General features: G+C 42.1%; 3 protein-coding genes, 1 long non-coding RNA gene and 1 pseudogene across 12 annotated transcripts; 2 read left to right on the forward strand and 3 right to left on the reverse strand.

The window, feature by feature from the left end:
* The first annotated feature begins 8,979 nt into the window (after window positions 1–8,979).
* SFRP2 (secreted frizzled related protein 2) lies at window positions 8,980–19,882 on the forward strand. 3 transcript variants are annotated; one of them, XM_070257663.1, is made up of 4 exons: window positions 8,980–9,125; window positions 11,352–12,142; window positions 14,506–14,586; window positions 18,718–19,882. In XM_070257663.1, exons 2-4 carry the CDS (start codon window positions 11,644–11,646, stop codon window positions 19,020–19,022), a joined length of 885 nt encoding a protein of 294 aa, XP_070113764.1. In that variant the 5' UTR covers window positions 8,980–9,125; window positions 11,352–11,643; the 3' UTR covers window positions 19,023–19,882. The 3 variants fall into 3 exon arrangements, with proteins under 3 accessions (XP_070113764.1, XP_070113758.1, XP_023492182.1); XM_070257657.1 differs by having other exon boundaries at window positions 9,050–9,125; window positions 11,248–12,142; XM_023636414.2 differs by lacking the exon at window positions 8,980–9,125 and having other exon boundaries at window positions 9,309–12,142.
* Window positions 19,883–21,540: 1,658 nt separating this feature from the next.
* On the reverse strand, window positions 21,541–40,145 carry LOC138921880 (uncharacterized). Its single transcript, XR_011434839.1, has 3 exons — window positions 40,050–40,145; window positions 39,338–39,481; window positions 21,541–26,445 (listed from the first exon to the last, which is right to left on the reverse strand). It is a non-coding gene; the product is annotated as an uncharacterized lncRNA (long non-coding RNA).
* Window positions 39,948–88,739, forward strand: RNF175 (ring finger protein 175). 4 transcript variants are annotated; one of them, XM_014737991.3, is made up of 9 exons: window positions 39,948–40,482; window positions 50,812–50,849; window positions 53,653–53,794; window positions 69,540–69,694; window positions 73,863–73,970; window positions 77,003–77,123; window positions 81,094–81,227; window positions 84,249–84,350; window positions 86,336–88,739. In XM_014737991.3, exons 1-9 carry the CDS (start codon window positions 40,429–40,431, stop codon window positions 86,454–86,456), a joined length of 975 nt encoding a protein of 324 aa, XP_014593477.2. In that variant the 5' UTR covers window positions 39,948–40,428; the 3' UTR covers window positions 86,457–88,739. The 4 variants fall into 4 exon arrangements, with proteins under 4 accessions (XP_014593477.2, XP_023492183.1, XP_023492184.1 ...); XM_023636415.2 differs by having other exon boundaries at window positions 40,066–40,482; window positions 87,328–88,739; XM_070257648.1 differs by having other exon boundaries at window positions 40,155–40,482; window positions 53,613–53,794.
* A 1,274-nt stretch (window positions 88,740–90,013) lies between these two features.
* TLR2 (toll like receptor 2) lies at window positions 90,014–101,541 on the reverse strand. Of its 4 annotated transcripts, none has more exons than XM_023626043.2 (3): window positions 101,402–101,541; window positions 93,657–93,748; window positions 90,014–92,900 (listed from the first exon to the last, which is right to left on the reverse strand). In XM_023626043.2, exon 3 carries the CDS (start codon window positions 92,882–92,884, stop codon window positions 90,530–90,532), a length of 2,355 nt encoding a protein of 784 aa, XP_023481811.2. In that variant the 5' UTR covers window positions 92,885–92,900; window positions 93,657–93,748; window positions 101,402–101,541; the 3' UTR covers window positions 90,014–90,529.
* A 2,363-nt stretch (window positions 101,542–103,904) lies between these two features.
* On the reverse strand, window positions 103,905–119,139 carry LOC111770463 (toll-like receptor 2; annotated as a pseudogene).
* Window positions 119,140–136,772: the final 17,633 nt, after the last annotated feature.

Here is a 136,772-nt window from a genome sequence, read left to right on the forward strand (position 1 = left end):
GTGTCTCTCAACCATGGCACGTGATTAGAAAAGAGAATGGCTCCACTCCAGGAAATCCTGTTCTGAGCTTGTTTTAAGTATATGATTCTATGATCAGCTCTCACTGAAAAGTAGTAGACTACATTGATTATACACTTGCTGTATGCAAAACATACCTCTTAGTCTTGGGGCTGTGGCAGTACCAAAAAAAATAAACTCTTGCCATCACCAGGCTTAGAATCTGGATGGGTTGACAAAACATGTTTCTAATTAGTAACGGTTACCCTGAGGAGATTACCAGAGAAGATTAATTACAAGGGTTTTTCTTGGAGTGCCAAAACTGTTTCCCTCAGTTAATATTTCAACTACTTGCCATCTATTTTGTAATACAATTTTGACTTAAGATTCAAATTCCAACAACAGGAACAACATTTTAAAAATAATTAGATCTCTTTCCATTTAGTGAGCCTGATTTTCTTTTTAATGTGCAAAAGTGTAAATCAGGTTTGTTTTCCCTTTCCTGGGATGATGGCATGGAGTTCATTCCTGGCCCAGTCCTTCACAGCTGAGGGGCACTCCAACTCTCCTAGTGATTTGGGCTTTACTGTGACCTGGGCAAGTCTCTTAACACTTCATTGCATCCACATAATAAGTTCCCAGAGGAAGCCTCTGTGGCTGGAGTTGGCTGACATGATGCCCTAATGACTACCTGGTGGAATAAAAATAATAAATAGCACTTAGAGAAAGTACCTACTCTGTACTTCTAAGTGCTTTACTCTTTGAACCCTCACTAGGTGCATTAGTATCCTATTTGACTGATGGAGAAACTGAGGCACGGAGAGTTTAGGTAACTGGTCCAGGATCTTACTAGAAAGTAGTGAAGTCACATTTGAACCCAGTCTGACTCTTTACCATCAGCCTGCCCCAGATATCAGCCTGTGAGGAGCTGATATCTCCCAGTACCAAATATATATCTCAAATTAAACCACAGGATTTGGTTTCTTGGGTTGCAACTATGCTAAAGAAGAGAATCAAAAAAGACATCTGCAATCCTCATTTCCCCCTCTGTGACAAAAAAGATTCTGACTCCCCTCCCCTGGGGAGTCTCAAAGCATGTCTTCTTCTTTTGAGTATCCCTTGTTCTATAGAAAACAAAAGCATCAAAATAGCTTGGAGAGTTCCTTGACCTTCCTTCCCTCAATCTACCGTCTTTATCTAATTTCCCGGCAATTTACATTTCATTGAACATATTTTTATAAGTGGATCACCTTAAAATGCCAAAAAATAAATAAAATCCATGAAGACCAGCAATGCATGTTATACAAAATAGATCATAAATATGTATTCCTAACTATAGATCCAATACATTTCAGTTTGCTCGAGGATTTTATTTATTAAAAGAAATTAATTCAGAAAGTCATTTTCTCTCTTAAAAAGTTTTTGTCTCCCAGGTAACATTCTTGTAAGCACTCTCTTTCTCAGCTAAATAATGTAAACACATTTTAAAAGCATATTTCCACTAGTATGTCCTTTTGGTAAGGCTCTTATTTCCTATAGGCATTCCAGTGGGAAACACCTATAGGAGCTCATTAAAATTGCCAATTAGAAATGTAGAAGAAATTTTATAGGACCTGTCAGCTCAGGCCTCTCAGTTCTGAGCAGCAGCTTTATATTTCTCTAGCCCTCTGAAAAGTGGGCTATTTTTATTTCTTCACGTTAGTTGACAATGCCAGTTACAAATGCAGTGGAATCAGACCATAACCTAGCTCACTGTCCCATAGATTCTGCTCTGATACAAATCAAAGCATAACCACGGAAAAAGATTCATGGAGTGTTTTCCAGTTGTCAATTCTTTCACTTACCCTGACTTTACAGCATATCCATCTACAAACCTTACCAGTATTGACATTTATTGATCCACAATAGCTTAAGTAGCTTAAGCACTATACAAAGCATGGAATTAGATAGGAAATGTGTACATATATGTGGTAGGCGTTACTACTGTTCCCTAATATCCAGTTCTTCACTTCCAGCCATGGGGCAGGACTGCACATTCCACACCCCCAAAGTTAGGGATGGCCTTCTTACTGATTTTGGCCAATGGAACGTGAGTGAAAGTGACATGTATCACTTCCCAATGGAAGTGTTCAACTTCTAGTAATGGATTCACCAGCCCTCTCTGCCTGTTAAGTGAATACGGTAGAACATCTTGATATGGAAGAGCCATAAAATAAAGCAGCTGGAAATGCTGAGCTGGGAAAACAGCTGCTCTGGTAAGCCTCCCAATCTACAGCAAACTTTACTTAGTGAGAAACAAACTTCTGTCATTTGGTGATGATTGTTACAGCAGTATAATCTAGCCCAGTCTGACTGATACCGTATTGTATGTGATCCATGATTTGCATCATGCTGAAACCCGGGACCATATGTGTAATTCCTGACTAGACCAGTCAACTTGCTCTGTGAATGGCCAAACATCATTTTAACTCTGCCATCTTGAAAATGAGTACTAACGTGTGGTTACAAGGAGAACTGGGAAAGAATGTGCATAAATCAGTGCATATTCTCTTTCCTTCTGTAACAGCAAGTGATGACACACACCTAATGAGTAATATTCAAAAGGAACATCTTTACACATAAATGACAGCCCATGATATCTTGTAAATCAAAAACCTATTTTAGCTAAATTAATTCTGGAAGTAGAATATAGATAGATGCAAGGTATAAAACAGTTGCCAGCTAGTCCATGCCAGCATGAGGATTCTTATTAGAGGTCTTGTGGGTACACACTATGTGAACAAAAGGAGCACCACTCAGGTGAGTGTGTCAGATCTATTCTGACACTGTCCCCTTCCAAAACTACCCCACCTGAGAGTGAACACCTTCCTCTCCCAGACAGCATGAGCTCACAGAGCAATAATCCTCAGCTACAACACAACCTTCCCCCACCTTCCCAGTCAATCACCCTTGTGGAGGGTAGAATTGAGCCTTCCAAGTGAGTCCTCCAAGAACCAGAAAGTTCTGGTTCCCAAAGTACATTCTTCTCTGCACAAAGGGATACTTGAAATACATGAAGGGGAAAAACAGCTCAGAAAAATAAGAGCTAAGCCTTCTCAAATTCTAACCACGCCATTTTTGAGGTTAAGAGAAAAGCTCAATAGGCTTTTTTTCTTTCATTGTAAATCTAAAATTCTTCTTTTCAACCAAGTTGATATGGGAAATATCATATTGAGAAATATAAGAAAAACAGTTTCTGAGTTATGGCCAATCTATCCAAATGCCAGAAGATATTATGATCAAACTTCTATACTGGGAGAAATCTAGACAATGAGGCGCTTATCCAGACTCGTCTTAATCATGATATACATAATTCAGCCACTACAAAAGCAGTGCCACTTATGAACTGCTGCGAAACTGGAGAGGAAACCAACATAGGGGAATCCACTCATGGAATTGAATATGGTTCAAATATTATATTCAAAGGTAATTTATTATGACATAGATCTCCATTTGTTGACATACAGGAAGTTGTTTACAAATAGTCTGCATCGTTTGATTGTATGCTTATAAAACTTTCTGTATATTCATGTTCTCCTAAGTTAGAAGAATATAACTATTTTTCACATTTTTTTGTACATCTGGCCAGTGAAATTAAAGAGATTTCTACTTTCCTCTTTATCATTTTCTATGTTGCCTGGATTTTTTTATGTGTATTACTTCTATAAACAACAATGAAGCATTTTGGGGGATGAAGCAATTCATGAGTAAAAATGAACTTGACAATTTTCAAGTTAATCATATTAACTTGATTTAATTTTCAATCCATTCTCTTCAGTCTTCTACCCAACTGTCTGCTGTTGATTTGGGAAACGCAACTGTGCAGGATGTATCATTTATCTGGTAGTTAACGAGAATTTCTCACGTATCTATTATGGTTTAGAGTTTTTAAGACACTGAATAGTCTTCTCTTTCTCTGAAAGTAAATTTATAAACTGGACAGAATGTAATCCCCCTTTGTTAGTTTAAGCTGGTTTTAAGTGAGGGCAAGGAACAGACCTCTCACGACCTCCTACAGAAGGCTTCTCTGATTGCCTGCTTACGAATGTAAAAAACTATATTCTATCACAAGTCAGAAAGTAACTAAAGTTCTCAAACGCAACCTGCAAATGGGTCATCAGCTTTGGCCCCATCAACACATATTTTGCTCTAAGAGGACCTTCATAGCCCTTTAGCCAAGTGTAGTGGGAAAAGCCTTTATTCTCAGAAATATACACCATCTTCACCTTTAAGCTAAATGTAGAGAAGTGGAAATTTTCCTTTTACCCACAAATACTCAACCATAAACCCCTCAATGGCAGAGACTTTTTGATTACTCCCACAGTGCATGGTAGAGGCTCAACAATCTTTTGATGGAATAGATGGGGTTAAACATCAAGGAACTCGAGGAATTCCTTCTTTAAGGCATTAGGCTGCTAATTATATCATCTATAGTTAAAGAGAAGAGCAGGGCAGAATATTTGTCCTGCCTGTGGAGACATGGTAACATTCCACGGAAATCATGCCAGCGACTACCTGTCCAAGTCTTTCAGATACAGTAAGACTATCCTAGGGAATAATACACCCTTTCACACACAAAAAATCCAAAATGGGAGAAATCTGGTTTGGAGGCTGAGTGCAAGCAAGATGGACACCTTGCTCCCACCTCCCTCCCCAACCCCTCCCCCATCCCCAACTCCTCCGAATGAAAGGAAAACTAGCATAACAAGTAAAAGGTTTCAACTTCATAACACCAAAGAGAAGGGAGTTAAAGACATGTTTTCAGTATTTATTCCAGGGAAGACTTGATCATAGAAACCCTCAGATAATCTTGCTCATTCTGAAGCTTATTTTGAAGCTAATCCAGGCAAACTTGGACATGGAAAAGGGTTTCTGAATTAGTACAAATAATAAATTAACTGTACTTATAAAAGCACTCTTTTTTCCCTTATTTTCTTCCAGGGCAGAACTTGTTATGAATTTCTTTAATTAATTAAGATTTCAAGGAAACAGGGAAAACAGCAAAGCTCTGGAAAACATGGCCAAGATGATCACTAGCTACTTCACAGACTGGCCATCTACCAGGAACCCAATTTGACATTTGGAAATGTTCTTTCTATGTAATATTTCACTCTCCATTGTACCACTGGAGAGTTACAAACTATTAAGAAATATTAGGCTTACTAATGAAACTTTATTAACATTTAGTGCCAATAAATTCAGTCAGAGTGCTGAGCCTGTGTATGCTGGATACTATGGTTTGAAATTACCGGTTACACTATTAGCCCGAACTCAACCAAAAACCAATGCTTTGTCCAATTGTTTGTCGCTGTGAATATCTGTGACTTACTGAAGCTGAGTGGGTCATAAAAGGAAGAATCACTTTAATGAATCTGACAAATGTCTTGGTGTGGGCAGGATAAAAATCTACCATTATACCGAAAGAGCTAAACAGACAGACAAACACAGAGTATGGAAAGGTGTCCCTAAGAGTCAGTTCAGTAAGAATGACAAAGGACTTTCTATTCTTGGATTTGTCTCTGGAAAGATCATACATGTGCGCAGGAACTCAGATTCCATCTGTTCCTTTAGAGCCCACAGGCTTTATTGTATTGACTTTGTGCTCTTATCTGATGGCAATAAATTCCCACCAGAGTGACACACCAGCTTAGCCGGTGACCCCTGCTGTTCAAGGCAGACAATGGAGCAAGTCTTTCTTCCCAGCGACACTCTGTGGCTTCTGGACCGCCCTCTATGAATGGCCTTGGGATTTTGCTGTTTCCATTCAGGATTTCCTAATGTGAGCAATTAGGAGATGCTTCATTTCAAGAGTCTCATCAGCAGTTGCAACACATCAGTGAGCAATAAACTACCGGGACCCCAGAAACAGACAGGGAAGTTAGGAAGAAACGGGCAGGAGAGAGAAAAGAGACAGTACCCAATATAGCTGCTTGTATGTAAGAGGTGATCAATAAATCTTTCTTTAATTAAGAGTGCAAAATCGACTAGGTGTACAGAATTGACACGAATTTCAAATTTTTGAACCCCAAAGACCAAGGAATTACTACTGGTCCAGAAAATCTGAGACCTTATGCTGCAAACAAATAGTTGCTGGGGGGGGAGGTGTGTGCACTAAACAGAAATGGAATTTCCTTCCCAGAGGTTCACGACACTGAACTGCCTCCAGGTGCTCTTGTTTGGTTGGTTGGGGGTTTTTTAATTTTGTTTTTGTTTGTTTGTTTGTTGAAGCAGAAGCAGCCCAGGGATGCAAGTAGGACACGCCATGTCCTAGCCCAAAATGTCGAGGCCGATTTTCTCATTGAGGAACAAGAGAAGAAACAGAAATTGCTCTTTCCTAAGGCACCAACACGGCCTCTGCGATGTGCCTCTAGCTGTTCCCGAGAGAAGCTTACTACAAAACAGCTTTCCGGTCCATCCCAAGCCAGTCATTGACTGAAACATTCATGCGGCTGAGGAAGAGAAAGAAAATCATCTGTTGCAGCAGTAGATTATCACTGTAGGTGTAACTGGTTTTTGTTTTGTTTTGGTTTTTTTTTTAATCATTTTGGAGCGACTGTTCTTAGTCATTCTACTGAGTTCCAAAAGTGTCCATCCCTTGCCTTCAGGCCCTTCTCAAAGACCAAGTTCGCTGTACCCGGCACAAAGCGGCCTCGGGAATTTAAGGGATTCTCGCTGGATTTGGACCCACAAACCAGAGAGCTCACACAGACACGCGCAGTTACAGCCCTCTCCGGGCAGGCTCCTTCTCGGCCAGGTGGCCCGCGGGTAGGGCCCGGGGATGGCTCCTGCTTCGCCCCCAGGGGAACCGTCGCCTCGCGCCCTGCGCCAGGGCTCCGGGAGCACTAAGCGAGGTCTAGGTCTCTGCCGCGCCTCCCCTCCCGCGCCCTTCCTCGGCCAGCTCGCCCCTCCGTGTGGGCCTCTGCAGGGGCGGGGACAGCGGGCACGGCCAGGGTCGGGCCTCCGTCGTGGCTCCCGCACCCCCCGAGTCAAAGCCTCCCTGGCTGGGCCCTTCGTTTGCTTTTCCAGCTCCGATCTGGGGCTCGCCGGCCCCTTGAGATCCTAAAGGAGATACGCGCAAGAGCTCGAGTCAGCAGTTGGTAAACTGTTCGCCCTCGGGCTTAACTCTCCTTTCCTTAAAACGCAAGGCAAAGGCTCTCCCGCCGCAGGTCCAGACCTCAGTATCAGAAACCCGCGTCTGAAGCCCTGAGGTCCGATGGCCCCGAAGGGAGCGCAGAGAGCACGGCCGGGAGCGCTAGCCCCTGCCCAGCGCGTTTGCGCCGGGAAGCTTCCCCTCCAGCGGCAGCCCGCGTCCTCGCTGTGGCGCCGGGGTGCGGAAGGCAAAGGCGAAAGAACGAAGCAACTCCCCCAGACCAAAAAAAAAGCCAGCCTCTTGCCCGACATGTAAAAATGTAACAGATGTCAGAGCCTCGACAGATTAAAGGAAGCTGACTTGCAGCCCTAGAGGGACCATCTGCTTTGGGAAATGGCGCCCCCAAATGGCTGCCGCGAATCCCACGGAAGGATGCTCCGGCTGGCGCGCAGCTCTGCCTGGCAAGGAGCACTGAAGGCCCGGGTCCACCGTTCTAGGACGAGAAGGTGACGTCACTCACCCGGCTGGCCTGGGCGTGGATGAAAAGCAAGCGGCGACGCTGTTGGAGACACCCGACAGATCAGGACGTGTCCCCGAAGCCAGCCCGGGCCGGAACTTCACCCAGCCAAGGCACGTGTAACACCAGCAGATGTACCACTCACTGTGTGACCCGATTCCAGTCACTAAACCCCTGTGAGCCTTAGTTTCCTCGTGACTACTTATTCGCAGAATGATAATCACACTCACCTGCCGGGTGGCAGTGAGGGTTTCAGGAGACAGGGGGGCTCTCGGTCAGTCTGTGAGGGCAGCCTCTTGGCGTCGGCGCGGGTCGTCCTTCCCGGTGCTTCCGCAGGGCGCTCCTGGCCTGCCCTATGTAACTGTCTTCATCCCGAGCCAGGAGCTCTCGTAGAGGTTTAAAGCCTCCCAGGAGGCCGTGCTTTTCAATACGGAGCATCGAAACTCAAGCTTCACAATCGATAGGAAGGGCAGGTCAGTGATGTGGACATTTGGGGACTAAGAAGTTTATTTCCAATTCGAGGCTGCCCCTTTACCGGTGCTGGATTTGCGGAATTAAGAATCCGGCACATTACACGTGTCGTTCTTCCCCTTTTGCTTGCACTCCCTCTCAGAAATAAGAGTCCGTCCGCCTTAACTCTACTTTTCGCGAGTGGTGGTGGGAGGCTCCATTTCCGCCACTCTCCGGGGATGCAGAGCAGACTCCAGGGTCCCCGGGCTTGGAGACCCTTCCCACAGGACAGAATCTCCGAGCATGAGAGTGAGGGTCCTGCCTGCCCGAAAACTCTGTAGCTATAGTATAGCACAGCCGAATTGCTCTGGTGAGATTGGCGGGAACTTTCTTTGGGCCTCAAGATTCTTCAGTGCCTCAACAACAGGAAACGAGCAGAGAAGCCGGGACAAATCTAGAGCACAGATAGTTGAGCTCTTCTTCAGGCCTGCAGCATCTGGGTGAGATGCTCTTCACTGTGTGTGTGGCAGGGGCGGGGGGCCAGGGAGAGGACCAACCCCATCACCAGGGACCCATGGGCAGCCCCCTTTAAGCAGGCTGCCCTACTGGCTGCTGCAGTCAGAGGAGTGGGCGCCCACTGCAATCTACTCTGGGTTTGGGTGAACGGCGTTTCCGTTCCTAAGACGGGCAAGTACTACATGGACCCCGGCGGGGAGACGGTCAGCACTGACTCTCTGTAAAAGCAAAAGCCTGTGGCGGGTTTTGATGAGTACCAAGGAACTGAGGAGACCCACAGGCCAGAGGGTCAACAGGGAGCGCGGAGGAGTCCGGGTTAAGGAAGGCGCCAATGCGGGGCTGCACCACGTGCGCGCGTCTCGGCGGTGGCACAGCGACCCGGGCTGGGGAGGCGCGCCGAGATCGTCACCAGCCCTGTCCCGCGGGCACGCGCTTGGCCGGGCGCGAACGAGCGGCGGAAGGGAAAAGGAGTGGAGCGAGACCCGCGGTGGAGAAGAGAGACGCAGCCTGCGCAGGGTGAGATCGAGGCCGGGGGACGCGGTGCGAGGAGGAGCCGCGGGGCCGGGAACTGGGCCGGCTAGAACGGGACAGGGGCGCGGCGAGATGGAGACTCCAGCGCGGCTCCCGGCGCCCCCTGGCGGCGAGCGGGGCCACGCGGGCTCGCGAAACAATGCCCCGGGCCGCGCGGGCCCGCGGGGCGCCCGGGCCCCCGGCCGACCGCTGGTGTGCGGCCTTGCACCGCCTCAACCAACCCTGACCCGCTTCGGGCTCCGTGAGCCCAGCGCTGCGGGATCTGGGAGGCCGAGGCGCCCCCAGGGGAGGGCGTTGGGGCTGGGGGCGGTGGAGGAGGGAGGGCGCTCATCCCACCCCCACACCTCCTCCCGGGCCCAAGTCCTAGCATCTATCAAAGCTCAGGGTCTGATTAGCTGTTTGATTCGATATGCTTCCGTTTCATTTGGGGTTTGTTTTCAAAATAGTTTGTCTTGGGGAGCGGGGCTTTAGAAAGGAAAAGGCCCAGGACCAATTCAGCAGAAGAGCGGCCTTTTGCTGCCGCCCTGGCCCTGCCCCGGCAGAGCGTTCGTGTCAAAGGAGACAAGATGGAAGCTGGAGTCTTAGGGACCCAGATTCTTGGAGTCCAGAAGATGCTCTCTGTCCAGATGGCGATTCTCCTGGTGTGTTTAAGGCCAGGAAAGGGTAGGAGATCACAGAGTGGGCTTTCACCACCCACACATTAACCCCCTCCTCTAAGCGGTGGGACCACAAAGCGAGCCGGGCGACTTGGACCTGGGGGGGCCGCCAAGGCCAATGCATCTTTCCGGAAGGAGGGAAATAGGGAAGCTGTGGACCGAGCCTGTGGATGGCTCTAAGTGGCCGGGAAGTAATAACAATGCGCCCATCTTACATATGAAAGAACCTAGGCGGGCTCTCTCTCCCTGGATTCTCTTTGGATCTGCACCACCACCCAGCTGGGGAGGCTGAGGGGGCGGAAGCGACCTGCCCCTAAGGGAGACTTGGGGCGATTAGAGGAAAGGAGCACCCCCCCCCCACACACACACACACACACACCTTCCCTCTGCTGGCACCCTTGTCCCGGTTTACAGCTGTGAACTTACTGTTTGCTGTCCTCGAGGGCACTAGAGCCCCAGCTCCCGGAGACAGAGGCTGGCCTGTTTGTTCACCTCCGCACACTCGGCCCCCAGCACTGTGCCCGTTGGCACGGGTAGGATGAAGGAACCATCTCTGCCAAGGCCACGACTAGCGCTCTTGGATCTCCAGGCAGGGCTCCTTCCTCTGCCCCGACTCCCCGTTCCTCACCCCTTCCCAGCCTGCGCACCCTTATGGCGCATTTTCTGCCAGTCCCTTGTGCCCAGCACTCTCTTTCCAAACTGCGCTGGGGGCCCATCCTGGCTCTCCTGAGCGCCCTGCTGCTGGGGCCCGTGTATCTTATGGCTCGTAATGCCTTCGAGCATGGAGTCAGCCCATTCATTGAAGGAGGGACGGCAGGTCTCTTCTGCAAAACCAGGAAATGGTGGGCAGTCGTGTGTGATTCTAACCAGACTCTGTAGTGGCGTTTCCACAACAGCAAAATCTAGACTTACCCCAACAAAATAACAACCCCAAGGTTTTATTTCCTTTTCCATGTAAACAATTTTGCTCATACGCCTCTATTTATTATTCTGGTTTTTAAAAGGGCAGGAAGGAGCACACCGTATGGATGGGCCAGGCTGGGAAACGTGGCTGGAGATTCGAGAGGAAACCAAGCTCGCCGAGGCAGCCTCGGGCGGGCAGGTCCCGGGCGCGAGCAGAGGGCACAAAGAGCCCGAGGGCTGCCGGCTCGCGGCTCCCGGGGATGCGGTTCCTCCACACAGCCCCCGGCCGGAGCGGAAACTTAAGGCTGGGGTCAAACTAACTCCGGCCCCGAGCTCGCGGGGGGCGGAGCAAGTTCCCGCCGGGACCGGTCGCGTCCCCAGCTTGTCCCCATCTCCCGCAGCCCGCGCCCCGCACGCTCACTGTTGGGGCACAGCTGCCAGGCTTGTCTATTTGTTTGTTTGTCGTTTAAAGTAATCCTAGGGCGCGCACTCAGCAGCATCTGAAGCGGGGGCGGGGGGAGGGGGCCGAAGCCTGAATTTCCTTCCAGGGAGCGCGTGAGGGGCATTCTCAACGGAAAGCCAGACCAAGAGTAGTGACCACCCCTCCTCGGATTACTCTCCATTGGCTCCTCCCTTGCTCCCCCTCCTCCAGATTTGCATAAAAAAGGCCAAGAAAACTCTGGCGGGGCCCCAGCAGCGGCTCACTCTGCTCCCCCGGGTCGGAGCCCCCAGGAGCTGCGCGCGTGCTTGCAGCGCGAAGCCGAGCGGAGAGCGCTTTGCCGCGCCGTCCTCCCCGCGCCCGGCGTCTCGGCGCTCCCGCCGCCCGCTTTCCAGGCCCACGAGCCCCGCCGAGCGGAGCGAGCGGGCTCGGGCCGAGCGCCGCCCGGCCGCCTCGCGCTTCCCCGGCTCCGCTCCCTCCGCCCCCCGGGGGTCGCGCGCCCACGATGCCGCGGGGCCCTGGCTCGCTGCTGCTGCTCGTCCTCGCCTCGCACTGCTGCTTGGGCTCGGCGCGCGGGCTCTTCTTCGGCCAGCCCGACTTCTCCTACAAGCGCAGCAATTGCAAGCCCATCCCGGCCAATCTGCAGCTGTGCCATGGCATAGAGTACCAGAACATGCGGCTGCCCAACCTGCTGGGCCACGAGACCATGAAGGAGGTGCTGGAGCAGGCGGGCGCCTGGATCCCGCTGGTCATGAAGCAGTGCCACCCGGACACCAAGAAGTTCCTGTGCTCGCTCTTTGCCCCCGTCTGCCTCGATGACCTGGACGAAACCATCCAGCCGTGCCACTCGCTCTGCGTGCAGGTGAAGGACCGCTGCGCTCCGGTCATGTCCGCCTTCGGCTTCCCGTGGCCTGACATGCTCGAGTGCGACCGTTTCCCCCAGGACAACGATCTCTGCATCCCTCTTGCTAGCAGCGACCACCTCTTGCCCGCCACCGAGGAAGGTAAGCCTTCCCCTTTATTCCCCACCCCTCTCCCAGCTCTGGTAAGGCTTTCCTGGAGGATCCCGCGGCCCTCGCCCCACATCCTGATGCATCCCCGCGGGTGGGGGGTGGGGGGTGCCAGTCTCGAGCGGGGCAGACGCTCTCCTTGCCCTCGTGTGTCATCGTGACAAATTTGAGACAACCGGCCCCCCCACACGCACACACACCCCTCCAAGTCTCTCATTCGCCTCCCGAGTTATACCAGTTGCTATTTCTTAGGGACAGTTTTTTAAAAAGAAAAGAAAACGAAGAAGTGAAAGTCGTTTTTCGCTTATAGATATACAATTATTTTTTTAAAAGCTAGCACGGGGGCCGGTATTCTGAGAGTGGTCCTGTGTGGAGCTGGTGGTGAGCACCCTGGCCAGAGGCTTCTCTCTCAGTCTCATGCGGCACGTTCTTCCCACTGGGCAGAATTCTAGGCACAGGAACATTCCCATGCAGGCAGGACAGCCGAAATGCACAAATAGCCTTTTAAGGTACTTTTTGTTCATTGCCGATTTAGGTTTTGGAAATAAAAGCAGGACTGACTCGGAGCGTGTTGAAATCTGAGCACTGGCTGCAACTGCTCAGGTGTCTAAGGAAGAGGGCGCAAAGGGAATCTCCAGGAATTATTTTTCTATCACTAATCAGCTTATATCTTAGGAGTGGTTTTAATTAACTGGAGAAAATCATGCAAAAGAGAGTTTCCTAAGTTTTTAGAAAACTGAGGGGGAGTTCCTGTGCAAAAACCATCAAAGCAATGAAAACCTCATGGGCTCTTGATACTCTTCCTACAAGGAAAACATCCAATGAGTCTGAGCTGATTTAGGTCCCCCAGGGATGGAAAGGGGGCTTCCTAATCCTTTTCAGGTCTCCAGCAGCATCTCCCTTTCAATCTCTAATTGTTTTCCTACAGCCATCATTAGTTAAAGAAAATGCAAAGTTGCTTAGCAATCTTTCCTGGCAGGCACCCTGGGTTTGCAATCATCTTATTGGTTAGATTTCTAATTTATTGCAAATGTTTGGCATATTTCAAACATTTGTCCAACATATACCACAGACCAACCAATACAGGTTAGTAACATTTTATATACATTCCTAGAGCTCCTAATTGGAAATGTTTCATTTGGGTTGGGTGAGGGGAGGTTTGGGCAGTTTTATGTGTGTTGCTTTTGTTTCTCTTTCTTTCCACTATCAGCACCGTTTTATACTAGATTTCTCCAAAAATCATTTCCCCCTTCAAAATAAAAGTTTATGTTCTTGAAAATCTGCTCTGTTCTTTTTCTAATTTGATAAATAACTTCAATCATGAGTCACATAAAGTTTTCTTCTGTGAAAATTCAGTTTCATATTAAAGAAAATCTAAATTCGCCTAAATTTTCAAGACAGCATTAGAACATTTATAAATGGGCGAAAAGGAGTTTTCTTTTTTCTTTTCCGAAGAAGTCAGACCCTTTCAGAAGAGCCTGTAGTAGGCTCTCTGATGCTTGTGCTTGTGCACATTCCTAGGTTTGGTCAGACTCCAGAGACAGTTTGCTTCAACTTTGATTAGCTTCAGGAAAAGCTTTGGGTTTTTTTGGTTGGTTGGTTGGGTTTTTTCTTTCTGTTTTTGAGAGTTTGAAATGAGCAAAGAGGGACAAGAAGAACCTGCACCAGGGATAATGAAATAAATGCTGCTTAACTCAAGCACAAACTTGGCAGAAAGCACGAGGTGATAGAGAACCCCTTAGAGCAGGCTGTTGTAGTTGGTGAGGTGTTTGCAAGGAGGAAAGAGCCCATTTGTGGCCCTCATCCCATATGTGATGCTGCCACTCCCTGTCCAGACTTGAGAATATCTTGAAATGACTCCCCTGAGACACAGAGCCCTTCTGAAGAGCCCAGCAGAAACCGGGCTGCACTGGCGTCCTGCAGCTGAGAAGGACAATCTTTCGGCCAGTTTCTGGCTACTAGTTTTCCGCAATCCCTTGAGGGTCTTCTAGCGCTTTCTCCTCAAAGGGGCTTTATCCTTATACACTGATGTTGTCCCAGGGTGGGAGGAGGAGCTAAAAAGTGGCAGCCTGTTCCAGTTAACTGTAGCTACACCTGCACACTCTACCCACAATGCCCTTCTCTCTGGGATTCATCATTTATTTTAAACACAGCATATGGGCATTTTTGCCTGTCAAAAAATGGGAGGCACAGGAGACTTTCTTAGAAATGAGCAATGCTCCTTTTCTAAAGGAGGCAGAAGCTGGGGTCTTAGAGAACAATGGCCAACTCGTGTCTGGATAAGCCTTGTGAGTTGTTTACAGACACCACCTGCTGTTCCCGTTTAAGCAAACTTACTAATTTTTTCACATTTCTAGCTCCAAAGGTATGTGAAGCCTGCAAAAATAAAAATGAGGATGACAACGACATAATGGAAACTCTTTGTAAAAATGATTTTGGTAAGTAGTTCACCACCACCACCAAGAGATTTCACATTCAAAAGTTTTATTTGCCAGTAAAACTTAAAGGTACAAATCATTAAGATGTTACGCAAAAAGGTTGAGTAAAATACCATCCCAGCTCATCTTTGCTAAATCATCTAACTTGCTCTATCCTTGTTTCCTCCCTGTGTAACTATCTTGTATTAAATCATATCTTTTTAGGTGAGATTCATTGTTCTGTTCAGCAATAATCAAATAATGAGAATTATTCAAAGTATGAATTTTCAATGGCACATTTTTCATTTCACTTTGGCTTTTTCTTGCCAACAAACATAATCTTGGGCCATGTTCTCTTTCAGTCACTTGACTTGTGCACCAGAGATGAAAACATATTAGCCCCAGCAAAACAGATTCATGGCATTAAGCTGGCCCAAAATAAAAATTTGCTCCAGCACCAAATAGAAATATTTTTACTTTATTCATAACCCATAATGCTTTGTTCTTCTGTGTTCCACCACTAGTGAATATATCCAACGTAGTGGTTAACAATTTGGGAGTGAGAAGTTCCTTAAATTTAAAAAGAAGGAAAAATAAAGCTTAGGAATTTGCTTTAGCAAGATACATGAAAGGTGCCAGGATGACGTGGTGCTTGGGGACAACAAAGAGTGCATGTGTTAAGTGACCCAAGTTTCATGGAGTATAAGTCATTACCCTTAAGAGAATATTATAAGAGGAAAGAGGCTTGAGACTGTCCACACAGAGCTCCCTCGGCACCTTATCTGCCGTCCTCAGGCCTCCCAGGTGAGGGATAAGCCCAGCCAGACACAGGATTCAGAGTTGGGAGTGGCAAAAAATGTCACGCACACTCCTGAGACATTCTTGTTTTCATCCCATTCCAAGAGCAGGCACCTTTTGGTGTGTTTGAGAGGTTGGTACCCTTTAAAATTTATTCAGGCAGAAGGTTGAACTCACTGGTAAACAGATATGACCCCTGTTCATACAATGTTTGAAAATGAAAATCTAACTTCACCTAAATTTTAACAGTTAGGTTACACAGATCTAATAGATCTGTATTAACATTTCTACATCCTCAACACAGTCCTGGAGACTGAGAGAAATCACTGTGGCTCCCACCCACTCTTGAGGAAGGCCCTTCCACTCTCTCCTTACAACTTACCATCCCAGCAACCTCAGACCTGGTCAGGCTGAAACTCTGGAAACAAGCCCATCGATGCTCCTTACAACCCACGTCTCTTTCAGGGAGTGTCCTGGGTCTAATCTTAGCTGCTCCCAGAACAACCACAGCCAGAGCTTTAGGAAAAGCTTCACGCTGCCGAGGAAGGCCGAAAGAAAGGAAGCACCTCTAAGTCTAACCAAGCCTTCCCCTCAGCAAGAGCCACAAAACGGATGACAAGGTTTCATGTATCTATATTCAAATATATAAGACTGTCAAAGTCATAGAGGGCGAGGCATGTTGGCAGCAGCAATCACAAATCTCCAGAGCCTTACCAGAACACAGTTCTTAGCTTCCATGCTACAAGATTTGATTAAGGGCAAAATAGAAAAATATAATTTTAATAAAATTTATACAAAAATGTATATAAAATATCATTTTCTTCTGGCAGCTTATGTCCTTGGCACTAGCTTTAATACAGATCTCTCTCCTGCTTGCTAGGAAAAAGTTGGCTAAATCACGGGCTCCGAAACAGTTGAAATTAGGGCACGCACCCATACACACACACACACACACACACACACACATATTACTACTTGCTTTGTGGCTTGCCTTACAGAAGATCCCCTTCCTAAGGATGCTCTATCATGATCTGGGCCAAAAAAATCAGTGTCTGTGAGTATGTGTCCCCAGTGTTCTCTCCTTAGAGGAGAAAGCCTTTCAAAACAACATGGAAGTCATTACCTTTAAGGTATCACAAGCTATGTTTCCTATTTCCCCACATTCATTTTGTCACAAAAGGAGTAATGAACCTGAATTGTGAGAAGTGCATCATGCACTCCTGGGTTATAAGCAGTATTCCATATTGCCTCTGTACTTGGTGGGAGAAATGGAGAGGCAGAAGGAATGTGGGTATAAATCTGATTTATTTAACTTGAATCATCCACGAAAGCATCACACTCTTTCTCCACTGCACTCCTGAAGAATAGGGAAAATGCAGAACACCTCCTTATTTCAGTGGTGAATATTGGTGAAGAAAGAATGGCCCAGAACTGCCTGCCTGTGTATACAACCTATTGTTGGACTAGACAGTATCATCACCTCTGCCTCCTACCAAACCCTGCATCCCCATTCGCATCTTCCAGGGCAGGAAAAGTTATTTTGGGGCTTTGGTTCCCTATATTTGGTCCCAGCTGAAAATCCAGGGAGGAAATGAAATGCCTGATGTCTTCCCCTGGCAAGCTTTTGCAAAGTTGGTTATTTTATAGCTAGAGCAAGGTGAGTAATAAATCATCCCCCTGGTTAAAAGGGATCATTTTTCTGATGTTTGGAGCTCAAGAATGTTTAACTTGACCAGGTGAAGTCTCACACATGCTTTATCTGTGCTGTAGACAAGGCTCCCAGGTAACATATAACCACTTCTCCCACCACTTATCTTCCCCACCCCCATGCCTTACACAGAGGCCACAGGAACATGTGACATTTCCACATGACTTATTCCATGATTTAAGTCTCATAAACCCTGAGAACTCAGTACTACGGTTCAGATGCCTTTCAAACAAAATCATGGTTGGCCAAGTCACAGAGTCCTTGATTTACCTAGTTGAGCTTTGGTCATTTCCTGGTTGACTGGAAAAGCCATGCTTGGTCAAATTCTCTTTCTGAGACAGAAGGAAAGAAAGAGAGAATCAGAGAGAGAGAGAGAGAAAGAGAGAAATCCCCAAAGCAGTTATACACACAAAAAACCCTCTTCTCTATCACTAATTTAAACAATGTATTAAAGTCCATCAAAGTCAGGAAGTCACACTTGCACATCATCCATACGGAACAATGGTCAATGTCACCAGCACTCTTAGGACACATTACAGTTGGGTGTGTTAATGCTCCAACCAGGACAGAAAACTTGATGTTGCTTATAAGAGACCACAGTGGTGTTATAGGAGGAGGTTTGGGGACTGGAATTCTGAGAACAACTCAGCCAGGACACAACCTAACTGGGTGACCTCATGTAAGTCACTAAACTTCTCTGGATTTCAGATGCTTCATGTACCAACAAGAAATTTCAACTGGATGATCCCTTCTAACCTTAAAATTCTATCCTTTCTCTGCTTTCATGGAGTCTTGAAATTTAATTCCAGCATGTATGTTTGTATGGCTTTCTTTCCCAAAGCATACTGTTCAGGACTATAAAATGTGTCTTTTATAGTAAACCACTTACTTTTGGTCTTAGCATTCTAATGAGTCTACATATCCATTTTGGAAACAGTACATATATAATCTGTAAACGCCTTGGCCTTAGACAGGCAAATGATAGCATATGAGGATGAGGTCTGCAGAAAAACACTTTTACAGCTAAACATGTTGTGCTCTTAAAAAGACTCTTGGATATTTTTCTCCTAGTTACTTTCCCAAATCAAATGCAGCTGTTAGATCAATTCCCCCTCCCTGTAGTCTGTTCTTTAGAAAACAATGATTCTGTGATATAATTTCCTTACAGGTTTGTCCAAAAACCTCTCCGACGTAATAAATTGAGTTTAAAGTTTACAACCACAGAAGGATCATGTTTCGCCTAAGAGTCAGGCATCTCTTTTCATGCTGAAGTTTCCAATAGGGGAAGTCATTTGTTGAGGAGAGCACAAACCACATGCAACCTATGTACAAACACAAGAACACAAGGGCGAGGAAGAAAAGTTAATTGAGTCCCGCAAAAAGAGTTTTGAAAGGATGGCTGATCTGAAACAAAGTGCCTGGCAAATCCTTCAAGGCTTTAGAAATGGAGCTACCTGCTGCCCTCAGCTCCCAACCCCCGCCTGCAGCCCCTGACAGTCTCATTAGCTCTAGGAAGCTCTTCGTCCCTCCCCCAGGCCAACTCACACACATATGCTGTGGAACGGGGTGAGGAAAGCTCCCAATCTATACTCTATCCCCTCAGTATAACTGGTGTGATTCTTTCCCCCCACCTCTTGTCTTCCTAGCACTGAAAATAAAAGTGAAGGAGATAACCTATATCAACAGAGATACCAAAATCATCCTGGAGACCAAGAGCAAGACCATTTACAAGCTGAACGGTGTGTCCGAAAGGGACCTGAAGAAATCAGTGCTGTGGCTCAAAGACAGCTTGCAGTGCACCTGCGAGGAGATGAATGACATCAACGCACCCTATCTGGTCATGGGACAGAAAGTGGGTGGGGAGCTGGTGATCACCTCGGTGAAGCGGTGGCAGAAGGGGCAGCGAGAGTTCAAGCGCATCTCCCGAAGCATCCGCAAGCTGCAGTGCTAGTTCTGGCACGCAGGTTGCCCCGACAGGCCAGCTCCAGGGCTCGGCTGACCATTTCCGCTCCAGGACCTCTGCTCTCTCTCCCAAGCACAGTCCCCCAGCCTGGAGCAGCTCCCCCTGCCTTTTGCACGTTTGCACCCCCAGCATTTCCTGAGTTATAAGGCCCTAGGAGGCCTCAGGAATGGATAGCTGTTTTCACGTAAAGGAAAAACCCACCCAAATCTTGTAGAAATGTTCAAACTAATAAAATCATGAATATTTTTATGAAGTTTTTAAATAGCTCACTTTAAAACTAGTTTTGAATAGGTGCAACGGTGACTTGGGTCTGATTTTTTTTTTTTTCTGTTTGGTTTGGGTCAACTGATTTTCACTTTTCATTGAGGTTGCCATAACGTGCAAATAGCATCATTTTTCTGTGTGGCCCAAACTTTGGAGTCACAAACCTGGTTGAGATAAAGCTGGCTGTTATCTCAACATCTCTCTCATCTCCAGCCTGAGACTCAGCACCTAAGTCTTATAACAACTCACTTGTCATTTTACACCCTTTGGGAACTTACAACTGTAGCATTTATTGCATTTCCAGGTAGAGTACTTCCATTTATAAAAAGCACATTAACCATCATAGCATGATTTCTTCGAATAAAGGGCAAAGCAGAGAAATTTTATAATTGACCTGAGTACTTTAAGCTTCGTTTAAAACATTTTTTACTTAATTTTGCAAATTAAACCATTGTAGCTTACCTGTAATATACATCGTAGTTGACCTTAAAAAGTTGTAAAAATATTGCTTTAACCAACACTGTAAATATTTCAGATAAACATTCTATTCTTGTATATAAACGTTTCATCCTGTTTTACCTGTTCCTTGTCTCCTGTCTTCTCTTCTTAGTGGAAGGAATTGGGAAGGGAGCTGTACAAGAGTCATCACCTCCTTTCTCCTGAGGCCCAGCCCTCCCACAGTTGGCAGTGTCCGTTTCTTAAGTGACTCAGAAAGTGTCTCCCCCCTACACCACCTGGCTCCTGCCTTGTGCCTCACATCTCATACAGATTTTACTACTGCAGACACTACACAGAGGCAGAGATTTGCAGGCTGTGCAAAGAATCTTTCTGCTTTTGTCCCTTCTCATAGTTCAACAGCAGCTAATGTGGCAACATGACTCTAAACCTAAGGTTCATGAACTTTACAGTTGTGCTTTTCATTTCCAGAGATTTTCATAATGAAAAGGAAAAATCACTGCAAAAATGTTAGTTCCTTCCCCATTTAAACTCTAACCCTCAGATAAAGAGAGCCATGATTTGAATAGTGTCCATTGGAAGGCAGGGGTTAGGGAACAGAGGGCGAAAAAACAGCATTAAGGTGAGAAGGAGACATCCATCCATAAAATGTCCATCCAAATGTTTCATTATTTTATTTAGGAGCCTCCAGAGAAATTTTCTTAAACACATGAGGAAACGAAGTCTCAGAGGGGTTAGGCAGCGTAGCTCATGAGAGGCAGAGCCAGAGCTGAAACTCAGGCCTTTCAAATGATGAATTCTGTCTTCTACTCAACCTAGGAGTGGATTATAGAAACATGGTGGCACTCTCTATTCAACAAATATTTATTGGGCATCTGCTGTGTGCCTGGCCCTGTTCCAGGTGCTGGGCATACATACATACATTAGTCTTTGTTCCTATGGGGCTTAGGTGAAGTAGTGAAAGAAAATAAATAACCACAATTACAATTATATATTTATAATTGATAAGTTATATGAAGTGTATGTACAGGTAATATGTGAGAGCAATAGAACATCCCCAGCAAATCTGACATTTTTAGTGATGTTCATGTGAAGCCTTTATCTGATGGCATTTTCTTGATTTTAGTTTAAAAGTTTCCCTAACATACATCCATGAACTCTCTGCAGCACTTCGGGTCTTCTGGCACCAAAAGTCAATATCGCCTATGACCTGGGCCGCATGACTTTGGCAGTCCCTTTCATTTTCTCTAGGATGCCATTTGACTCTGCTTCTCATCTGATTCCACAAACTCAGGACACAACCCTCTTCCTACAAGGTCACCATGGGCTAGAGCAGAAGGGGGACACTCGTGGATCAAGACCAACACTCATTTTAAACATTTGGAATGGGAGACTAGGGACCCTGCAAAAGGCAAAAAAAAGAGAAAGAGAAGATAAAAGACAAAAGAAAGGAAACAATAAACCAAAGATTTAGGAATTAGAAGGGGGAAACGTGTACAATGCATCAAAACTAATGGAAAGAACCAATTTGTAAGAGACTGACCTGTCTGAGTGCCTCTCCAATCAATCCAAAAGCCACGTGCCCATATAAGAGAAGCAAAATCTTCAGCTCTGGATAGTAAGTTAATGCCAGACACGACCTCCTTCAGTCAGGTTTTGAGGAGTTAGCAGCTCAGGCATCACTCCCATGTCTGCCTCCTGCCATCTATGCCTCCCTACGGACTTTTCAAACTCATCTTTGACAAGGCTACGAGACAATGAGACAAGCTTGGGCAGAGCAGGTAGGTTTCTATTTAAGTTTTTATTTTGTTTTGTTTTGTTTTGCATGATGATTCAAATATATATGGCTCATTTATTCTTGAAATAATCATGATTATATTCTTAATTACTTTTCAACGATCAGATTTCTTTTGCAGGCAGATGAAAACATGAATGTCCATCCATTATTGGAAGAAGAAAGCAAGTAATCAGAGGTCATTGCATTTCTGAGTTTCCTTAGATGATTCATGACCTGTTCATAAACTGCTTAAATGCACCAATAGGGGATCAACCTAAATGGAAAAGTTAAAAGATAGGAAAACTACATATCTACTATGCATGTAATTCCTCTTCCCTTTCTAAATAACTTGAGAAATGAGTTGCTGTACAAGAACACATTTATAAGAGTTTGGGGGGCAGCATTTCCTAAGTGCACAAAGGCTCGGTCTACGTGCACAAATCAGTATAGTGAAATTCATAGGGTTAAAAAGGATCCATTTTATCTAATAGCACCCTCCATTCCTCGTTCTCTATTCTCTCATCATGTGATCATTTGACTCTTGCTTACTATCAAGTTTTCAATGTGCTTGATGAGGGGAGGGGGTCACCTTGAAAAGCAAATCCAGGCATACATATCCCTTGTGCAGTCACTACATCTGGATTATGGAATAACGTGATTGTTGCCTGTGAAACACATTGCACAAATACAAATTAATTCATTAACTCAGCAAAGATTTATATTGAGCACCAACTATCACCATTGATTTATTCATTCAATAATATGTATTGAGTGCTTACCCACATGTTCTAGGTGGTGGATACACAGTGATCTTGCCCTCCTTCAGCTTATATTCTAGAGCTAGAATTGTGTTAGAGATGGATCCTGTGCAAAAGGAACTCACCATTCAATACGGGAGGGGTGCTTGCCAACAAATAATTCCAACACTCCGTTTTAAGAGGGAGGTGTGTACATGCCCAGGGATGACACAGAAGAGAGAGTGGTTAGCTCATGTAGAAAACAGAATGTTTGATTCACCTTGAGCTTATGATCAGGGTGAAAGTGCTTGCAAGGAGAGAACTTTCAACCAATTCTACCAGAATATCTTCTATTAGGACAGAGCCTTAGAAATTACAAATTTATCATCAATTTTATGTATTCCGCAATCCACAATGGTGTTGTGCAATTATCATGCTGAAGGCATTGTTCCAGACACTACAAATAAAACTGGCATAAGGCCCATTGCTTTTATAATCAGTAATATTCCAAAATTCTAAAATTACAAAAAAAAATGAATTAACATTTAGCTCAGAACAAATAATTCAATCTAATAAAACAAAATATTTTTAAAGCAGTCATGATTGTCCAGAGACAATCATGTAGGTGCTAAAAAGAAAGTTCTGTTAATAAAGACAGCAGTTAATACAGATAGTGTTAGAAGAAGAAATGGAATAATTTAACTGCCACAAGATGTCCCAGTACAGAGTAATAATAATCATTAATGTAACAACACGGATATTCTGTTATGCTATAAAATGAGCAAAGCACTAGAACTTGGTGTCAGTAACTGGGTTTCCAGCAGAAATACAGCTAAAAACCTATGCATTGACTCACGCATGCATGTGCTCTCATGTGCACCCACACTAATGTAGTTCTGGCAGAAAATCTTCTAAAGTTGTATAATCTAAGGGACAGCAAAAAAAATCACTTAGCAGACTAGAAACTGCAGTAAAAGTGGCAAGCACCTTGGCGTAGCATATGAATGTAGAGAGACCTTGGCAAGTCAATAGCTTCTGCAAACCTGAGACTACTCATCTACAAATAATTAAAAATTATTACTCTATAAATTATGCCTAGGCTCTTACATTCTCATCCCCTATCCATCCTCTACTTTGAAGTGTAATTCTCAGGGCTTGTTTCTGTATGAGGAGGGATCCACAGCGGGAAAGAGCAACAGCCCTAGTCCTACCCCCTCACACCCCTGCCCACCAGCTGCCCCTACTCTTCAGGCTCTTGAACACACTGGGTTGCTCTAGGTGGTGTGGCTGATCAGGGCCTGATTGGTAGCAGCTTAGGCAGATAAGAGGGAAAAATGGAACCATAAATATTATCTGCTCCTCCCTTCTTCCAAAGAGATTTTTCCACCCCAAAAAGAGGATGCTGCCCTCTCTTCATCAGGCTTCTCTAACAGCATCAGTCTTCCAATCTGCAGCAGTCAGAGTGCTGAGGGTCAATTCAATTGTTCAGCAATCTTACAGTGAACACCTACTATGTGCCAGGTGCTGTCCTAGGTGCTAAGGTCCCAATAATGACCAACACACAGTGGCTACTCTCAGGAAGATCACAGTCTAATGTAACACATACACATGTGACAGACAACAGTAACTGAGACCCAAATTTCTCCAGACCCTCCTGGACAGAGTTTTCCTGGGCCCCATTTGTTCTTACTGGTAAAAATATGTTCACATTAAAATAATACTAAGAATTAAAATCTTCAGGCCCAGAAAGTGTCGCTGGAGAATTTTACCAAACATTTAACGAATAATTGAAACCAGTTTTACACAATCTCTTCCAGAAAATAGAAGAAGAATGGATGCTTCCCAACTCATTTTATGAGGCTAGTATTGCCCTAATACCAAAACCAAAGACAGCACACAAAAAGAATGCTAAAGACCAATTATCTCTCATGAACTTAGACACAAAAATCCTCAACAAAATGTTAGCAAATCAAATTCAGCAATGTGTAAAAAGAATAATACGCTACAACCACACTGGTTGTTTCAATATTCAAAAACTAATCAATGTAATCCACCATATCAACAGGTTAAAGAAGAAAAATCATATGATCATGTCAATTAATGCAAAAAAAAGCATTTGACAAAATTCAATATCCACTCATGATAAAATCTCTTGGCAAACTACAAATGGATGGAAACTACCCTCAAAGAGCATATACCAAAAAAGCTATAGCTTACCTCATAATTTATGGTAAATGACTAAGTGCTTCAAGAACAAGGCAAGGATGTCCGTTTTCTCATTCTTATTCAACATAATATTCAAGTTACAACCAATGAAATAAGGCAAGAAAAAGAAATGAATGGCATACATTGGATAGGAAAAAGTAAAACATTAGCTATTTATGGACAACATAATTATCTACACAGAAAATCCCAAGTAATCTACATATACAAATATAAGTTGTCTTTACTATTATGAACGTTAATTGGGGACGATTTGGAATGGGTTTTATCAGGGGACATAGACTCTTATACTCTTGTTGAGGAGGAAGTCTTAGTCTATGTAACTGAAGTGGGTTCTGTCACATGCCTCACATGGTAGGTAGATTAAGAAGAGCTTTCAGTGCCCCTTAACAACCTTGTAGTCTGTAATCAGAAAGTTACATATGGATCCACATTGTTAAGCCAAGAAGGGTATGGACCTAAAAAGGTCATCTCTAGAAAAACAGCACTGCAGTTCCGTTTTCAGTATTCTGAGACTGAGAAAGTTTAGTTCAATGACAAAAATTAGAAGAGAGTAAAAGAATATAAAAGCATGGTAAAAATATTTTTTTCATATTTTACACATGTATGTATGAACATACACACATATAGGAAGACTAAGTCTAGAATCTGGTCTAAAGAACTAAAGAGTTATTGCTGTTTTTAAAAATAAGAACAAAAAAGCAAATGTGAAAACTTTTAAATTAAACTCCAACATTTTCGAACAAGTGCTGCCTAGGAGATCAAGCAAAGCATCCAAAGCCTAAATTGAATGTCAGCAAAAGCATCTTCACATCTAAAGAGAGAAAGTACGGAGGAAGGAAGGAGGAAGGGAGGAAGAGTGGAAAGGAGGAAGGAAGAATGAAAGGAAGGAAGGAAGGAAAGAAAGAAAACCCCAAGGAACCTACCAAGAAATATTGCAAGAACTAATAAATGAGTTCAGTAAGGTCACAGGATACAAGACTGACACACAAAATCAACTGTATTTACATATACAAAGAGCAAACAAGTAGAAATCAAAATTAAAAACACAGTACCATTTACAACTGCTCCAAAGAAAACAAAATACTTAGGTACAAATCTAACAAAGCATGTAAAGGTTCTATATGCTGAAAAGTACCAAATGCTGATGAAAGATATCAAAAAAGACCTAAATAATTGGAAAGACATACCATGTTCATAGATTGGAAGACTTAACATGATAAAGATGTCAATTTTCCTCAAATTGATTTATAGGTTTAACAAAATTCCTATCAAAATCTCAGCAAGCATTTTTGTAAACATAGACACATTATTCTAAAATTTATATTGAATGGGAAAGGCCCTAGAAGAGCCAGAATAATTATGAAAAAGAATAAAACAGGAGAAATCATTCTTCCCAATGTTAAGGCTTACTATATAACCACAGTAATGCAGACAGCGTGGTACTGGTGGAGGGACAGACACATAGATCAATGGAACAGAATAAAGAACCCAGAAATGAACCCACATAAATATGCCCAACTGACTTTTTACAAAGATGTAAAAGCAATTCAATGGAGTAGGGATAGCCTTTTCAACAAATGCTGCTAGAACAATTGGATATTCCATAGGCAAAACAAAAAGAATCTAAACCTCACACTGTATACAAAAATTAACTCAAAATGGATCATGAACTTAAATGTAAAAAGTAACTATAAAAGTTTTAGAAAAAACAGAAGATAAATTTATTTTTTCAGGACCTAGGACTTGGCAAAGAGTTCTCAGATTTGACATCAAAAGTGCAATCCATAAAAGGAAAAGTTCATAAATTGAACATCTTCAAAATTTAAAACTTTTGCTATCCAAAAGACCCTGTTAAACAAATATCAAATAATCACATTGTACAATTTCAATATCTTACAATTTTATTTGTTGATTATACCTCAACAAAGCCACGGAGGTTGGGGGGAAGACCCTGTTAAGAGAATGAAAAGACAAATTATGGATTAGCAAAAATACTTGTAAATCACATATTTGACAAAAGACTTGTATCGAGGATATATAAATAACTCTCAAAACTCAATGGTAAAAAATCAAACAATGCACTTAGAAAATGGGCAAAAGACATGAACAGACGTTTGGCAGAAGAGGATATACACATGGCCTTGATGGTGTCTGCCATCGGTGCGGGAGGAGGGAGTGTCAGCCATGACCCAGATGCTTGCCACCCAGGTCCTATGGGGCAAAGGAGACTTTTGTGTAGTGCTCAATTCTATGACAGGCAAAACACTGTGTTTAGGGTATCAATAAAGCAGGAGTTCCAAAAACAAGAAAAAGGGAAAATAACAATTGATTTTTTATTTTTTAAAAAGCATCAAAATAGTCTTGGGCCAGCCCAGTGGCATAGTGATCAGGTTCATGCACTCCACTTCAGCGGCCTAGGGTTTGCAGGTTCGGGTCCCAGGGACCTACACACCACTCATCAAGTCATCAAGCCATGCTGTGACAGCCTCCCTCATATAAAATAGAAAAAGATTGGCACAGATGCTCAGGGACGATCTTCCTCAAGCAAAAAGAAGAAGATTAGCAATGGATGTTAGCTCAAGGCCAATCTTCTTCGCAGAAAAAAAAAAGGCAGCATCCAAACAGTCTTTAGAAGAGAAAACCAAACCATTGTATACTTACTTATGCCTTTTAAAATAAGTTAGTGTTTTTTATACCTTTTAAAATAAGTGTTTTTTTGGTTTTCAGAATGAAAATATGGGGGTGGTATGGGGAGGTCGTAATAATCTTTCTAATGTTTTGGACTTCTAATAATTGTAATTAACACTCACTTCTGGAAATGAAAGGGGAGAGGTTCTGAGTGTAGCACAGTTTCCTGGCCTAGCTCCAATAAGCTCCTGTCCTATAGAGGATTAGAATACGCACGCTGGCCTAGATCCAAGGCTAGAAAGGAAAAATTAAACTAAAAACCCCCCAAACCAGTAAAATTACCCACCCCGCCCCCAGCAGAGCCAGACTACCAACTTGAATCCTGAACTACTTTTTACGGGATGAGAAGGAGTCATCTAGGCAAAGGAGAAGGTGAGAGGGATGTATCGCAGAGAGGCAATAAAGTGGACAGAAACTTCAACAATAATAGCTAGAGGCTTCAATACCCCACTTTCAATAATGGATTGAACAAATAGGCAGGAAACCGACAAGGAAATAGAAGACTTGAGCAACACTATAAGCCAACTAGACCTAACACGCAGCTACACAGCATTCCACCAAACAATAGCAGAATACACATTTTTCGCAAATTGTTATATAAATGGGCCAAACCTGACCCCTGTAATATTGGCTCTTATGTTGTTTACTTTTTCATAGCAGGTTGGCACCATCAGCTCAAAGCCAAACTCAAATTCTTCAATATCCAATTGCTTTAAATAGATCCAAAATAAGCATATTTTAGCCATTTAGAGCCCACCTGCTTTGTATACCCTGCAAAACTGCACCCAGTATCTGCCAGCCAAAGATAAGACAAACCCTATGGCTATAAAAGAGCTCAACTGCAGCTGCCCTTTGGAGCTCTCTGACCCAGAGACTCCCTACCTTGCTGCTGAGCGACATCACCTTGACTCATAAGACCCCTCTCCATTTCCTTCTCCCCTGGGGGTTCCCTTCCCTCTTCCCCTTTTGGATGGTGGCCTCTGTCTCTGGAAGGTCTCCTGCTGTGAGGGACTTCCCCTCTCATGCAACACTGTCCGAATACTGCCCAATATGCTAATTGTACAGTATGGCCCTCTCATGCTCCTGTCTTTCCTCCATCAGCCCCAAGACCCTTGAACTCACCACACAAGTGCACATGGAACATTCTCCAGGACAGACCACATGTTAGGCCACATAACAAGCCTCAATACATTTAAAAGGGCCAAAATCAGGCAAAGTATGTTCTCCAACCACCATGGAATGAAATTAGAAATAAACGACAGAAGGAAATTTGGGAAATTCACAAACATATGAAAATTAAACAACATATTCCTAAATGTGTTTGAAATTTAGATGACTTAAAACAAAAACTCGATATACCAAAATGTATGGGATGCAGTTAAAACAATGCTGAGAGAAATGCTGTAAATGATTATATTAAAAAAGAAGAAAGATTTCAAATCAACGACCTAACATTCCACCTTAAAAAATAAATAAAGAAGAGCAAACTAAGCCCAAAGCAAGCAGAAGAAAGACGTTATACAGATTAGAGCGGAAATAGATAAAATTGAGAATAGGAAAACAATAGAGAAAATAAATGAAAATAAAAGTTGATTCTTTAAAACGATCAACAAAATTGACAAAACTCTAGCTAGACCAACCAAAATAAAAAGAGAGGAGACCCAAATTACTAAAAGAAGGAATGAAAGAGGGATATTCTACCAATCTTGCAGAAGTAAAAAGGATTATAAGGGAATACCATGAACAGTTTTATATCAGCAAATTAGATAACCTAGACAAAATCGACAAATTCTTAGAATGACAGCCAATACCAAAACTGACTCAAGAGCAAATAGAAAATATAAATAGATCTGGAAAAGTAAAGAGATTGAATTATTAATAAAAAATTTCCCCACAAAGAAAAGCTCAGGCGCAGAGGGCTTCACTGGTGAATTCTAACACACATTTAAAGGAGAACTAATACCAGTCATTCACAAATTCATCCAAAAAATAAAAGAGGAGGGAACACTTCCCAACTCATACTATGATCAAAGAAATCCCAAGAAAAGAAGACTACAGGCCAATATTCCTTATGAATATAGATACAAAAAGCCTCAGCAATGCAGCAGCAGATTAAAAGAATTATACACAACCACCAAGTGGTAGTCATCCCAGGAAAACCAGCTTAACGTATGAAAATCAATCAATGTAATACACCATATTAATAGAATAAACCACAAAACCACTTGATCATATCAATAGATGTAGAAAAACACTTACAAAATCCAACATCCTTTCTGGGTAAAAATACTCAATTAACTAAAAATAAAAAGAAATTTCCTCAACCTGATAAAGCCATATGCACAAATGCCACAGTTAACATCATATCTAATAGTGAAAAACTGAATGCTTTCCCTTTAAGATCAGGAAAAAACAAGTAATATCTCCTTTTATTCAACACATTCTTGAAGTTCTAGCCAGCACGAAAAGGCAAAAAAGAAAAAAAAGGGAAGAAAGAAGAGAGGAAGGCAGGAGAAGAAGAAAGGAGGGAGGGAGGGAAGAAGGAAGGAAAGAAGGAGAAAGAGAGAAGAGAAGAGGGGAGGGGAGGGGAGGGGAGGAGAAGAAAGAAGAGCACAAGGATCCAGATGGGAAAGGAAAAAGTAAAACAACTACCTCTATTCACAGATGACATGACGTTGTATACAGAAAAGCCTAAGGAATCCACAAAGAACTATTAGAATAAATGAGTGTAACAAAGCTATAGGCTACAAGATCAACGCACAAAAATCTATTGTACTTCTATACTCTAGTATTGAACAATCCAAAAATGAAATTAAGAAAACAATTCCAATAACTACAGAATTAAAAAGAATAAAATACTTAGAAATAAAGTTAACAAATGAAGTACAAGATTTATACAGTGAAAGTTACAAAACATCATTGGAAAAAAATTAAAGAGCTAAATAAATGAGAAGACAGCTATGTTCGTGAATTGGAAGACTTACTATTGCTAATATGGCAATATTCCCCCAAATTGGTTGACAGATTCAATACAATCCCTATCAATATCCCAGCTGTCATTTTTGCAGAAATTGACAAGCTGATTCTAAAATTTTCATGAAAACGTAAGGGACCAGGAATAGCTAAGAAAATCTTGGAAAAAAAAGAACAAAGTTAAAGGACTCACTTCCCAACTTCAAAACTTAATACTAAGCTACAGTAAGTAAGACACTGTGGTACCGGCATAAGGATAGACACCCAGATCAAAACAATAGAATTTAGAGTCCAGAAACAAACCATTAGGTTTATGGGCAATAGTTTTTTGACAAGAGTGCCAAGACAATAATTCAATGGGGAGAGAACAGTTTCTTCAACAACTGGTGCCAGGACAAGTGGATATCACATGCAAAATAATGACATTGGACCTCTACCTCACACTATATACAAAAATTAACTCAGAATGGATCAAAGGTCTAAATGTAAGGACTAAAACTATAATACTCTTAGAAGAAAACCTAGGAGCAAATCTTCACAACCTGATTAGGCAATGATTTCTTAGATATGACACCAAAAGCACCGTACAAAGGACGAAAATAGATAAATTCAAACTTTTGTGCCTCAAAACACACTACTAAAAATATTAAAAGACAACCCACAGAATGGGAGAAAATATTTGCAAGTCATATATTTGATAAAGGACTTGTACCCATAATATATAAAGAACTCTTAAAACTCAACAATAAAAAGACTAATGACCCAATTTAAAAATGGGCAAAGGATCCAGACATTTCTCCAAAGAAGATATACAAGTGGCCAACAATCACATGAAAAGATGTTTGACATTATTAGTCATTAGGGAAATACAATCAAAATCACGAGATACCACTTGACACCCACCAGAATGGATAGAATCAAATAGTCAGATAATGACAACTGTTATTGAGGATGTGGAGAGATAGAGCCCTCATACATTGCTAGTGGGATTGGAAAATGGTACACCTAATTTGGAAAACAGTTTGGCAGTTCCTCAAAATCTTAAACATAGAGTCACCATATGGTCGAGCAGTTGTACTACTAGATATATATACTCAAGAGAATTGAGAACATATATCCACAAAAACACTTGTGTTCAGTATTGGATTAGTAGGAAATCTAGTGAAGCTGTTAGGTTTCGGATAGAAATTAGTGCAATCCAAATTTTCAGAGCAGCATTATTCATAATAGCCAAAAAGTGGAAACAACCCCAAAATCCATCAATTGATGAGTGGATAGACAAAACATGGTACAGTCATGCGCCACACAATGTTTCGGTCAACAACGGACCACATATATGATGGTGGTCCCATAAGATTAGCACCCTATAGTCTAGGGGTATAGTGGGCTGTACCATCTAGGTTTGTGTAAGTACACTCTATGATATTCGTACAAAGACAAAACCACCTAATGACACATTTCTCAGAACGTATTCCCTTCATTAAATGACACATGACTGTACAACTATATAATGAAATATTATTTGGCCATAAAAAGGAATGAAGTACTGATACATGCTATAACATGGACGAACCTTGAAAACATTACGGTAAGTGAAAGAAGCCAGACACAAAGGCCATATATTATATAGTTCCATTTATATGAAGCATCCAGAACAGACAAATCTATATAAACACGAAGTAGATTTGTGCTTGCTAGGAGATGAAGGAAGGGGGAAATGGGGAGCGACTGCTAATGAACATGGTTTCTTTATGGGGTGACGAAAATGTTCTGGAATCAGATAATCGTGATGGTTGCATTGTTTTGTGAATATGCTAAAAAACCACTGAATCACACACTTTGATTCAGGGTAAATTGTATGGTATGTGAATTAGATCTCAAATCTGTTATTGAAAAAAAGTCAGATGTCCCAAGCTTAGGTCACACAGTGTGTTATAATTGAGACTTGAAGTCAAATTTGTTTGATTTTAAATTCCACTGTCTTAACCATCAGCTACACTCTTGGACCACCTCCTTTTTTCACATTACAGCCTTTCTGGACAACGTTATTCATGCCTGTACAGTTCACCACTGTCAAACACCAAATCTCTATCTCCATCTCTACCCCTAACTTTTCTCCTGAGCTTCAATTTGTCTCTAACTGTAGATAATTCTGCCTTCCTAGCCTAGAGATGCCTCAAAATCAACATCCATTAAACCAAATTTAACTTCACTTTCTACAACTTCATCTTCCTTTTAGGAATAGCTCGTATTGGGAGTTATTCCTCATTGGCTGGTTCCCTTTCCATTTCTCAGGCAAAGATCATTAACCTACCCCGAGTCCAGTAAATGACCAAGTTGTTCATGTTCAGGTTACAGCTCTGACCATTCTCTTTGGTGATTCTTCATCAGATGACATATTACCAGGAGATTTTTCATTCTCACTTCACTATAACAATGCCTTAAATATATACTTAAAAAATGGACACAACGGCAACTAAGCAGAAAAAGTAAAGACCCTCTCTCCAAAAAACTTTAGAGAGCAGGAGAGGCATGACCCTGATTCAAGTCCTGCTGTGCACTGTGACCACACAATGCCCTCCTCCACGGCTATAACAGGATCAAACCTCCTTTGAGCTGTTTTCAAAACTATGGCCACTTTGACGGGTATCCATAAGATCTTCAGGAAAATCTTAAACCAGTGAAGTCTATTATTCCCTAAATTATCCACTAACTATCGTAGCTAGGACAACTTGTAAAATTTTCCTTCTTTTGAGGCCCATTAAAATATGTTTACTCTACAAATTAAAAATACATAAGTAATTTTGTACCAAGATACTAAATTTTAAAAATAGTCGTAATTAGACATTCCAACCACAAAATTTTTGTTTATAACCATTTAGTAACTTGTACTAATTGAAATCCTTCCCAAAGAAAAGGTGAAACCAATGACAAACAACCTAAAATGCTGATATTCCATTTCTCTGATATTCCAAAATAATGTCAATTTGTGTTTTATTTCCATGTGTACACTATTCAACTATTATAAGATGTGCTAGGATTACTGCATTTATAGAATAAATTAGAAAAGCAACTCTATCTCCAACCCTCATGTGTGCCACATATTTTTAGCAGTTATGTGGCTAAACACCAAAATTTATGTTCAGCTGATACAAGGATAAGATAACAGGTAGAATGGAACAGACTTAAGATTACCCTTTACCTGGCTTTCCTTTTCCCAACCACGTCTGAGCATCTCTAAGTGATGGTAAAAACATGTCCCCATCCTGATGAACAATGCCACATTGTAAAATAAGAAGTCTATGCACGTCCTGAACTGCTTGAAGCTATGTTAAGGGCACCCTTTAGACCTCTTATTTTAAGTCCGTATGGATGTGCAGAGTTCTCAATGGTCCTGTGATGGGTAGATAGTGAAAGGCTGTGGCCACAGTGACAACAGTCCCCTCTTCTTCCTGGAGGAAACTGCAGGCAATGGGCTAAGGGAAACCACCCATCCTGGGAATGTGACCACACCACCAAAGCCATGTGGCTCCAGGCCAGGCACTGTGCTGGACGCAGTGGTGGAATAAAGATGATTAACATATGGTCTCCACTCTCCAGGGGTTTGCAATTGGTGGCCGACAGAGACATACGTACCAGCAACTTGAATACAAAGCAGTTTGGAATAGAGGCAAATGCAAAAAGCTGTGGGAGCAAAGGGTTGAGAGAAATGTATTCCAATGGTGTCCTGGGAGAGCCTGGTGAGAGAACAGGGGTGGGCAGGCCCTTGGATGAGGGGTGGGACTTGTGCAGATTAAAATGAGAAAAGAAAAGGGCATTATAAGCAGAGGGGATGGCCCAGTTCTTATTTGTAAAATGACGATAACAACAGTACACCTAGCTCAAGGATGGTTTTGAGGATTAAATATTTGTAAAGGATCTGGCACTAGTAGGCACTCTAAAAAGCTGTATTTATCCTGGGTAGGAAGTATGATAGGCAAGGCCAGAAGGACCCACTGGAAGGCTTTACACTCCAGGAAAAGATAACTCTGTCCTCTCGTCATTGTTTCTCTAACTGAATATTAGGAATATTAGTGTTTTTCTTTCACAAGAATGTGACTTTTGCAGGACAGAGGTGTAACGTGATCTTAGCAATGAAGCTGAGGTGTAGGAATCATGATGGCAAGTCCTTGGTCTTAACTAGAAATGACAAATACAACTTCCAAACCAGAACGGGGTTTCCTGGGGGCACCCCCATTGCAGCCATGGGCCTCCCACACAACCCGGGTATTAGGGAGCTGGAAGAGCTGTGGTTGCTGCCGTACATTCCCAGATAAAGCAATTAACCTTTTCTAACTTATATGTCTTCATCTGTAAAAGGTGGATGGTGATGCTTGTCACTGGGGGTCATTTTAAGGATTAAATGATATCAGACAAATAAGGTGTTTTGCCCAGTGCCTGGCACACAAACACAGGTGTTTGACAAATATTAAATCTTTTTATAGTTAGGACAGTGGAGATGGGCTTGCCTGGGACAGGCTGTCTGCCTTCTAACTAGGAAAGATGAGACTTCTTAGAGGAGGCACAGGGAAAGGAAAACAAGGAGAGGGGAGGGGAAGGAGCCCCATCAAGGATTTAAATAGGGTTTTCTCCCCTGCTGAGAGGGCCCCTGCACTCAATAACCTGGAATGACCCTAGCTGAACTTCCAGGCTTGAAAGTATAGTTAGTTTTTAAAAGGAGTTCTTTCTCAAGATCAATTGTTCAACGAAACTGAAAAGCATGCTCTCGGAAGAGGCTCAGTCCTAAAACCTGCGGAGTAAACTGTGAAAAGCAAGAATGTGCCATCTCTCCATAGGGAGCGGGGAGCCCCATCCATGCTGTTGTCTGATCGCCGTGACTCTGCGGCCTCCTCTATTCCAAATTAACCAGAAACCAGAGAACCCGAAAACTGAGCCCCAGCTAACATTATTTAAATGAATCGGTTGTTACATGAACCTTAAACCACATGTCATTTGGTTGTGGGGCTGCCCTGGGCCAAGAGACATTAATACTGAGGGTTCCGAGCTCACAAACGGATTGCGTTCCAAACGTGCATTTGGAAGCCTGCGGTTTGAAAGGCAGAATGCACTTTCCCAAAGAAGTGATGTTATAAATGGTGATTAGGGCCACACACCACAAAACTCCGTGTAACCACAATAGAGCTAAATACTGTACATTTTAGCCAAAAAAGAGTAGAAGCCAATAACGTTACAATACTAATAATTACAGGAGGAGATGAACAATAAAGTTGAGTATCTTTCACTTGTCTTGACTATTAGTGCTTAAGCGAAAGCAGATTTAATTAAAGGAGAATGAAAATGTCTATCCAGTGAGGCTGAGGGGCCACGGAAAACTGGGACTGTAGTCAGGAACCCTGGCAGTTGGGAATCAGATCAGCATGCAGGACTTCTGCCAACTCTAAGAAACTAGTGTCTGCACCTGAAGGCCAAGCCAGCACCCAGAGGGGTATGGGGTGGGGGTGGGGGCGCAGTGTAGATGGAGGGCTGGAGGATGACTGAAAGAGTTAGCCTAATTATCTCTATGCAGCCATTTCATCTGACCCAAGCTAGGACCTGGCTTCTGTGTCCCTCTCCTTTTAGGAATGATTACCCCCATTAATGACCCAGTTTACCGCTGATCCCAAAAATCGCCGAAGTGCAGAACTTTTGGGGTCTCTTTCATACTGATTTTTTTTTTAATTTTAAAGTTTTTTTTATTGGGGTAACACTGGTTTATAACACTGTATAAATTTCAGCTGTACATAATTATATTTCCATTTCTGTGTAAACTACATCATGTCCACCATCCAAAGTTTAATTACCAACCATCACCAAACACACATGACTTTTTACTCCTTTCGCCCTCCCTCCTCCCCGCTTCTCCTCCGGTATCACCAATCTACTCTCCGTATCTATGTGTTTGTTCATTGTTGTTTTTATTTTACACATATGAGTGAAATCATACGATATTTGGCTTTCTCCTTCTGACTTATTTCACTCAGCATAATACCTTCTAGGTCCATCCATGTTGTCACAAATGGCAGGATTTCATCTTTCTATGGCTGAGTAGTATTCCATTGTATGTATATATACCACATCTTCTTTATCCATTCATCAATTGATGAGCACTTAGATTGCTTCATCCTGGCTACTGTGAAGAATGCTACAATGGACGTAGGAGTGCAAATATCTTTTCAAATTAGTGTTTTCGTGTTCTTTGGATAAATATCCAGAAGTAGAATAGCTGGATCATATGGTATTTCTATTCTTATTTTTTTGAGGAATCTCCATACTGTTTTCCATAGTGTCTGCACCAATTTACATTCCCACCAGCAGTGTATGAGCGTTCCCTTTTCTCCACATCCTCTCTAACACTTGTTATCATACCGATTTCTGAGATCAGACAACCTCTTAGATACTCACATGGCCTACATGGTTTTGAATTTGACACCTCCCACCCCCATACAGACTGAACCTGCTATTGCCATCCCTTTCACAGAAGACAGGCCCCACCAGTTGTCTAGATGCTCCCTCCACCACCCTACTCCACGTGCCCAGCACTGCACTTGGTTAGAGACATTCTGAATCGCCCATTTTAGTTGCCAAGGATCAAAAACACATTTTATCTGTAAATATGAAAGAGACATGAAAAAAGAGGAAACTAAACTGAAAAAGATCATTGGTAAAGTAATTATAGTGAACTTCTGCAAGATCTAACCATTAGGTGGCACCATTGGCCTAAGGCAGTTTGGTTGTCCCGAGGATAGCAGAGAAGGGGAGAAATTAACGAGTGGTCAGGGAGCAGGTAGAAAGGCTGAAGGGAACCACTTTGCAAGAAGTAATTTAACAGGTACAAGACATTCCTGTGAAGCATGCACTCTAGATTAACACATACACATAAACGCAATAATTAATTCCCTTAAAATTACCAAAAAGTCTCGGAATCATTCCTATATGCTGGTGGGGGAGGGGAGGTCAGCAAACTACAGCCTGTTTTTTTTCTTTGGCAACCTGTTTGTGTAAACAAAATTTTATTGAAACACACACACCAAAAAAAAATTACCAAAAAGTCTCAAAATTCTATTTCTTCAAATTGGTTTACATCCCTTGCCCATTGTCTACTGATTTACACTCTTCTAAAATTAATTTGTAACAGTGCTGTTTTTTCTGAGCACTAATCCTTGACAGCTAGATATATGCAAATATATTCCTTTGGTCCATGGCTTGCTTCTTTTTAATGGCAACTTTCTGTGGCACAGAAATTTTAACTTTTAACATAGACTAATTTATTCATCTTTTTTCTTACAATTTGTTCTTTTTGAGTCTTGTTTAATATATATTTTTAGTCTCTTAAGATAATAAAGATTCTTTTAAATCTTCTTAAAGTTTTGCTTTTTAAACCACCTGGTTTTTTGTCCCAATATGGCATAATTTTTTTCCAGATGGATAAGCTAATTACTAAATAGTCTATCCTTTCCTCGCTGATTTGCCACTCTTCTTATAAAACTAGTTTTCTGTAAATGCATGTGTCCATTTGGGGGCTATTTTGTTTCACGGATGTATTTCTCTATTCCTGCACCAAATATCATACTTAATTGTTTAACTATTCTTGACTCCATTTTGTCTCTCAAATACCTTTAGGACATTAGGTCATTTCTTCCATTACATCATTACAGTCAGCTCAGGGTTCTAGACCAGGAGATGACAGGAGGCTGCACGGGCTACAACTAATACACTGAAGAGACTGGAGCTAAGCAACAGGAATACAGTTCATCTATTTCAGGATTTATGATAGAATCAGCTTCCAATCATTTGATTTGGAAAAGAAAGTTGCAACTTAATTAACTTTGGTTGGGTGAATTACTCCAAAAAGCAATTGTTAACTTATTGAGAAACGAGATATTGGTTCTGGCCATCTGGAATTTGGTCACGAAAGGAATCGGCTATGAGAGAAGAGATTAGAGCAAATCCATCACTTTGGGTGAGGGAGAAAGGGACTTCTGGAGTTTTATTCTGGTATGATTGCTGAGCTGAAGCCAGACGGAAGATGACTATCTTTGTGTTTACACGTGACTGGGAAGAATCCAGATGAATGTGTGGACATCCTGAACTGGAGAAAAAAAGTGGCCTTTGCCACATGAAGACAGGCCAGAAGCTAGGGAGGGAGGCAACATGTCCCAACAAACTCATTATCTTTATTCCCAAAAATCTGCTGCTCTTTCGATATTCCCATTCTCCGGGATGGCAGCACCATCCACCCAAATGTCAAGCTGCTCAAGCCACATGTCTGAGCACCAACCTTGAGGATCAGTTAAGTCTTATGGATCCTATCACCTAAATTGCTCAGCTCCATCCACACCTCTCCATCTCCCCTCCACTCCATCCCTGCACACACCTTCATACACCACCAAGGCCACTGCCATCTGTAGCTGGAACTACAGCAATAGCTTTCTGACTGGTCCCTCTGTCTTGAGTCATAGTCAAGTCCCCCTTCCCACCCTTGAAGCCAAAAGGCAAGTCTAACAACATCATTTTCTTGCTTATCACTCTGTAACGACTTCCCATTCTCCCTAGGCTACAATTAAACTGTTTAATATGATTTACATACACCTTCTTCTAGATCCGGCCCCACTGCTCTTTGCAACCACTTTCTTGAGTGGCTAAGAGGCCTGATCATGAAGTCGGTCTTCTCTGGGTTCAAATTCTCACTGCAGCACCTTCTAGCTTTGAAACTTGGACAAAGTTCTGCACCTCTCTGTGCTTCAGTGTTCTCATGTGTAAAATGGAAATAACTCCACCATACACCTCATGGAATCGTTGTGAGGACTGAACGAGTTAACACAGTAAAGTGCTTGGGACCGGGCCTGGCATGTAGTAAGCATTCCAGCAGTGCCAGCTGTTACTTTCATTTTAGTTTCTCCAATCCACTGTTTTCTCCAGCTTCCAGGCCTCTGCATCCCCTGTTGCCTCCATCCAAAACACTCTCTCCAACATCCTGATCACGCTACAAGGCAGTCTGAGGACGCAGGAGGCAGCACCGCCTGGAAACTGCTAAAAAGGCGAGTTCTCAGGCCCCAGCCAACAATGGGGCAATCCGAGTTGCAACAGTCCCTCCAAGGGATTCTGATGTACACTAAGGCTAGAAAACAAAAGCTTGCACTTACCGTGATAAAGTCTACTGGATGTTTATTCATCTCTACCCTCTGCTAGGTTGTAAGTTCCACAATGGCAGGGATCAGTGTCCATCTTGTTGGTCAGTCTTCACTGGTAGCTCCTTGTAGGTGTTGAAAAATATGAGCCACCACAAACTGGAATGGAGTAAGCCACACTTTGTAAGTCAGACTACCTACTTGTGTGTTTCCTCTTTGTCTATTGCCCTAAATTCACACGAAGTATTCCCACAGCCTTGCATAAATGTTCCAGTTGGTTCCAGCCCTGAGTCCAGGCTTGGGCTTAAGGCTAAGGGGAAGGAGAGCGCCCCCTGAAGGTGGAGAGGACAAAGGCACGTTGTGGGTAATTTCCCAGGGGAAAGCAGGTGTCCCCAAACCGCACAGGGGCCAAGAGGACCTGGGTTTTCTCCCCCAGCGGAGTTTCTCTCCTTTGTCATCTGTGGAGGAGCCAAGTGTGACTCCACCAGGGAACTGTCCACATTATTAAAACTGCAGATAACTGAGGGGAAAAGGGGCAGTGGGTCCAGGGAAAGGGACACGACTGGGGATGCAACAGAGGTTCAATCTCCCAGCATTCAGACAACCACCTTGTCTTCTGATAAACACTTCTGAGGGAGAGAGCTAGGGGAAAACGACCTCTCTTCCTCGCTCCCTCTCTCACCTCCATTTCTTACTCTCCGTATTCCCCGTATCTCTTCCTACCTACCGCTGAGCCGTCCTCCAGCCCCATCACCTGGTAACAGAACCGCTGGTTCCTGCCCAGCGCACAGGCCAGGGCGCAGGCTGTTTTATTAGCGATGGTGATTGACGACTGCTTCGCTACAGAGGGCCCGAGACCCTAAGGGTCTCATCAGTAGTGATGGGGACGCTGATAGTGAGCTCCCATCGCTGGAGGAGGCCAGGGCGCTGGCGAAGGGCGGAGGGGCGGTCGCGCCCGAGGGCTCCCGGCGCCGGCTCCCGCACAGCCCGAGGCGGAGCTGTCCTCTCGGCCGCCGCAGGCTCGGCCCCGGCGCCCTCGTGGTCGGGGCTGCGCCCCTCTGCGGACGCTCGGAGACCCTCCACCGCCGGCTGTGCTCGTTGGCGGCATGGCGCTGGGGGCGGCGGCGCCGGGGCTGGAGGTGCCCCCGCAACACGAGCAGGTACTGGGCGCGGGCGCAGGCCGGGGGACCCGGGGCCAGGGTATCGAGGCTCACGCTGGGGTTGAGCGGGCCTCACAGACAGGTCTCCAAGACCCTCGCTCCTGCCAGGTGTGAACCCGCCGGGGATGGAGAGGCGGATGACCTTCTGGAAGGTGCTCGTAGCTTCGCCTCATCCAGTCCCACCCCAGGGGAGCCGAACTCCTCTCCATTTCTTTCTCTCCTTAGTCGCCTCCCTCTCCTCCTCCTCTTCCTATTTCCCTCCTCCTCCTTTCTCCTCCCTCCTTCCTTCTCTCTCTCCCCACTCAACTTTGTCTCTTCCTGGATGCGGTTTATCCGGCTCATCCCTGTCCATCCCCGGGCGTCCATACTGGCTGTCCCCCTCCTCCTCGCTGGAGGGCCCAGGTGAAGGCCTGGGCATTGGAGGAGGACAGCTGAGGGATGCCGAGTATACATCGGCTTGACTCTGTGGTTCTCAAGCTGGAGCGTGATTCAGAATCACTCGGAGGGCTAGTTAAAACGCAGATCGCTGGCTCTGCCCCCAGGGTTTCTAATTCCTCACCTCCCGGATGGAGCCTGATCGTTTGCAAGTCTAACTAGTTCCCGGGAGGTGCTGCTGCCCGAGCTTTGAAAACCACCGGCCTACCACTTTCTTCCTCCCGCTGGCGGTGATTTCAAACCCAATCATTACTTTGTTTTTCATTCATAGGACATTTCTTAGGCCCTGACCAGGTACCAGGAGCTGTGCTACACATGGGGGAGCAGGGGAGGGGGCGTTGCAATTAGAGGTGGACCTTTCCTCTGCAAGCTTACGTCCTGGAAGGAAAATAAAACAAGGACAAAAATAACTCATAGAGGGTAGGAAGAGATTACTGTCCCCAAAACAGGTCCAGGTGAAGCTTTGTAGGATTTTTAAGAAGCTACAGATTGCCCCTGGCGGGGGGGGGGGGGGGGGGGGGGGGGGGGGGGGGGGCGGGCAAGGCTGATGGTGGGGGTGGCGTTTGAGCTGGGCCTTGGAGGATGGGTGAGACCTGGCCATGTGGTGATGAGGGGCAATGAGAATTCCAGATGGAGGAAACAGCAGTACCAAATTGCTTGGAGGGGAAAAAAATTGTTGGGGTTGGGGGCGGTGACCATGGGGAAAGGCAGAGATGGGGATGTTCACTCTGACTGGCAGAAATCCTGGGTTCCTGAAAGCTTGTAATGAAAGATAAGGATGTGCTAGGCTGTGGGTGGCCTTGGGTACCAGACTGTACATTTGGGATTTAATCTCTAGAATGGGAGAAGCTGTAAGGAAACTCCATGGCTTCCTTTCTGGGTTCAAACCCAGATCTTCCAAAGGGCCTATGGATGGAGAGCTCTGCACACTGGGAGGGGCAGAAGTATCACTTTTGCTGCTGATGTTTGCTCTCCCGTAAGGCTGACGTCACTGCCTTGCCCACTGTCCTCAGGAGGCGTGGTCCCTCCGTTAACTCTGCCCTGGGAGGGACTCACAGCTTTTCCCTTAAACCCCCTAGCAAGGCTGTGTGGTCCTGGGACCAGCAGCCAAAAAGTGTCACCTGGGAGCCCATGAGAAATGCAGAGTCTCAGTCCCCATCCCAGACCAACTGAATTAAAATCTGCATTTTAACCAGACCCCAAGTGATTGCACATCAAAGTTTGAGCAGTGCTGGTTTAAACTTTACAAGACATGAGGATAATCAAAGAAAAATAGATATGGTTGCTGACCACCCCATAAAAGTTGACTGACCACGCTATGTGTGATAGCACCCCCTCACTCTAAACCTCAGTCTATTTTATTTTCCTTCCTCACCCTTACTGCCACCTGAAGCATGTCTGTCTATTTGTGTATCACCTTGGCTGGAGCTCCAGGAGATCGGGCACTTGATCTGCTTTGCAGCTACTATATTTCCAGCACCTAGAACAGAGTCTGGCAAATGTCAGGCCCTCATTAAATGTTTATTGAATGAATGAGCATACAACCTCATGATCTGGGACACGAGTCTACCCAGCTCCCTGTGTACCTCTTTATGGCAGACACTGTCTCCCTATTCCCCATCCTCCCCCTCCCCAGCTGCACCCCGTGGGGTCCACTGAGCCAGCTGCACCCTGTGTACTTGTGACACTCCTCCAATTTGGGGTGCAAGAGAGGAGAGAGCGTGGATTCAGCAGTTCCCTCTTCTGCTTGTCTGAGCTTTTCAGGCTCTGATTCCCGCCCCCCCCCCCCCCCCCCCCCCCGAGGACCCATCTCTGCCCCCAAACTGCAAAACTGCTCTCTGCCTTGGGGTAGGGCATACACAGCCCCTCCCCTGCTCTTCATCCATGGGAGTTTTGCCCTTGCCCTGTAACGTGAATTTCATGTCTCTGAACACAACACTCCAAACCTAACATCCTTACCTCCCGCTGACGTGTGTCCCAGGGACATCGGTGTTTTACTGGTCTGGTTTGGTCCTCTTTTTAGCAAGATTTTTCTAACAGATGGATTTTTGCGAGGGAAGAGTTGAAAGTGGGGAAATCAGTTTGGAGTCAGCAGTTCAGGTGAGAAATGATGAGGGCCAGAAGCAGGAGGCTGGCCGTTTTCAAAGATATTGATTGACTGTGTGGTGTACCAGACAGGGGGGATTCAGGGTTGGGTAAGGCCCAGCCCTGCCCTCCTACATATTCAGACAGGTAAATAAACCATCAATGACCATGCGTTGTGGTAACAGTGGGCCTACTGGAGGGGCCTAACCCAAAGGGCTTCCTGGAGGAAGTGGAGTCAAAGGCAACCCCAGAGGGAGGCTGCGGGTGGAGGAAAAGCATTCAGGGGACTGGAAAGTTCTGCTTGGCTGGAGCAGAGGGTGTAAAGGGGCAGTGGAGAGAAATGAGGCTGAAAAGTGACACAGTGTCTTTTGAGCCATGTTAACAACAAGGGCAGCTTGGATTTTAAGCAGGGGGATGATAATATGATCAGTTTGCTTTTAGTAGGATCACCCTCACTGTTTGAAGGGGGAAAAAGAGTGAAGGCAAGGGCCCCTGGGAGGAGGGGAACACGCTGAACTCCTGGGCCCATCTCTTCTCAGGCTCAGAGAGGCTTTCCCTTGGCGCCCAATCTAAAGAGTCATAGCCCCTCCCCCACCGGTTATTTTTTATCCCACGTTCTCTTTAGTTTCCTCAGAATTTACCACATTAGGTAATTGTTTTCTTCACTTGTTTATTGTTCATACTTCCTCTAGAGCACAAGGCTCAATTCATGAGAACAGGAAACTTGTCTGTCTTAATAACCTTTATGGTATGCCAGCTTCTACCTCAGTGCCTGGCACCCAGGAGGAAGTCCATAAAGATGTGTGGAATGGATGGCATAGAGGCCATCGAGGTGAAAAGAAGTGGTTTGCAAGGAGGGTAAAGGGTCGGAGGTGGAGGATTAGGGTCAAGAATGGTGCCCCAGATTCCTGCTTTAAGCCATTGGATGGATGGGATGTGGGGCTACTGAGTGAGATGGGGCCACCGAAATGGGAGCACTTTGAGGGACAATTAATATGTTCACTTGGGGGCGGGTTGAGTTCATGTGTCTGAGGGACATCCAAGTGGAGGTATGTAGGAGGCACTTAGAAGAATCTAGATCTCAAAAGTGAGATTTGGCCAGGTGAAAGGAGAAGGAAGGTAAATAGGAATGATGATGCAGGGATTAGAAAAAAGGACTTGGCAACTGATAGACAAGGAGAAGAAGAAAGGAAAGGGCAGAGTGAAAAATGAGTTCTTAATTTCTCTTAAGTGACATATGCTTCTGAGGAATATATTCAACATAGACAGGTATAAAAAAGGAGTGAATATCCCAAGATACATCACACCCATGGATCATTCCTGGTAACGTTTTGGTAACCATTCTGGATATCTCTCTCTTCCAGATGTCTCTTTATTCTTTATTTTGTATAACTGTACATTTACATACATTTACATTGATGGGCTCATTGTATACACGACTGCTTTTGCAGCATGCTTTTTCTCTTAACAATATATCATGGAAATATTTCTACATCAATAAATGTGGATCTGCATGATCATTTTAAAGAGCCACATAGATTTCTTTTGTCTAGATATTATAACTCATTAACCAATCTCCCATGGGTTGACAGGTAGATTGTTGCCAATTTTTCAATATTCTAAACAAAACTGTGTGAACACCTGTGTCATCCTTCCTTGTGTATCTGCTCTTCATTTCCTGAGAGAATATTCCTAGAATATTCTACAGTAGAACAAACACTTAAAATTTTGACATGTCTTGCCAAATTTCTCTCCAGAGAAATGGTCTTAATGTACACCCACACCTGAAGTGCACAAAGAGCCCGTTTTACCTCATCAGCACTGGCTGCCAAACGTTTTTCCCCTTGTCATCTTTATACGTGAAAATTATACCGCATTGCTATGGAAATTTTTTCTTTTTAGTGCTAATTTTTATTGAAATTATGTACATCCACAATTTAAAGAGTCAAATAGTTCTACAAGATGAAAAAACAGCAGCCCCACTCCCACTCCACCCGTCTCCATTCCTGATTTCCATTCCCCAGAGGCAATGCCTTTCAATTCTTTGAGCCATTTTTTCTAGTATATGCTCCATATGTTGAATAATACAATTGTGTAATATTTCTTGATTTTTAGTCAATGGTATTATGTATTGATTCTCTGCTGTGGAAGATAAGAACTAAACTCTCTAACACCACTCTGCCCACTCTATCCTACTGCCACTGCTGCCCCTTCTTCCATCTTCTCAGTTTAGTTATAGCACCAGTTGTGGCTGTCTTTATCCAATGCTTACATTACTGTATCTATTTGCATATTTCAATTTCCTTAGTTTTCTGTGTACCACTCATCTGCGCATCCCAAAACCCCCTGCTGGAATAGTACATATCTTCTCAATACGTTGGAACACACTGGCTGATCTCTCAGCTTCATCTTTTTCTTGGAGATGCACTTGGCGAAACCACCTGTGCCCCTGGTCCAGCCGGGATGCCTGCACCTTCCGTCTACTGCCTAGACATCCATCCTGGATGCCCCTCCACTCTCCCTGGGGAGTTCTTTCACCCAGAAGGGAGTGTCCTGGTTGTACTCCTCTTTCCTGCATCTCCTGTTTCTCTCTTTCTCAGTTTACTCTGCTTGAGTGGAGCTCATCCTCTGGGAGCCTCCTGGACAGCACTTGTAGGACGTAAATGTTTTTGAAATTTTGCATTTCTATAAATGTCTTTATTCTGCCTCCAAACTTGATTGGTAGTTTGTCTATACAAATAATTTTCCTTTGGAAATTTGAACACTTTGTTCTGCTGTCTTGTAACGTGTGGAGCTGCTGTTCCAAAGTCCAGTGCTGTTCTGAGTCTTGATCCTTTGCATATGACCTGTATTTTCTCTCTGGAAAGGCCTTTCCTTTTGAACCTACGATTTTCTAATTTCATGTTGATGTGCCTTGATGTGGGTCTTTTTTCATCCTTTGTGCTGGGCAGCTGGTAAGTCCTCTCATTTGAAAGCAGGTGTCTTTCAGTTCTTGGGAATTTTCTTGTGTAATTTCTTGTAAATTTCCTGTTATCAACTGTCTCTACTCTCCTGTTCTGGAACTCCTATTTTTGGATATGAGACTTCCTGGCCAGATTGTCTAATTTTCTTATATTTCTCTCCTATTTTCCATCTCTTTGGGGTTTTTTTATTCTTTCTGAGGGAGTTTGTCAATTTATCTTCAACCTTTCCATTAGATTTTTTATTTCCATTCTCATATTTTTCTTTTCTAAGAGCTTTTCTTTGTTTCTCTATATTTTTTAAAGCATGGTGTTCATGTCATCATGGATGCATAACTCTCACCTGTGTCAAACATCTAGTGATCTTTAGCCATCTGCTTGTATTTAAGAGAAGACACTAAAACACTGTTTGGAAGCTCTTGTGAATGGGGAGAGCTTGTTGACAGGCTGGCTGCACTAGAGGGTGACCCAGCTGGGCCTTTTCGTAGGGAGAACACTGACGATCCATATCCGTACGTCTTTTCTCTTGGCCTGGATGGCTTCCCCAGAGAGAAATCCTCTGGTCTTCTGTGTGCAAGGGGTATGTCTGGCTGCCAGTATTCCCAGCCAACTAGGCAGGCCTGCCTCTACTAGGCCCAGGATGAGAGTACAAATAAAGGCCCACATGCCACATGTCTAAAGATCATAAAACAAGCTGCTCTGAAAGCACTGTCTGCAGGTCCACCCGTGACATGCAGCCTGCTTGACTCAGAGGCTGTAAGAGGCCATGCTCTTCCCACGCAGCCTGCTGCCTGCAGACCTGAGTGTAGCAGGGGTCTGCTGGGCCCGGAGGGGTGGTAGTTTGGATGTGTATGTGTTAGTTTCCCAGGTCTGCCAAAACAAGAGAAATTTATTCCTTCACAGTTCTGGAGGCCAGAAGTCCAAAATCTAGGTGTTGTCAGGGCCGCGCTCCCTCCAAAGACTCTAGGGGAGTATCTTTCCTTGCCTCTTCCAGCTTTGGGTGCCCCCAGGTGTTCCTGGGCTTGTGGCTGCAAATCTCCAATCTCTGCCTCTGTCTTCACGTGATCTTCTCTTCTGTGTTTCTCCTCTGTGCCTGTGTGTCTCTGGGTGTCAAATCTCCCAGTGACTTTCTCTGATAAGGACACCAGTCATTGGATGCAGGGCCCACCCTAAATCCAAGATGATCCCATCCCAAGATCCTTAACTTGCTTACATCTGCAAAGACCCTATTTCCAAATAAAGTCACAGTCTCAGGTACCAGGGGTCAGGACTTGGATGCATCTTTTGAGGGGACACAACTCAACCCACTACAGTGCCTACACCAGGGAGGACAACTGATCCCATAGGACTCCCCAAGGTCCCTGGTAGGTAGCTCCCCTGCTGCACGCTTCACTTTTCAAACTCAGGATTTCTAGACAGTTCTTAGCTGTTCCCAAATGACCCTACCACAGTGGAGGGAAGAGAGGCAGCGCGGTGATGAGGGAATACCCGTCTGCCTTCACCTGCTTTGGATGGTTTGAGGGGGCCAAATTTAAAAACTCCGTCTCTGATTTCCCAGAGCACAGGCTGTGCTTTTTCTCCTCTCCTTCTCCTCTAATCCACCTGGGGTGTGTCAGCCCCACATCCTTCCTGTCCAGGCAATTTCTACTCAGTTACCAAACTTTCAAAATATTTTCATAAGAGATAGAAAAGACAAAAAATAAAGTTTTTGTGTTTCCAATTTGAGATGCACAGGGCCTTCTAAAGCAGGGCAGAGGCCCTGGGGCCTGATCTAGGGGTGACCTGCCACTGAGGGACCGGGCTGGGGCTCTCTCCCTTCAGATGAGGACTTTCGATGTGGTCTAGCCCTGCTGTGTGTGCCTGGTGCCTCTGAGCCCCACTAGAATTCTACCAGGGTTGGGATCGCAGTCTTAAACCGACTTTCAGCTGAACCTTCTATTGGCAACCCCACTTGCACCCCCACTTCCAGAGTGCTAAGACCCCTCAATCTCTCAGCCCTCCCAAGGGTCTTAGCACAATCAGCCTGCTTTCATGAAGGCTTTTACACAGTTATTCGTAGTGAGCTGAACATCTTTCCATAAATGGATTAGTCACATGTATTTCCTCTTTTGTGACTTTCTTGTTCACATACTTTGCCCTTTGGAAGGGTCCGTCTCTTTTATTTAAATTATAAAATTTTATTTAGGTTATTAACTTCTTGCCTCTCACGTATATTGTATTTTCCCCAGTTTAATTTGTCTTTCAAATATAGGTGATTATAATGTATTTGATTTTTATGTCCTCAAAATCTGTCGGTTTTTTTACTTTATAATTTCTAGGCTCGACATCATACTTAGAAATGACTTCTCCACCACATGATTCTTAAATTGCTTACCCACATTTTCTTCTAGTACTTTCAAGATTTTCTTTTTTGCATTTAAATATGTGATCCATCTAGAATTTATTTTCAAGTGAGGAATTAGGACTGGATCCAGCTTTCTGTTTTTTCCAAATGCCTAGCCAATTGTCTCAGCACCATTTATTGAACAATCCATTTTTTCCTCATTGATTTGAAGTGACTCATTTATCACATGTTCTTGGGTCTATTCACAGAACAGAGTCTGTGTTCTGTTCATTCATCTCTCTTGTTATCCCTGGGCCAATACTGCTTTCAGTTAATTTCTGTGGATTTCAGTGTCTGATAAGCCAAGCTCCCAGTCTTTATTATTTTTCTTCTGAATTTCCTGACTATCTTTATATGCTTACCCTTCCAGATGAATTTTAATGTCATTTTAGTTTCCAAAATACATCTTCTTAAGATCTTGAATGGGCTTACGTAATAATATATCAGGAAAAATTGTCAAAAAGTAGACTCCACCCCAGAAAAAAATATTGTACAATAAGGAACTATTACTAAAAAAGAGATGTCCCTAAGAGTGTCACCACGACCACCACCACCACCATCTTCATCATAGTTTGTTTTTTCCTTAGGAAATAAGAGTATTGTTTCAATATCACTTGATCTAAGGAAGTTCTTACTTGTATTTAGCAGAAATCTTTTCAGCCACAATTTCCACTCCCTAAGCTTTCCTGGTGTTCAGTAGAATAATTTATCATGCTTCATTATAATGACTTGAAATCTGGTGGATAGTTACTCATTTGTGCCCAGGGCTATTGCTAGTAAAAGGCAAAGGGAGTGTTTCTTCTCAACTTAACTAAAAACCCAGTTCCCTGTTTTAAGTTGACTTTAACAAGAAGCACTATGAACCTGAAGATCGTGAACAGCAAAATGAGGAGGACCCGGGAGTCCTGTAGATTATAGCTTTTATTGAGATAATTGGCCCTTGGATGAAGCATTTTCCTACAAAACTCTCTTATAGTTTCTTATTTATACTCATTGCCCAGTGAAGTAGACAAGAGGAGCTCTTATATCAATCTCCAGTTTCTAATAAGGAAATGAAGACAGACATAGGTTAGTGTTGTGCCCAAGGTCACCCAAGGAACCAGTCAGCTCAGTGTTCCGTGCTGGGTGGTGCTGGGTGGCTACATGGCTCAGGGCTTCAAACCCATGCAATGTCTTCTCCCTCAAAGCAGCAGTTAGCAGAGAGGGACCTCTCAGACAAAGGAGGGGACTAGGGTATTGCTGCTCTCTGAGGGTTGCCACTAAGGCTTTGCTCCTGGAAGGCTGCATTTGAGCCTAGTTTCTATGACATCCATTGGAATATCAGGGACCACCAGGTGGGATCACGCAGGGGCAGGGAGCCATGGAGAAGCTGCCAGCATCACCTGATGCCACCCACTTTCTCTGTCTTTCCTGGCATCATCCAGCAAGCCCTGGCACATGTTGCCTAAGCCTCTACTTCGCTGTGTCATCCGGAGCTTTGTTCTCTCTTGTGAGGGAACCCCTCGAGCCTCTGACAGAAGCACAGATTTTAATATGGAACCTGTTTACGTCAAATCAGAAATCCCGGACTAAACTATGGATGGCATTGTTTCTTTCCATCTGCCAGAACTGCTTATGCCATTTGAAGAAAAAAATCTAGTTAATATCAGATTTGTGTAACAAAGGTTTTATTTGCCTTCCCTTCTTTGCCATCATTGGGGAGTTTAGCTTTTAACACTACAGGACTAGGGATTAAGCTATCTGTGCTCTCCATGAAAGTTATAAGATTATGTCTTTCCAATGATTGGCTTTAAAAGTTTCAAATGACCAAATGTAGTGGATTAGCAGTGATCGAGGGACGATATAGCATGTGGGTACACTCAGTAGGTCGTCCCAAAGCACTTCCTGGGGATGGTCTCTGTGCTCTCCAGCTCATTCTGCAAGGGCAAGGCCAGATTACCCCCTTCCCTGGGGCCAGGCTTTAAATTAAATTAAATTAACAGGAGGACATAAAAATCCTCCAACTAAGTAGAGCCTCTAGTCAGTTCCATTTCTAAAATCTTGAACTTGAAAATGATATTTACTTGTTGGCATCATTTAAGATACCAGCAAAACAGATGTTTTTTAGGGGTTCTCAGATTGACACATCATATCCCAGAAGCCAGGGTGACACTGCTTATTGGGAACCCACACTGTACAACGTTGACTGAATTGCCAAACAGAAACCGCAGGAATGGAGCCTCGTCTGGTTCTCTGATCTAGGAGCAGAATCAAATATTTATGAATAGTGAGCTGATTACTGTTTTGTTTTGGAGTGTGTGTGCTTTAATTCCTTAAGCAAATATATTATTAGGGCTTTCATCCTAAATTATTCCAGTCCTAGGAAACATCACTGTTTTTCATGGTCTGGGTTCCCCATGTAATGCTGTAAAATACAAGCTAAGAAAACAAAGAAATTTTGAGAAGAGCTCTTTCTATGTTTTTCAGATTTCTCACACAAAACTTTCTGCGGATGATGAGTGGAAGTAAGTGATTAGTTTTTTTTTTATAGCTGTTATAGTAAAATTAGATTTCCATCTTAACAGTTTAACTTAAATGAAGCCATCAGTTTGTTTGTAAATTTCCCAGGATAAAGAAGGTGGGTTAGCATAGCCATGCGCGCACAAAGATATAGACCAAAACCACAAGGATTCCATCTGTTTTCTACAGTGTGTTCTATACAATCCCACAAAGCTAGATTGTATGTCCTTCGAAATAGGGCAGTGTCGAGTTAGTATTTGTGTTAGGCACAAGATACATCAGGTTTTCTTTATATGCTGTTTCCCCTGTGTCCTGTACCTACTGCAGAGGCATTGGGCCCCTGTGGGCACCAAATGAAATGAAATAAAAATGCAAAGTTCCTCTTTTTTGCATTATGGTCATCAATTATGAGTGTATTCCTAATCAAGATGGGAAATACTTATTACATTTGTATACTACTTTCTACTTTCCAAAGTACTTCCACACAGGTTAACCATTTGAGATGCATTTTCATTAGATATACACAAAATAGATTAATGTCATAAGGCAAATTTCGTTTTATATCTATGCAAGTCCTGTTTTAGACTGATGATAAATTCACACTTCTATCTACATCGCCAAAATTGAAAGCCTGTTTGTTACATAGAATATGAAATAGTTGTTTTGGATTTGGGGCTGTAAAAACTATAACTAAATTCTTATACCCTTTTATTTTTCTTCATTTCCCATTGCTTCAGAGGAATGAGTGTATTTTTTAAAGAGGTTCTGGAAATGATTCTCATCTTCTAAGCTCAGCTAGGAGAATAATAGCCATGTGATGTTTTTTAGCTTGCTTACCTCATGTGAACTTTACCTTCTTCGTTTGATAAATGCAGGGGTTTCAGCTCTGACATTCTAAGATTCCGTCTCAAAGAAGCTGAGCTACAGCAGGAATATTTACGAGGCTCTGCAGGCCCATTTCTGTGTATTCTCCAGCAGGGGGCACCCCTGGGATTCAGATGGGGCCCTTTTCTGAAACTTTCCATACTTCTCAGCTCTTCAGAGTAGTTGTAGAAATGCTGTTAAAGCGGGAGAACCCAACCCGTATACCCAACAAGCGCCTTTAAAGAATCACAGTGTTGTGGCACGGAATATTTCTCCGCAGTGTTTTCTGATTAATACACTAGCTAAGTGCATACTGTAACCAGTCGTAAGTGGACATTTTAAGAGATTTAGTGACTGATGGTGCCCCATTGAGGGTGAAAGATAATGCTAACCAATATTTATAAAGTAATTAGTTGGCAGCATTTATCGTTCTTCCCCCTTTTCCCTAATCTTGACCCTGGACCTCTTTCGCTCCGGGCCAGTGATTCTCAATCACATGAGGAATCACATGAGTTGAGAATCACATGAGGACCTTTAAAAAGTACGGATGCCTAGAGCCCATCCTGGAAAGCTTTGTCCATTTACCAGGGCTGCCATAATGAAATACCACAGAGTGGGCAGCTTAAACAGCAGAAATGTATTCTCTCATAGTTCTGCAGGCTGGAAGTCCAAGATTAAGGTGTCAGCAGGCTTTGGTTTCTTCTGCGGCCTTTTTCCTTGGCCTGCAGATGGCCAGCTGCTCACTGTGTCTTCCCATGGTCTTCCCTCTGTGTGAGTCTGCGCCCTAATCTCTTCGTATAAGGACACCAGTCACCACCCACATGACCTCATTTTACCTTGATCACCTCTTTAAAGTCCCTATCTCCAAATACAGTCACATTCTGAGGTTCTGGGGGTTAGGACTTCAACATATGGATTTGGAAGGGGACACAAGTCAGCCCATAAAACCCAGCAATGGTCCTTTAAATGAGGTACAGCTTGGGCGCTGGGATTTTTAAAAGCTCCCCGGTGATTTCCAATTTACAGCCAAGGTCAAGAACCACGGCTCTAGGCTTTCCTCAAGGCTTCTTATGCTTTGGAAGTTAAACCAGATGATAGACTATTTTAGTGGTTTTTCTCTACCATTGTGCAGAAAGTAAGAGTCCAACGAAAAATGGAAACATTCCACCATCATCTGAATGTTTTTGCCTGTCAAAGATAATATTTAGGCCTCTTCTTTCTCCTTATAATGAGAAAAATTTGTACAACTCACTCAGGAGTTTTCCATAGCCCCATGAATAATAGCTCCATAGGCACCATCTGCAGGATATCCTTTTACTTGAGAATATTAGAAATTACTTGAAATTACTGATATTTCACTATTTTTGACTTTCAAAAATAGCAATTTCATAGGATTCAACCTCATAATCACTATTATTTCTCATATAGGTACAAACAAAATAACATATGTGCTTTACAGTTTTAGAACAATCCTGTGAGATATGGAGGGATCCTTATTTTAAATGTGCAAATGAGGAAACGGAGGCTCAGAGAGGGTGAGTGACTTTCCCAAGGTTACATGGCAATGAAGTAGCAGATCAGGGACTCGAACCCAGGTCTTCCTAGGGCCCGTCAGTGATTTTTCCGCCCTATCACCTAACTTGAAAGGACAATGCTGGGGCCAAAACTGCACATGGGAAAGCAAAAGACTGAGAGGAATTGATTTTGCTTATCACCTCTGGCTTCTCCTCTCTGCTGCTCCTTCCCCAAGCCTGGGGGAAAAGGAGGAACCAAGAAAAACTTAGGAAAACTTTGTAACCAAAGCTTAAAAACCCATATATTTGAAATGCACAATTGCTTCCTATGAGTCCAGCCAAAAAAGGCACTTTTTTTCTCTTTTTTTTTTTTTTGCCTAAATGTGCAAGGCTTGAGAGTTTTTCAGATAACCTCATATGCCGGTTCTAGCCTGCAGCAGGAGAGGATGTACAGGATGCACCGGGGCCATGAGTCCATGCACGTGGAGATGATCTTGATCTTCCTCTGCGCCCTGGTCATCGCCCAGATCGTGCTGGTGCAGTGGAGACAGAGGCACGGCCGGTCCTACAACGTGAGTTGCCCCCTGGTCACTAAAGCCTACCCCTCTGGCTGCCACATCCCTCCTTCGTTGCCTTGCCCGTTGCCCGCTTTGAAGAAAATGGTTTAGTTTAAGTTAGTGGTTCTCAACTAGGTGCAATTTTGCCCCCAGGAGTCATTTGGCAATGTCTGGAAATGTTTGTGATTGTCACGCCTTAGTGGGAGCGGGAGGGGGACGAGAGTTGCTACTGGCACATAGTGGATAGAGGCCAGGGATACTGCTAAACACGCCCAGGACAGCTCCTCATGACAAAAACATCAATAGTGCCAAGGCTGAGAAACCCTGGTTTCAGTAAACCAATTTTCCTTTTGAGCATGAACAACTTTTGCTAATGGCCCAGGAAAAGGAGGATTAGGAATAATAGAAACAAAAGGTTGCGGCTGTCTAACTTTGCTTCATTAGCAATAAACTGTCTTGGCATTGATGGTTTGCATATCCATGGAAATATCCTAATGCAAACACTGCACTGACCTCAGCAGCATGGAGCGCCGTCCCATCCTCACAGGCCAGTCCCTCTGGGCATGTCCGTTGGAACTGTGCCATCTCAGGGCCTCAGAGTCATACCCTGAGCCTTGTTGAACCTAAGACCCTGCCACTGCAATGGTTAGAGCAGTGGTGCTCAAATCTTAGGGTGTGTCAGAATCACCTAGAGGGCTTGTTAAATCAGATTCCCAGGTCCCCCCCGCAGAGTTTCTAATTCAATGGGGGCCCGAGAATTTGTACATCTAACAAGATGCTACTGGTGCTGGGACCACGTTTCAAGAACAAATGGTTTAGATTCAAGTATGGCCTAAATAGGGAAACATTGCAAAGGAAGAGGTCCTCAATTAACACTCTACATGCTTCTAGGTCTTGACCTGGTCATCGGATAAGAAGGCTTGCCTGTGACATATGAAGTGCTGGCTTAGACCAGTATTTTATTTTATTTTCACCCATCATAAAAATTATTTCCTGTGTAGTTCATGGTCTAAAATAATTCTTTTCAGTTCTGTATAATGTTTAAGTTTAGACAATTTGTCCATTTATTTAGAAAGGAATCTTGTTTTTGTTTTTTAAGCCAACACATTGATTTGCTGTCGTGTCACCACTGTCTTGTCAATTAAAATAAACACCCTCTATATTGCACTTAGACAAATTTTTTTAAGTGAAGGAAACTAGAATCAAACTTCATTAGTTAGTCACTCCCATATCAAAGAAAAGCTCCTTAAATATATCTTAACCATGGTTTCCTTATCTGCAAAATGGAAACACCTAAAACAGAATTTCTGGAGTCCTTAAGTAAGAAGAAACCTGGATTCTTAAGGAAGCCATTTATAGCCCTGTTCCATCCTTCCTTTATACCTGATAATTCTCTCTGAATTAGATAGTTTTTAAAATGTTCAGTTTCTGTGGCACCACAGGTATGGATTTTGCATAAAAGGCCCTCGCCCTTGAAAGGAAACGCCACGTGAGCCAACTGACCTTCACTGTATCTCTCCACTCTTCCTCCATTTTTATCTGATGATTTTTGACGTGGCTTACGGCAATAAGCATGTGGCCTTGTCCTGTGTTTGAAGTTGCTCCTGAGTCCACTCTCTGAATTCTCTCACACTCTCTGGGTGACTGCACCCGTCGATGTGGCACTCGCACCCTGGCTCATCTGGCCACAGATAGCCCTGCCTGTGAGTCAGAGGCTCCCCTGAAGTACCTGTTGCCAGTGGAGATTCTAATTCTTGACAACTCAGGCTACACCAGGCCCAGGTGGACATCCCTGAGCCTAACAACTGCTGTTTAGCTGGAGTGGTCTTTTCAAGTTGCTTGCCTTTGCCCGCTGCACAGGCTGTGCTGCCTGGGGTACCTGCCTCTCCAGGAACGTTGCATTTGACTGCACGCCACTCTCCACCCACAACTGGACTCCCTTAATCACCTCACTTCTGCTCCCCAAGATTGCTGTTTCTCTGTCCTTCTATCACACAGCTCCTCTATTTTTGGCTACCCAGAGGGGCTGTTCGGTTCTAAGGATCACCTTGGAGGTGATAAGGTGATGTGATAGAGGCCTCTTTTAGGATGATCCTGCCTGGCACTTTGAAAAAGCCAGGAGCCTAGATAAAGACACCCCACAGTGGTCAAGGACAGATTTGGGTGTCCTGGTGGCCCTGTTGGGACTCTGCTGGGTTAGTTCATAGACGTGATTGGCCTCTAGAATATTTTCTACTTCTTTGCCCATCAGTCCATCTATGATCACGTAGTCCCAAAGGAACGAGTGGAGTAGCCCCTTTCTCCTGCATGTCTCTGTTGACAATCTTTGGCTCAAGGTAAGAGCCAGCATGGCAGGCTGATCTTTCCACGCTGCTGCCTCGAGTTTGCCCCCATGCTTTGCATCCCTCCTGGGGATTCACTGCCAGAGCCAGTCATCAGAACACAGCCATTTCAGGACCTCTCAGTGATTTCTGCAACCATTGGAGCTGGAGATGGTTCCCAGAGCACCAGTTGCTGATTCCGGCACCAGTTTCCAGCTTTCTTATTGTGCTCTTCATGAACTGTATCGAAAAAACCTGGACCTAATGCACCCTTCAATTTAACATCTTTGGGATGGAATTTGATGGATGTGTTTCCACAAATACTGACCTAAACAGCCTCATCATCCAGAAAGAACCTAATTTTTAAGTTATGTCTCTTGGCATCTAAGACTATGTAGGACCTACCAGAGCTACAGAGAGCCTTGAACATGTTCATAAGATTCATGAAGTTCCTGCCTCTTTTCTACAAGGGGCCACACAGTAAAGTTCGTTTCCATGATTTGATTTTGTAACCTCCATCAATATTAGTAATGTATTATTATATATAACATATTAATTATAATTACTATAATAATAGTTACCCTATAGTTATTATAATTCTAATTACTATGATTATTTATATATAAATTAATACATAGATAAATTTATATATAAATTACTATTATTGTTATAACTGTGATAAGTGCTTTTGTACATTATCTAATTTACCCTGGGAGGTAATTATTTTTATTCTCTTTGTGAAACATAGTTCAGAGAGAGTGAATAACTTGGTCAAGGTCATATCGCTAATCAGTTACAGAGGAGACTAGAATCCAACCTCACTAGTTGTTTTCTCTCATATCAAGGATAAGCTCCTTCAATATCTCTTGAACCATGGTTTCCTTATCTGTGAGATGGAAATACTGAAGACAGGAACCTGTCTCCCAGAGTCCTTGCGATTCGGAAACATTTCCCTGTGAGAACTTCTAGCTCAGTGACTGGACATAGTGAGTGTTCCGTGCCGTTAGCTGACTCTGAATGTGTTCAAGAGGATTCTTTGTATATACCATTTGTGCAAATTTAATCATGCACTATAAAAGCAGTTTACTAATAAAAGACTCTTTTTCTGAACCTTTTTGTAGAGCTAAAGTGAATGCTCAGCTATTAATCAACATTCTCCGCTAGGAGATTTGATGTCTTGTTTTTGCAAAGCAGTGCACCTGTGTGTCCTGCCTTGCCACACCCTTCTGCTCTGCCATATGCTTTGTCTGTGGAGCGTTCCCCAGGCTGATCTTGCGAGATGTATTAATAGGAACCAGAGGCGGGAAGATGAAGGGAAGAGTACTGGCTTAGGAGTTAGAAGACTTTAGCTACTCACTTAACCCACAGTGAGCCTCAGCTTCCTTATCTTTAAAGTGATGGAATTTTAAAAAATAAAAAGGACTTTTAGTTTCAACTCTGACATGTAAGAAGCTTGAAAATCATCTCTCCCCTCTTACAACAAGAGAAAAATTGGACAAACTGAATGTCAGTGACTTTTCTTAGATCTATCAGAGAATTGAGGTCAAACCACCCCGTTCAAAATCTGGAAAGACAAGTGAAAGCAGGGAATCACAACGAGATCTGCTTCCTGGGAGCAGAAGCTGCCAGAGCCCTAAACTGGTAGAAACACTTACTGGGTAACTTTGAAGAATTTCTGGAAGTGAAGTTTAGACTAGTGTGAGACTGAGAAACTCCTGAGGGCCACAATCTTAGGGACCTCCCACATTATTTTAGGTTTTACCTCTAGGAACCTCACCAGGTTCTCATGGTGAAAAGCAGAGACAAACCCCTTGTGCTTCTGAATGGGAGAGGGGAGAAGTAATCATTTTGAACTAGACCTAGAATGTTCTCCATAACAAAGACCTACACAGCGAGGGGAAAAGTTTTGTCAGAGTCTGATCCAACCTTGGGGGAGGGAAATTATCCAACTTCAGCCCCCTCTAGTCTTCTTGTCTCACCTAAGGGGAAAACAAATAGTTGAGAAACACTCGTAAAGGTCTCAGCATAGGGACAGAGGGCCACTAAAAGACCAAGACTTAATCATAGAATGATAGAACACTTCCACTGCCCCCACATCTTACCAGCACATCAATAGGTGTCTGGTGTAGCAGTGTATTAGAGCTGAAAGAGCTGCAAGACTCAGACGCTATGCAAGAAGCTTTTAGGGAAACCCAAAGACAAAAAGGTAGACACAAACAAGTATACTAAGGGAAATTGAAGCTTCTGACACCTACAGCAAACATTAAACACAGCCCAACTCCTAGCCAAATTAACACAAAACCTCACACTAAAGGCCTATTTATTTCAGTTCTCATTATCCAGTACATTATGTGTGCCTTTCAACCAAAAATTACAAGTCATGCTAAAAGGAGAAAAACACAATCTGAAGAGGCAAAGCAAGCATTAGACCAGACTCAGATATCACAAATATTTTGCAATTATCAGACTGGAAATTTAAAATAACTGTGGTTAACATGCTAAGGGCTCTAATGGAAAAAGTAGATGACGTGCAAGAACCAGATGGATGATGGAAGCAAAGAGGTGGAAACCCAAAGAAAGAAACTAAAATAAATGCTAGAAATAAATTTTAAAAAACTGTAACAGAAATAAAGAATGCCTTTGATGGCTCATCAATAAACTGGACGTGTTTGAGGAAAGAATCAGTAACTTTGAAGATAATCTCAATAGAAACTTCCCAAATTGAGACACAAAGAGAAAAAAAGAACCAAAAAAAAGGAACAGAATAGCCAAGAACTGTGGAATAATTCCAAAAAGTGTAACATATACATATTGGAATACCAAAAGGAGAAGAAAGAAATAATGGAGCTAAAGAAGTATTTGAAGGAATAATGGCCAAAAAAATTTTTTAATTAATGACAGACATCAAACCACAGGCCTAAGAAACTCAAAGAAGAAGCAGGACAAATAGCAAGAAACCTATACCTAGGCATATAAAATTCACAGTGCAGAAGGACAAAGAGAAAATCTTAAAAGCATCCAGAGGAATAAAGATACCTTACCTCTTGAGGAACAAGGATAGGAATTACATCAGATTTTTCTTCACAAACCGTGTATGCAAGAAGAGAGTAGAGTGAAATATTTAAAATATTAAAAGGAAAAATCCACCAACTTAGAATTCTATACTCAGAGAAATTCTTTCAAAAATGAAAGAGAATAAAGAGTTTCTGTCTCAGACAAACAAAAAATGAGAGAATTTCATCACCAGTAAACCTTACCTGCAAGAAATATTAAAAGAAATTCTTCAGAAAGAAGGAAAATCATACAGGTCAGAAACTCAGATCTACATAAAGAAGAGTGTCAGAGAAGGAAAAAATGAAGGTAAAATAAAATCTTTTATTTCTTATTCTTAATTGATCTAATAGATAACTATTTGTTCAAAGTAGTAATAGTAACAATGTATTGGGTGATTATAGTATATGGATAAGTGACATGAATGACAGCAATGTTTAAGAAATGAAAAGGAGGACTTGAGATTACTCTGCTATAAGGTATTTTCATTACCAGTGAAGCACTATAGTGTAATTTGAGAATGAACTTGGATTAGTTGTAAATGTATATTGTAAACTCTAGGGTAACCACTAAAACACTTTTTTAAAGAGTATAATTGGTATACTAAGAGAGGAGAGAAAATGGAATCATAAAATACTCACTTAAAACCAGAGAAGGCAGAGAGAGAAAGAGGGGGGAAAAAAGAAAAACAAATGCAACAAACAGAAAACAGTTACAAATATAGTAGATATTAATCCAACTATATTGATAATCACTTCAAATATAAATGATCTAAATACACCAGTTAAAAGACAGAGATTGTCACAGTGGATTAAAAAAAAGACCCAATTATATGTTGTCTACAAGAAACTCACTTATAAAAATACAGCTATATTAAAAGTAAAGGTTTGGAGAAAGATGTCATGCTAACACTAATCAAACGGAAGCTGGACTAGCTATATTAATTGCAGATAAAGCAGACTTCACAACAAAAAAAATTATCAGGGATAAAGAGGGGCATTATGTAATGAAAAAGGGGTCAGTTACTCGAAAGCACATAAGAATTCTTAATGTATATGTGCCTAACAACAGAGCATCAGAATATATGAGGCAAAAACTGATAGAACTGAAAGGAGAAATTGGCAAATCTACTGTACAGTTGGAGATTTCAACATCCTCTTTCAGTAGTTGATAGATCAAGCAGAAAGAAAATTAGTAAGGATATAGTTGACCTGAATAGCACCATCCATCAACTTGCTCTGATTGACAACTATCGAATACTTCATCCAACAACAGCAGAGTACACATTCTTTTCAAGCTCACATGGAACATTCTCCAAGGTCGATCACATTCTTAGCATAAAACACACCAAAACTAATTTAAAAGAATTGAAATCATACAAAGTATGCTCTTAGATCACAAAAATTAAATTGGAAATCAATAACAGAAAGATAGCTGGCCATTATTCACAGTAGCCAAGACTTGGAAGCAACCCAGGTGCCCATCAAGGGACAAATGGATAAAGAAGATGTGGTATATATACACAATGGAATACTACTCAGCCATAAGAAATGAGGAAATCTGGCGATTTGTGACAACATGGATGGACCTTGAGGATATTATGCTAAGTGAAATAAGTCATCAGGAGAAAGTCAAATACCGTATGATGTCACACATGAGTAGAAGATGAAAACAATGACAAACACACACATAGGAACACAGATTGGATTGGTGGTTACCAGAGGGGAAGGGGGGAAGGAGGAGGGCAAATGGGGTGATTAGGCACATGTGTGTGGTGATGAATTAAAATTAGTGTTTGGGTGGTAAACATGATGTAATCTACACAGAAAACAAAATATATAATGATGTAGACCTGAAATTTATATAATGTTATAAGCCAGTGTTATTGCAATTAAAAAGAAAAAAGACCTAGAACATCTGTTTAAAAAAAAAGAAAACTGGAAAAACCCAAAATATTTGGATATTAGAAACATAATACTAAACAACACACACATCAAAGAAAAGGAGTTGAGAAATTAAAAATAATTTGAACTAAGTGAAAATGAAAATACCACATATCAAAATTTGTGAGATGCAGCAAGAGCAATGCTTAGAGGGAAATTTATAGCATTGACTGCATAATTAGAAAAGAAGAGAACGTAAAATCAGTAAATTCAACAACTACTCTAGGAAACTAAAGAAGAGTAATTTAAGCCTGCACAAAGCAGAGGAAAAGAAATAATAAAAATTAGGGCAGAAATCAATGAAATTAAAGATAAGGAATCAAGAGAGAAACTCAATGAAACCAAAAGCTGATATTTGAAAAGATCAGTGAATTTGCTAAACCTCTAGCCCGCTAACTAAGAAAAATAAGAGAGAGAACACAAATTACTAATAGCAGAAAAGAAAGAAGGGTCATCATTACTGATCCCATGGACATAAAAAGAAAATAAGGGAATGTTATGAACAACTGTATGCCCACAAATTTGAATAACTTACATGAAATAGACTAATTCCTTGAAAGACACAAACTATACCAAAACTCACACAAAGAGAAAAAGATAATCTGAATAGGCGTACATCTATTTTTTATTGAGATATAATTGACATATAACATTGTATTAGTTTTAGGTGTGCTACATAATGGTTCGATATATGTATATATTGTGAAATGTTTACCACAATAAGTTTAATTAACATCCATCACCATACGTAGTTACAATTTGTTTTTGTTTTGATGAGAACTTTTAAGATTTACTCTCTTAGCAACTTTCAAATACACATCACAGTATCATCAACTATAGTCACCATGATATACCTTACTAGAAGTTTGTACCCTTTGACCACTTTCACCTATTTCACCCACCCCCCCACCTCCTTCCTCTGGCCTATCTCTATTTTTCAAAATTGAATAAGTAATAACTTTCCAAAAAGGAAAGCACCAAGTCCAGATGGTTTCACTGGTGAATTCTACCAAATATTTAAGGGACAAATAATACCAGTTCTCTACAATCTCTTCCAGAAAGTAAAAGCAGAGGGAACATGTCAGAAGTCATTCTTTGAGGCCAGCATTACCCTAGTACCAAAACCAGATGAAGACGTTGCAAGAGGGAGAAACTAGAGACCAATATCTCTCGTGAACATAGATGTAATTGAATTAAACAATGTATAAAAAGGATTATACACTACAACCAAGTGGGATTTATTCCAGATATGTAAGGTTGGTTCAACAATTACAAGTCAATTTATGCAAGCAATCACATCAAGAGGCGAAAGAAGAAAAATCATATAATCATATTAACAGATGTAGAAAAAACATTTGACAAGGTCCAACACCAATTCATATAAAAAACTCTCAGCAAACTAGGAATAAAGCTTCCTCAAATTGATAAAGATTATCTACAAAAAACCTAGGGCTAACATTATACTTAATGGCGAGAAACTGAATGCTTTCCCCTTAAGATAAGGAAGAAGGCAAGAATGTACCCTCTCACCACTCCTATTCAACAGTGTACTGGAAGTCTTAGCTAGTGCAATACGACAAAAAAAATAAAAGAAAGCCTATATAGACTGGGAAGGAAGAAATAAAACCATCTTTGTTTGCAGATGACATGACTGTCTATATGGAAAACTCCAAAAAATCAACAAAAACTCTTGAAACTAATAAGTGATTACAGCAAGGTTGCAGGAGACAAGGGCAACAAACAAAAGTTAGCTGCTTTCTTATATACAAGCAATGAACAATTAGAATTTGAAATTTTAAAACACAATGCCATTTACAATAGCACCCAAAAAAGGAGATAGTTAGGTATAAATCTAACAAAATATGTAAAAAATCTATATGCAAAAAACTGAGAAGGCCTGAAATAAACAGAAAGATATTCATGTTCATGGATTGGAAGATTCAATACTATCAAGATGTCGATTCTTCCCAACTTCATCTATAGGTTCAATACAATCCCAATCAAAGTCCAGCAAGCTATTTTGTGACTATCAACAACCTGATTCTACAGTTTATATAGAAAGGCAAAAGACCCAGAATAGTCAGCACAAAACTGAAGAAAAACAATGTTGGAGGACTGACACTACCCAACTTCAAGACTTACTGTAATACCGTAGTAATCAATACAATGTGATATTGGTAAAAGAATAAACACAGATCCATGGAATAGGATAGAGAGCCCATAAATAGACCCGCACAAATATAGTCAACTCATGTATGACAAAGGAGCTAAGGCAATTTAGTGGAGAAAGGATAATCTTTACAACAAATGGTGCAGGAATAACTGGACATCCATAAAAAAAAAAGAATCGAGACGTAGAACCTATATCTTTGACTAAAATTAACTCAAAATGGATCATGGACCTAAATATAAAATGCAAAACTACAAAACTTCTAGAAGATAACATAGGAAAAAATTCTAGGTGAACTTGGGCTTGGTGAAGAGTTTATGATCCCTGAAACCAAATATTGATAAATCAGATTTTATTGAAATTATAAACTGCTCTGTGAAAGATACTGTTAAAAAAATGAAAAGACAAGCCACAGACTGGGAGAAAGTAATTGTGAAACACATATGCAATACAGGACTGTTACCCAAAACATACTTACAACTCAATCTTGAGGAAATAACTCAGTAAAATGGCAAAAGATCTGAAAAGACAGCTCATCCAGGAAGATCTACAGATGGCAAATAAGCATATGAAAAGAAGCTCATCATCATATGTCATTAGGGAATTGCAACTGAAAACAGTAATGAGATACCAACACATACCAACTAGAATTGCTAAAATCCAAAAAACCGACAATACCAAATGCTGATGAGGATGTGGAGCAGCGTGAATTCTTGTTGGTGGGAATGCGAAATGGTGAAACCACTTTGGAAGGCAGTTCTACAGGCTTCCACAAAGCTAAACATAGTCTTACCATATGATCCAGTAATCGCACTACTAGGTATTTACCCAACTGAACTGAAAACCTACATTCACACAAAAAGCTGCCTGCAAATATTTATAGCATCTTTGTCTATCATCACCCAAAACTGCAAGCAACTAAGATGTCCTTTAAAATAAAGAAAACATAAGCAAACTGTGGTACATGCATACAATGGAATATTAGTTGGCAATAAAAAGATACAAGCTATTGATCCATGAAAAGACATGGAGGAATCTTGGTGAAACAAGCCAATATGAAAAGCCTACATGCTGTGTGACTCCAAATATACAACCTTCTGAAAAATGCAAACAATAGAGACAGTAAAATGATCAGTGGTTGCCAGTGGTTCAGGGAGGGAAGAGGATGGGATAAGCAAGTGAAACGGGGATTTTAGGGCAGTGAAATTGATCTGTATGATACTGTAATCGTGGATACAAGAGATTATGCATTTGTCAAATCCCACTGAACTATACAGCACAAAGACTGGACCTTAAAGTATGTAAATTTTAAAAAAACCATTTGGGAGGTTGGAGAATCCCAGGGAAAAATACAGACAGTGACAAGAGAATCTAACTGCAGTACAATAGATGAAACAGCCTCACTGGAGGGAATTGGAAGGGAAAAGTGCTACTCTAAGTACCTTTGGAAATGAGAGGTATCTGTAAGATTAAGGCGATAGGAACTGCATATGAGCACTGTACCCTAGTTGATAAAATTGTTTCCCAGGGGAGTATGCATTAACAATTCTGATACTGGTATACAGTCGGCCTTCAGTATCCACAGGCTCTGCACCATGGATTCAACCAATCTCTGTGGTTGGTTGAATCTGTGGTTGCCGAACCTGAGGATATGGAAGTGACTAAGGAACTTGAGCATGCCCAGATTTTGGTATCCGTAGAGGTCCTGGAACCCATCCCCCATGAAACTGAGGGATGGCTGTATATGCATACTGGAATGGAACAGTTAAGTAAATAGATGGTAGACGGTGGGAGCCATGTTGCCCATTGTTGGAGTAGGGAGCCAGAAAAAAAGTAGGAAGTGCACACAGAATATGTGTGAACAGCTTTGTACAGTGAAGGTATTATTATTTATACATATTACTTATACCCTAAGGTGTTGTTTTTTGTGCATAAAGTATTATTATTTTCACATTATTTCATGCATAATTCAGACCATGTACTTCAGAGGTGAGGGACCGATCCAAAAAGCTCAGAACGTTTTCAGGTCCAGCTTTTAACAAATATGTCTGTCTTCTGAAGTGATCATTTAATTTGTCTGGACAGGTTCTGTTCGGTGGTCTGTTGGAGCTGTGTACATCAGAGCAGCTTAATATAAATACGTAAAGCAAAGGAACCAGGTTATTTAGAAGGTAAAGTTTAAAAATATAGCATTTACTGCTCCTAGGTGATGCCAAAAAGTGCAGAGAGAAAGAAGATAGACAGTGGAAAGTTCTTCTTTTGTTTGGGATACTACTAAATACCTGGGTGTTTGCAAATAGTCACATTTTCAGTACAATGTAGACCAAGCATCTGGATATTTGAATTTTTCTCTTTCCAGCTGGTAGTGTTGATATGGTGGAGACATGGCAGAGCTTCAAAATTAAATTGTTTCCAAATGCTTTTTACAGCATTTAATTAAAAATAAAATTTCATTCAACACCACCCTCTCCACTTTCTTTTATGTATCCTACTTTTCATATCTGCAGGAAATAGGGGAGAGGCACCAAGAAAGAATCTTTCTACTTCCCTTCAAATCAATAGAAGATCTGATGACTACATAGACAGAATCTGGATTTCAGACACACTGTTAACTTGTCTCGATACACAGGCAAATAATTTGCCACAGATTGAAACATTTCTCTATTTAGATCAAACTTCCTGCCTATTAATAGCTGTGAAACTCTAGAACGTATTACTATACCAATAAAGCATTATGTCTGTTCAAGTCTTCTTAAAATGAAGCAAGGCACAAATACTCACATACATAGTTACATATATACATACACAACATTGCAGAATCTCCTTTAAGAATTTAAATAGCAAAATTAACAGTCTGAATTGATTTGAAGATAGAAATATGGACCAAGTGAATTTCAAAGAGCCCTTCACATGCCAAGATTCCGTACTTTTCTTGTTCAATTTGCGTTCACACTTTCCTTCATTGCCTTTTTACTGATGGAAGCAATATTTCCTGGAACCATTTCTTTACACGATAATTTTCTGCTTACCTCTAGCATCCCACTGCTCTCCCTCCACGCCCCTACCCATACAAATACACACAGACACGTGCACAAATGGTTGCAAATAGTTTGGGATTTGCAGAGCAAAGGAAATGAATAGCATATAACTTTCTTTCTTTCTTTCTTTCTCCCTCTCTCTCTTTCTTCTTTCTTTCTTTCCCCATATTGTGTGACCCATTCATCATTCTGTACAATTAGACAAATGAAAAGATATCTTTTATTTGACTTGATTTGCAGTTCTTTTCAGATTCATTATGTGCATGGCTACAAGGAAAAACATGGTACCTTTGGGCAGCCTCTGATTTGTCAGGAAATTCCTTCTGCCACAATGCTTGGGTGGGGAGAACGTGGGTGATGTGATCCAGATGCATGGGCTGCCCTTTGCCAGGAGTGCAGATGTGTTTTATATGCACATGCCCAGATGGTGACCCCTCTGGCATTATTAATGTGTCCCAGCTGCCAGGCTTCCTCCTTTGCATGCATGCTCCTCGATTTCACATATTTCATGTGTTTATTTATGAGGCACAACATTCCTACATTTCATATGTGGCAGTTACTATTAAAAATGAGAAGTTTTTTTAACTGCTCTGGAAATTGATAAAGAATTTTTTAAATTGCTATGAAATGTGGCCCTCATTTTAAAATGACTTCTCATATAGTTATTGAATTCATAATGCAAATTTCTGACCTTTCTCCTTGCATGTTGAGAAAATACGGTGTTGGGTGTACCCTCTAAAGTTCATTAAGAAATTATTTGCATATATAATACATTGTAATGATTTTTTGCTTTCCTTTTATTTCTAATCTCCAAGGCCTATTTTTAAAAAGTAATGTGTCTATACATTTGAACATTGTTACTCACTGTTAATTAAATCCAGGCATCAAGTAAGAGAAATTTGGGATCTTCCAGAAATGGGTTGTACTTATAGATCCACAGGGAGACAACTAGTTTCATAAAAATATGGTCCAATCATTGCTTCAAACTACTATAGATTGTAACTCCACGGATTTGAGAAAGTGAATTAGTCCTCTAAATTTTGGCTTATAATCTAAAGTAGAAAATAAAGGAGCATGGTAGTTTCACTGAACTAAAATGAACTGACTCAACATCTTGTTTTTAAAAACTTGAGCATTTTTATGGGGAAAATGTAAATATGAATCAAATTCTTAAAACAGAAAGATGAAAAATGCAAATGACAGATGATCAGCTTTTGAAAGATAGGGTTCGTGCCCATTTCCTTCTTTAATGTCAGAAGGAATGAACTAAAAGAAGTCAAAATCTATAATTTATCATAGACAACTATCTCCATAATCAGCTATAGAAAATAAATGACCAACATACGGATGAAATTTTTTAAGGGGCTTCACACTTTTGTTATCAACAGTTGCTAATGCTGAGTGCTAAGGTAAGTGTATCTTGAGTCTTGATTACCTGGTTTCCAACCGTTGTGGAAACTATCCTACTTCCCTAAGTAAAGCCTGTTTTTCCTGTTTGGGTATGTATATTTATCTTGAGTTCATAAATAAAGGTGCCAACTCATTTATTAGCTTTGACCAAACCTACAAAGTAGGATGGAAAATTAAAACAAGTATCTGAGTAATTCTGCCTGGAATTTAAAAACAAAAATAATAAGTTACAGATATTTTTTCCTGAACCCCCCAGATAGGTACCTCAGACTTGCTGCATGTGTATTTGTGTCTGAATGCGTCTGTATAATAACAACTCTAGCGTTCTCTGGGAGAAGATTTAGAGCAACTCTAAGGAGACTTCAGATCCAGGCTGTTTATGGGGATGAAGCAATAAAAAGAGAAGGAAAAGCCTCAAAATGTCTTCTTATTTGACATGGAAAGAAGAATGGCTGTGGCCTTGCCTTTTTCATTTACATCTTGAAGTCCTCAAATAATTTTGGTTATTGACCTTAAGACTATTATAGCCAAGACCTTATCAAAGGATCCAAAATTATAACCGTAGGCTCTTTTTTCTAAGCCGCCTCCTTTTATCACGAAGATGAAGAAAGCAAAGAAAACAAATAAATGACGGCAGTCTTTTTGATACTCAGATGACAAATATGTGACATGCGTGCTCTAACAACTCTTTACACATTGATAGCAGACATAATTAACCGGTTGTGATACTCTTTACCACTAAACCAAGACCCAGGCTCAGAATCCTCCTCAACAGAACCTTGCCAGGTGCCACCACCAATTAAAGTCCATACCTGAGACAAAACCTCTTTGTCATGCCCCTCTTACTTATATTGGTGCTGAGCAAATAATAGATGGTTACTCTGAATGTGATAAAACATAAAAGACCAAAGATTACTGCTGTTGTTTAAACCTGTTTGCTTTTCACAAGAGAAGTTAAGAGCTGGTGTTAGGCCTGATCCAAAGAGTAGGAGAGTCACTATGGTAACCATATCAAGTCATTGACCCACAGCCCATCAGAACAGTCTGTCCTGCTTCCTGCCATGTGAGATTGAGGCCAGGCAACTTGAAGAACCCTCTGAAGGCTCCTCGGATTCAGGGAAGTGGTACAGGCCACAAAGGGGTTACACACAGAGGAACAGGAAAGAGTCTGGTCTACATCTTGGGCTGCCTGGAAAAGGCACCAGTAATTAAAGAGGAAAAACAAGAAGCAAAATGTTGGGGTGCAAATCCAATCGTCAGGGGCAAGGGAACCCGACAGTTGGGATTCCAGGGTTAACCTGCAGAGTGCACTGGGACAGCAGGCAGAAGAGGTCCCATAAGCCGCTTGGACACCACTTCCTCCTTTGACATCATTGTGCATTTGCACTTGTGCATGTGACAGTAGCAACAGCCCCTCGGCTCCAGAGCACTTTCCCATCTGTGATATCATTGATCCCCACCTCCGTCAGTACAAGGAAGCAGGCATTGTTATCCTCAATCTTACAACCAAAGGGAGGCTAACTTGTCCAAAATCACATAGCTGTTGAAGCCTAAAGTTGCTTTCATCTGAAACACCCAGAGGAAAGGAGGTGACAGAAGGTGGATATTTTGGATAATTTCCCATCGAATTTTCAGATAATTGTGGCAGTCTGCTCCATAACTTTGCATGTACAGAACAGCCTACAGTTGGATCATCAACCTGGTGTACATTACAGACATGATGGCGAAGGTGGTGTCCCCAGAGTAGCTTCTGAACCCATTTAATAGTGCACATGCCATTCTGGACCCTCCGTCATTGAAAGGACTTTCTGTTCGTTTCTCTGACAGCTGGTGACCCTGTTGCAGATGTGGGTTGTCCCTTTGTATTTCACGATAAAACTGTACTGGTGGCGGTTTCTGTCTATGTGGGGAATGTTCTCAGTCATTACCAGTTACATCGTCTTCAGAGCTACCCGAAAACCCCTGTCAGGGAGAACACCACGGTATGTATTCCATTCATTCCTTCCCCGCCCTCCCTTTTATTGTAAACATTAAAAAGTATATTTAATTTCCATTTTCCTGGATGGGAGAGAAGGGTGCTACACTTTTGCCTTTATTAGCAAAACCATTTGGAGATTAGCTATACTGCCGTCAGTTCACATTCCTTATTTAATGGTGATTTAGACATGCCTGTAGAATTTATGACTTCAGATATTAGCTAGTGAAGGCCAGGAGAAAGAGAAGTGAAACTAGTGTTTAAATTTTCTAGAGCACTATTTGCCTGTTTATTTTCAACTCAGCATTTTGTTTCATTCCACAATCAGTTGTGTCACACACACTTTAAAATAGAGCAAGAGTTGGAAGTTTGTATTTCTAACAACTATGCATGTATTTTATGTCTGATAAGTCATAAGTAATGGACAGCTCATTACTCTAACAAATGAGGATTTCACATTCCAATGATCTTTTTAATTACCATTGCCAACCTCATGACATTCATATAATTCCATCGTATCATTCACAAATCTTTCCAAAGTGCTTGTAATCACATGATATGCCCATGGATTTGCTTTCACTCTCCATAGATAGATTCTAAATCTGAATCCAGATAAAACTGATGAGATAAAGAGAAACTGTGTAAGGTATTAAATGGTAATAAGATGACATCAAGATCTGATCTTCATTGGAGAATAAATCACAACTCCTGTGAGATATTTTTCTGATTGGTTAGCCATTCAGATATGTGTTTTCAATCCTCTAAAAAAAGTGGGAGAGACAAATATCAACTTTTCCTTTTAATTTGGAGAAGGGAAATATGCAGTGAGAGAAATCAGATAGATAAATGTAAGGATAAAGATTGAAATTCAAATAAATGAATTCAGGTTTATGAGTATTGCAATTTAATCCCACTTTAGGAAGAGCTTTGGGGTGGTGTTAGGAGATCTTCTAACCTGGCCAGTTTGGGATTTTAGATAGCTGTTGTAGGGCCTGGTTTCCCCATCAGTAAATGGACATATGACACCATTTCTCTTTCTTACAAAATGTGGCAAGTTATTTAAGACTTGTGAAAGTCTAAATTTTGGATGAATTGAACTGTACTTGTTTTCATCCCCTGGATATAATCTATATTGTACTTCAACACAAGTGGTTCACTTTTCCATCGTGTAACGAATTCTCTAGCTAAACGCAGTGTTTCTGTGCACATCAGCTCATTCAATGCAGAACTCCATTACAAGAAATACTCAAATGCTGCCGTCATACACTCCATCGCTGATGTATCTCCCATGGCCAGCGTCCCATGCCCTCTGCTTCTCATGCCCACTGTGCATCCACTTTAGCTTCTTCCTGCCTGCACAGCTACAAACCCTGACATAGTCTGAGAGCTAAGAAACTCCTCTAACATTTTAAGCAGACCTAGCTGCCATTTGAAGAGACAATAATGGGAAAGGCATTTCTTCTAGAAAAGCAGTCTGGAAAAAGAAGCTCCTGTTTATGAGAGGTAGTAGGCCCTAAGGATCTTTATGGATCTTTGCTTAATCATCGTGTTATAGGTAAGTCACGTCTTAGGTCTTTTCCATTTGGAAGGAGAGGATTTCATTACAGGCTAGGAAAGCTGGTGGGAGCCAATGGGCATGGTGCAGAAGGCAAACCCAAGAGGAGTCATCTCCGGCAGGACTGCAGCTTAAAAACTGGCTGTTCCTCCCCAGGGTATACCAAGCCCTCTCTATGGGACAGAGTAACAGAGAAGGGGAAGTGGGTTTCCCCTCTGCTATAGTTGGGTTGCCTCTCAAGCAATGTTCAGGCTTGTAAACAAGCCACATGCTGGCCACAAAGAGTTGGGCTTGATCACATCAATTCCAACCCAAGGCCAAGCCTTCCTTTGTGGAGGCTGTGCTGAAATGTGAACACAATTTCTAATCTGGTTGATCTGCCTTCCAGTGTAATCTGAGTAGCAAGGGCGTTCTGGACTCCAGTGCTCTAGAAATTTTTACCGCCAATAAGCAGGAAGATTCTGGGCTGGGCCGATTTGGCAAATCCAACACATCCGTAACAATGATATGACATATTGAGCATTTATTTATTGTGCCAAGTCTTTTAAACATTAATCTCACATAATCTTCAGAACTACTTTAAGAGCCAGTGTTGTCTTGGTGTTATAAATGAGGCAATCATAGGAAGAAATGCTAAGTAGGGTGGCCAAGATCCCACAGGCAGTAAGAAAGGGAACCCAGAATCACCCAAAGACTACTAGAATGCAAAACGCTGCTCCTGACAGCATGCTGTGGCTTAAATACATCAACAAACTGCTTCACACAGAGAAACTGCGGTTTAAAAAGTTGTTAATCAGGAACACCTCTAATGCTGGCACAACCTTGACAGGGGCCCCTCGAGGCAGAGAGAGGGTATGTCGAGTATGTATGAAGCTCAAGGAAACGGCTGGTGTTGTGGGGCGCAGGGGGAGAGCCTCAGAGCTGGGCGCTTTTCCCATCATCACCCCTTTTAGCTACACAAACTTTCTCCTCCATTAGGCTGTACTGAGCAATGATCCAAACTGCTCAGCACCAGCAAATCAAAAGGACTGACGGCCCAAGGAGTCTCTATAGCAGAAAGACCCCAAAAGCCCTCTCTGGCCCCCTTGAGAGAGGACAGCCTCTTGGGGATTTGAGCCACTTTGTGCAGCCCATGTGAGTTTCCTGCTCCAGGTAACTCCACAGTGCCAACCCCTCCCATGGGCAGGATTACGTCTAGAGGGGGAGGTGCCGCCCAGATAGCCCTGTATGTCAGTTGTTTGATGTGGGGAAAGCATTTCACTGGAGAAATAACATAAATGTCAATTCATTCCTCAGACTAGCCCACAAACCTCCATTTAAACTGTAATATTTCAGAAGGTCCCTTCTGACTGGGATTTGAATGAATCCAGAATGAAGCAGAATATCTTTTAAAATAACACTGTAATATCACAGAACGTGAGCATTTGGTGCAATTGCTCCAACAGGAAGGAAGCCAGGGAAGCTGAGAGAGTTGGTGACAGGGTGCCGGGGGATGGGGGTTGGAGATGAGAGGGTGGGGCCAAGTCTCTGGAGCAAGACTCAATGGAGTTTGCAGTGGAATGCAGGAGAGGGGCTTCAGGAGGACGTGGAGAGAATGGCTGAGGGGCAGACAGGGCCTCCTGCCATTGTTCAAACTTGTGAGCAGGCATTCCAGCCACTCCCTTATTTTCCCTGGGCACCAAGGATATCTGCCCCCAGCTGCTCCCTCTCCTTCCACCATCTCTTGTTCCAGTGGGGGAGCCCTTGTGCTGTGCTGCTGTGGTGCACCAGCAATGGAACCAGGCTGCCAGCCTCTTCCCACATTCTCCCGGGCATGAAGCAGCCACGTGGCTCTTTCTGTAGTTTTTCTGAGGGCTTTTACTGCCAGGGATGAAGGAAACAAACAGGGTACAGGGCTCCCTTCTAGATCACTTCCAATCTCACCCTCCGACCCCATCCTCTCACTTCTCCACTTAGACCTTGTTGGAAGAAGGAAAGGCCTTAGGAGCAGTCATGGTGAGTGCTGAGACACACAAAGGACCCGTCCACATAGCAGAAAAAAACCAAGGCTGAAGTGCCCTTGTAATTTCATCCCAGGGCTAGGGGAGGGGCTCTGCGTGGACAGGAGATGGGATGAGGGCTGGGCCCACTACTTATGATATCCCCACTGGGGCTGAGGGGCAGCAGGAGCAGGAGGGAGAGAAACTCCTGGGGGAAGAGGTCTCCCCTCTTGACTTCTCTTCCCATCTTTTGCTCGCCTCCAAGGCACTCCTGCCAAAACCACTCTAAGCTAACCTGAGAGCCAAATGAGAAAAGGAGGGGAGCAAGGGAGGCAGGGGCGCAGGTAGAATAACCATTCCTGAAGGCCATTTTTACATGAGGAACATAGATAAATTATGATGAATTTAGGTATGCACATTACATAGAAACACGTGCATGACAGTACTATTTATATACTGCTTGTTGATAGTATATTAAAATTCTAGATTATTATTGAGTTTAGCTGAGATAATATACTTATATTCTGTATATTACATAATTAATAGAATTTTAGAAATGAAAAATTGACTTCCAACAATGTTTGAAAAAGATGAAATACTTTATAATATGTTCTGTGTTTCTCCCCATTTTCACTCCACAGATTGGTCTACAAATGGTTTCTTCTGATCTACAAACTCAGCTATGCATTTGGTGTTGTGGGTTATTTGGCCATCATGTTTACAATGTGTGGATTCAATTTATTTTTCAAGTAAGTGTCTCTAGTTAGGACATTAATATCTCCAAGCACTTGCTTGTGTCGTTCACCTTGTCAAGTTCTCTGTATCTGGAAGCCACATTTGGCCCTATAATTTTCCATGCACACATTGTTTATAGTAGATATCATTGGTATAGTAGATATCATTGGGGGAAACCACTAGAAAAGGAAGAGAAAACCCACAGATTAAAAAATTCTCAAAAAATTATAAGCTTTAAAGAGAATCTATACTTGATCTGCAAATGTAAAAGATCTCTGTTAAAAGTAGGCCTACATTTGTGGTAGAGTAATTCTTACTAACCTACAAATTTCCCTTCCACAAAATTCTGAAGTGTTATTTCCTTCAATACAGCTTTTTCCTTAAAACCTCTAGAACTGTGCTATCCAATACAGTAGCTGCTAGCTCATGTGACTATTGAGCACCCAAAATATGAAATAAGATGTGCTCTAAGTGTAAAATACACACTGATTTCAAAGACAGGACAAAAAAATAATTTTTGTATAGACTAAGTGTTGAAATTATAGTATTTTGGATGTATTGGTAAAATTGTTTCATCTGTTTCTTTTTACCTTTTTAATGTGGCTACTAGAAAATTTAAATTTTCTGTATATGTCCAATCTATATTTCCATTGGACAGCACTGCTCTAGAATTTTGTTTTTGGTACCTATGAAATCCGTTTTGCTAGGGACAAAAAAGGAAGAAACAGTGCTTAGAAATTGAAAGAGAGGTAAAGAGATAGAGTAAGAAATTCTTGGGAGAAATAAAGGAAATCTGGATAATTGTGTCTGTGATTCAGAACTGTGCTCCCATTAGGAAGATGGTTGCTGTGGATGAGGGCAGAGCTGAGGCTGTGTGATTAACCTGTGTTCTGGAAAGGGAATTTAAGACATACCACACAGCTATGGAAGGCAGCTCAAATAAAAATGCCCAGAATATCTCTCATATCAAAGTTACTCTAAATCTCTGAGACCTTAAAAGAAATTGAAAGGCAGGGCTTGATAACCCTTAACTCATAAAGTAAAGAAAGAAATTGGATGGTGAGCCATTCCTGGAGGAAAAGGCTCGTCCTATGGCAACATAGCAATCTAATTTTATAAGCATTTCAAGAAACTGTCAGAGAGGCAGCTTTTACCATTTTCTTGCAGGAAAGGGATAGAAAATAACTGTACAGACCTATTATTGCTAGTTTAGGATATAGAAAGACACTGATTTCTTTTTTCAGCCTACTGTCTATATTACTTTATTTCAGTGAATGTAAAAAACATTCATAAGAACTTTTATAAAATCACTTGGGACTATAGTTGTCCCAAGACTATTATCCATAAGATTTTAAGATCCTTAACCATGAATTCTCCTACAATGAGGCATGCCAAGAACTTAACCCTTCAGATTGGGAAGAAACTATTTTTTCACTACTAATTCTTGTTGATCATCATTGTATTAAGATTCTTTTCTGTGGAATCATAAGTTTAATTATAAATGCATGCTCCCCTGGATATGGAGGGAAGATAATCTTCATTCTTCCCCATTGACCCAAGTCTCAAATATACCTAGGCAAATCTTGAAAGGATGAAGCCACCACTTGTGTTGGAATTCCCCATTCGCATCACCATAAGATCACACAGCTCTCTGCCTTTACCATTTCCTCGTCAAATTAGTAGAACACAAAAACAACCAGAAGTTTCCAGAAACAGACAACCCAACTTCTCTCCACTCCCTTCCCAACTCCGTCAGATCCACCAAGGCCCATTGCTAGTATTTGAGACTATTTGCAGAGATAGCAACCAAATGTTCAATGATTAAAATCCAGAAATTAAATTAGGAGCTAATTATTCACTTTTTAAAGAAATCTTTACCTTTAAAAAGAAAGAGGGTGGGGGCTGGCCCCGTGGCCGAGTGGTTAAGTTCGCACGCTCCACTGCAGGTGGCCCAGTGTTTCGTTGGTTCGAATCCTGGGTGCGGACATGGCACTGCTCATCAAACCACGCTGAGGCAGCATCCCACATGCCGCAACTAGGTGGACCCACAACGAAGAATATACAACTATGTAACGGGGGGCTTTGGGGAGAAAAAGGAAAAAAATAAAATCTTTAAAAAAAAAAAAAAGAAAGAGGGTGTTATCATAGAGAATCTGAGTGTATTTGAAATATGATCCAAAATGCAAAACAATTTTTTTTTATTAATACATGGTAACTACAGCATAGTAGCAAAGGGCCTCAAAATTGGAGCTTGGTTCCTGGTTTTATTTTGTATGAACTGCCATGTTAAGCAAATCATTTTTTCTAAGGCTCCATTTTTTTCAAATGCAAAGTGGGAATGATGATCTCTATCTCAAATATTTTCAGTAAGATAAAGTATTTGAAAGCATTCTGTAAAATCTAAGCTCGATAGCAGAGATTCTCAACACTAGCTGTATTGGAGAGTCACCTGAGGAGCTCGTTTAAATAACACTGCTGTCCAGACTTCACCCCAGGCCACTTAAATTAGAGGCCCTGAAAGTGGGTTTATGCATTAGTATATGTTTAAATGTCCCCCAGGTGATTCTAATCTATAGGTAGAGCTGAGAACCATTGATCTATTAAGAGGTTCTTAATGTTAGCTGCCCACTGGAATCACCTGGGGTCTGGAGAGCTTCCAAAAACATTGCTGCACAGGCCCCGCCCCAGAGAGTCTGATGTAAGTGGCCGAGGGTGCAGCCAGGAGTTAGAGATTTTTACAAGCTGCCCAGGTCTTTCTCTATGCAGCCAAGCTTGAGAACTGCTGGTTAGAGTGAGTTTATCTAAGCACTGCAGCCTTAAGAGGCGTCTAAAGTTGTCCACTTAGCTCTGAGAGGTAAAATTTGAATGGAATTGAAAGAATTTTAAATTCTTTCATTTGAAATAAGAAAAAGTAAACAAAGCAATGAAAAAAAAGTACCCCGAAGATTCTGTTAGATACTATGGCAGTAAATACTTTCCGAGCTGCAGCCCTCCCCAGCGCCCCAAATGCTGCATTCTTATTCCCTTACACTGTTGCTTTCAATAGAATCAAAGCTAGAGATTCTATGGATTTTGGCATCGTGTCCTTGTTCTATGGCCTCTACTATGGCGTGATGGGAAGAGACTTTGCAGAGATCTGCTCCGATTACATGGCTTCTACTATAGGGGTAAGTGTTGCTTTCATTCTTTGAAACCATCTATGGAACGTGGAGAAATGGTCTCCTCTTACATGTTTGCGTCCATTTTCAGGAATAAATCTTTTTTGGTTCTCCTAGCACAGTTGCTCCTGGATTCTCCTTGCATCAAAATTGTCTTTGCTAATTAATTAGAAAATACATTTCTTATTTATACAAAGTGTCTGGGAAATAAGGTATCTTTTAAAATAAAATACGCAATTATTTGGAAGTTACCATCTCTAGGATACTCCAGTTGCCAACATTTAAAGGATTAGGAAAAAGTCAACAGTAACAAAACCCTTTATCTCTGCCTAATGCAAATAAAAATCATATTTCATGCACATAAAACACTTTACAATCAACCAGTGCCTCAGGGTAATATCATAAAGATCAGTCATGGTTATATAGCATTAGAAGATATAAAAAGTGTGCTAAATGTATTCTGACTGTAAATTGTTCCCTGGAATTAAAAAAAAATTCTAATAGTTTTTTTTAACTCTCTTAAAATTAAAGAATGAACAAACTTTCTGGTTAGATGGATTTCAGATTCAGACGTTAGGAGCATTCATCTGTGTCTGACATGTGCACATCTCTTAAAAACTTACAGACTAAGGGCTCCAGAGATGACCCAGTGGTTTCAGGAAGTCTGCGTCTCTGTCCTCCACCAGTTTCTTGGTACACAGCCAGATAGAAAACGGAAAATCTAGTGTGAGCGGCAAGGGAAGAGTGAACTTCTAGACTGTTCTCTCTCTCCATTTATGGGGCAGGACTAAGCACGCATGACCTTGACTTTATCCACAACCATATGCCCTTCCCCTCCTCCATAGGCTCTACCTTACTTTTCTCCTAGAGCCTGGAATCCAGCTTCTGTAGTCAAATGCTAGAACAACATATCTTTTGGAATCCCTCTGCCATGTATCACCTATGGGACAACTGCCTTCTTATAAAGGTTTAAGGTGAGCACTGGAGGGAGCATTTTCACTCCCAGCTCCTTTCAACAAAAACCAGAAGCCATAGCCCTGAGAAAATTCCCAAAGCTTCTTGTGCTTGTTAATGGACAGGAGAGAAAGGGAAGAGTTGTATGTCCTCCATTCTCCAGTGGACCAGGAAGAAGAGATTTAATATGGCAAGTCTTAAGCTTAATTTAACTTAACCAAGGTTAACTTAACCAAGTCTTTAAGCACCAACTTTCTGGAGACTTCTCACCTGATCCCACCCCACCAGTCTTCAACTTCTTGTCATCCTCTGTCATCTTCACTCCAGCTACAAAATGTGTAAAACCCACTGCCACAAGCCCATTGGCACAGCCACCAGTGAATTGATAGTGTGTGTGTGTGCACTCGTGCGCATGCTTGTGATGGAGGTAAGGAGGAAGCAGAGGAGGAGCAATCTCCATTCTCACACCAGTGCCTAAGCTCCACACCAGACTAATTAAGTCAGAATCTCTGGGAATGGAGCCAGTGCATCTGCTTTGTTTTAAAAGCTCCCTAGGAAAAGGAATGAGCTATTAAGCCATGCAAAAACATGGATGAATCGTAAATGCATATTGCTAAGTGAAAGAAGCCAGTCTGAAAAGGCTACACACTGTATGATTCCATTTATATTACATTTTGGAAAAGGCACAACTATGGAGATGCTAAACAGAGCAGTGGTTGCCAGGGGTTTAGGGAGGGAGTGAGACTGACCAGGTGAAGCATGGGGAAGTTTCTAGGGTGGTGTCATTATCTTGTACAATATTGAATGGTGGCTACGTGACACTGAGCATTTGTCAAAATCAATAGTACTTTATCACAGAAAGGGCAAACTTTAAAGTATACAAATCTAAAAAATCATTTAGGATGTCAGAGAATGCCAGGATAGAATGTAGACTGTGACAAAAGAATCTAGGTGTATTACCAATGTATGAAATAACCTCACGAAATGGGGAAAAAGTGCTGACTTAAGTAACTTTGAAATGAGTGGAGATATAAAATCAAAAGCAAAAGGAACTGTCCATAAGCACAGTCCTCTAATTCATAAAGTTGTTTCCCTCAGGGCTATGGGTTAGCAATTCTGATACCACTATACGTGTATTCTGGAATTTAACAACTAAGTACATGGATGATCAATAGTGGGAGCTATGTTTCTCACTCTCAGAAGGTTATAGACAAGCCAGGGGAAAAGGCTAGAATGACCCATGTAGTAATGAATGAGTTGAAGACATTGGACCAAACTCATGTTTAGCTTAGTATATATTACATGTTTCTTAATATAGATGAATACATATAGAAATATTTACAGATATGTCCATATACATGTATTAGTATATACAGATATATTTCCTTGCTCCATCAGCTAAGAAGCTCTAGTGAGCACACATAGTGCCCAGATCTTGGTTTAATACCATTCTACAATGAGAGGAACCAGGACTCCTTGAAGAAATGGCTGATTCAGGGTCTTGGCAGGAAATATACAATATGTGCCTGGAGCAACTTGTAGTGCCACAAAGTAAAGAAGTGCTCAAAAAACACACAGCAAAAAAACCCCACAATGATGGGAGTATGTCAAAGAGACACAGGATTCCAACTCAACAAGTGGCCAATGGCCAAAGCTGGAAGAATTTGAGCAAGAAAATAGTAGTAATGGTAGTTTTAGTAGTAGTACAGGGTTATAAACCAAAATATTAAAGAAATATCCATGAGTATACACATACACACACACACACATCGTATCAGTTCCATCTCTCTGGAGAACCCTGACTGATACAGAGGTGGAGCATACCCCCCACCACTTAAGTGTAGGCTGGTCACAATGATTTCTTTCCAAAGAGTACACTATAGACAAGGAGTAAAAGAAAGAGTAGCTTTATAGTGGAGAATCCTGACAAATGTTACTTCAAGCCAGGTGATCAAGGTTAATATCAGCAGTGATAAGTCATGTTGATGGCATGTAGCCTTGTTATGGTGTGATAAGAATGATACTTTACCTCTGTTGTCTCCCTCCCCAAAACCCATAACCCCAGAGTGATCACAAGAAAAATAACAGATAAATCCCAGTTGAGGAACATTCTACAAAATACTCCCCCAAAACTGTCCAAGTCATAGGAAAAGTGCAAAGCCTGAGAAACTGCCATAGCAAAGAGGAGCCTGAGGAGACATGACAACTAAATGGTATCCTGGATGGGATTCTGGACCAGAATAAGGACATTAGGTAAAAACTAAGGAAATCTGAATAAAATATGGACTTTATTTCATAATGATGTGTCAATGTTGCTTCATTAATTGTGACATGTACCATACTAATGTAAGATGTTAATAGAAAAGGAAACTGAGTATGTGGTGTAAGGGGTCTCTGCGCTATCTTCACATCTTTTCTTTAAATCTAAAACAATTATAAAGTAAATATTTTGTTTTTTTAAAAAAAAAGCTTCTTAGGGATTCTAACGTGCTGCCAGTTGAGAACCACTCCTCAGCCACAGCACTGGGAAGATGCAGGTATCCCAAATTAGAATCTGAAATGCATTACCTTCCAATGGGATTCATCTGTGTGCTCCCTATCATCACATGGGAATTAAAAAATATAGTGATGCCTGGGGTTTACTCCAGATCTATGAATCAGAATCTCCAGGAGAATAAAGGGAAGGGTCAGGCCATGGGTAAGCTCAACAAGCTTCCTACAATGTGATTCTGAACTACAGCCCTGGATAAAAACTATTCCTCTTGAAGGATTCCTCAGTGGGGAAGTTAGACTGGAGGTTATAATTAGCAGTGTACTTTGGGTCCATTTGGGGTTCAGAGGGGTTTTGCCTGGAAACCTTAACCCCACTGTGGCATCACTGCTATGGGAAAAAGTGTTTCGAGTTCTAAACCGACAAAGAAGCAGTAAAGCCTCTATGTCCCAAAGTCTGGCAGTGGCTTCTGTGTGTTCATAGAAGGGCATGTGCTCTCCATTCCAACGGTGCACTGTGCATTTCCCCCAACAGTTCTACAGCATCAGTGGGATGCCCACAAGGAGCTTGTCAGACAATATCTGCGCCGTCTGTGGGCAGAAGATCATTGTGGAGCTCAATGAAGAAGGGCTCATTGAAAACACCTACCAGCTTTCCTGCAATCATGTGTATCCTTTTCACGGGAAACCCATTTGGGCTTCATCAAGCCAATGTTGGGAGGGAATTTTCAAATAATCTGTGTTGGGCATGGGAGATGGCAAGTCAGGGAAGACTGTCACATCACCTTCCTCTGCTCCTGTCCCCATCTCCTCTGCCTTGCTTACCTCCCGTTCCCAAACCCCAGGCCTTTTTCCTCCTGCCCATCTTTCTTTTTGAGACTTTCTGATAATCCCTGCTGAATAATGGACTGCTCATTAAGGTGAACCTCCTCCTCCAGTAATTTCCTGTTTAAAAAGGAATCTTAGTGCCACACAGATAGGAAGGCTGCCGCATCTGCTCAGGATGTGGTCTTGGAAAGCTGACAAAGCCATAAGTGAACAGACAGCCAAGAAAGACCAGGGAGAGAAGGGTTTGGGGGTGAGGAAAAGAGAGAAGTTTCTGATACAGAGAGGAACTCAGGACTGTCCAGGTGGAGCCCTGTGTCTGAATCTCATGGGACCAATAACAACAAAGTGTACTTTCCCTGGACATAATCCTAGGATCCTGTTGTGTCAACAGTGGTAACAGGGGCAGCCAAGTATCAGTTTTGTTCTTGAAAAGAGGGTAATGCCACAGGCAGCAGGACACCTGAGATTACAAAAGGAGGGACCACAACTTGAGCACCTAGTTCTTGGACCATTTCGCTACTCTGCCTATGGGTTCTGTCCCAAATAGCCATCTATCAGCTGAGGGATCTTTAGGTGTTAGGGACCAGACAAGCCTGGGCCTGGAAGCCAGCATTCTCTGGGCACTCCAGTAACTATTGAGGAAGACCTCAATATATGGAAGGATACTGGGGTCAAGAGCCCTGAGCAAAGCAGCCTGTGCTGCCCGAGCATGTAACTCTGGATACCAAAGTTGTGTTTGGGTTGGCCAACAATCAGTAATTTAATTCTTTTCTAAATACAGGGGGAAAAAGGGCATCATTTAACTTTATTTTATAGTACAATATCAATTTTATAATATTGCTATACATTCAGTCCGTTCAAAGCTCTGGCATTCACGAGGTGGTCAAACCATCTGTCTTTTGCCTCTGAAGCCCACCTAACTCAGTCAGTTATACCCTAGATGTGCAGCACCAATGATTCAATTCTGTTTAATCTGGACAGATTCCATTTACTCAATCCTGAGAGTGAAAAACTGGACCAAATGGCATCTGAAGTGTAATAGGAGCCCTTACTGCAACACTTAAGCCTTAACAAAGATATCCCATATGGAATTCTATGGTGGTTTTTCAGTGTGATACCTTTCCCAAAAAACTATCATTCTTAGTAGAAGTTTTCCAAGTCTGGCCCTAGTTTTAAATATGATTTACGCTTCAAATGTTGGAACAGAGCCCCTTCTGCCATTTGCAAGTGGAAATATTTTCTCTCTCCACCTTTAAAAGCCCTTAGGGATTGTTGTACATGTGTGCATATGTAATCAAAAATGTAGTCACCTTTAAATTTGCTTTGCAGGGAGTATTATTAATGGCCCATTTTAGCATGAGTCATATTAGGAAGGAGTGGGCAAACATGAGTCATGTTAACAAGGGGCAGGGGACTCTGAGCATTGCTCTGCAGCAGTGCTGCCAGCTCGGAGGCTTTCTAGCATTGAGATTTGGAAGATGAAAAAGAATATTAAAGAGGAGGTGGACATTTCAGTGCTGGCTCTATGACCTCTGAACTCTATACCTATCTGGAAGATGGGTCCATACTCCAGCCCTTTTGAATGAAGGGCTGTATGGGTTTTAATTCAAAATCTTGGCTATAATACACCACTTATGTCAACCCAAACATATTGCAAAAGTGACCCCAGTTCCAAGAACATAAAATAGTGAAAACTCTTACTGGCACACAGATCTAATGTTGAGGAATTATATACATGGCCTTGACTTGTCTACACCTCCATGATCCTCTATTTGTTAGGGTGAGGACTTGTACATCATTGCTGTTCACGTGGGTATGTAGCAGGCCACTCAGAAGATCATGTGATCTGGATCCAGAAGCTGCATTGGGACCAAAGACTAGAAATAAATCAATAGGATGGATCTCATTACAGTTAAGCATTTTGCCGGAATCCATAATGTTGTGGAACCTGGGAGAATACATTTGCAAAAGTAATCGGTTTTGAGTGATTCATTCAAATGTCCCTTCAATGATCAGGCACTTATGCACTGCTTAAGGTGCTGAAGACAGAAATGAAGGAGACATAGTCCCACAGGTAGCCTATGGTCCAGGAGAGACATGTAAGTACCCAGACAGTCCTGATACAGTGTGATACGTGCTTTAAAAAGAATAAGTCCCTGATGTGTGGGAAAACATAGGGTTCACTCTCAACTTTGGGAGCAAAGGGTCAACTTTCTGGACAAGGGGTTGTATACAAATGAATTTGTAAATGCCTAGAGTTTCAGAAGTTTATGAGACCTATATTCTATTAAAAATAACTGGCTCCTTATCAGCAATAAAAACAAGTTGAGAAAAAATTTATGAAGCTAATAGAAATATTTGTAAGTTTATGACCACAAATAATTTAAACTTGTCCAAGTGCCTAAGACAAGGCTGATTACGTAGTAGGTAATGAGTAATGCACGAAAAGTAGACTAGGGAAATGCTATGGAAAATGCATGAGAAATGCACAGTGAGCGAGGCAGGGAAGTACAGTGATACATTTACATAAGATATTACTGTATAAAAGCACTTTCACATTCCATATCTAATTTAATTCTTGCGAGAATCAAGTGAGGCGAGAGGAACAAGTAAAGCCAAGAAGCCAAGTAAACTCCTCAGAGTCACAGAATTATTGCAGCCCTGACTCCAAGCTCACAGTCCTTGGAGGTTCCATTGTCCTACAGAATCTCCCTACAAAGGGATGTGCGCAATCCAGTCATGACTGACAGCCATTCTCACCCTCCACTACTCCACCCTACATATGGGATCACTTCCACGATGTCTTCATGAAGCAGACTTCGCTCTTTAATATCTAGAAGCTTCCCTAACAAGATGCCTAAGCTTTCATGAATTCTGCATCCGAGGTTGGTGTATTGTTGGTAAAAAGCAGACTTGCCCTTACTGCAAAGAGAAGGTTGATTTGAAGAGGATGATCAGTAACCCGTATCCTTTTTTTAAAAAGTTTCAAAACATTATCTTAAATGTTTCTGGTGATGCATTCTTCAGTCGAAAATTTCATTATCTTCGTTACAGTTATAACACAACACTTTCTGTTTTCCCTAACCACCTATTTCAAAATGACTTGCTGGTCTCTTTTCTCCCCTGTGCCTATGTTACTATTCTGGTTAGGAACTTAAATGCCAAAAAAAGATACTTTCTACTATTTATATTCCATATATTCCACTATAAGGGCTTTAGTGGGAATATGAGGGGGTGTTTCAAAAAATAGGTAATTATATGGAAGGATAAGATAAATGAAAGATGGATGGTGAGATAGACAGACAGACAGATGAATGTAGGTAATTTGTAGATGGCGTGGGTGGGTAGATAAATAGATTGGAATTGAAATTTTAAAAGCCCCAAATGAGAACTAGAGTATAGGAAACTATTTTTAAGGTGTACCAAATTTTATTATTTCCAGAAATGAGTAGAGTTTTTTTCCCTTGGATTTTAGCTTTTTCAATTCCTTGCTATGCCTCATCTTTTCTTAGATTAAACCCTAGTGATAGTAATATTGAAAGGAAATGAAGACCCACAGACTTGGTCACCTTACGGCAGCAACTAGAATTTTTATAGACCCCAGGGATTCCCAATTGAATAAACCCAAATCTCACAAAGGCCACAGGAAGGTAAGGGCCCCATCCAGAGCTGACTATAAAGACTTAATCCTCAATCCCACTGGCCCAAGACCATAATATATGTCTTTCAGGGTGGGTAAATGGAATTAAAACTTATCTCCCATTAAGCAGAAGAGCCTTGAGAAGTTGGCATCAATCTGCCAAGTACTCTCTCTTCTCATTAGAGACAGCCTTTCAATACTCTGAGTCCCAGTCACCTAAATTTCATGGTGCCGAAGGAGACACCTCCCTGGCTTCCTGCTCCCCCTACTTTTCACCAACCCCAAATGTACAGTTTTAACAATGGCTGTTGGCAGCAACACCCCCATCCCTGAGGACTGCAAATCAAGGGAAGACTTTCAAGTGGGGCAGCAGAGGAGGCAGCATCGAGGGGTCTTTGGGCCTCAGAACCTTGCCAGAGCAACACCCTCTGCAGCCACCAGCTCCATCCACACGGCTGGCCTTTGTTGGTAAGACAGTCCATCTCCAAGACCACTGAGGCTACAGGTGTGCGATGCTCCTTCCTCCTGCCCTCTCATCCACTCTCCCTGAGTTTCCCTACAAACATGAGGAGACCGAGTCCAGAACCACTTTTGATTAAGACTTTATAAAACTACAGGACATAAATCTTTCTTATAAAATTGGTGATAATATGATCATAAATGTCACCTTCAATGATCATTCAAATAACAAAGGACAAGTGGTTTCTTTATATGGTCTCGAGAGAATAAACTTTTAAATATTACGTGTACTCTTTTTACTGAGACTCCATAGAAGAAAAGGTACACGTGAAAAAACAGCCTTTATGTGTGTAACATGGCTATCAGAAATGCTATGTATCAAGTGCTCTTGGCACAGTTTATCAAGGATACCAGGAAAAGGCATGTCTTAGCTGTGAACTCATGTTTTTCTTTTTAATATACTATGAGCTCCTCGGATGAGCTGACTACAGGAAAGCCCAGAGCTGTTTTTGCTCACTTAGAGCAGCTTCCATTATCCTTGGTTTTCCAACGTGGTCATTCTCCTCTTCCTCTTTCCTTTAGTATATCACCTTTGCTTTTTATTCCTGTTTTAGAGTTTGAGATTTTATTGTAAATTGTTTGGATTTATTTTTGGAAATTAAGTGTAGCATAAATGACAATGATAACCAAATGCTATAAAAATCATGCAAGGGGCTTTTAAATGAGCACATACAATTAACAAGAAAGGAAATACCCACTCATGACGTTGCTTATTATCTTTGCAAATGATATTTATGAACATTTCTGCTACTTGGCTGTAGATAGAGCAACCTCCTTAACTGGGATTTAGCTGGGAGCGCACACGCTTTTTGTATGGACAAATCCTGGATTGGCTTCGTTATTTGGTGGCCTGGCAACCCGTGGTGATAGGAATAGTTCAAGGCATTAACTATTCTCTAGGGCTGGAATAGTACAGCTGACTTGCCCCAGAAGCAATGTATTGCATGTTGAAATATTTTTAAATCCTTGATCCTACATTTAATATTAATATTCTTTTTTTAATTTTAGAGATGATCCCAAGAGTTTAGAGAAGTGAATAAAATTTGGTCTCTTACATAGGCAATTTGTCTATGTGGAGAGAATTTAAAGGGAAGTTGAACAATGCAATAAACAAAGCATGCTTTGCATCTTTCCCATTTCAATTGTTTTCTAATCCATGCCTGCAACACATGTGTTAACAGCCCACCACAGACATCCCACCTCTAGTTTGGCTGACGATGATCTCATCTGTAAAGTGTTTCAGAGGTTTGCAAAGTACTTCTTACATACACAATGTAGTTAGAACTAATACCTTCTGATCAGTTCAACGTCTTCAAAGAAGTAGGCAGAGTTGTTAAGTAATCTGTGGTTTAAGGATGTGGTCTTTTCTGTTCTTTGTACTTGTCACCAAGTGGCAGCTTTGGCACCACAAAGCTCTTCTATATGGAGAGGGTTACTCCCAAAACCTTCAGCACAAGGTGCCACAGCCCACTCAGTGGGCCACAGCTACACTGGGGATGCTGGGCCTGCCAAATGCTCTCAACCCACCCAAGGGCTGCACTAAAGTGGGGAGAATCACTCTCTTCTTTTGTGCCACTCTGTTCACATATGCACACATACACGTGCACACACACATGCACACACACACGCACACTCTATTGCCATGCTCTGCTTTTATTGTCTCAGAGCACTTATCAATACCTGCAATCATATCATGGATTTATTTGTTTCCTGTTTATTTTTTGTCTTCCCCTCCATGAAGGCAGAGAATGTTATCAGTTTTCTTCCTTACTGTATCTCTAGCACTTGGAGCAATGCCTGGCACGTAACAGGCACTCAGTGAATATTTGTTGAAAGAACGAATTAATCCAGGAGGAGGGAACAAAATGAACAAAATGGGGAAGGCCAGTCAGAAAGAATTAACCCAAGATATGTTGGACTCCCAAAATTAATTCATTTTAAATTTATCAGTCATTTCTTAAACAGCCAACACCATCTACAGAACACCAGACATCTACTCTGCAATGCCTGAAGACATCACACTTGTATGAAGCAAAAGGGAAACACATCTATTGCTAAAAATATCGGCAAAGGATCTAACTTAATGTTATTCAGAGTTCCATCATAGTTGTAACAAAGAAAACTCACACACAGATTTCTACCTGTTGGTAGTTTTCCTTCCTGAAACTGCCCAGTGCTTCAGCATTACGATTGGTTCACCATCATGATTATTAGAAGATTTGACTCTGGTTTATTTCCCTACTCAGCAAACGTTCAACAACTCAATTCTTATTACATACCAGGCATGTGCAAGGGTTAAAGAGAGAAAACAAGATTGAGTTTATAGTCTATTGACAAATAAAAGCCTTCACATTTGGATAAAGCACTAACTAAATATTAGTTTTTCTTCTGTAAAAGAAGGAGTCCTTAAATTGACCTCTGATGTATTTGCTTTTTTCTTTTATGGACAGCTGCCTGAGGGTAGCTGTTAGAACCCTATGAAGTCTGGGCAAGTCAACCAGTATGTATCTGCATGGAATCCTGAATGACCCTGAGAGTTCAGAGATGTTAGATAATAATAATTAAACAATCCCAGGAAAAAAAAGATGCTATTTTCTTTATATGGTTTAAGTATTTGAAATCCAATCCCAATTTTGTGAAGATATATATAGAGAGAAAAAAATAAAATACTGGAGAGCTATACACTACCCAGTTGCCAGTGTTTACCCCAAGGTAAAGGGATAAGAGCTGATTCTTATCTTTTATATGTTTTCATCTCTTTTCCAAAATTCCTACAGTGAACATGTTTAACATTTACAATGCGAAAAATAAAGTCTTCTTTTAAAATATTGCTTTAAATCTATCAATTAACTATGAAGCTATTTCTACTGTTGTTTAAATTTTTTTTAGGTTGGAAGGGTTTTTTTATTATTAAGGTCACATTGGTTTATAACATTATATAAATTTCAGGTGAAATCACTATATTTCTACTTCTGTACAGACTGCATTGTGTTCACCACCAAAACTCTAGTCGCCATCCATCACTGTACATGTGTCCCTTTACCCCTTTTGCCTTCCCTCCACCCACTTCCTCTCCAGCTGTTTAGATCATTGAAATTAAATCTACATCAAGTCCGTGTTAAATTTGTCTGGTTCTCATGATAATTAACATTGTGCTTAATGTAGGAAATAGAGAAGTAAAGCAAAAAGTCCATTATGGTGTTTGGTTTCTGTGGCGTCTCCTCAAGTTTCCTTCTCCTGAACTTTCCCATTTTTTTCTTAGGCTGCCTACTGTTCCCTCCATTATACTCTCCCAGGAATTTATATGAGAGAGAAGAAACACGGTGTGAGTTTCCCAAGGACTAAAGCCTGTGATGCACTTAATGAACTTATCTCTTTGGGATAGTTTTCTGCAAACAACAGGGTCCCTTATATCCCTACTAGTATCCATAACAGAGAAATATCCATTTACAAACCATAAGACATAAGCAGATGAATCACTTTTTGGAAAAGAAGAAGAAGAAGAATAGCTAACATCTACTATAGGCATCCCTGTCACCCCGTGCAAGCACCCCATGGTCCCCATTCTGACAGGCTTGGTCCTCTTGCCCTCTTCACCCCTCCAGGGAAATGGTAAGCTAGGGGTGTGCACTCAGTGGTTCACTTACATTACTGTACATTAATATTTACACCAGAGATATTATAGATAGCTACATGATGTAGATCTTATTATACCTATTTTAAGGACAGGAAAATATTTTGGGTCTGATTAAGTGACTTACCCAAAGATACACATCTACTAACCCAGGTCTGACTCCAGAGTCCAATTAACCACACAAAGCCAGTTCTGGCTGAGAATTGACTGGGGTCAGAGGAGGTTCGCTTGTGGTTCCCAGCTTAAGAAGAGTCGCACCAAATCAGTAAATAGCACTTGGCTTTTAAATTTAATGCATTCATTGAATTAAGTTTAATGTATTATTAAATCTAGATTATAAAAATTAATATATGGAAGTGGTATCTATTTTTTAAATTACTGTATATCAAATATTTTTGAGTCATTATGATGAACCTCTAGGTACATTCTGTTTATAAATCTATTTAGCTCACTTGTACTTTTATAAATTTTCAGAAGAAGAGGAAAGAAGGCATTTTTAGAATCAGAAAGAAAACTTTTCAAAGAAGAAAAAAGCAACAGGATGCAGGGGAAACAGCCAGGAACACAGGGACCAAGAGGCTAAGTCACCGGAAGCTAAGTAGAACTTCACACATAGTTAAAGGCTGGAGGAAGATCAGAGTCAGGGATATGGCAGGCTTCTTTCACATTCTTCCAAACGGAGTATTTTATTTACTTCCCTGGTTTAATTCTCATGGAAAGACATAATTTACTGCCTCCTGTATTATGTACCCTCTCTCAAGTAACTATGACAAGGGAAACCTATCAAATACCCAGAAAGACAGACCCAGTCCACATGAAAACACACCCTCCAGGTATTTTGTATCCTGTAAAGTTTAATGGGGACACACAACACTTTTTTCTAGGAATAACAAGAAGTTTGGCTGAGTGAGCGAAGCGTTTTGCTTTGATGTTCTAGAGTGCGGTCACACAGGGAGGAGACCGCTGGGTGGGATGGAGAAGGCCCTCGATTGACATGGATGCCTCTCCTTGCAGAAAGCTGACGGACACATCCGGCTGAAATCTATTCATTTGTGCCCTTTCTGAATGAACTAAGCCAACTGCTACAGCTAATTCAGGTATCAATAATGCACTCAGATCCTGATTATCTCATAGGATAAAGAAAAACCAAAAACGATTTTTTTCAATCTGGTAGCAGTTTTTATAAAACAGCACTCTACATAAAATCTGAGTTTTAGTCGTTTTAGTAAGCAAGGCCTCAAATGACAGTACATTCATGTGGGTTACATATAAGTGTGTCAAAATGGACCTAGTTACAACTAGTGATATAAAGACCACCAGCAAACCAAGACTGGCCTTTAATGAAGGAACCTAGGACTTTATGGCGGCTCTCAAATTTAACCAAAACCCCTCCTGCTGAGCTTCATCAGTGGGCCACTCCAGGTAGGTCTTGGTGTTCATTATCTTCCGCAGCTTACAGAAACGCTGGGGAATGGCCTTTTTGTCAATGGGCTCCAGAAGAATGAGAATGGCAGCATCATTGTTCTCATCAAAGAGACGAAAATGGGAGAAGTCCAGTTCGTACTTACACCACTCACTCTTCACAAAGTTTTCAGAAAGCACAAAGATGGTTTTGTGGCTCTTTTCAATCGAGTCAATGATATTGTCAATAATCCATTTGCCAGGAATAAAGTCCCGCTTATGAAGACACAACTTAAAGGGAGGGTTGAAGTGCTCCAGCTCCTGCACCATGAGGTTCTCCACCCAGTAGGAGTCCCGTTCACTGTAAGACACGAAGGCGTCATAACAGATGTCCCTTTGGGGAGCTGTCCTGGGCTTCCTTTTGGCCTGGAGCCAGGCCCACATCATTTTCATGTACCACAGTCCATGGAAATGGTGACACAGAACCCCAGTGAGCAGGATCGACAGGAAAAGGGCACAGCACACAGCAGACACCAGAGCTGTCCTGTGGCATTCAGAGACCGAGAGATGAGTGTCCTGAACCCGCTGGCCCCGCACGTGGGAGGGAGAGTCACACAGGTAGTTTTCTGGCCAGTCGATCAGGATCTGGTCCAGTGCCTGCTCCTCCTGAGTGAAAGACAGGAACTCACAGGAGCAAATGAAATTGTTGCCACCAGCTTCCAAAGTCTTCAATTTTTGAAAAGAATCAAGTTGCTCCTTAGAGAAAGTATTTATTGTGTTTCTGCTGATTCTCATGACTAATAACATGGGTAAGAAGGAGGCATCTGGTAGAGTCTTCAACTTATTTCTGGAAATATAAAGTTCTTTGACTTGTGGCAAAATCAAAGAAAATGAATTGAGATTGTTATTGCTAATATCTAAAACTTCCAGTGTCTGGGGAATGCATTGGGTTAAACGATCTATTCTTATGCTGGATAAATTCAAATATTTCATCTTTTCTGGCCACTGACAAGTTTCAGGCATAGAATGAAAACTGTTCTTGCTGATGTCAAGTTTAGTCAGGTTTTTCAGAGTAAGCAAAGTTTCTCCAGTTTTTCCTAATGACGTCAAATGATTTTGCCTTAAAATTAAGGTTTGGAGGGAGGGCCAGGCACGCTCACAGGCTGAGTTTTTCAAGTATTCCTCAACCATTAAATTGTCACTGAGATCCAAATATTCTAATGATTTTAAATGTTGTGAAAGTGAACAAGGAACCAGAAAAACCTTACTATTTTCTATTGTGATCCTTTTAACTCTTTCTGTAAGTGAATAAATACTACTCAGATCACGAAATAAGTAAAACTGTGGAATACGCAACCTGCGTATCGTTAATGTCTCTAGCTTACCTATAACTTTAATTTTGTCTATATCCGGTGTCCTAAATTCACCAAGCCCATCAAGAGTACACTCATCAAACTCTGCTTCTGACACTCCAGAAATATAATTCAACAGCTTCACAATTTCATCAAAACTTTCATCAGTGATTTTCACATTTCTAAATGTGAACTTTTTAATCAATGTATTGGTTTCAGGGTCAGATACTTCTGCAAAATGGAAAGTGTTTAAATAAGTATCTCTCAGTTCCAAATATTCCAAGGAACTCAAAGTATCTAGAATAATCTCCGGCAGTAAAACAGGCTGCTTCATACGAAGGATCAAATGACTGATGTTCTGAATTGATTTGAAACTCTTGGGCTCATACCGCTGGAGATTTGTAGCATCAATCTCAAGTTCTTCAAGGAAAGTGAGCCCAGCAAAATCCTTTCCCTGAATCTCAGTGAAGTGAATATTTCCCACTTTCAGGATTCGCAAATTGGTGAGATGAGAAAAAAGAGATGTTTCCCCGAGTGTTTTGTAAGTGCTTCCCAGTAAGTTTAAGAATTTTAAAGAAGAAAGGGGCCTGAACCAGGAGGACGATAAATTAGATAAGTGATTATTGGACAAGTCCAAATGTTCAAGACTCCTCAGGGAGGAAAAAGAGTCTTCCTCTATGGTGTTGATGTCATTGGACCCCAGCCTCAGGGCCTTGAGGTTCACACACTTCCACAGGTCACTGTTGCCGACAGAGGCGATCTTGTTGTTGGACAGGTCAAGACTTTTCACAGCTGCCGTGAGGCCTGAGGGGATGGAGTTTAAAGATCTGGAGCGGCCATCGCAGACACCAGTGGGATCACAAGACAGAGAAGAAGGCTGATCAGGGACCCCTTCCTTGGAGAGGCTGATTACGGCCCCTAAGACCCACACCGTCCACAAAGCATGTGGCATTGTCCAGTGATTCAACCTACAAATAAAAGACATTCAGATGAGTGATTGTTTGACAGGGTATCGTAATTCCAGTTCTTGAGAAACGTTCTGTAAGGTGTAACACACACACACAGAGCTACCAGGAAATAAGCGAGAGGCACATGGAATGTATGAATGGGGATAAAAAATGAATTCCCTGACACATCCAGCAACACTAACACGATACACTGCACTGTGCAGTGACTTAAAAGCACAATACCATCTGAGAGTAGAGTGGGACTCGATAAACATGGGTTGAAAGAATGAGTGAATGAATGGAGGAATGACAAGCAAGCAGTTTAAGAAATGGACTAGGCTTAACCACACAGATTTACAATCACCCAAATCTGCACTTCACCCTGTTTTATATTTTAAGCATGGCTCTTCCCTTCCTCGATGCCTCCTGGGAGTTAGAGATGTCACAGAGCCAGAGCACCGCTCTCACTGGACACTATTCACTGAACGCCGCTCCAGGAGCAGCATGCTCTTTGACCAAAAGTTAAAGGTCCCATGCTCCTCAACCCTGTCTGGCACCTACTACTAGCAGGCAGGCCCAGGCAGAGCAAGGTGGTTTGCTGAGCTGAGGGACAATCAGACCATTAGAACCTTCTCTTCCTGTAGAGAAGCAAGTGCAGAAGACAGTGCTTTAGTCTGGATGGGCTGTTGAGAGAAACGCGGGGGAAATCAAGCTGTCTGCACACTCTCCACAACCGCTAGTTTCCTTTCAACCATGAACCCAGCACTTTCTGCCCACCTTCTGCACCCTTTATCCTTCTCTGGCTCTATTCAGCTCTCTCACTCCTTGCATGTGTCCTCCTTTGTCTGTATTTGCTCACTGCATTAACTCTACAAAAAAAGGAAAAATTTGCTAACCCCAAAAGAATACTTTTGATGAGTAAAGTTAATTTCCCACATTCAGAGAATTTGAGAGATTATAAAGGCCTAGGCTATCTCATTTATAGGCACAGAGAATTAAGACATAAATAATGTTAATACATACTTGGTTTGGGAATTTAATCGCTGTTGCAGCCAGATTTTTTATGGCAACACCAATGCCACAGCTTTGCATCACCTCCTGTCTCCTTTAGATAAATGGGGTCATAGCATGCATATTTATTCTGGATTTTCATTTCTCATCTAAAACTACAGCTTGACGTCTTTCTATGTCAGCATATAGAGACAGTTCTGATTTTCTTCCAATGGATCACAGCATTTCATAGTAGGTATACACCATAATTTGCATTCCCATCAGCACTGTATGAGAGTTCCCATTGCTCTACATCTTGCCACCTCTTTGCACTGTCAGTCTTTTTAATTTCAGCTATTCTGGTAGGTAGGTAGTGGTATCTCACTGTAGTCTGAATTGCATTTCCTAGACTAATAATAGGTCTGAACACCTCTGCGTATGGTCGTTTGGAAATCCTCATTTGTAATGTGCCTGTTTCAGCTTCTGGCCCATTGTTTTCTACTGGGATCCTATAATTATTAAATTATAGGGGCTCTTTATATACTCTGGAAATGGAAGATGTATGTGTCACAAATATCTTCTTCCACTCCGTGGTTTGCCTTTTCACTTTCTTAGTGGAATCTTTTTTTTTTTTTTTTTTTTTTTTTTTTTAAAGATTTTATTTTTTCCTTTTTCTCCCCAAAGCCCCCCGGTACATAGTTGTATATTCTTCGTTGTGGGTTCCTCTAGTTGCGGCATGTGGGACGCTGCCTCAGCGTGGTCTGACGAGCAGTGCCATGTCCGCGCCCAGGATTCGAACCGACGAAACACTGGGCCGCCTGCAGCGGAGCGCGCGAACTTAACCACTCGGCCACGGGGCCAGCCCCTCTTAGTGGAATCTTTTGATGAACAGATGTCATTAAATTTTCTGTTTTGTTTTGTAAAATAGTGATTTTTGTGGCCTGTTTAAAAAATCTTTCCTGCATTATCATGAAGACATTCTGCTTATTATTTTCTAAAATCTTTACTGCTTTGCCTTTCACTTCTAGGCCTATAATCTACCTGGGATTAATATTTGAGGTAGCACACAGGACTCATTTTTTTTTTCCACTATGGGTATTCAATGGACCCAGCACCATTTTTAAAAAGATTGTTTCTGGGAAACAATCAACAATATTACCTTTGCCAATAACCACCTGTCCTCATAGGGATAGGTCTGTTTCAGTGCTCTCTATTCTGATCCAATGCCTATTTGTTCACCCTTGTATCAATAACACACTATATTAAATATATAACATATCTTAATATCCAGGAGAGCATGTCCTTCCTTCTTGCTCTTCTTCAAGTGACTCTTGGTTAGTCTTGGCCCTTTGCGTGTTCTTATAAGTTGCAGAATCGGCTCATCAGTTTCAAAAACAAAACCTGTTTCTTTTAGTCGGCAATGCCGTGAATCTGAAGATCAATTTGGGAATTACTGACATCATTCCAATATTGAATAATCCGATCCATGAGCGTGATATAACTTTCCACCACTTACTTAGGTCTTCTTTAATTTATCACAATAATATCTTATGTGGTTTGCTGCATGGAGGTCTTGAGCATATTTTGTGAAATTTACTTGTAGGCATCTGATACTTTTGAAGCTTTGAAAATAATATTACATACTTCTATGTGGCATATACATATATATGTAGAAATTAAATTAAATTTTATATATTTAGTGTGCACTGAGCAATCTTGCTAAACTAATTTAGTAATTCTACAGTTTGTAGATTCCTTTTTATTTTCTATGTACACAGTCAGATCACCCAGATCTAATAATGGTTTTATTTCTTTTTTCCAATCCTTATACCTCTATTTCATTTTCTTGATTACTAAATGTTGAATTTTATCAAATTCTTTTTTTTCTTCCTTATGTATTGAGATACTAACATGAATTCCCTCCTTTACTTTTTTAAGAAATACTGGTCATTACATTAATCAATTTTAGTGTTAAGACAATCTTGCATTGTTAGAACAAACTCAAAGTTAGTCTGGATGTATTATCCTTTCTATATATTGCTGGATTTTATTTACTAATATTTTGTTTCGAAATTTTGTGTCTATATTCATAAGAAAAATTGCCCTATATATTTCCTTTCCTTTCTTTGGTAGAATTCACCAATTTTATCTTCTGAGCCTGCAGTTTTTGTTGTTATTGTTTGTTCGTTTATTTTGTTTTTGTGAAATACATTAAATTTATTTAACAGCTATGGAACTATTCAGATTTTCTTTTTCTTCTTCTGTCAGTTTTGGTAAATTGTGTTTTTCAAAGAATTTATCATTTACTTTTACATTTTCAAATTCATTGACACAGTTACTTAGAATATCCTCTCATTATTTTAATGTCTGCAGGATCTATAGTAAGATCCCTATTTTATTCCTTAGATGAGTTATCTGTGCCTCTTTTTTTCTTGACTGTCTTGCCAGAGGCTTATCATTTTTATTGATATTTTCAAAAAACCAACTTCTTGCTTTATGGAACCTCTATTTTCTTTCTTTTTCTTTTTTTTTTTTTTAAGATTTTTTTTATTTTTTCTCCTTTTTCTCCCCAAAGTCCCCCGGTACCTAGTTGTATATTTCGTTGTGGGTCCTTCTAGTTGTGGCATGTGGGACGCTGCCTCAGCATGGTCTGATGAGCAGTGCCATGTCCGTGCCCAGGATTCGAACCAACGAAACACTGGGCCGCCTGCAGCGGAGCGCGCGAACTTAACCACCCGGCCACGGGGCCAGCCCTGGAACCTTTATTTTCTATTTCATTAATTGCTATTCTTATATTACTATTTCCTTCCTTCTGCTTCCTCTAGATTTCATTTACTGTTCTTCTAATTTCTTGAAGTAGATGTTTGCTCATTAATTTTCTGGAATTCTTCGTTTCTTTCTTTCTTTTTTTTTTTTTTTTTGAGGAAGATTAGCCCTGAGCTAACATCTGCTGCCAATCTTCCTCTTTTTTTGCTGAGGAAGACTGGCCCTGAGCTAACATCTGTGCCCATCTTCCTCTACTTTATACACAGGACGCCCACCCCAGCATAGCTTGCCAAGCAGTGCTATGTCCGCGCCCAGGATCCAAACCAGCAAACCCCAGGCCGCTGAAGCAGAACTTGCATACTTAACCACTGTGCTACCGGGCTGGCCCTGGAATTCTTCATTTTGAATATATCCATTTAAGGTCATCAGTTTTCATCTAAGTACTGGTTTAGCTGTATCTATCTTCCATGTTTCTTTCTCTTCTGTTCTTTCCATACTTTTGTCTCTTCAAGTTTCAGTCTAGCTGTTTTCTTCTGCTTTATTTTCCAGTTTATTATTCTTTCTTCAGCTGTGTTAAATCCATCCACTGCTTTTACATTTTTTGGTTACTGTACTTTTCATCTGTATAATTTCTATTTGGTTCTTTTTCACATCTGCTGTGTCATTTTTTCATAGTTTCCAATTCTCTGCCCAAATTTTCAGTTGTGTCTTTTATCACCTTGAACACAGTAAGCACAGTCTGCTAGGCTGCATGGCACTTTCGATGGCCTTGAAGGAAGGGGTGTAAAGGTTAAGGTCTGAGGCAGTCATGGATGGAATAGATAAGGCTGAAATCGAGGAAAACAAGTCTTCACAGCTTTCATTTATCTGGATGGCTCAGACAGTCTCAATCTCTGAAAATGGATTAAGGTGATTTCTGGAATGCTAGTGCTCATGGGTACCTGCAGAAGGAAAGAAAAATTTTCTCTAAAAGAAGATAGCATCGTCCTAGGCCTCGAATTTCCTTCTACAAACAAGTTTTCAAATACAATGTCCAGTACAAAATAAAAAACAACCAGGTACTAAAGGAAGCAAGATAATGAGTATGAGGAGCAGAAACAGCTGACAATAGAAACTAACCCAGAGAGGCTATAGATCTAGTACTGTACCCACCTGTAGAATGGACAGGGTTAGGATGAGACGGTTATTACTGTCCAGTACTATACCTATTCCATTGTCTTTCTGCTTAGTCAGTTACTAAAAAAATCCTCTGAGTATAATTGTACTAGGCAACCAACATTTATTTGATTTTTTCCATTTTGTAATAAATAGCACAAATCTTAAGAAATCTATACCAGTGTTCAGCTAAGATTTAAGATCAAGTACATCTATTTTATTTTATTTTTCCTAGTCTTTTCTCTTTAAAATGTAAAATTTATAAGAGCAGAGATCTTGAGCTATTTCATACAAATATTATATGGTATCTATTGCATGGTGAGTTTTCAACAAATTATAATTGTTGATGATGCTAAAACTACGGTTAACAATTTGACCCTTAAGATCAGAACTCCTTCTCTCCCCTCTCATTTCCCCACTACATTACAGCATAGGGCAGGGAACCCCTCAACGTAAGACACTGAGAAATGGAAGGGCAATGGCTAGAGTTAGACTAAATGAAGTCACATCTAATGAGGGTTGTGGGTCTGGACAAACTATAAAAATCATCTGCTTAAAGAATTCAGAAAGTTGACAGACTGGTAAGGAATTATTGGTCCAAGACTCAAGAAAGGATGGAAATCTGAGAAATAAGCCTGGTATTAGAGGCAACTTACTCTGTGGACATCTGCTGATTTGGGTAGAGAGGAAGTTGAAGCCCACAGTGAAACCATGACCCGATACCGGCTTTAGGGCTAGGCCTAAATGATAATGCCTGGTGAAGCACGAAAGGAGAAAGGACTCATGGCCCAGTGCGAGGTAGAGAACCAAAAGTGAGCTCTCTCCATAAAACCATGTTCAGGGAAGAGGTTACACTTATGTGACGAGGAACCTAAAAAACCTCTGCCATCTGGCCCAGGGTCTCGACCTGGCTGGAAACCAGCCTACCAGAAACCTTCTATAAGAAATCAGAACCCCAGGTCTGCCGCACACACTGGTGTGGATCCAAATATTCAAAGATATAGTAACAGATTTTTTTTTCAGAATTGAAGAAAAACCTAAGTTCCCAAATTATAAATGCATATTGAATCCCAAACAAAAAAGAATAAAAATTCCTGCCCTAGCCTGAAAATAATGAAATAATATCCTCAAAGGGCTGAGAAAACATATCTGTCAATCTAAATGTCTACACCCATTTAAATTATCATTCAAGAGTAAAGATACGACAGGCATTTTCAGGCATTTAAAAACTAAAAAAGAATTGTTATCCATAGACCCTCATTGAGAGAAGTACCCAAAAACTTACGTTCTTCAGCAATACGGAAAATGAACCCGGTAAGAGTAGGCAGCATACGGAGCAACAATTGAATTTTTTTAAATATAATAATATTTAATAGATAAGAAGGAAGACAGCACTCAAACACTCAGACGTGACTTTTCAATAAGAGGGAAAAGTAATGTAAATTTTAAATGATATTGTGGGAGAAAAAACCCGTAATTTTGACAAGCAAGCCTACTATTTTGAAGGAGTAAATATGACTTATATGGATCAAAAGAGCTTTCTGAGGAGGTCACATCCAGGATGTCATATCCAGTAAATCATGCCCAATCACTAAAACCAAGACAAGATATTTAACCAACAAGCCAAATTCTTTTTTTTTTTTTTGCCTTGGGCAGATCACTGCACATGTCTGAGTCTCACTTCCCCCGGTTGCAAAACGATTTCCTCATTTCTGAGGCCCTTCCTCATTTGAGCAGTCTACGTCAAAAGGCTCTAACTTTGGAGATAGTTCTAGCCGCTGACCCATAATTCTGACCCATTATTACTCTTTGTGTTGCTTTTAACTTTCATCCTTCCTAAAAACAAATTAAATTACCTGCTGCAGAGTATTAAAAGCACTCAGGTATTAAATGACTAACCCCCCAAAAATCTATCCTGTCTCGTCCTGCAGAAAGCAAAGCTAGTGGATTCTTGTATATGCCTTCCCACAGGGGTATGTTTCCTGGGTGTTCATTGCTGAAGGGATATTTCTCTGGAGGACCATGTAGGGTTCCAAAAGAAAGACAGAAGGTGGCAGAGGGAAACTGGTGGGAGAAATCAGTATTGCCTTAAATGGAGAGCTCTTGCCATACCTGGGACCACTTCCTGATCATATGCAGTTCTGAGCTCCCTTATTTTATTTTTAAATTTTTATTAAATTTATTTAAACTAAAAAAAAAAGAGTTCACCCATTCCTCCCACCCTTTAGCCGCCACCCCTTGCAACCTCCTGCAGGATATTTAACCAACCAAGCCAAATTCTTAAATAAAATAATGCAAAAAATTAACTCATAAGCTTAGAAACGTCCAAAACACGCTGTCAACTTCTGGCAATTTTGATAAACTGGGTTCATTATAAAAAGTTTAAAGATGCAAATGTCCTCTGCTTAGAACAGGAAGAAACTTAAAACATTGGTGAATAAGTCATTTTCAAATAGGCTGTTTGACATTTCCTTTTTTTTTTTTTTTTTGGTCTCTACTTTCAAGTCAGGCCACCCTACCTACCAGCTGCTTTTTGGTGAAGATCTGAGTTAGTAAAAGTGCAGACAAGACCTTCTGCAAGATTAGAATCAGCTCACCCGCCTGAGTTGTTTACAATTAGAACTTGTCCCCACCACCTCTTTTTAAACAGGTAAAACGCCACCCTGTCTTGCATTTAAGTTCTAAACGCAAGTTCTCATTTTGAAGAAGTTATAAGGTGAACTTTAAAGCATTCTTATTTAAAGAACTCGTCTCTGCTTAAACGCTCGAAGGTATTTTCTAACCAGAGACGTCACTCAGAGATTCTAAGGATGAAGGAACGAGGAGCCCGCCGCGGCGCAAAGGCCAGCTCTGGGGGAGGGAGCTCGAGTCCCGGGGCAGCTCCCAGTCCTGAACGTTCGCCGCTTCTGAGCCAGGGGCAGCGAAACCCCACGTTTCGCAGTTGGGTCCCGGGGGTGGCGGGCGAGCGCGGACCCGCCCCCAGCAGGACGCACGCGGTCAAGCTCGAGAGCCTGCGCCTGATCCCCGTCTCCCGAGGGCGGAGTCGAGGGGGCCGAGGGGGCCGAGGCAGCGGGAAGGGCGGGCCTGCGGGAACCCGGGACGCCGGAGGACAGGGCCGGGGTCACCGCCCACCTCGGGCTCCCGGGGACCGCGGCCGTCCGCAGCTTGGAGCCAGCGGAAACTCCGCGCAGCGACCCCCAGGGACCTCCGAGGCTGGAAGGGCGCTGGGCCCCGCCACGGACCGTGGGCACCGAGGCGCTCAGAGGTGGGCGTCTCTCTGCCGTGCCCGGTCCCTTTCCAGGTGGCCCTTCCTCCTCCCGAGGGTGACCTCAGCCGGACCTCCGCGTGTCCGCCTCCCCGCGCAGATTGGGCGGCAGGAGCATGGACGTCCCCTAGGGCCGGAGGCTCTCCGAGCGCGCGCCGCCTCTGCCGGGCCCCGAGCCGCGCGGCTGGGCTCCTGGGTGCAGCCGCGGGGCCGCGGGAACCCCAGCGCCCCCTCCCCGGCCGCCGCTCCCCTGCGCCCCTGCCCGCCCGAGCCGGGTCAGGACTGGGCGCGAGGACGCCCGCCGAGCGCGCTCCCGGCCCGACGCCGGCGGGAAGGGCCGACGTACCTGGGGAGTCCGCGAGCCGCCGCCAGGCCGCGCCTTCTTGCCGCCTGCGGTGGGGCAGCGAGGCACCGAGAAAGAGAGTCCCGGCGAGTGCGCCGCGGGACGCCCCTGCCCCGGCCCAGGAGCCGCCCCTCGCCCCGGAGAGGCGATGCCCGGCTCGGTCCGCGCGCCCGGCGGCTGTGGCCCGGGGCCGCCCGAGCCGCCCTTCCCCGCAGGCTCCCTCGGGTGACTGTGACTGAGGTGTGGCCCTGACGGCTGCCGGGTGCCGGCCAGGTTGGAGGAGGGCGCTGGGGGCTGGGGAGGAGTCGCGGTAAAGGAAAAAGAGAACCGAGATGCTAGCGGCCTCCGCGTCGGATTCCCGAAGCACAGAAGAAGGTTTCGTAACCAGACAGAAGGCTAATTACCCAACCAGGATTTCCTTGAAGCTTCGGTCATCGAAAGCCTCACATGACTGTGAAACACGCTGTCGTTAAACGCCACTCCGTCTCCATCCTTGGGAACCTGAATTCAGTATCGTGAGCCATGCTTCTCATTTTTCCCCCCTTTTCAACACTTACTCACTGGCCAAGGTCCACTTGCACCCGCAAGTCTGTGCTCTCCTGCCTTAAAATAGCCCACCAGTCACTATCCAGACCAACACAGCAAGATTTTGCCTGGGATAAGGACAGGCCCAGGGGGCCGGCCTCGGCCGAGCGGTTCAGTTTCGCGCGCTCCGCTTTGGCAGCCCAGGGTTTCGCCCGTTGGGATGCTGGGTGCCGGCCTAGCACCGCTTATCAAGTCATGCTGAGGCGGCGTCCCACAACTAAAATATACGACAATGTACTGGGGGGCTTTGGGGAGAAGAAGAAAAAAAAAGATTGGCAACAGATGTTAGCTCAGGTGCCAATCTTAAAAAAAAAAAAAAAAAAGGACAGCCCCAGGTTGTTTCCCCCCCCCCCCCCCACCCCGATCCTGGGCAGTTCCTGGCCGTGCGCTGACTATCTCTAGTACCTACGTCCCATTCCTAGTCTGACTGGGAAATGATGTGGGACATCCACTTATATCCAAGATTTTGGACCTAAGTCCTTCCTTTGCTCCGTTCCATTCCTGCTTCTCAAAGTAAGTAATTCCAAAAACAGTCTTCGATTGGCTTTCTTCATTTCCACTGACACTAGCAAGGAATGTTTATAAGGGAAACAAGCTACCTTTTAAAAATTAAACTGTCTTAATATTCATAAACTACATTTTACGTTTATAATTACATTTGATCTTCACAAATTGCGATCAGAGGCCGAGGAAGCGTTCTTGCAATTCTGCTATCCACAAGGAAATATCATGCAAATTATGTCCAAACTGAGATTTGAAAGAAGAATTTTGCCCTAAATCCAGGGTCCTTTTTCTTACCCTATTTCAGATCCCTAAACCTCATGAAACATTCCAGCGTCAGGCAAGCGTAATCAATAAGCATGAACGTGAACTTGAGAAGGTGGAGTCTGAATTTCTGTACAGTTGACTATATAGATATTTCTCTCTGTCTCTGAGGAGCCAGGCTCTCCAGCTGCCTGAAAAGATTCCCTTGTTACTTTAAAATCTCCACCTCTCTTCCTCATGATTTCTCAAGTGTGTACCTGAGAAAACTTTCCAATTTCTTTCCCCTGAAACTAAAAACCTCTGTCCTTTCTCTAGATATCTTCTCTAGTTGAAATACCTAGATTCACTGATGTTGTTGCTTTGTAATCCCAATGCCAATTAGAATATTCTGGCAAAGTCAGGTAAAAGTCATTTTTCTACCCATGAGTCATTCTCATGGTCATCTGTATAAATGCAGATTGTTCTGCACTCAGCGAAGCTGTTTAGCATGTTCCACTCACGCACAGTCCTTATACGAGCTCAGTTCTTAATGTTTTCAAAGCACTTTCATATATATCTTTTCATCTGAATTTCACAATGATACATGAAATAGTTCTGATATTATTATAGTTCAAGTGATTAGAGATCTTGCCTCGAATTACATGGCTCACAGCTGAGTGGCAACCCCAGGCCAGACTCCAAGCCTCCTTAGTCCATCATCTTTTCAGTTTGCTGTAAGACCTCCTGCAACTCCCTACAAAACTTTTCTTTTTCTAGAAAAAAAAAAAAAAAGATTAGAAAATGAAACAATTTGAAAAGATGTTTGGAAAAGGGTAAATCTTATGGTATATACTTATATTTTTGAACATCTGACAAATTCTAAAATGAAGTTATCAAAAAACACAGGCTGTGTCTTTTTCACATAAAGTAGTTTGTAATAGTTAAATAAAATAAGAAGAAATACATCTATCAAAAATCCCTTAATGAAAATCTGCTGTAACCCTTGCACTATTTTACAAATCTTTGTACACACTCATTCTTCAATATTTTTCTCCTCTCCTCTGTACAGATTTCAATAACATCTGTAATTTTTGGAGAATAGTACTTAATACTGCCCATCAAAAATAATTAATTGTAAAATTCTAAAGTAGCATAGAACTATTTTGAAAACTGAGAATATTTCATTTAATAGGTATTTTCCTTTTAAAAGCTACAATTATTTTTCAATTCAAACCCTTCCTGCTGGGGAATGGCCTTTTTGTCAATGGGCTCCAGAAGAATGAGAATGGCAGCATCATTGTTCTCATCAAAGAGACGAAAATGGGAGAAGTCCGGTTCGTACTTACACCACTCACTCTTCACAAAGTTTTCAGAAAGCACAAAGATGGTTTTGTGGCTCTTTTCAATCGAGTCAATGATATTGTCAGTAATCCATTTGCCAGGAATAAAGTCCCGCTTATGAAGACACAACTTAAAGGGAGGGTTGAAGTGCTCCAGCTCCTGCACCATGAGGTTCTCCACCCAGTAGGAGTCCCGTTCACTGTAAGACACGAAGGCGTCATAACAGATGTCCCTTTGGGGAGCTGTCCTGGGCTTCCTTTTGGCCTGGAGCCAGGCCCACATCATTTTCATGTACCACAGTCCATGGAAATGGTGACACAGAACCCCAGTGAGCAGGATCGACAGGAAAAGGGCACAGCACACAGCAGACACCAGAGCTGTCCTGTGGCATTCAGAGACCGAGAGACGAGTGTCCTGAACCCGCTGGCCCCGCACGTGGGAGGGAGAGTCACACAGGTAGTTTTCTGGCCAGTCGATCAGGATCTGGTCCAGTGTCTGCTCCTCCTGAGTGAAAGACGGGAACTCACAGGAGCAAATGAAATTGTTGCCACCGGCTTCCAAAGTCTTCAGTTCTTGAAAAGAATCAAGTTGCTCCTTAGAGAAAATTTTATTCTCCTGCTTAATCTCAAAGAAGAAGGAGGTATCTGGTAGGATCTTCAACACATACCTGAGAATGCAAAATAATTATATTGCTAACATCTAATATGCCCAGTGTCTGGGAACCACTGTGGGTTAAATTGTTTATTTTTCTGTTGGATAAATTTAAGTATGCTATCTTTTCTGGCCACTGGTAAGTGTTAGGTAAAGAAACAAGTGTACACTGACCAAGATTAAAGTTACTCAGGGTTTTCTAGAGTAAGTCACATTTTCCAGATTCTATAGATCATGTTGTCTTAAATTCACAGTATGTAAGGGGCACCAGGTATCATTATGAACTTAGTGTTTCAATTCTTCTTCAACCATCAAATTTTCACTGAAATCCATGTATCCTGGGGATTTTAAGTGTTGTAACAGAAGATATGGTATTAATCAGACTTTGCACTTACAACTGTGAGTATCTTTAGTTAATATAAAAGCACGTCTTTAACATTCTGTCATCGTGGAAAATTCTCCTAGCGAAGCTCTGTTGTTATTATAGTTTTTGATGGGCCTGGTCTGATTATGGAATCTCAGCCATCCCATTTTCCTGAGGTACAAAGTCTTCCAGCTCTACCTCCAATAACTGACTTTCAGATCTCATCGTTTTATTACTTCAACTGGTTTTAACATTAGTTTTTTTGCTATGAGCCTGACTGTAAGGTTCTCTTCTGTTACCTGTCATCTCATATGAAGAGCAGTATTTCTCACTTCTAAACATTCTGGAAACTTGAAAGATCGACCAAAACTTCTCAGAATAAAATTGACTGTTTATATGTAGTCAAAAGTTACAAACTAACATTTATAAGATAAATAAGTTCTGAGGATGTAATGTACAGCATGGTGACTATAATTAACAATAGTGCATTGAGTCTTTGAAAGTTGCTAAGAGAGTAGATCTTAAAAGTTCTCATCACAAGAAAAAAAAAATTGTAACTATGTGAGATGATGGATGTTACCTAAACTTATTGTGGTAATCATCCCACAATATTTACATATATCAAATCATTATATTGTACACCTTAAACTAATACAATGTTATATGTCACTTATATCTCAATAAAAATGGGGGGATCACATAGATATACACCTACATGCTCATTAGAATGGCTAAAATTAAAGACTGACAATACCAAGTGTTGGTAAGGATGTAGAAGAACTGAAACTCTCATACATTGCTGGTGGGAATGCAAAATGATACGCCCACCTTGGGAAAGTTTGACAGTTTCTTATAAAATTAAACATGTTCACTTACTCTATGACCCAGCAATCCCACTCTTAGGTATTTACCCACAAGATATGAAAAAATAAGTCCACACAAAGGCATGTACTTTATCCAGAGCTAGAAACAACACAAATATCTATCAACTGGTGAATACATGAATAAATTCATGTATATTTATACAATAGAATACTATTCAGCAATGAAAAGGAGGAACTGGAGTTGGTGTCAAGATGGCAGACTCTGAACTCACCTCCTCCCATGGACACAACAAATTTACAACTATTCTTGGAACAATTACCCCTGAGAGAGAACTGAAAACTGGATAAAAAGAATCCCTGTAACGAGGGACAGTGCTGACCAATGTGGAAAAGGCAGAAATTCCTCTCTGGGGAGAAAAAAAAGCCGCCTTCAGGAGCCACAGAGCTTCACAGCCAGCGGAGAGCAGTCCTAAGGTACTTAGCCTTCCTTGGAGGAGCAGGGGACCTGAGCAGGGAAGAGTTACCACTAAAAGCATCCTTCAAACTCAGCACAACTGAGACAAGTCTCATAAATCTGGCTTTGCTGGCCATTAACTACAACAGGGAGAACCCCTAGAAAAGCTGTTTGACACAAGCAGAAGAAAAGCCGGCTCTTGAAGGGCCCAAGCACAAATTCGCTCATTTTGGAAAGAACCTAAAATCACCAGAAAGAAAGGTGCACAGTCATTTCTTGAAAAGAGACTCACTTGCTAGGCTCTGGGTGCATCTCAGTGAGAGGTGAGACCTCTCCAGGAGCTGAGACATTGGGGGTAGCCATTATTGTGACCTAGTACAGGTGTGCTGACACAGATGCTGGCAGATGCCATTGGAGTTCTTCCCCTGGGCTGCTAGCCCAGGGTCTGCCCCACCCACGAGAGCACTGATTTAATCCAGCTCAGCCAGGCCAGGCAGCCAGCCCTAGGGATTGACCCTGCCCAACAGCGAGTGCTCCGGCAACTTGTGGGTCTGGATAGACTGGGTGCCTGAATCCTCTGCAAGCAGCTGAGTGGTTCCACCTCTGTGGGGCAGGGAGTGCATGAGGAGCAGGTGGAGTGTGTGGCACGTTAGTAGAGTGTGTGGGGGGCCTCTGCAGTGGGGAAACTGGGTCCTTTCAGGGAGTCAGGATGTGCACACGAGACAGGACTGCATTGACAGTGTGTGTGGACCTGAAGGCCATGGGGCTTATCAGCTGCAAATGACTTGTTCTTCTCAAAGAGCCACATAGGAGATCAGCCCCACCTTCCAAAACCTGAAATAATTGGGTGCTCCTGTGGCCAGCCTGGTGGCGCAGCAGCTAAGTTCGCACGTTCTGCTTCTTGGCGGCCTGGGGTTTGCCGGTTTGGATCCCAGATACAGACATGGCACCGCTTGGCAAAAGCCATGCTGTGGTAGGCATCCCACATATAAAGTAGAGGAAGATGGGCATGGGTGTTAGCTCAGGGTCAGTCTTCCTCTGCAAAAAAGAGGAGGATTGGCAGTAGTTAGCTCAGGGCTAATCTTCCTCAAAAAAAATAAATAAATAATTGGGTGCTCCTGTGCCTGGGGCCAGCCCCACTCAGCTGCAACCCTGATAGACCTGACAACAGCCTTGCAGGCCAGAAGCCTACAGCAACTGTAAGTCCCTGAGCCTAGCAACCAGCCATGCTGGGGGCCTACTCACTTGACAGAAAAATTGCAATAGAAATGTACTATTATACCTTGCAGCCAACTGTGCTGGGACTCCCCAAATGTGATCAAGTGACTGAAGGGTCCAGACTGAAGGATTTCAGCCACATGCAGCTGAGAATTACAACCAAACAGCCAGGGGGACAGCCCATCCTCCCTGGGAACCTGCAGCAAGAGCAACCCTGCCACAACAGAAGGATACATGTAGCCCACAGAGGGGTCACCCTGGAACATTTGGAACTAGTGATGAGAGGGAAGCACACCGCGAGGCCTCAGAAAGCATCTCTTACATAAGGCCACCTCTCCAAGATCAGGAGATGTAGCTGACCCACCTAATACATAGATACAAGCACAGAGAAAGAGGGAAAATGAGGAGGCAAAAGAATATGTTCAAAGCAAGGGGACAGGACAAAACCCCAGAAAAAGAACTAAATGAAACAGAAATAAACAATCTACCTGACAAAGAGTTCAAACAAAAATTCATAAAGATGCTCACTGATCTGGGAGAAGAATGGATGAACTCAGTAAGAATATCAACAAAGAATTGGAAAATATAAAAAAGAACCAGTCAATAATGAAGAATGCAATACTGAAAATGAAAAATTCACTAGAGGAAAGTGACAGCAGAGTAGACGATACAGAAGAATGGATCAATGAGCTGGATGAAAGACTAGAAGAAAACAACCAAGCAGAACAGATAAAAGAATTAAAAAGAATGAGAATACTCTAAGGGAACTCTGGGACAACATCAAGTACACTAACATTCATATTATAGGTGAATATATATAGATAAAGAAGAGAAGGAGAGAGAAGGAGAAGAGAGAGATAAAGGGGCAGAGAATCTATTTGAAGAAATAATAGCTGAAAAATTTCCTAACATAAGGAAGGAAACAGACATCCATGTACAGGAAGCAGAGAGAGCACCAAACAAGATAAACCCAAAGAGGCCCACACCAAGACACGTTATAGTTAAAATGTCCAAAATTAAACATAAAGAGAGAATCCCAAAAGCCACAAGAGAAAGGCAACAAAGTAACATACAAAGGAAACCCCACAAGGCTATCAGCTGACTTCTCAGCAGAAACCTTACAGGCTAGAAGGGCGTGGCACAATATATGTAAAGCACTGAAAGGAAAAAACCCACAGCCAAGAGTACTCTACCCAGTAAGGTTGTCATTCAGAATGGAAGGAGACATAAACTGTTTCCCAGACAAGCAAAAATTAAAGAAGTTTATCAGCAAGAAACCAGTTTTACAAGAAATTCTAAAGAGACTTATTTAAGTGGGAAAGAGAAGACCACAAATAGGAATATGAAAATTATTTTTTTTAAAAAAGGCAATAAAATCACTGGTAAAGGCAAAAATACAGTAAAGGTAGCAGATCAACCACCTAGGAAGATAATATGAAGATCAAAAGACAAAAGTACTAAAATTACCTATTTCAATGATAATAGGGTAGTGGATACACACACACCAAAAAAGAGGTTAGATAGGATATCAAAAACATAAAATGTGGGAGCAGGGGGGTAAAAGAGTAGAGCTTTTAGAAAGAGGTCAAACTAAAGAGGCTCTCGACTCAATATAGATGGCTATATACATAGTTATTATATATAAACCTCATAGTAATCACAAACCAGAAACCTATGATAAATACACAAATAATTAAGAGAAAGGAGCCCAAACATAATACTAAAGAAAGCCATCAAACTACAAGGGAAGAGAAAGAAAGCAACAGAGAAGAACTACTAAAACACCCAGAAAAAGGGTAACAAAATGGCAATAAGTATATACTTATCAATAGCTACTTTAAACGTCAATGGACTAAATGCTCCAATCAAAAGGCATAGGGTGGCTGATTGGATAAAAAAGCAAGACCCATATATATGCTGCATGCAAGAGACACACTTCAGACCATTCACAAACTGAAAGTGAAGGGATGGAAAAAGACACTCCAAGCAAATGGCAATGAAAAGAAAGCTGGGGTAGCAATACTTACATCAGACAAAATAGACTTTCAAACAAAAACTGTAACAAGAGACACAGAAGGGTACCACATAATGATAAAGGGAACATCCAACAAGAGGATATAACACTTGTGAATATCTATGCACCCAAGATAGGAGCACCTAAATATATAAAGCAATTATTAACAGACATTAAAGGAGAAATAGACAGTAACACAATAATAGTAGGGGATTTTAACACTCCACTTACACCAGTGGATAGATCATCGAAACAGAAGATCAATAAGGAAAGATTGGCCTTAAACGACACATTAGACCACATAGGCTTAGTAAATATATATAGAACATTCCATCCAAAAACCGCAGAATACACATTCTTGTCAAATGCACATGAAACATTCTCCAGGATTGATCACATATTAGGCCACAAACAAGTCTCAATAAATTTAAGAAGATTGAAATGATACCAAGCATCTTTTCTGATCACAAAGTTATGAAACTAGAAATCAACTATAGGAAGAAAATCAGAAAAGCCACAAATATGTGGAGAATAAACAAAACATTACTGAACTATGATTGGATCTAACAAAGAAATAAAAAAATACCTGGAGGGGCCAGCCCCATGGCTGAGTGGTTAAGTTTGCATGCTCTGCTTCAGCAGCCCAGGGTTTTGCCCGTTCGAATCCTGGGCATGGACATGGCACTGCTCATCAAGCCATGTGAGGTGGCATCCCACATGCCACAACTGGAAGGCCCCACAACTAAAAATACACAACTATGTACCGGGGGCCTTTGGGGAGAAAAAGGAAAAGTTTTAAAATCTTAAAAAAAAAAAAAATACCTGGAGACAAATGAAAATGAATATACAACTTGCCAAAATCTATGGGACACAGCAAAAGCAATTCTAAGAGGGAAGTTTATAGGAATACAGGCCTACATCAACAAACAAGAAAAATCAAATAAACAATCTAACAGTGCACCTAAAGGAAATAGAAAAAGAAGAACAAACAAAGCCCAAAATCAGTAGAAGGAAGAAATAATAAATATCAGAGCAGAAATAGATGACATAAAGACTAAAAAAGCAATCGAAAAAATCAATGAAACCAAGACCTGGTTCTTTGAAAAGATAAACAAAATTGACAAACCTTTAGCTAGACTCACCAAGAAAAAAAGACAGAAGGCTCAAATAAATAAAATCCTAAATGAAAAAGGAAAAATTACAACAGACACCTCAGAAATACAAAAGATTATAAGGGAATACTACAAAAAGCTATATGCCAACAAATTGGGTAATCTAGAAGAAATGGATAAATTCTTAGAATCATACAAGCTTCCAAAACTGAATAAAGAAGAAAGAGAGAATTTGAATAGACCAATTACCAGTAAGGAAATCAAAACAGTAATCAAAAACCTCCCAGAAAATAAAAATCCAGGACCAGAAAGCTTCCCTGGTGAATGCTACCAAAAAGTGAAAGAAGATGCAATACCAATCCTTCTCAAACTCTTCCAAAAAATTGAAGAGGAGGGGAAGCTTCCTAACTCATTCTACAAAGCCAACATTACCCTGATACCAAAACCAGACAAAGACAACACAATAAGAAAAATTACAGGCCAATATCACTGATGAACATTGATGCAAAAATGCTCAACAAAATACTAGCAAATCGAATACGATAATACATTAAAAAGATCATACACCAGGATCAGGTGGTTTTTATTTCAGGGATGCAGGGATGGTTCAACATCCACAAACCAATTAACATGATACACCACATTAACAAAATGAAGAATAAAAATCATATGATCATCTCAATAGATGCAGAGAAAGCATTTGACAAGATACAGCATGCATTCATGATAAAAACTCTGAGTAAAATGAGTATATAAGGAAATTACCTCAACATAACAAAGGCCATATATGACAAACCCACAGCCACTATCATTCTCAATGGAGAAAAACTGAAGGCTATCCCTCTAAGAGCAGGAACCAGACAAGGATGCCCAGTTTCACCACTTTTATTTGGCAAAGTATTGGAAGTCCTAGCCAGACCAATCAGGCAAGAAAAAGAAATAAAAGCGAACCAAATTGGAAAGGAAAAAGTGAAACTGTCACTATTTGCAGATGACATGATTTTTCTTTTTGAGGAAGATTAGCTCTGAGCTAATATCCACCACCAATCCTCATCTTTTTGCTGAGGAAGATTGGCCCTGAGCTAACACCTGTGCCCATCTTCCTCTATTTTATATGTGGGACACCTACCACAGCATGGCTTGATAAGCAGTGCATAGGTCTGCGCCCAGGATGCAAACTGGTGAACCCAGGGCTGCTGAAGCGGAACTCACAATCTTAACTGCAATGCCACCAGGTCAGCCCCAAGATGGCATGATTTTATGTATAGAAAACCCTAAATAATCCACTAAAGAACTTCTAGAAATAATAAATGAATATGGTCAAGTTGCAGGATACAAAATCAACATACAAAAATCAGTTGCATTTCTATACACTAACAACGAAGTAGCAGAAAGAGAAATTAAGAATACAATCTCATTTATAATTGCAACAAAAATAATAAAATACCTAGGAATAAACTTAACCAAAGAGGTGAAAGATCTGTACCCTGAAAACTATAAAATATTATTAAAGAAATGGAAGAAGACACAAAGAAATGGAAAGATATTCCATGCTCTTGGTTTGGAAGAATTAACATAGTTAAAATGTCCATACTTCCTAAAGCAATACAATCTCTACCAAAGTTCCAACAACATTTTTCACAGAATAGAACAAAGAATCCTAAAATTTATATGGAACAACAAAAGAACCCTAAAATTTATATGGAACAACAAAAGACCCTGCATAGCCAAAGGAATCCTGAGAAAAAAAGCACGAAGCTGGAGGTATCACACTCCCTGATTTCAAAATATGCTACAAAGCTATAGTAACCAAAACAGCATAGTACTGGCACAAAGATAGACACACAGATCAGTGGAACAGAATTGAGAGTCCAGAAGTAAACTCACACATCTGTGGACAGCTAAGTTTCGACAAGGGAGCCAAGAACATGCAATGAAGAAGGGAAGGCTCTTCAACAAAGGGTGTTGGGAAAACTGGACAGCCACATGCAAAAGAATGAAAGTAGACCATTATCTTCCACCATACACAAAAATAAACTCAAAATGCATTAAAGACTTGAATATAAGACCTGGAACCGTTAAACTTCTAGAAGAAAACATAGGCAGTGCACTCTTCGACATCAATCTTAGCAGCATATTTTCAAGTATCATGTCTGACCGGGCAAGGGAAACAACAGAAAAAATAAACAAATGGGACTACATCAAACTAAAAAGCTTCTGCACAGCAAAGGAAACCATCAACAAGACAAAAAGACAATGTGACAATTGGTAGAAGATATTTGCAAACCATATATCTGATAAGCGGTTAATATCCAAAATATACAAAGAACTCATACATCTCAACAGCAAAAAATCTAACAACCCAATTAAAAAATGGGCAAAAGATCTGAACAGACATTTCTCCAAAAAAGATATACAAATGGCCAACAGGCACATGAAAAGATGTTCAACATCATTAACTATCAGGGAAATGCAAATCAAAACTACAATCAGATATCGCCTCGCTCCCATCAGAATGCCTGTAATCAACAAGACAGCAAACAGTAAGTGTTGGAGAGGATGTGGAGAGAAGGGAACCCTCATACACTGCTGGTGGGAGTGTAAACCGGTGCAGCCACTATGGAAAACAGTATGGAGATTCCTCAGAAAATTAAGAATAGATCTACTATACGATCCAGCTATTCCACTGCTGGGTATTTATCCAAAGAACATGAAAACACGAATGCATAAAGATACATGCAGCCCTATGTTCATGGCAGTATTATTCACAATAGCCAAGACTTGGAAGCAACTTAGGTGCCAATCAAGGGATGAATGGATAAAGAAGATGTGGTATTTGTACACAATGGACTACTACTCAGCCATAAGAAATTATGAAATCCAGCCATCTGTGACAACATGGATGGACCTTGAGGGTATTATGCTAAGTGAAATAATTAAAAGGCAAAAGTCAAATACCGTATCATCTCACTCATAAGTAGAAGATAAAAACAACAACAAACAAACACATAGAAACAGTTGGATTGGTGGTTACCAGAGGGGAAGAGGAGAGGGAGGAGGGCAGAAGGGGTGATTAGGCACGTGTGTGTGGTGATGGATTGTAATTAGTCTTTGGGTGGCGAACATGATGTAATCTACACAGAAATCGAAATATAATGATGTACACCTGAAATTTATATAATGCTATAAACCAATGTTACTACAATAAAAATAAATAAATATTTTTTAAAAAGGGAAAAAGAAGACTACTGATATATGCAAGAATTTGGCTGGATCTCAAAAAGCATTATGCTAAGTGAAAGAAGTCGCACACAAACAAATACATACTGTAGAATGCATTTATATGAAATTCTAAAGCAAAACTATGACAGATAGCAGAGATACCAGGAAGCCAGGTCGGGGGAGGGAACTAACTGCAAAGGGGCAAACGAGGACTTTGATGGTCTTGGAAATGCTCTGTATCATAATTGTGACAGCAGTTACATGATTGTGTGTCTTTGTCGAAGCTCATCAAATTGTACTTTTTAGATGGATAAATTTTATGATATGTAAATTATCTCAATAAAACTGATGTTTAAAAATCCTCTTCTTTCCTAGAGCAAAAGATGGATATGTCAGGCCCGAAAATAGAGGAGCTAGCCTTTTGCTAGCCCTTTGAGAGAAGGAAGGAGAAAACACCTAATTTCTCTAACAGGTCATCCTGCCTCACTTATAAAACATCCCCTTTACCTCAATAAGTTTACACTGATTTCTCACTTGCAACCAAAAAAGCTCTAAGATATTTCTTTTTTATTTTATTTTATTTTTTTTGAGGAAGATTAACCCTGAGCTAATATCTGCTGCCAATACTCCCCTTTTTTGCTGAGGAAGACTGGCCCTGAGCTAACATCTGTGCCCATCTTCCTCTATTTATATGTGGGATGCCTACCACAGCATGGCGTGCCAAACAGTGCCATGTCAGCACGCAAGATCCGAACCAGCGAACCCTGGGCCACCAAAGCGGAATGTGCAAACTTAATAGCTGTGCCACCAGGCTGGCCGCTAAGATATTTCTTGATGGAAAGAAAATTAAGTTTCTTAAGTAATTCAGGAAGTCCAAACCACCTAGAAACATAATATTATAAAATCTTCTAATATTGTATTCAGAGGGCTTTAGCCCTTCTGGAATGCTCATGTTCAGCTTGTCATCTTCCTAATATCACCCCATGCATATTCAGAGCAATTCACCACCCAACTTCCACAGGGTCCATTTGAGGACTAAATTCATCATACCATAATGATTTCAGAAATTAAGATGTTCCTGACAGAATGGTCTCAATGTTCATTCTACAAAGAAAAAAAAAAAAAAAAAGAATGAAAGAAAGACAGACGGACCAAAACCAACTGCTTCATATGTCGGCCCAAGGACTGATCTTCTCCATTAATTGCAGGCTTCTTGGTACATATCTCTGGGGATTAGAAGCATCAATCTTAAGTTAATTCAGAACAGAAAGTCCATAAAATTCCTTTTTTTTTTAATTTAGAGAATCTAGAAATATATCAGGAATCTAAAATTTGGGAAAATGAAAAAAGAAAGAGGGAAAGAGACTTTTCTTCAAGTTCTTTGATGGACTATCCCAGGGCAAAGGACCAAACCATGAGGATGACATAAGAGGTAAATTGTTACAGGATAGGTCCAAATACACGTGACTCTCAGGGAGAAGGCAGGATTCAACTAGACAACTGAAAAGGAACTTCCAAATTAACACACGTTTGCTGAATGTGGCTGGATGTAAATTTCATGAGAGCAGGGACTTCCTTCGTTCTCCTATTTGCAATGGAGTATCCCCAGCCTCTAGAACATGATAGGCATTAATCAACTAATACTTGTCAAGTGGTAGATTCACATGGCTTTTCAGAAAATCAGTTAAGTCTGGAGGAATGGAGTTGTCCCACCTATCCACAGGGATATGTTCCAAGACCCCCAGTGGATGCCTGAAACCACAGATAGTACCGAACTCTATACATACTATGTTTTTTCCCATACATATATTCTTACGATAAAGTTTAATTTATAAGTTAGGCACAGTAAGAGGTCAAGAACAACTAATAATAAAATAGAACAATTATAACAATATACTGTAGTAAAAGTTACTGTAGATTGTAGCAACTTCAGCATGTGATTTTATTTTTTTCTTTATTAAGTCAAGAACTCTCACCTTTTCACTTAAAGGAAGCACTTTATGGCTTCTCTGTGGCATATCTGAATTGTCAGTATCACTACTCTTTCGCTTTGGGGCCATTATCAAGTACAATAAAGTTTACTTGAACACAATCACTGTGATACCAGGAGAGTTGATCTGATAACCAAGATGGCTACTAAGTGACTAACGGTCAGGTTACAGTGCGGATACGTTGGACAAAGGGATGATTCACATCCTGGGCAAGATAGAGGGGGATGGCTCGAGATTTCATCACGCTACTCAGAACAATGAGCAATTTAAAACTTATGAATTGTTTATTTCTAGAACCTTCCGTTTAATATTTTCAGACCATGATTGGTCACAGGTAACAGAAACTGTGGAAAGCAAAACCATGGATAAGGGGAGACTACTGTGTAAACATCTGAAGTGGCCACTGCTGACACACAGTGGGACTGAAGGAAGAGAAGTCTGACCAGTGACTCCTTGCCCTGACTTCCTACCCTCGCCACACAACAGCTGACCTCATTTGAGGATAGGAAAGTAGAAATATAGTGAACGATTTCCAACCGTATAGTTAGACAAAAACCATGAGTGAAAAACTGGTATCATTTTAATATCTGTAAGGGTGGTAAGACCTCATCAGGCAAGAAGAGTATGAAAAGAAGGCAGAATTTTATCAAGTTCCAAGTTCTTTGGAGCTCCTTGGAAAATACATTGAAATATCTTAGGAATCAAATAACTACTAATTCCAGCCATGTGGCGTGGCAATCTGGGTAGGGGCCGCCAACTTCTATGTGGATGGAAAAAATGAGGTCATGATATATCCCAAACCCAGGGACATGAGCTACGTGCCCACTGTGCCCACTTCTTTTGCTTCAGTCCTCTTATAAAGTGTAACTTGGGTTCAGTGTGTACCAGTTTGAGTCACAGACAAGAATACTGCCAGCTTCCCAGCCAATATAACTGGCCAATCATCTAAGAAGGAATTTCACAAATTATGTATGATGGTGTAATGGTTTCCTACATGTGTGTAAGCATCTTTCACAGCAAATTGCTATCCACTTGGCAAGTGTATGGACACTCTTCCTTGGCCCAAAAAACTTCTGGATGCAATTTCTGGTAGGCTTAAAATTAGTATTTACACTAATATTTTGTGTTAAGGAATCTGTGAATACTTGGTTTTTAAAGACTTGTCACCTTTAAAAAAATTTGGTCTATTAAAGTCAGGCTCGTAATTCTAATTTAAAACATATACTTCACCTATACTTGTGACTTGAAGCTGGAATTTTTCTGTTTGTAGGAACATGTATTGAAACATTTCTTATATATTGAAACATTTAAGAGTGCCTGAAGTTCACCATGTTTATAAAAAGTATTAGTTATATGAGAGTTATTTAAGAACTCAGGAAAGATTTATTAAATCAAACAACTGAGACACTTAAAGAGGATATCAAATATACTACATTTGTAAATGCAGCTTAAACTATTTTGGAGTTTAATTAGCTAAGTTTGCAAATAGGACAGACATAAGCCAAAGTCCCTTTTAAACTGATGTTTAAATTTTGGTAAATTTATAAAAAGCTAGTCGGACTTAAAATCTCAAGGAAGGGCAAAGTTTTAACCTCGTAAATTTAGTAATTTAGATATTAAATCATACAGCCAAGGCAAACTTGTGAATTATCTCTTCTGCCCACAATAATTTCTGAAGACATTTTTAAAAAAGCTAACATTCACAAAATTAAAATTGAGTCACTAAAGAAAACATTTGCCAAGTCCTTCCTTCCTCCTCGTGTTGTCTGCTGCTCTTCTTCTGCTCCTGCCTGTCTTTTGTCACTGCTTCCTCTAGCCCGAGTCAGTGGTGACCACGTCTTCCAGTCTGCTTCTATGCGTCCTGCCAGTGTCCCTCTGCCCTTCCTGTAGCTGGCTTCTTCGAGTCTTCAATCGCTGGTGCAGATCCCGCTGTATGTACATTACTTACCATGTAACAGTTCCAGCCCACTCAGATTAAATCTATTGTTTCATGGCGTTCCATGGTGTTCTATAAATGGCATCATCAGATCCAGGAGCCCCAGTCCCTGATCCAATGTTGGAATCACTGACTGTTACTTCCCCAATCTTTTGTAAGAAAACCAGTTCCTCATTGGCTCTGGGCTCATGTTACACCATTTGACTTCTGCCGTCCTATGTCTGTCACTATCTGCTGACCTCCTAGTCCCGTCTTCTCACTTGTTGAAGACTTGGGCATCTGCTCATAGACTTCCTCCCAAGATCTTCCAGGAGCAGGTGCTTCACTGTTCACGAAGATGACCCCCCCCCCCCATCACCCTGGCCTCTCGGTTCCCTTACCTCCTCCTCACTGGAGATCCTTGACCTCCGCACTGCCTCGCTCACTGCCTGGGCCTGGTCATTCCCTACAGTTGTCCAACCTCAAACTGACTAACTCCAACCTCCTGCCTCTTGCTCAGAGTCTACTGATCCCTCCTCTTTCCCCAATCGTTTGTCCTCTCCTTCCTTCTCTTTCTTCCTTATTGAGTGTAGATTCAGGCAGACATTTGGTGCAAGCTGGAGCTCACAGATGGAAATCAGCCTGCAAACCCTGGGTTTCCCATTCTGTCAGCAATGTGTGGAGAGTCATACTTGGTCCAAAAATATATGGTTCACCGAGAGAGGAATCTTTCCCCGTTTTTTACAGGGGAAAATACAGCCTGGATGTGGCCACAGGATCATCGGAACACGGATGCCAGCCGCTCAGGGAGTGCTGGAGGAGGACTCGGACAGTTAGGGTGGTGCACAGTCCTCCTTCAGCCTTCATAACACCCTTGCCAGCACCACAGACTCTCTTGACAGTGGTGTTGCCAAACACGGGGTTGAAGGAGAAGGTTTCACCTCCTCCTCAATCTCCGTAAGTCTTCCCTGTTCTTTGATATGAACAACTGGTGTTTCCTCACTGTAATAAAATGTAAAATAATGCTCTACAAAAAGCTTCGAGCCCTCCCACCCCTGAATCAGAGCACCACTTCTAAAGCTCTGCCAAATAGAAATTCTAGAACCACCACTGTCTCTCTTCCTTACATTTCTGTGTCTCCTATGTGACAAAATCCCAAACCTAAAAGGATTCTACTGCCTGCTTTCTTAGAGGAGACAAGGCATTTTTATTCCATTTCTCCAGCCAACTCACCTACACTCTCCGCGATAACATTGAAGCTTTCTCCTCTCTTCTCCAGCCACTGGCAGTCTCTGCCTCCTCCCATCCTCTCAGGGATGACTTTACCTCTTACTTCAAAGAGAAAATTGAAGCCATCCAAAGGAATCCCCTCAACTTCCCACTTCCAATCTTCCGTCCACACCCGTCCTCTCCCTCCTGCCGCAGTAGAAGAGGGGGCCCCCTCCCAGCATAGCTGGTGAGTCCCCCCTTGTCCAGTCGAGATGCCCTCCCTCCCTACCTCCTCAGGAACCCTGCACCGCTCATTACCCCTTCTCTCTCCCACATTCTCTGTCGCTGCATCTCAAGCAGATCATTCCTACCGATGTTTACACGTGCTCAAGTTTCTTCTATATTTATTTTTTTAAAAAACAACAAAAAATTCCTCATCTCCCTCAGGTTTCTCTCTTCCCCTCTCTCTCTTTCCCTCCATAGTCCTACTTCTGAAAAGAGCTCTTCATATTTACTGTTTATCTTCTCACTTCTTGCCCAGCCTGCATTCTACTCCAGTCTGGCTGCCATTTCTATCCCTCCAAACAGCATTTGCAAAGATCATCAACAGCCACTATGTTGCTAACTCTCAGATCTTTTTATTCTTCACGTTGCCTGGCCCATCAGAGCAGATATCATTGCTGCCCACTCTGTCCTTCTTAAAATATTCTCTCCCTTTGCTTCCATGACCCCACACACTTAGTTTTCTTTTTCAACTCTCCTTTTCAAACCTATCCTTCCCAACCATGTTCCCAAGTGACAATCAAGGACAATCCAGTGATCTGTCCTAGGCCACTTCTCACTGCCTACTTTCTTCTTAAGGAATCTCTTTTCTGCCCATCTGTATGCCAATACCTTTCAAATTTAAGTTTCCTGCCCAGAAATCTCACCTGAGCTCAGGACCTAAATAGGCAACTACCTACCTGAGGCCTTTGTCCCCTTGGGTGTCTCAGAGCGTGTCCACTCAGCATGTCCAGATCTGACCTCATATTTCTTACCAAGGCTGGTCCCCTTCTAGCTCTTTATTTCAACCTGTGGCACCACCATCCATCCAGCTGCACTTGCTCCAGCACCTAGTCCTGCTGACTGTTCCTCGAATCCATTCAACTTTTTTTTTTTTAAAGATTTTATTATTTTCCTTTTTCTCCCCAAAGCCCCCGGTACATAGTTGTATATTCTTCGTTGTGGGTTCTTCTAGTTGTGGCATGTGGGACGCTGCCTCAGCGTGGTCTGATGAGCAGTGCCATGTCCGCGCCCAGGATTCGAACCAACGAAACACTGGGCCGCCTGCAGCGGAGCGCGCGAACTTAACCACTCGGCCACGGGGCCAGCCCCGAATCCATCCAACTTTTTATTCTCATTACCACTAGGAAGTTCAAGCTACCTTCGTGTCTCATCTGGACAAAAACAACCTCCTAGTTGGTCTTATCTACTCTGCCTTCTCTGTAGCCTTTTCTTCACACAGCATCTAGAGCAGCCCCGTCTAATGAAAATATAATGGGAGCCACAAATGCAAGCTGCTTACATAATTCTAAATTTCCCAGTAGGGGGCCAGCCCCGAGGCGAGTGGTTAATTTCACATGCTCCACTTCAGCAGCCAGCGGGTTGCCGGTTTGGATTCTAGGCGTGGACCTACATACCGCTCATCAAGCCATGCTGTGATGGTGTCCCACATAGAAGAACTAGAACTACTTACAACTAGGATATACAGCTATGTACTGGAGCTTTGGAGAGAGAAGAAAAAAAAAGAGGAAGATTGGCAACAGATGTTAGCTCAGGCCAATCTTCCTCACCAAAAAAAAAAAAATCCTAGCAGCTACATTTAAAAAAGTATGACAAGTATAACTCGAAAAAAGGTTATAAAAGTATAACTTTAAAAACTTAGCAAGAAACAGGTAAAATTAGTTTTAATTACATTTTATTTAACCCAAAATATTATCAATTCAATATGTAATCAATATTTAAAAATTAATGAGATATTTTACATTCTTTTTTTATACTAAGCCTATGAAATCCAGTGTGTATTTGACATTTACAGTACATCCCAACTAAGATCAGCAACATTTCAAGTGTTCAATAACCATGTGTAGCTAATAGCTACCATTATTGGACAGTAGAGATCTAGAATGATCTTTTTACAATGCAAATCTGATCATTTCAAACCAACTCAAGTTTAAAATTCTTGTGTGGCTTCCAAATTGTTCTTAGGATTAGGATCCAAACACTTAACATAGACTACAAGGCCCTAAGGGTCTGTGGTATGACTTCTGCTTAAACTTCTGGTCTCTGCCCCTTCTCCCCCTCACCATCTGTGCATCAGCCATATTAGCCTTTCAGATTTCTAGGCAGACGGAATTTCCACCCATCACAGATCCTTTCATATGCTGTTCCTTCTGTTGTAAGTGCCATCTTCTACCACAATGCCCTCCACCATCATCAGCACCTTCACCACCATCGTCTACCACCCTCACCATCACTCCCTTCACCATCACTGTCAACTCTACCATCATCACCACCTCCATCATTACTCTATCACCACCACTGTTACCACCACCTCCATCAGCACCATCACCTCTTGCCATAGACACTCTTACTTCTGCTTCAGGTCTCTACTCACCTTCTCTTCCCTTACTCTTTAGCCTAAGGACGTGTTCCTTTCCTTCATAGCATTTAGCTCAGTCTATAACTATCCTCCCACTTGTGTGATTAGTGCCTGTCTCTCTCACTAAGCCAAACAGGAATTCTGTTTGGTTTAGCTCGCCACTGCATCCTCAATGCTTACCCAGTAGCTTGTACATAGTAGGCATTCAATAAAAACTTTTGAATAAATAAATGAATGAATCAAGATAATCGAGAAATAAAGAACTATAAAATGGGGCACATAGAGCTTGAAGAAAGGAGAAGTCAACGAACACTGTCAGGTTTGGCAGGTAGAATGCAAATAAGGGATGGAGGTGTGGGAGGTAATTACTTCTGTTGAGAGCATATCTTGTGCCAAAATCTCTGTTCATCATTTTACGTGTGTTTGTTTAATCCTATAACAAGTGTATGAGGCAAGGTATTATCTGCATTTTATATTCAAGGAGGCTCAGAAGTGATAGATGGGCTGGGAACCTCAACCTGTCTGATTTCCAAGCCCACGTGCCATGCACTTCACTAGAGCTCTGTAGACAACTTCTGGTGCTTCATAATCATGCTAGACTTGTTATTCAATGAGACCATGACCAAACCCTGAAATTGTAGAAAAGCTGGATTTTTAATAGTACGTGTATGTTATATGTGTGTACATGCACCCACTTTGTTGTGAGGTTTTTTTAAACAAATGTTTCCCAAATGCATTGCACAATTCAAGTGCGATTGCCTCATGAGGATCTTAAGCAAAAAAACACTTGCCTGAAATAATGTCATTGATTATTTTAAGTCCGAGAAGGAAGTTAAATGATGATTGAATATTGATTCAGGTATGAGACCTCTCAAATAGTAGTTGATTTTCCTTCCTGTTTAAGTGAGGTTATGTATACAATGTGCCTAACGGAATGCCTGGCATACAGAAAGAGCTCAATAATTGTTAGCTATTATTATCATCACCATCATCATCACCATCATTATGATTCCTGGCTCATTGCAGCTTTTCATTTATTTCTTGCATGCATACTAAAATGTAGGTTCTTAAAAATACGCTGTGCTGCTCTAAAGGCCTCTCTGTGAATCACTGCCATAAAGCACCTTCTGGATTGACTCAGGGCAGCCATCACTGTGGCCCATGTACCACAAATCCAAATTTGGGCCAACTGGTTTCCAGGGCTCAGCACAACCCTCCCCAGCATTTTGGGAGCAGTCACACAGACTTGGTTTCAAATCTTGCCTCTTCCACATGCTAGCTTTATGTCTGAGCAAATCACAAGACTCAGTTTTCACATCTGTTAGATGGGGATGATAATTCTTATCCAGAGTGCAGTGCCCAGAACCTGGTAAATGCTCAGTGTTTGCTATTATTTTCAGGAAGTGTCTAGGATTTAAACTATGGGAACTTAGTTCCTTCTCTAGTTTGCTGTAGGATTGGCCAGTCTAATCACATTGTTGTTGGATCAGGATGAAAATCATGAGAACATTTTTCCCGGGGGAAAGGAATGTCACACAGTCACTTGCTCTGCTCACAGTCACCCTTCTGTTTCCTGATTCAAGTGGCCACTACTCCCAAACCCCTAGAATCTTCTGAGATTAGTGATGACATTGGCACGTAACTGGGGAAGAGCAGAAATACTACCTTGCCAACCGTGAGCATGCAATGGGTACAATGGGGTCTAGTCCTACCTTAACTGTTCGTCTGTCAAGGGTCCAGACTGGCTTTTAGAAAGCTAGGATGCCATAACTCTTTCTTGTGAGAAATAATATTTCAAAGTGATTTAAAAACATTTCTGACAACATGAAGGTCAAACAGGGAGGCAGTGTGGAGCAGTGGTTAGGAATGGAGGCTCTGGGCCCTCTTGCCGACTATGTGAACTTTGCCAAGTTACTATCTCTGTCAAATGTACTTGATATTGTTGCTGTGAAAATCAGGCAAGGTTCCATGTGCAAAGGACAAACATTTGTCCCTGACATTTATAACTGCTAGATATGAGTTGGTTTGTAAGCAGAGCCAAATGAATAAATGTATCTATTTGATGGCAAATCCCTGGAGAAACAGAGCTGCCTGTCCATATATGTGCAAAAACATCAGGCATGTAAATAGTAATAATAGTTTGACAAAAGTACGTAATGATGGGGTTGATGAGAAGAGAAAGGGGAATTGCAGGTCGTTTGACAGAGAAACTTTCAGGCAAAAGAAATTGCAGAGCTTCAAAACTGTGTTGGCAAAGAATACAAATCTGGAGAGAAAATTAAACAATGGGCATGGGTGTGGAAATCTGGGTAAGTTTTTTTAGCCACTCTTTCCTAAAAGCGTTTTTTTCTAATCTTAAGCCAATTGCCAGGCTGATGACCAGGTAATGATTGCCACTCAAATAATCAGGTCCCAAGCCTGTCTAGTCACCGGCCCACTGATGGCATAAAACCCAATGGGTGAAGAGGGGCCTTATCCGATGTATCTGACCAAATATAAAATCTCGGGCCCCCCTCCCTGCCCCAACCATCTTTTTACTCTCAGAGAGACCGACATTAGCAAGAAAGAACTATTCCTTGAGAGACCTCGAGAGGACTAACTGGCCAAAAATTCTCTTTGGAAATTGTGTCACAGAAAATATTCACTTAGATTAACAAACCCCTTTGATAAAAGGCAAGTACACTAAGAAGTGTAAATATGATTGGGCTTTCGACTTTAATATGAGTATTTTTCTTTCTTACCAACTAGACGAGCTCAGTTCCTCTCAGAAAATGAGAGTATTGCTGGCAGAGGTGGAGGTGCGATTTTGGAGCAGAGGGTACTGCCTCATGTAGGTTCAGTCGGGCTGTAAAGGAAAAGTATTCGGGAAGAAGGGGGATCCCCTCAGAGGTAGAGAAGAGAGTCCCACAAAGAGGAGGGGACAGAGGAAGACAGTGGGAGGAACTCACTTAAGGAAAACTTCATCTGTGGAAGCGTTTTGCCTCTTTATCAAGGGAGGGCTTCAGGCCTTGTCTGCAGGCCCAACAATGGCTTATCATTACCCTCTCGGAAGAGAGAGACATGGGCCTTGGCTTTGGGAAGGAATGGATGTTGCTCTCTTTTCCAAGAATGAGGGATAACTCTGCTGAGAAAGTTTTCCCTCGCACTCACAGAAACACAGCAAGAATTGTTCTGCTTGAAGCCTCAGAATCTTGCGCAACTGGGCCAACACCAGCTATGCCAGGAATTGGCATAGGGAGAACTCTGTCCTGCCCCAGCCTGTCCAGGAAGTAACTGCATTAAAATTCTGCTCTTGCATAATATGGTTCACAGAAATTTTAATTTTAGGAAACGAAAGTGACTGCTGCAGAGGAGCTGAGCTTCCTATAGTTTGAAGCTGGCCCATGCCTGGCACAGAGCCATCTCTCCAGGAAGCCCATTCAGAAAGGTTGCGAAGGGAGGGCAAGAAGAGTGCAATAACTCTCAAACACCTATTAGATGCCAGAGGTATGTTTGCAGTCAACAAATGTTTACTCAGTATGTCCTTTTGTCGGGCATGGTGTTAGTTCCTCAGGTGAAGAGCACAAAGTCATAGTTCCAGCCCCCAGGAAGCTCAGAGTCTTGTGGGGAAGAGATAAATTGAGCAATGAATTCCAAGAAGGACAACATGAACAACGTTGCACGTGGGGCACAATCCCTATGAGGGATCCCTATGAGGGAATCATGAACCCCATTTTGTAGATGGGCAACCTGAGGCTCAAGAGAGACTAGAGAACCCAGTAAGGAGCATAGTCAGCATTTGGACTCCAGACATCTAATTCCATAGCCCATGTTCTTTTTATCTGCCAAATTTAGTATCTACCATTTGCATGCCACCAGGCTGGGAGCTTGAATAGCAATTTACTCTTTTCAAAGAGTTTCATGCCTTCAAAGGATGAAGAGCTGCACAAATAGATCTATTTACCAAGAATAGTAGAAGGAGAAGCTACAGGAAATTGTGGCCCCACCCTTACAGTCTTGAGTGTGACTGGTGAGAGGTCTTAAGTGTGTCATGCAGTGTTTCTGGGCCTCAGTTTCTCAGGAATGTTACTTTTCAAAGGGATCACTAAAAGATTAAATTAGATGGTAGAGGTGAAAAGTAGTCTGTAAACTAAAACCACTATTCTCATGCTTATCATTCTTATTATTACTGCTTTTCAGCTTTGGAAGATACAGTATCTCCCTTGGGAGCAGAGGGCAGGCTTGCTCACCGCCCAGTTTGAAAGAGTTGAGTTCCTCAAGCTCGAGGTTCCTCTCCTGTCACACAACCCACTGTGTGTGCAGGTGTCACCTGCCCCTCTTCAAATTGCCCTGTGGGAATCTGGGGTCAGTGAACCGCACAAAATGCTGATACTCCAGCTGCTGCCATTGCTGTGAGTAAGAATTGCCCTTTGTCTCTGACCCAGTCAGCTCATGTGTTCTGCCAGCATCCTTGGAACTGTGACAGGCCAGCTGGTCAGCTTGCATTTAGGGTAAAATCTCAGCTACCTCACTGTGCTTGACAGTACCATATTAGTTTCCTATTGCTGCTTTGACAAATTACCACACACTTAGTGGCTTAAAACACACTTTTTTTAATCTTATAGTTCTGGAGATCAGACACCCAAAATGGGTCTCACTGGGCTAAAATCAAGGTGTCGGCTGCATTCCTCTCTAGAGGCTCTAGGGAAAACTCCATTTCCTTGTCTTTTCCACCTTCTAGAGGCCACCTGCATTCCTTGGCTTGTGCCTCCTCCCTCCATCTTCAAAGCCGGCAGCATAACACCTTCAACTCTCTCTCTGACTCTAACTGTCTGGCCTCCTTCTTTCACTTATAAGGCCTACCCAGATAATCCAGATTAATCTCCCCATCTCAAAGTCAGCTGATTAGCATCCTTAATTCCATCTGCACCCTTAATTCCTCCTTGCCCTAGAGCATAACACACTCACAGGTGCCAGGGAGGAAGATGTGGACATCTTTGGGAGACTATTCTCCTCCCTACCACAAGTGGTGTGAAAGGAATCCAGAAGTATGATAGTTGACAGAGGGAAGCTACTTCGCAATATAACATTTGCCACAAAACATCCACATATTTAAAACTGACTGCCTCTTACTCTCTTGCATTGCTCAGGGCAATCATAACCACCATTATCTAAGAAACCGCTATAGCATGTTTATGAAGTTGCCCATGTGAGAAAAGGCTCGACTGCAAATTGCGGCCTGTCTACCTGACTTTCATTTTGAGGCTGCTGTTTGAAACCACCAGATTCCACTAAGTGACTTCGTGCACACTGTGTGGCCTATATTATAAGTCAGACTATTCCAGACATACTCTCCAAGTTTGGTGAAAATACTAATAGCCAATTTCTCGTGACACAGTTAAGACCAATATAAATTCTGTTTTATATATATGGATTAAGAAACACCCATTTTATATTATCCTATTTTTTGACTTAGCATAAATTTAGTTCTACTGTGGGTCAAATCGTATCATCTTTGTGCAAAATGAGACTTGGAACTCAGTAATAATGTTATGACAGAGTTTTAATTGCTATAGAATTTTCAATAAATATTATATTTATACATATTACATTTAATATGTATGCATATTGTATTTAATGAATTTATTATGGGAAATTATCTAAATTAAGCAAAACTATCTTTCCCATTTATTCATTCATCCAACAAATATGTATTAAGTGCCTACTCTGTTCCAAGCAATGCTGGGGAAACGAAGTGAACAAAATGAACTCTCTGCCCTCAGGGAGCTTAACTCCTGGCAGGGAGGTGAGGAGCCAAACATGGCAGACATGGCTTCACTGGGTCCTTTGTTCAGGGTCTCACCAGAATGAAATCTAAGTATTGACTTGGGCTCTCACCACAGGCTAAACTGGGAAAAGACTCACGTCCAAACTTCCTCAAATTTTTGGCCAAAATGCGTTCCTTAAGCTGTAGGTCAAGGATTTCAGTTTCCTGCTTGAGGCTACTGTTGGCCTCTAGAAGCCACCTGCAGTTTCTTGCCACTCAGGCTTCTCCGAAGTGACCACTTACTTTATGACAGCTTACTTCGTCAAAACCAGCAACAGAAGGAGAGAGAGTTTGTGAGCAAGATGGGGTCTTATGTAACATAATTATGGGAGTGACAGCCCATCATGTTCGCCATATTCTATTGGTTAGAAGTAACTCACAGGTGCCACCCACACTCAGCAGGGGGATATTATACAAGGACGTGAACACCAGGGTTTAGGGATCAGGAGGGCCACCCTAGGGTCTGTTTGCCACATTCTGGGACCCAGGATGAGTCCAAAGGGTCCAGATGTTGTGCACAAAGGAAAACTCTAGAACATGGCCCCACCTAACCACAATCCTACCACATGTCCAGAAGACAGAAAGATGGAAATATTTGGTGAACAGCATTAATGACTTCCACAAACAAACAAGTAAATATATAATATGTCAAGTGATAATAAATGCTGTGGAGAGGGGCTGAGTGGTTAAGTTCATGTGCTCCACTGTGGCTGCCCAGGGTTTCGCCGGTTTAGATCTTGCATGCGGACATGGCACCGCTCGTCAGGCCATGTTGAGGTGGTGTCCCACATGTCACAGCTAGAAGGACCTGCAACTAAGATATACAACTATGTACCGGGGGGATTTGGGAGATAAAGCAGAAAAAAAAAAAGATTGGCAACAGTTGTTAGGTGCCAATCTTAAAAAAAATGCTATGGAGAAAATATAGTGAGAAAAGATTAATAGCATGTAGGAATGTGCGTCAGTCAGGAAAACTTAGGTTATGCTGCTGTAACAAACATACAGAGTCCACTGTGGGTCCAGGCAAGTCTCCAGGGAAATTTTGCTGTAGGTAGTGACTCAGTCATTCAGGCTAATGTAGGCTGCACCATCCTGTGATCAAACCATTTGGAATGTGTGCTCTGCTCTCTTGATGCTGCAGACAAGACAGCAAATGTCAGTATTATTCATTGACTTTTAAATGCTTCAATGCAGGAGTGACACGTGATCTTTGCTCAAATTCATTGTCCAAAGCAATGATGGGCAAGGAAATACAATCTCCACACGAGCATGGTCAGGAAAGATCTCTCTGATAAGGTGCTATTTGCAGAGAAACCTAAAGGGAGTGAAGGAGCGTCATGTGGTTATCCAGGGAATAAGTATGTCAAGTGGAGGCAACAGCAAGTGCAAAGGCTTGGAGGAGGCACCTTCTTGGCGTATTTGAGAGATGGCAAGGAGGCCAGTGTGGCTAGAGTAACATGAGAAAGAAGGACAGTGTAGGAGATGAGGTGTTGGGGAGTGAGAACATGTAGGGTCTTGGGTGCTGTGGCACTCAAGTGTCATGGGAAGCCACAGGTGGGTATTGAGTGGAAGCGTGACATGATCTGCCATATTGAAAGGACTGTTCTTAGGTGCTCTGTTAAGATAGATGATCTCACTAGTTTGTCTTTCAAACTAAAAGTCCCCACACTCTATAATCCAACCTTGGTTAGGTGGTGCAGGCAGAGCTCTCTTCAACCTTGGCTCTCCCAGAGGTAACTTTTACTTGGTCTCTGAGTATTGGATCTTTGCACTATTTTATTTACTCATTCAAAATGTATCAATTCTACCTTTCACTTTGAATAATTATTGGGCAGAAGCAGCCTAGAAAGTCACTCTTAGAGATCTGATTTCATCTGCAAATAGATGCCTTTCAATGCTGTGCTTTTTATGATTCCATCAGCTTTGGATGTGCTGTAGAAAACAGAGAGAGCAGGTATTTGGTTGTCTCATTCCGAATCCCAGGCTGAAGGAGAAGGCCCTGTCGGAGCATGCCGTTCTGTGGCCGAAGGAAAGAGTAAGAGATAAAGGACCATGCAGGGCCTGTTAAAGCTTCTCTTGGAAATTGGCACATTGTCACTCATGTCCACATTCCATAACCAAAGCAAGACATCAGGCCAAGCCTGATCGTGGGACATGGAAGTACGTCCACCCACGGAGAGGCGCTGTTCATCACGGGGGAGATAGGATTCTGTCACAGGCGGATATGATCTACCGTGATCTCTAAATCAAGTCATCCTGCTCTGAGACCTCTCAGGAGGTCATCAGCATAGAGCTGAAGCTTACAGCTGATCATGGAGTTCTCCAGAGAGGGAGAAGAAGGCCCAGTGCCCAGTCATGGCATCATTCACTCTCAGGGCAATAGGAAGGCAGGGGAAGGTGTTAGAAGAGGAAGGGTGTGAGGAGCAGAGGAGAACCTCCGAGTCACAGAATTTGTAGTATGGTAAGTGAACCAAGCAAAGAAATATCTACAGCTCAGCTTCCATCTTTAGCTGGCATGGCATTTTCAGCGACGTCACACTTTCCTGCCCATAGGTCATTGTCTAGTCATTCATTTGTCAAACTTTTACGAAGCACCTTCGATGAGGGAGGCGTTGCGCTAAGCATTTTGGCTGTGGAGAGAGGTATGATTCAGGAGGGGACACAAGGCACCTGTATAAATAACAACGCCAAAAGCACAATGCCCAATGGGAACAACGTCTGAGGGAGCCAGGAGCCCTGCCCTGGGCCCAGGTCCTACTCAGTGGCTGAGGACTGGCAGGGGCCAGCCTGGGGCTCTCCCAGCCCTAACTTTCCGTGACTGCACTTGTGTGTTAGGCCAGCTTTTCTCACAGGAACGACTTGAGAAAAACAGAAGGAAACAAAACAGAAGTATTTAAACATCTTGTTTTAGCAACAAGGTAGGGTTATGCCACAGTCAATTCTTCTGGCAACAAAAGACACAGCTGAATCTTCGCCTGGCTGACTCATGGCTGCTGGCTCAGCCTGGGTTTATTATCACAACAAAGAGCCCCGTGGTCATGTTTTCACTTTAGAGTGACCAACGATCCCGGTTTTAGCCCTGAAAGTCCCATGTCCTAGGCCACTCCTCTGTCCTGGGCCCCTGGGGTGGCTGATCACCCAATATCACCAGCTTCTAGTGGATTCTGCAATGAACTGCAAAGCTTTGGTGTTGCAAAACTGTGACTTTTAGCATCAGATAGACCAAGTTCAAATGCTTCTGTGTGCTGCGTCACTTCTAAGCTGTGTGATCTTAGGGAAGTTGCTCATTATTTCAAAACACAGACAGTATTTACCTCGTATGATTTGTTATAAGGTTTATTATAAGGTTCACACCTCACCAGGTACCTGCTTCCCTCCCGCTCACTTTGCTCCGTGTCCCTGGCCCCGTCCTCCTCAAACATGCAAAGTGCACTCTCCCACTGTGCACGTCCTGTTCTGTCTGGAAGCCCTGGGTTTCCCCAGGTGGGCTCTTTCTCGTCTTTTGGGTCTGCTTACCTGTTCCCTGAGGGTTTCCCTGACCACTCATTCAGGAGTACCTGCCGGCATTCCCAGGTGCTCTGTCCTATCTCCAGTTTATTTCCTTCCTAACAATGAACATGAGCTGGAATGGTCTTGTTTATTTATGACTCGGGTAGGCAGCCTTCTAAAATGGCTCCCAATGATCCCCACTTCCTGATATCCACACCCCTGTGTAATCGCCTCCCCTTGAGTGTGGGCAGGACCTAGGGACTCTCTTCTAACAAACAGAATATGGTGAGGTGATGGGATGTCCCTTCTGAGATTATGTCCTAAAAGACTGTGACTTCCATCTCACTGGCTCGCTCTCTCTCTCTCTGGTTCTTCTCACTTGTTTGCTCTGATGAAGCAAGCTGCCATGCTGTGAGCTGCCCTGCTGGAGAGGTGCATGTGGCCAGGAGCTGAGGGCAGCCGAGAACCAGCAGGAAATTGAATCCTGCCCACCACCACATGAATGAGCTTGGAAGCGAATCCTCCCCCAGTGGAGCCTTGAGATGCTGCAGCCCCAGCCCACACCTTGACTACAGCCAGGTTAGAAACCCTGAGGCAGAAGACCCAAGCTAAGCTGTGCCTTCATTCCTGACCCACAGAAACTGTAAGATAATAGCTGGTGTCGTTTTAAGTTGACAAGTTCGGGGGTAATTTGTTCTGCAGCAATCAAGAACTGATACACTGGTATATTATTTATTTCCTCCTCTATAACAGTAGCGCCACAGCAGAAGGGACTATGCCTATCTTGTTCACTTTGGTATGCCCAGAACAAAAACTAAGTCTGGAACATAAGAGATGCTCAGTTTTGGGGCCAGCCTCAAGGCCTAGTGGTTAAGTTCGGCACACTCCTCTTCAACAGCCTGGGTTCGGTTACTGGGCACCGACCTACACCACTCGTTGGTGGCCATGCTGTGGCAGTGACCCACACATAAAACAGAGGAAGATTGGCACTGATGTTAGCTCTTTCTCCAAAACATTTCTCAGGCCTGCCTTTCAAATCCATTTCCTGACACCACGCTGGCCTAGGCTTTATTTTTCTCACACTTGCATATCTACTGCCTCCTTCGAACATCCAGTTTTCCCAGCCCCTGGAGACCATCTCACACTCAAGAGCCAGAATAATACCCCGCAGCTGTTTCCAACATCCTTCTCGTCTTAGCCAGTGCATGAAATCCTGGGCGTCAAGATGCTTCAGCCTTTATCTCATCCCCCAACAGAACTTGATAAGACTTTCACTTCCTATTAGGAAGCCAACATTTTACCTCTCGTATAACCACTACTTCTTTTTTAAAGTTCTGCTTCAGAATTAATCCAGCAATGACCCTTTTCATGGCTGCCTAGGTTTATCATACTGAGAGCGAGTGAGGGCTTGATCTGCTCACCGCAAGAAAAAAAGGCCAAGCAGGTGGTGGTAGAGAAAGAACTTTAATAAGAGATAAGCTAGAAAATCAGAAGATGGTGGACTATTGCCCTAAAAAAAACCCCATCTTAAAGGGAACTCATTTGGAACTGACTTACATAAGGCAAACGGGGTTGGGGAGGGTGTTCAGAAAAGTTGGGTGACGGATGACCACAGGACATTGGGCACCTCTCTGTAGCGGATCTGCTGAATGCAACGTTCCTGAGGAATCTAAGAAAACCTCAGTTCCTTCCTTATCTGGAACAGAAGGAACAGTTTGGGCAGAGGACATAAACAAGTTATCTTTCTACTGGTTACAGAGTAGCTTGCCTACGTGCAGTTCTAAGCGTTTTTCCAAAGCACATTGTGAGAATAAGAGGGGGAGGGGAGCATGTGGCCTCTAAATTCTAAGAGTCCTCTGTGCAGAGATGACTGCCTTTCATATTTCTTCATGGGTCGCATGAACAAATTCGGAAGGGGGGTTGGGGGGTGGGTTCAGTGTGTTGCATGTGGTGGATTTTTAGTCTGAGACGTCTAAAGCTTACAATTGGTCATTTTGGCTTCCCAACCCTCCTGTGTGATGCTCAGTCAGGTGGAGGGCTGTGAGCAAGCTACTCTCTTGTCAGTGGTCCTCCTGCCGTTCTGCAAGGCAAGCTCAGAGACTTCGGTTACTTTGTTTCCCACGCTAACCTTGTGAGTACAGACACTGTTTCATCCTAACCCAGGGAAACTTCAACACCTTGGTCCTCAGCTTCAATACTAGTTTCTCCAGCAAACTATTTTTGCCTAGCTGTTCAGTAGTTGACATGTATTTGCGCCTATGATATTAAGCTTTATTTTTCTGAAATAAAGGCAACACGGGGAGTGCACATGGTGTTTGCAGAGCCAGGATAGGCTCCTGGTGGGTACGTAAACCCCGGTAGCTATGGTGTGCATCTCGCTCCCCCAACATGTGGAAGCCTGGAGGCATAGCTGCTGGGTACCACAGGGAATCGGTGCTCGATTCTGAGGAACTCCCAAGGCACAGCTAAAATGGCAGGGCTTCAAATCAGACTTGTGCTGGCACTCTAGGGCCTTTTCCCCAGAAGGAGGCCCAGGCCCTATTGGCTGCCCTGGGGTTTAGACACCATAAATCTTTCTAACTAGACTAGAGGAAAAATAAAGGAACCTTCTCCAAGACTGTGTAAATGTGGTTAAACATTAGCAGTCCTTGGCAATATCCGGCTCTCCTCTTTCTTGACATAGGGAAGCATCTATTTCCCCTTGAGTGGGACCTCATGACTAGTTCCCACCAGCTGGGCTATGAGTGCAAGTGATGTACCGTACGTGACTGCTGAGGCAAAGCCCAGAAGAGTAGGCTGAGCCCTCCAAGCACATTCCTCTGTAGTGGAAAACAGAGAGATCTCGTGTGCAGATGGCAAATTCACGAGAGCAAAGTGGATTGTGCAGTCACACCGGGGACAGTCATCCTGGAGCATCATCTGCGCCTGTTTGGGGAACAATTTGTTACTGCAGCAGAACCTAGCCTATCCCAACTACTACAGAATCCATTCTGGATTTGGACACATTATTTTGATTTAATGAATTTTTTAAAATTAAAGCAGGAAGGCAAACAAGTGGTTGGTTTCTCCTCAATAGCACCACAGATCAATAATACACGATGGATCTGGAAACCTGGTCCAACCAGGACTTCATGCTCAGTGTGTTGCAGGAAGTGTTTTTGGTATTGAATTACAGACTGAGTCATTTTTCACTCCAGTCCTGTAGCCTATACAATTATGAGGTCCCAGTGCTGCATTTGTTCCTTCCATTTTTTAAAGATTTTAAATAAGTTCTACATCTACTTAAAAGAATGAATAAACATGCAGTTGGCCAGATGAAATGCACTGGGTAAAGTTTTTGTTTGTTTTTAGTTTCTAAAGAAGGAGTTTTTCTTTATAAATACTACATACCTTCTACATACGTGAATAATAAATACATTCTGTTTTATGGACATCTTCTCTGTATTCCAGCAGGAGTATTAAATTGTTCAAATGTCTAGGTGACACAGAAATAATTATTTTTAAATGTTAATTTGAGTTTGCATAAATATTATAGTATATGTATTGTAACAAAGTTGTATTTTACAGGTGACTTATAATACTTGTCCAGGGTTCTGATTAATTGTAATTAGACTCCCTTGCATTTTGTGTGTCGGCTGTACGAGTATTTAAAGACATTCTTATGTGTGTTTAATCCAAGCACAAGTAATTACTACATGCCTCATTTTATAAGACCTTTATTAGGGAATGCTTAGTGAAAGTTTCACTTTGCCGTTGCCTTTAAATTCTGTCCTTTTATAGCATAATGCAAATTTTATTAGGACTTTAGCATTCATTTTTAACTTACTTACTTTTCCCCATTGTTAAATAAAATATACTTTCCCTTAAGATTTAATTAAAAGTTTTGGGAGGAGGTGGGGTGATAGTAATACATGCTTATAATAGACAAGACAGAAAAAAAGAAAAAAAGGATACAGAAAAGAAAATGAAAACCACTCACAAATCCCCCCAGCAGACAGTGCGCCGTTCCCCCTCCATATTCGCATGGTATCGTGGTGTATGTAAACTTTGTATCTATTTCTTTCATTGCCTATGTCATGCTCTTACAATGATTTTTAGAGGCTTCCCAGGATATTAACATCCATATGTACCATAATTTAAACATATTCTTATTGCAGAATGTTTATTTCCAACTCATCACCATTCTAAACATTGTAATGAATATGTTTGTACATCATTTGTGGTAGGCTCCAAAAATGTCCACATCCTAAATGCTGGAACCTGTGAATATGTGAGTACATAGCAAAAAGGACTTTGAAAATTTGGTTAAGAACCTTGAGATGGCGAGATTATCTGGGTGGACCCAGTGCAATCACATGGATTCTTAAAGCAGGAGAACATTTCCCGCCTGTGGTCAGAGAAAAAGATGTGACAACGGAAGCAGGGTCAGAGGGATGCCACGTTGATGGCTTTGAAGATGGAGGAAGGGATGAGCCCAGGAATGTAGGTGGCCTCCAGAAGCTGGAGAAGTCAAGGAAGGAAAAAGGTTCTCCCCTAGAGCTTCCACAAAGGAATACAGCCTGGCCAGCACCTTGATTTCAGCCCAGCGAGACTTGTGCTGGATTTCCAACCTATGACACTGGAAGATAGTAAATTTGTGTTCCTTTAAGCCACTAAGTTTGTCGGAATTTTTATGGCAGTGATAGAAAACTAACATCTGATTTTTGTGCACATCTTTTACTGTTTTCATTAGGAATTAATTCCTAGAAGAGTTTTCAAGGAACCTAAAATACTTTGCCAACGAATTTATAATCTCATCAACAATGTATAAACGGCCTGCCTCATTTGCCCCCACCCCAACCCTGAGACTCAATTTCATATGTGTCCTGTGATCCATGTTCTTTCATTTAAATTGATGATAGTAATTATATCAAATAGTAATGGCAGCCAGTTGAGGGTTTACTATCTAAACACTCACTCATTTAATCCTCGCAACAACTCTGTGAGGTATGTTACCATTATTATCTCCATTGTACATAGAGCAAACTGAGGCATGGAGAAGTGTAGAATGTGGTGAAGCTGGAGTTAGACCCCAGGAAGTCTGGACCCAAAGAATATATGCTCGTTAATGAGTCTTCCCTTAACATCGAAGCTCCTGGAAGGCAGGGTCGGTTTTCTCCTCCACCTCCTTCATTACGCCAGTGATTCTCGAGTTTCCCCAGTGTTAGCATAATCCAGTGTAATAATACTTGTCATGAAGAGCTCTATACATGAGGACTGGTGTGTAAAAATTTCACTCGGTATGTGAAGAGTTGTGGTCATGTCTTCTCCTGCCTTTGCTGTGGTGCTTTGCTTGTCTCTCAACCACAGAATAAATGAGGTATTGAATTGCATAATTGAACCACAGAATAATTGAAGTATTCTCTAATAATTAAGACTCATTTCTTTATCTGCCAGATAATTGAACATCCTTCCGTTAGGGGCACAACCAAGAGCTTGACATCTCACATCTGCTCACATGCAAAACAGTCACACGTGGGTGCAGGGGAGGGGGAAAAATGTGGTCTAGCTGTGCAGCACGTACCCAGCATGCAACCTTCTCCGCTTAGCTTCACGGCCCCTACAGCTCTGCCCATTTTGCAGCTCCCCTGCACAACAACCTTCGCTGCCGCTTCACCTCCTAGCCTCTCTGTCCACTCGCTCCAGCTGGAACAGCTCAAGGACACCAGTGACAATCATTCACCAAACCCAGCATTCACGCTTTCCTTGTCTGACCCGGTCCCACAGTTTGCGGCTTCCTCTGGCCTTATCAGTG

This window comes from Equus caballus, chromosome 2, assembly GCF_041296265.1.
Source record: "Equus caballus isolate H_3958 breed thoroughbred chromosome 2, TB-T2T, whole genome shotgun sequence".
In the NCBI taxonomy this organism is placed as follows: Eukaryota; Metazoa; Chordata; class Mammalia; order Perissodactyla; family Equidae; genus Equus; species Equus caballus.

Bases quoted from the DNA above. Each gene is read 5' to 3' on its own strand.
- SFRP2 (XM_070257663.1), top strand. From the start codon at position 11,644: ATGCCGCGGGGCCCTGGCTCGCTGCTGCTGCTCGTCCTCGCCTCGCAC. The intron at 12,143-14,505 runs GTAAGCCTTCCC...TCACATTTCTAG, and splicing joins CTTGCCCGCCACCGAGGAAG to CTCCAAAGGTATGTGAAGCC. The intron at 14,587-18,717 runs GTAAGTAGTTCA...TTGTCTTCCTAG, and splicing joins TCTTTGTAAAAATGATTTTG to CACTGAAAATAAAAGTGAAG.
- TLR2 (XM_023626043.2), bottom strand. From the start codon at position 92,884: ATGCCACATGCTTTGTGGACGGTGTGGGTCTTAGGGGCCGTAATCAGC.
- RNF175 (XM_014737991.3), top strand. From the start codon at position 40,429: ATGGCGCTGGGGGCGGCGGCGCCGGGGCTGGAGGTGCCCCCGCAACAC. The intron at 53,795-69,539 runs GTGAGTTGCCCC...TTTCTCTGACAG, and splicing joins GGCACGGCCGGTCCTACAAC to CTGGTGACCCTGTTGCAGAT. The intron at 77,124-81,093 runs GTAAGTGTTGCT...TTCCCCCAACAG, and splicing joins ACATGGCTTCTACTATAGGG to TTCTACAGCATCAGTGGGAT.